This window comes from Haemaphysalis longicornis, unplaced genomic scaffold (genome assembly GCF_048455015.1).
Source record: "Haemaphysalis longicornis isolate Haplotype H1 unplaced genomic scaffold, Haemaphysalis longicornis Haplotype H1 scaffold_1, whole genome shotgun sequence".
In the NCBI taxonomy this organism is placed as follows: Eukaryota; Metazoa; Arthropoda; class Arachnida; order Ixodida; family Ixodidae; genus Haemaphysalis; species Haemaphysalis longicornis.
In genome coordinates this window covers 22,339,863-22,484,041 of record NW_027526203.1, presented here as the reverse complement: position 1 = coordinate 22,484,041, position 144,179 = coordinate 22,339,863, and the positions used below count along the sequence as shown (strand labels likewise).

The 144,179-nt window shown below is 47.9% G+C and overlaps 1 pseudogene; it reads right to left on the bottom strand.

Moving 5' to 3' along the window:
• Window positions 1-52,279: 52,279 nt before the first annotated feature.
• On the bottom strand, window positions 52,280-114,652 carry LOC144158157 (serine/threonine-protein kinase DCLK1-like; annotated as a pseudogene).
• Window positions 114,653-144,179: the final 29,527 nt, after the last annotated feature.

Here is a 144,179-nt window from a genome sequence, read left to right as displayed (position 1 = left end):
AGCCATGCTCATTGTCGTGTTGTGATTTTACTTTTGTTTTTGCTGATTTTACTTAGTGTTTAAGGTTCCACCCCTATCATCGACTATTGTTTTGGCGCTCTTTGCCCCAGTTGGCCTTGCGCCATAAACATCCAACGATCATCATCATCCTTGCCGAGAAGAAGACGGGGGGTTGACGTAAGTGACTCTCGAGAGGACAAAAACTTCAAATAATCGAAAGGTACCGCATTCTCTGAGGCCTCGCTTCTTGGTGGCAACTCGCCTGATCATGTGCATGATTTTATTAATTCTGTTTTTGAGGCGCTGCAAGGAGACGTCACTCTTAGTGTTAGCCTCGAGATGTAGGCCCATGATCTTGATGCTGGGGCTTGGAGTGATAGACTGGGCATCAAGGAGTATTTGAATGTATTCCTTGGTTTGGCGTGAGGGCGGACGACAAGGAGCTGTCATTGTTTACGTGAACACTGGAGGCCACAGGCTTTAGCACATTGGCGTACTAGAAGTGAGATGCCATGCATTGGTGTGAGCTTCCTTTAATTTTTGTAACTCTTAGCACATGAGCAGGGTGCGCAAAGGGCCGCTAGACGGGTGTGAGTGGTCGCGTGACGCTTTCACGTGGCATTCAGCGAGAATGCGGGGGGTAAACCCGTAGATGTGCTTGGTGAGTACACCACATGTCTTCCCGGTCTTCGCGTGGGCTCGTAGCTAAATCGGTGAGACAACGGGCTCTCGCTTTGTTAGTCTATTAGTTCCAGGTTCGAGTCCCGGCGGTGCCAGTAAGTTCTTTTATTTGTTCGCTGGAGTTTTCTGGTGACACCAACGGTCGCGAAAGAACCCTTGGGGGGTAGAGGTAACAAGCTTTGCTTTAAAAAGGGCTGACTGGTTTTGCCGTGGGAGTGATGGCCGCTTGAGTAAACAGCCACCGAGGGAGAGAAGAATGCGTGGACAAGGAACCAGGCGCAGTAAAAGAAGCCGCGCGGGGGCGTTATCGCCGTGGCCGGTCGATGCTCGCGCGATTACCTGCAAATCGCACGCGACTGTACATCAGCTAACAATTTAAAATGCGATAGAACTATTATTGGACTATTTAATTTCGTAGCACGGATTTCTCGCGAATTGGGCTACGGAGCCTATTTGCGGCCGCTGACCTTCGCGAGTTAGACCGAATGACAAAACCGCAGCAACGAGAGTAGCCGTTTCACTACCGCCGCTGGAGCCATTTCGCGCAATGTTGAGACAGTGAGATCATGTTCAAACAGAGCCCGGCGGCACCACACGCAGTGTTTGTTCCAATTAATTGTGAGAACTACTGGGTTATCCTCAAACATCATGAATTGACTGTGGTCGGGATGTCCCCGGCCAGGCTAGCTCGAGAAAAGGAGAAAAAAGGCTGTAGTGAAATGCTTTACCAAAACAAAAAAAATTCACAGCATATCCACGGGGTGAATGATGATGAGTGGGCGAAGCTCCTGAGGGGAAATCATCGGTAAAACCGTGACTCTTCAGTGAAAGTTCGCCCACTACATCTGTGTCCGAACGTAACGTCTAGAAAGTCTCGCTTAAACCGCGCGTCGGCACCTTGGGGCTGAGCTCGCCTGATGCGTTTTGCAGACGCCTCACGAGCTCTCACTGCATCGGGGTCTGCCTGCCGATACGCGCGCTTTCTCGGCGCTTCCCGTTCTCTGACGTTTTGGAGATCCTCTTCGCGCCGCAGCCGTGCCGCTTCGCGTACGGCAGGGTCCTCGCGCCGTTGCCCTGAAGCTTGGGCCTCTCGTTCTCGAACGCTGGGATCTCGCGCAGCCAGACGACACGCTTCGGCCTCCCGCTCTCGTACGGCAGGATCTTGGCGGCGGCGTCGCGCAGCTTCACGGAGCGCTTCTGCCTCGCGGGCTCGCACATCTGCAGCCTTATCCATCGGGCGACTCCGAGCGCGCGCCAACAGCGAACGGATTTTATTACAACGCTCCCCTCCATCTAGTAAACAATCCAAGAACTAAACTAGAGGTAGCCACGCCATCTAGTAAACAATCCAAGCGCATCTTTTCATCATATACAAGCACCGCCATCTAGTAAACAATCCCAGAACTAAACTAGAGGTAGCCACGCCATCTAGTAAACAATCCAAGAACTAAACTAGAGGTGGCTACATCCATACGTCGAGGATGGACAGACCCACGCCTTAAGGAGCTTCGCCCCTAAAAAAATGTGTTCCTAAATGCTTTGAGGGGTGAAAAATGGAGGAGGGCGGAGAGGGGGGGGGGGGTAAAGCAAGGCATATGCATGGTCACCGGGCTAAATATGCCCCGAAAAACTTTAGTTTTTACTGTCAAACAGCCGCAAATAAAATGGTTGTATTCGCCATAACACAAATATTCTCCTTTCTTGGCGGAAATAAAATGATTGGGCGTAACACAAATATTATCCCTTGCTGCTTTCCCCGCGTGCATCTCGATATTCACTCCGAGTATGCGGGCGATCAAAATAAAGCCCTGTGCAATGAAGAACGCAAGCGCAGATACGGTTTAACAGCATAATTTAATTAGAAGTAAGTGTCGCGTGCCCCTCAAGCTAGCGAATTTTTCAAATTGTAGATATCACAAAAATTCCTGGCGCGCAAAATAAAGCGTTCGATAGTACCCACTTTCTCAATGCTGACTGAAAGGGCCAAAAAACATCCCATGCATGTGTACACACGTAATATTTTTATTAGGCAATAACATTTAACCGATATTCCCAACTGAAGAGGCTGCGAAGACGTGCGATGGGGCCAAATTATTGAATGATGCGAATTGGTCAGATCCCGTTCAAGCTTCAAAGCATATATTTGACTCGCAAAAAGAGAGAAGTCAGGAAGGTTCCAAAGTGCCACGAAAGAATTTGCTGAGCACCCATACACGTTTACATATGCATTGGTAGCGTACGGTAAGGGTGCACAAAAACGATTCTTTGTAAGGAAACAATGCGAAATTCCGCGTAAGGTGGCCCAGTTAGCAGAAGATGCCGTGCCGACAGTGTTTCCGATGCCCTCGAGTATGTGTGGAAGCCTTTTGCCCGGAAGCGGATGTGGAGGATAGAACGCAGCGGCACGATTCCGTGGTTTGGCTCGATCGTTCATAATACACGAAAACGTACTCCCATCAATTCATGCATCGGTAAAAAAAACCTCTTCGTATTTGTAGGGACCAATTAATATGGCTAATCTGTGTAGTAGACAGAAATGAGGATAGGACAAAAACACACAGTTAAAATCGGCTCAAACCGCCCAGACCTACGAAGCCGCACGGCGGAGAGCTGTCCACCGCACTGCTCCTCACGCCGGCACTGGCCGGCCGCGGTCCGATTTCCTGCAGCGCCGCCGCTGCATGCATCACGGAGGAGCCCCTTTCGTGGCCGCCGGACGGCAGACTAGCAAACCTTTCTAGGGACCATAGTAGGGGTACAGTGGCTAGAATCTAGCCACTGTAGTAGGGGCCTTACACACAGTTAGAGTTCCTCTATATAGCTCCCGCAGGGATCTAAGAGTTGCGCGGCCTTTTTCCACGTGCCACCGTGATGACGTCACTCCGGTTATCCACTGCGCTGCAAACCAGCGACTGCGCTGGTTTGCAAGCGTAGCGAAGCAGCCACATACCAAGCGCCTTAAAAACCTGTTCGTTCTATTCGCCCAAATTTGGCCGCCGCAGCTGTAAACAGGTAAGCAACATTGTCCATGAGCTCAAGAAAAATCACGTGACTTCCTCTACACTTTTTGCAATGCATTGGGGTGCTAGGGGCCTCTCCTGAGTATTCTTTCCTCCATGCGCAACTCTTAGCTCCCTGCGGCAGCTATATAGAGGAACTATACACACATACGCTGCCCTCTGTCGTGAGCCTCCGGAAATGCCCCATCCTTGCCGTGGCCCCCGCGATTTGCTGCCGGCGGCGCGCCGTTGGTCCGGCCGTCCCATTCGGCGCGGAAGCAAGGAGAGCAGTGTAATTTTGCTAACGCCGACACACGCCGCGAGGCGGCGCCGTTAGCCTATGGTTGAAGCGAGGCTCGTCTGGCCTACGCTGCCTGCGCTTTGAGTTGTAAATCAGCCTTCGTTGTCGTGTCTTTGGTATAGAAAACTCTCAATATGTGGTCTATGTATTTTGACTCGATCCTACAAGTACAAAGTTGTTTAACGTACGTTGTTTAACACCCACGATTGCCTTTGCACGCAGCTTCAGTGGTCGTTTGCTTGAAAGGCGAATGCCATAGCCCAGGGTTCTGTGATCTTGGGCAGAGTGAATGTCAGCGTGCTGAATTCTTTTTTCGCTGTTACAGCATGTTCGTGCAATATCGCTGCGCGAAAATATGCTTTTTTTGCCTTTTAAGTTGTTTCGAATGGTCTGGGAATCCGTTGTGTGTGTGTGTGCGCGTGTGCGTGTGCGTGTGTGTGTGTGTGTGCGTGTGTGTGTGCGTGTGCGTGTGCGTGTGCGTGTGTGTGTGCGTGTGCGTGTGCGTGTGCGTGCGTGCGTGCGAGCGTGCGTGCGGTTTGTGCGTGTGCGTGTTTGTGTTTGCGAGTGCACGTGCGCGAAAACAGGGGTAAGCCATCGTGTATTGTTTATATGCAGGCGACTACGATAGTCAAACAATCTTTTAGGCTTCCACGGCTACGAATCAATCATTTTTTTGCGTTTTTTTTTTGCCGCCGGCAGCCGATCGCGGAGGCCACGTCCTTGCTCTGTGTCTGAGTCTCGCCATTCCTCACAGAGGTGGCGATACTACCGTTACATGAGCACTCGCAGCGAGCCCAGCTGGTTCTTTCCTCGGCAGTTTCTCGAAATTGTATCCCTTGTCGCGTAACGGCTGATCCGACCTGTTCGAGAATAGGTACCTGTACTCCGGAAGAAGTTGTGGGGATACTGCTGCCTGCGGAACAAGTTCACCAAACGGACCTGCGATGCTGACCTTAGCCATCGGCAGGCGCACATTTCGTGCTGCCACCGCCGGCTTCACCAAAACGCACTGCCCCGTCAGCTGATCCGGTACAACGTACGAAGGGTGGATAATGTCTACCGTCGCCGCGGAGTCGCGAGGAACTCGGCACGGTTTACCGTTGACCACGAGCTCACGCACGTACGGCTCTAGAAACTGCCTGCTCTCTTCACTCTGATATAGTACGTGAAAGACGAGTTTTCCTTTCTTGCAACTCGCAGCGAAATGTCCCGTCTCGCCGCAGTTGTAACACGCAGCCTGTCTGCGCGCTTAAAAAGCTTTATTTCTGCGCTGCTCCTCAGCGTCTACTGTCTTTTGGTTATGGCGGCCAGTTTCCCTGTCCACGACAACGACTTCCCTTGCTCCACCGTCTTCCTGGGGAGCTCTGCCTTTCGGCCCTGACTTATCGGGCCTCGGCCTGAACTCTTTCTGGCCGTTTATCGGCCCCTGCGCACCTAGACGTGCGACGAACTCGTCGGCTAGCTGAGCTGCCTGATCCACAGTAGGCCTATTTACCCCTGGCCTATCTTGCACCCAGAGTCTCAGGTTTTCTGGTAGACGGCGGTAAAACTGCTCAAGACCGAAGCACTCAACTACCTTGTCGTGTTCTCCGAAAGCGTTTGCCTCTTTGAGCCACTCCTCCATGTTAGCCCTCAGCTTGTAGGCGAACTCCGAGTACGACTCGCCTTTAGCTTTCTCGGCTTCACGGAACTTCTGGCGAAACGCCTCTGCTGACAGCCTGTACTTACGCAGGAGGCTCGACTTGTCTTTCTCGTAGTCCTCCGCCTCCTCCTTTGGCAAGCGGGCAATCACGTCGGATGCCTCACCTAGCAAAAGCGTAAGCAGCTTTTGCGGCCATGAGTCTCGGCTAAACTGGGCCCTCTCGCACGTACGCCTGAAGTTTACCAAAAAAGACCGATGTCTTCTCCTACCTTGTAGGGTCGCATTAGGTCACTCATTCGTAGCGTGGGCCCTCTCGCTCGTGCGCTTGAAGTTGACCAAAAAAAGACCGATGTCTTCTCCTACTTTGTAGGGTCGCATTATGTCACTCATTCCAGATAAGGTATATCTTATCTGGATTTCACCAGCGGAAATCACCAGGTTTGGATGGTGTATCCATTGAATTACTTTGTAAGCATTTTGACGAACTTAAATTTGTAATTCTTGCCATCAACAATATTATTGCAACCCAAATCGTGCCACACGGTTTAAAAAGTGCTCTTGTTAGACCTCTTTACAAGAAAGGCGTAAAAAATAGTGTCAATAGCTACCGAGCTATATCAATTTTGCCAACAATTGCCCTCGTACTAGAAAAACATTTGGTTTTTACAATGACTTCCTTTATCAAAACACACGGCACAATTTCGTCCAACCAGTATGGTTTCACGCTGGTAGGAGTACACAAAAAGCTTTGGATGACCTTTCGGATGTACCTAATAATGCCATTGATCACAATGAATTTGCCTGTTCAGTGTTTCTTGATGTATCAAAAGCATTTGATTCTGTAAACCACGATGTAATGCTTGACAAACTGCACCAATATGGTTTTCGTGGGCCTTTCCTGTTGGTATTAGAAAATTACATTCGTAACCGCCGACAGAATGTCGTATTGGGTAAAATTACAAGCGCCCCACAAGTACTGCACGCTCGCGTTCCGCAAGGGTCTACCTTGGCACCATTGCTTTTTAACTTATATGTTAATGATATTTCAAACTGTGTACGTCATTCCCGGTTATTTCAGTACGCGGATGACACTCTGCTTGTTTCTAGGCATAGTGCCTTCGATCTTGCCGTTGGGAATCTGCAACATGATTGTGAACAGATAATGTAGTGGTTTAAAAGCAACGAAATTCGAATCAACACTAAAACAACTCAATTTGTTTGCTTTCATAATAGTTGTAAGCCAATACCGAGTGTTAAATCAATTTTTTTTGCGTGTCCCTGGTTGTTCGAACTGAAAATGCACTCCTATTTTCCCTGTGGACTCTGTAAATACTTGGGTATTTTTTTTCTAATATGTCTTGGAATACGCATCTGGCCTTTATATTTTCTCAGCTGAGGAAAACTGCCTGTTTGACGTACGTGTCAAATCACTTTGTCCCTTAACAGTACGTAAGCAAATTGCTTTTGCCTTAGCCTATTCCACATTAAGGTACGGAATTTGTTGTTTTTAGTTTTGCTCTGATTTCTGGAAAAATAATGTGGATGCTATTTTACGTTCGATACTCAAACACGTTTTCTATGGTACACCAGATCTTGATAACAAAGATGTCTTTCGTGTTTTGCGCATGCCCGACTTTACCTTGTTGTTTAAACAAACAATTGTACTTCAGTATATTTGGTCTCTGCAATTTTGCCAGTCGTACACTCCTGTGCGGGATTTACGCCCTCGTGATCGTTTTCTTTTACTTCGAGCTAGAACTAGATTCGGTGAACATGTTCGCGAATACTATGTTCCGATGGTCCTGCATTCTTTGCCAGACGACTTCTTTTCGATGAATAGTCGAATGAAAATAAAAACAGTCTCATAGAACCTCACTATCGCATTTAACAGTGATGCTTTCTTTTTTTTTTATCTTGTCCGTCTTTTTCTTTGTCCAAATTATCATTTTCATGTCCAGCTTTCCGGCTCATGGCCAGTAGTACAGGCTTTGGCCACCACGTGCCGCATTCAGTTCAGTTTTTAAAATTCCCAGCTTCAACGTCAACGTTTGTTTATCAAGCATAAATTTAGAAAGAAAAGAGCCGACTTCTTCGTGGCAACGCGATAGTCGAGCCCCGCTCCGCCGACTGCGAATGATAAGGCAGCTGTAGTGCAGCACTGGCAAACAGTGGCCGTTACGCTGCGTTTTTGAAGCGTGGGTAGAGATGAATTGTTGGCCGGACGAAGAAGGTTGCTTTGGCGGTGGAACTTGTTTAATTCTTTTTTTCACGAGTTAAAGCAAGAGGCTACACTAGAGCCAATGTCGCATAGAAAATGCAGACAAACGTTAAACACCTTGATTCTGGGTTGAGCCCAGTTGAATTCTATTGAACCTTCTTGCTCTCGAAGGGCTAAGCATGATGTTTCGCACTTAGATAGCAAGGTGGTTTTCGCTGTCCAACTTGCTACAGGTCGCGGGCACAGTACCGGGGCGCCGGTTAGACCCCGGCAAGCACTTTCTAAGACCCACTGCGCGCTATCTCAGTTGTCTTGTATTTATGCTATATATTGCTGTACTTTTTGTAAATTGCACATAATTTGGACATCAGAGTTTGCCGCGTCCCTAACGGCGACACTAGACACGGCAACGCGTTCCTGAAGGAGGAAAAGTCCTGGGATTTAGTGTGATGTACACACAATTCCGAATATATGACTCATATGGGTATTGTCCCAATCGTCAAAAGGCCATTTTTCAAAGGTCAATTCCTCATAGGTAAACTGGTAAGGAATGCCACCTTCTCATAGGAAATTTTGCACGAGGAATACTTGTGCTTCGGGAATTGTCAGTACCCGCAAAACTTTCATAAAGAGCTTGTTTTCGACAGTTCAAACATTGTTTGCGCCTGCTATCGCTTTTATAAAAAAAGGTATAGGCGAGTGTGCATAGCTTTTGACGCAGAGAAGTTAGGTTGAGTATATATACCGTCACACTTTTATTAGTTATATTGAAATGATAATTGCAGTCAACATAACTGTCGCCAAGATAATTGTAGTCAAGAAAATAACGGTACAGATGACGCAGTAAACAAGTTGAGCATGACATTAACAAAGCTGTTTATTGCTCTCGGTTAACACGTCAGCTCAGAAGCGGATGTTCCGGGCAATATTGCGAAGCATGTTGACTGGGGCTTTGCTGAGGCCAACAAGGGCGGACGAACTTAACGTGATTTGACCACACCCTATTCTTTCTGGCACTTTCCAGATAGGGCTTCGTTTACAATGTCGCGGAGAGACGAAATCCACGCACTAAAAATTAAGAAAACTCACACTAACGCGTAAGATTTGAAGGTAGCAAAGCTGTGCGCCACCTTCACGACCATCACGATGGTTTAAGTCCACGATTCCAGCGGATTTGCTTCTTCTTCGCTTCCGCAACGACCTTTACTCCATTCTTGTTGCTAAAAGTGTAGCTTCCGTCAGTTATTTTTTTAAGTGTTTCCACCATTACTGTGAGCGCTGGAGTTTTTTGCGAATCTTGGCCAATGCTTGGCTTGATAAACGGCGCCGGGGAGGCTGGGCGGTCAACGTGAGGCACGCGCTCACGAGCGCTCAGCGTTTTATTATTTTTTAACGATCGGGTGGTCCCCGCGAGGTAGGCGCTCACGTGCACCCGGTATTTTTTATTTGTCGGGGATTTTCGGACGCCGTAGCCCATGGATTGCCCGACAGCTTCTCTTTTAAAACGGCACTCTTCCAGGTGGACATACTTTATGTGCACAAAGTTGCAGTGCGGATTCCTCTGGTTTCAGCCCCGCTTCCAGACACATGTGCAGGACGGAACTGATCTCTTCCCCTCCCCCTCCCTCGTGGAGAGTACTTATTTTTTTATCAATACTGTAACCCTTGTCAGGCCCTTTCAGTAAGTTAGCAGTCGCGGCGCGCAACATGCATGAATACAAAAGTGGGTGCACTGCGCGTCGGTACCTACTTGGCGGTAAAATGAACGAAACATCACAAATCGGCAACGTCGCTGTCAAAGCATGCAAAAAATATATATGCGCTTTCTCAGCTGTAAGGTTCATTACCACACAGCTGTGGGAAATACAAGTTATAATAACATTGTACAGACGTTTCTAACACAAATAACACAGTGAGACACTATTAAACGCTACACATCATCGCTAAAACAACGCGATAAATTGTAAAATCAAGAGCATGCACGCAAGAACAGGTGACGACCAGCTTGCCTTGTAATCTCGGCTGTATCAGGCACAAGAACAGGATTAAAGAATGTACAGGAGCCGTCGTCAGTAACTGGAACAAGTATTTGTGAATATCACAAACCACCGTTTTCTATTGGCTGTATAACAGCCATTGCTGGTTTATAGGAAGCTTTTTTCATTGCGAGGACTTATGTAAGCGCACACCAATGCAGCCAGTCAGTCTCAGGAAGAAGAAATGTTTGTAAATTCACAAGACCATGTTGCGATTGCATTTCACGGTGCCTGTACACATTTTTCGAAAGCCTTTACTCTTCCAGGGATAAAGTGAACCACAATTTCGCATTCTTAACAAAGCGATCAAACGATCCGCGTTGGTAACATCGGGTGGTACTAATACGTTCCACCTTTCAATGCATCAGGTGAGAAATATTTGAATGTATTTTTACGTGTGTTAAAGGGCCTTATATGTTTTTCATGATTGGTCCTTGTCCAGTGCCGATGTGGAGGTTGGATGTAACCACTTTTCTATATGTTTATAGCTCCCTGATACAATAAAAATCACGCCAATCCACCCCGTGAATGTGGTTGGAAAGCAAAGCTGTAAACGGCACCCATAACGATTACTCATGCGACGTCACTTAAAATCACTCACATCGCTCTAAAAATACTAAAACCAGAGAGAAGTGAAATGCACTTAACCACACCATTTCTTACTTCAAAGAGATATTCTTGGTAAGGTTAAATCAAACGGTAAACATTTTCCTTTTTCGACGTGTGTCTTTCTTATATATATATATATATATATATATATATATATATATATATATATATATATATACATATTTAGGAAATGAGGGGCTCGTGCATGATGCATGAACGGTGTTTGGTTGAGTTGTATTGGTGTAGCACACGAGGGGAAACTTTTTTATATAAAATCAAAGTAAGCTCCCACCCGGTGTTAGACGATCTGACTTCTCCGTCTCTGCGCCGCGGACGGAGGTGATGAGACTTGCGGCTGAGAAGAAGGAGGAAGAAATACTTCTGTTCAGATTTCTGAACGGCCCAGAGTGCAGCCCTGGGGAGTGACTCCTTCTTCTGTGGGGTCCATATGCAGTCCGCGCGGCCTGTGTTCTGTCCATCCGCTGAAGCTGGGTAGGTAGAGAGGGCCTGGGCAGCAGCATCTCCCATTGCTCTTGTTGGGTAGTTGACGGAAAGAGAGGAGGGTGCTCAGGGCTAAAGTCGCAATCCCCGATTACGGAGCGGAGTATTCGTACTTCTGAGAAAAATTTACATTCAGCGTCGTAGCGATTCGGATGCATTACGTGAAGACGCGTAGGCTGTGGGAAGGAGCCCGGATTGTATGAGCCGTAGGGTAGTTTGTTGTTCTCTGGAAAGGTCAGGGTAAGGCGAAGGTACGGTCTGTCTCAGAAGGCGATAATACTGGATTATCTCCCTGGACGTGACAAGCGGGTGACTGTCCTCGTGCAGCTCCATAGCACGGGAGGTAAAAGCGCAGGCTTGTTGGGTGGGCGTATTGTTGCCCTCCATTGAAGCGTGAGGCGGTGTCCAGATGAGCTGCATGGAATCGTTTGGGGAGTGGTTTTTTAGTACGCACAGTGCAGGTCAGGACACCCAACCCGACAGGTAATTCCAGTAGGCTTGCTTGGAATCTGTGACTACCCTCCGAACCCCTGGTTGAGTGAGAGCCAAGGTGATGGCTGCCTGTTCTGCTGCCGTCATTTGTTGTGTCCTAAGCGAGGTACACGCAAGGAGGTTGGTTCTGGAGGTAGCCACGATGATGGCGTGTTGCTGCCCCCGATGTTTGGAGAAGTCTGTGTAGATAACAGCATAAGCCCCACAGAGGGTGGTGTTTAGCGTTTGATCCCGTGCTTTTCGTTGACCCTCGTCATGTGAGGGGTTCATATTTCTAAGCAAAGGGAGCATCTTTAGTTTTAGTGGCCAAGAGTCTGGGAGTACGTCAAGCGGAGTGACATTCTGGGCTGCCCAGCCAATCTGGTGAAGCATGCGGTTACCCACTGCAGTTCTGAGTCGGACCTTCTGATTAGAAAGATGGCCTTCTATCAGCTATTCCACCGTGTTGTGGAGCCCGAGCTAAGCAGCCTCAGTGTGGACGCACTCATGAGAAGACCAATGGCCTGCTCAACCGCCTTTCTAATCATTATATAAAGCATATCTATGTCTTCCTCGTCGAGAAGAAGATAGAGGTTTGTCGTCAGTAACTCTCAAGAGGACAAAAGCTTCAATTAATCGAAAGGTACCAGATTCTTTTACGTGCGAATGCACTTCTTAAGCGACCCTGAATCACGCGTCCACCGCCGTCCGTCCATCTGCACCACATACCCACTTAGGGCGATTGGCCAAGAAGAGTTCCTTCGCTACCCATTCGGCATATCTTCGTGATACTAACCACTTCCTACGGGAAATTAACAACATAAAAATCCCTGATGGCGCCTTCCTTGTAACTATAGATGTAACTTCTCTGTACACAAATATACCTCACCGAGATGGGATTGAAGCCCTGGTTGAATCCTATAGCATACATCGGGATCACGAGGCGCCAAGCCCACAAGTCACTGAAACTTTGACCAGGCTAGTGTGGAATTAAATAGCTTTTAATTCCACAATCAGTATTATCTTAAGCGACCCTGAATCACGCGTCCACCGCCGTCCGTCCGTCCGCACCACATACCCACTTAGGGCGATTGGCCAAGAAGAGTTTTTAAGTACGAAAGCGACCCCACCACATACCCACTTAGAGCGATTGGCCAAGAAGAGTTCCTTCGCATCACCCGTGCATTCGCACTTCCCCATGCTCCCCTTCGGGGAAATGCGGGTGAATTTTTAGGCCTCGCTTCTTGGCGGCAACTCGCCTGATCATGTGTATGATTAGTTTATTGCTGTTTTTGAGGCGCTGCAAGGAGACGTCACTCTTGGTGTTGGACTGGAAATGTAGGCCCAGGATCTTGATGCTGGGGTTTGGAGTGATTGCCTCGTCATCAAGGGGTATTTGAATGTTTCCTTGATTTGGCCTGAGGGCGGACGACAAGGAGCTGTGATTTTTTACGTGAACACTGGAGTCCACAGGCTTTAGCATATTGGCGTACTAAAATTGAGATTCCATGGATTGGTGTGAGCTTCCTTTAATTTTTGTAACTCTTAGCACATGAGCAAGGTGCGCACAGGGCCGCTAGACGGGCGTGTATGGTCGTGTGACGCTTTCACGTGGCATTCAGCGAGAAGGCAGGGGGTAAACCCGTAGATGTGCTTGGTGAGTACACCATTTGTCTTTCCGTGTTCGCGTGGGCTCGTAGCTGAATCGGTAAGACAACGGGCTCTCGCTTTGTTAGTCTGTTAGTTCCAAGTTCGATTCTCGGCGGTGCCAGTAAATTCTTTTATTTCTTCGCTGCAGTTTTCTGGTGACACCAACGGTCGCGAAAGAGCCCTTGGGGGGTAGAGGTAGAAAGCTTTGCTTTAAAACGTACATGAACTTGATAGCAGAAACACAACGACGTGACGACAAGGCTTAAAATTTGTGCTCGAATGCGTACTGAAGGTACACTATCGTGTCTAGAATATTTAAAATAAAAATTCTGCTGAGAGCGAGGACACGGGTTCGATTTGCGGCCCTGGCGGCCGCTTTTCTGACGGAGGCGAAAAGCAAAAACGCCCGTGGGCACGAGATTTCGGCGCGTGTGGTCAGAATTATTCCGGAGCCCTCCACTACGGCGCGCGTGATCGCCTCCGTTGCATCGGCGCGTTAAACCCTACAATCAATCAATTAATCAGAGTAAATAAAACAGAGTGCCTTATTTTGAATTTTTATATAATTTGTGCACAAGATATTGCTGATGTGGGTTCCAAACTATACCGCCATACTCGAGAATGGGTTTTAGAAGCGTTTTATATGCTTCTAATTGGACGTGAGGCTGTGGTGGGGACAATTTACTACGGAGGAAGCACAATTGTGCGAATACTTTGAGGCATGTCTTTTCAATATGGGCATCCCATTTCAACATATGCTGAAAGTTAAGCCTAATATTTCATAGAATTTGTTCGCGACACTTCGGAGACATTGATTGTGTAGGTGAATTCTGGCGGTGACCTTTCTGTGTTATGCTCACAGAGTTTGTTTTACTAGTGTTAAATTTTAAGTTCCAAGTCACACGAACGAGATCTACTATAGAGAAAGAATTTAGTGTTTATTATTCCCAGGTATTACGCACGATTGAATAAACAACGCAATCCTCACCAAACAGTCGAGCGGTAACTATAGTGTCCCTTGATAAGGCTGTAGAGTGTCGGAACTCTTTCTCCTATTGTTCCATGCTTCCACCGTGATAATTGCTCAGTTTGTATCACGTGACATTTGTTTACACGGCGACGGTTCATGGGTACCGCCATTTTGTTGTTTATGCGTTTTCTGTCGGTCAACTAGCTGTGGTAGTCTCAGCTTGTCCTGCCTTCTCCGGGGCTGCGCGCCACTGGCCTTGTTCCAAACGCAAATAAAAAATAACTCACTTAGCAGCATTTCAGCTGTATAAGTGACTCCGAAGATGCAGTGTTGCTGTGTCTTTAGCAGTGTTGTTTACAAATAACCTGGTCAATTTTAGCGGTGAGGCCCAAGAAGCGGGACTTTGGCAACACTGATAACCACCGAAATGGTTGCGTGCCTCAATGACGGTACTCTATTTTATTTAACGGCACTACGTAACTCCATCTCCAACGCTGTAAGCAACGTCAATAAATATACAAGAAAAAGTAAGGTGCCCCTGAAAAAACGTCCAGACATTCAGGTTCGGATTTGTTGATGGCTATGTACTGACTGTGGTTTGATAAATAAGCTCTTTTCCATAATATTATTTGAAATTTTTTTGCTCATTTACTTCAGTTTTCAAAAACTGTCTAGGCCGGACATGGTCGAAGGGTGTAGTGAAGTCAAAAATATTGTATTAACTTGGAGATTTGAATCTATTGGTGATGTTATTGAGTTATTTCAAGAAGCTGAGCCCCCGTGGACAAACCCTTGCGAAAGCCGTGTTGCTTTGAGTAAAGCAGATTTTGTTTCTTTTGAGTAATTTATTATTGCTTTGTTGAGAATGTGTTCCAACAATTTGCAGCAGGATCTTGCTAGTGAGATTGGCCTGCCTGCAGTTTGTTGCCGCCTTTATGGATGGGAGTGATGTTTGCACAAACTCAATCTTCGGGCAAAGTGGTCGTCCTGAGGGACGTTGTAAAGATGGCATACAAGAATGAAACTAGATGTTCAGAGTATTGTATAAAGAAAACATTTGATAAATTATCAGGACCGGCACTTTTTTGACGTCAATCTGCAAAAGCAAGTCTTAAATGCCGGACTCTGATATTTCTATCCCCGGCATTGCTGATGTAGACGTTGTCATTGGTGCTACTACGACGACAGTAACTCGTGTAAAAACACTTGAAAATACTTATTGCAGAAGTTTGAAATTGATTTTGCATAGCTTACAACAGAACCTGCTACTTCTAATGTGGTGATGTGGGCAACTGGCTTTGACAAATATCGCCAAAACTACTCTGGCTGATTTATCATAAAACTTTTCAGTGTTGAAAATAAATTATCTGTGTTTTTTTATTCTGATCTGTAATGTTCGTGCGAGATTACTTTTGTCTGTTGAATCATTTCCCTTTCTTCGTATTCTTTCTTTCTTTTAATACCAATGATAGCACATGTAATCCTAGGTGTTTCCGCTATGTAGGATTCTATTTAGTAGGAATGGAGTTGGCATCGCAAAACTATATTGCTTGTTTAAATTTTACCCAATAACTAATTATTGCTTGTATCAGAATAACATGCAAATTCCTCAGACACTATTTCTCGATGATCGATAATGCTTTCATCGTTTGCCCTGTTATACGGCTTGATTAGAACCCTTAAGAGATTATTGTTGCGGCTGGAATTCTGATTTTATTTACCAAATGTAACCAAAATCATATGGTGATCAGAATAGCTTTTTTGTATACTTACTTCAGGGGTTAATCGTCGGGACGGGATACAAAGGCCAGATAGAGTACTGAATGAGCGCTGTTATGCACGTGGGTGCTTTTACAAACCGATATAACAAGTATCTATACATTATATGTAAAAGCCGCTCACAGCCTTGTACGTCGTGACTACCAGTTATAAGCTGATCCCAGTCAATGTCACCGAGATTGAAATCACAGTTATCAAAAGTTGAGTGCGCTCAATTACATTCTTGAAACGGAAATCGTGCATTTGAATGAGGTAATCTTTAATCATCGTTTGGTTTTCTATAGATTCCGTCTATAAGAACTGCAGTATTATTAACCTTAATAGTGCTCCAGGTACTTTTGTGGTAAGGGATGCCTTTATGGGCGAAAAATGAGACTATTTTTATGGCAATAGGTGCGCCCCATATCCGTACGTAGCACTATTCGGATGTCACTATCCGTACGTAGCAGGGTATATGGCAATGGAATTAGTTTGGAATTATGTATGCCAGTGTTTAGCCACGTTTCTGTTTTAACTACTATATCAGGGGAATAGAGTAACAACATTCTTCTAATTTATCTGTTCAAAATATTTCTCGCATCGAAACATAGTAATGCAAGCGGTGTAGTATTCCTGGTGCGTCACGCGTCGGAATTCCCGGCATGAGCAGGTAAATCGTCGTAGGATCGGTTTATTACCACTCGTTTATTCTGTGCGTGGTCCCAAACGTACGAGCTTTTTTATTTCAGGTTTTCATACACCAGAATGCTTTTGTTGCTGTTGTCAGGGTTAACTTTTGTCAATTGCCACAGGTTACGACGCATTTCGCGGAGAGTCAGTGAAAAATTATGCGAAACAGATATAGTTGAACACTTCAGCTTGAAAAAGTTCCGTACCACTGCCATTTATTTCTGTGGAGCAATAAAATCGAATCACAACAGGTCGCTCTCGCGTGGCTTTTTTCTTGCCAACGCAGTATTTGTGCTCGAACGACGTCACTTTTACCCTCAGCCCGCCCGAAAAGATGTTGGTCACGACAGTTCCCAACAGAGCTCCATGAGCGTGACTCTCCTTTTTGTTTACGCCATACACAACTAGGCTGATTGATTGATTGTATAGTTTAACGCGCCCACGCTACACAGGCGATGAGACGTGAAGTAATGGAGGGCTCGGGATTTTTTTGTACCACCTCGGAATGTTTAACCTGCACTGAAATCTCCAGCTCACGGGCGTTTTAAATGCAGAGAATTTGAGTAACTCACGATGTCACCCGCGTTGACGTCCGTAGTCCGCACCGCACCCCTCCCTACTATATATAAAAAAAATACCATCCGGCGCCCGGTTTCGATCCCTCGACCCTGCGGGCGGAACGCAATGTACATGGTGCTCTACCCACTGCGCCACAAAGCCGACACAGAATTGGAAACTACGAGCGCGCCTTATATCGTTGACTCATTCAAATTACTACTGACGAACGCTCTCTCGTCAGCAGTTGCCAGAAGTGCAACATTAACGTAACGCAAACTACTTAACGTCGTGCGCCCCCGGAAATGCTCTGAATTGGATCGTGCCCCTCGCGAGGGGGATGTTTCACTGCGTCTTCTCTTGGTCGTGGGACCCGTGGCGCCATCTGGCGGAGGTGCGGCACAACTCGTAGCACTTTCTTTGAAAAAGCGCCTCGAAAGCCCGGAAAATATGAAATAGGGATGACGCGCTTTCGAGGAAATCCGCCGACGCGGCTGCTTTGTGTACAGACTCGGCGGCGAGCGTCCCGGGATTCTGGTGTTTTAGAGCGCCCCTTGTACTCTCATGTCTACTTCTTTCTGGCTAGTAGTAATTCTCGCCTATCAAAAAAGTGCCCGCCGCTCTGAGGAATCGAACCCGCCTTGTTGTGCTAGCTACGCAGCACAAATACACAACTAGATTGTTCCCACGCGTACGATTGTCTAAATCATCGATATCTTACATTCATCTCCTTGACCTCACAATGAACGGCAGTTACTGCTTCAGCACAGTCATCAACAACCTTCTCGTGGTACGGTTTAGGTGTGGCAAGAGCGGCCACATGGACGCAGTTGTGGTCTCTGTACTCTGTAGACCAGTCTGCAGAGTTTGTTGTGAAGATTTCATCGGTGACAAATCAGAGTATCTCTTACAGCTAAGTGTAGGACCAGCGTTTTCCTCCGTGTCACCACTAAGTTGCAACAGCAACCCAACAATGTGCAATGAGTCAGACCAACAATCAATGATACGCTGATTCAGCAACGTTTAAAGGGTTCAAACACCTGTGCAGGTCGAACTATCGCTTGCTCACACAGACCTCACCACGTTTTCCACAAGCGCAGCTGCAACCCGAAACCAGCTAGGTGCCCAACCTCAAAGCCCCTGTATTATCAGCGCTACAAACAAATGCAGATTGCGCTTTCACAATCCACAATCCACCATACAAAATTCCAAAATACAAACGGTAAACGTCCGAAGCCAAACTCCCCTTCTACTATACTACGCCTAAGTCCAGAGCCAGTGCATGCTCTATGACGGTAAATTGAATCCGTTGCGAGCCGAGTGCGATGGTAGCGCAATCGGATAGATGCCGCTTTTATAATACGAGACACCCTGGTTCGATTCCGACTAGGGGCGGCCTTTTTTTTAGATGCAAAGCATCTCTTAGTCGACCCTCTGTCGTCCGTCGGCGTCCGGCGTCCGCACCTCTCCTCCTCTCCACACCACCTCTGATAACATACTCTCTCCCCTCCTTCTCTCCACACCACCTGTGCGCTACGCGCGCTGCTCCTCCTCTCCCCTCTCCACAACAGCTGTCCAATCACGCGCATGTGCGCTGCTCCTCCTCTCCACTCCCTCTGCTCTGCAAATAAGCCCGGTCCGCGCTCCGCTCAGTTGCTTCTTCGGTACTGCGCCGTCCGATGACTGGAAATGGACGCCAACGATTCCGCCAGGGAACTGGCTGGCACACCTTCAACTAGCGCCAGCCAGCACACTGTCAGAACAGCGAGCACCTCTGGAGACAAGGCTGCACAGAGGAGAGCTCGCGACGCCGAACGTAAACGGCAGCGTCGAGCAGCGGATTCCTCGCATCGAGAACGAGAAGCCGCTTTGAAACGCCAGCGGCGAGTAGCTGATCCAGATGGCGTTCGGCAACGTGACAACGCTTCGAAACGCCAGCGTCGAACAGCTGATTCCTCGCTTCGAGAACGAGAAGCCGCAAAACGTTCCCCACTACTCGATAAATAAAGAATGCATAGAATACGCTACTACACGTGTCTTTACTCTAACAACCAATTAATACGCTACTATTCCACGGCTTTGCATCCCCTCAGGGTTCCCACGTGGGAAGATAGTGTAATTTTTTCTTTCCGATTGGCTGCACATTTTCCTATTCCCTGCCGCTAGTAACCCTGTCACAGACCCGCCGCGGTGGCTCAGTGGCTAAGGCGTTGCGCTGCTGAGCACGAGGTCGCGGGTTCGATTCCCGGCCGCGGCGGCCGCTTTTCTGATGGAGGCGAAAAGCAAAAACGCCCGTGTGTACGAGATTTCGGCGCACGTTAAAGATCCCCAGGTGGTCAAAATTAACCCGGAGCCCTCCACTACGGCGCGCCTCATCGCCTGCGTTGCGTCGGCGCGTTAAACCCCCCCAATCAATCAAGTAACCCTGTCACCCTCGTGCCTTTGGGATGGCCAAGTGGTAAGGTAGCAGTTTGAGGGAGTGGAGGTCCGGGGTTCGATTCTCCAGATCCACCCCACCCGCACTTCTTTCTTGAAGCGCGCACTCTCAACACCTGCTTATGGGCTCCTTGCCTCATCGCCACATCCGCACGGACAGAAGAACGCTTCTACAGCTCGGCTGTTAGAAAGTAGAAGCGAGCAGTCGGCATACTTGCTTTGTACACCTAACGATAAATACCCAAATCTAGCTGTGGTGAAACGGGCCAAGGATTTTTCAGAAACCTTTGACGAGTATTGTACCGTAATTCTGTCGTCTTGCTTGCCTGTGACCGTATTATTGAATGAATGTGCACCACTCACGCGATAATCAAGCCTTACTCAAGCCGCTAATGCTGCGGAAGAACGTCTATGCTAAGATGTGAAGGAAGAGTTGCAGAGGACACGCTTCTTGAGATCTATGACGCGATATCGTTGTATTGGCGCCCAGGAAGCGTTTTGGAGCGGAGTTATTACTCACGAGCAATGAGTCATCAGAGAAAGACTAGCAGCAAGTATTTTAGGGGCGAAGCCTCTTAGTGGCACGGCCTGTTGGCGTCTCCTGTCGTCGTTTTATAAAATCGTCGTCTCATGTAGTGACGGTGCTAAAACATAGGGAAACTCGTTTACGCCTCGCGTTAGAACATAACGCGTACTAAAAAAAGAGCGGGACACTCGTTTACGCCTCGCGCGAGAGAGCTTCTTGCTTCGAAGACAAGAGACCTTTACTGCAAAGCCGTAAACCTCTCCTCCCCCCCCCCCCCTCCCCCAACGGTTTCATCTCCGCTGGCAAAAACGCCAAGGCGCCAAGAATACTCTTAAACACTACAGGCATCACCTTTCACCAGGTTTTACGGCCAGGGATTTTTAATCACCGCTTCCGAGGAGAGATAGAGGCCTCTGTGGTTCTGGGGATTAAGGTGGAATCCTGAAAGATTGTAGCTGCGGGTGGTGGTCAATATAGAGAAAAAAGCAGGGCAATGGTTAGTTTAGCGAGAAAGCAACATTTTTAAAGTGTTGTGCTATATTTTCTAGGCTGGACTGAATGGTGCAGTTTTGTGTAGGAAGAGAGTGAAGATGTTGGCTGTGGAAGGAGTTGTTAGAGTCTAGGAAAATGGGGTAGACAGATGGTAGAAAGCTCAAAGGTGTCCCCTTAGGTCTACGGTACAATATGCGAAAGCTACTTTTTGTGCCCTCTCAGTAAGCTCGCGGGCACCTTGAGGTAACGAGATAGTACAAGCTGCCTTGCACGTGTTGATAGAAAAGAAATATACCGTATTGACCCGATGCTAAGTACCCCCACTTCTAAGGACCCTCCCCTACTTTCGGGGAAAAATCTGGAAAAAAACGTTTCATACGAATCTAAGCATCCCGTTTTCTAAGCAGCCATCGCAAGGGGGTGGATTTCAGACGAGTGGAAGCGGGCTCTAGTTGACGTTGTGGCCAATTCATTTATGTAGCTTTCAATTATAAACCGTGCACTTCTACGGGACAGAAGACGATCTGCTGAGAGATACTGAAAGCGGCGGCCCAGGCGGTACAACTTACTCGAATGGTAGTGAAGGTGCCTGGGTATCATACGAAAGCGGTGGGTTCACTGTACCTATTTTTTGGTTAATATTTGTGAAATAAAACATTGTTCCTTGCGCCCGTCTCGTCGGCAAACGGCCGCGAAAAAAGTGGCCCGGGGGGGGGGGGAGAGGAAATGTAGGTTTTTCGAATATAATCACCCCCCTCACTTTGGTTATCGCGATCTTGAAAAGAAAGGGGGTGGTTAGAATCGAGTAAATTCTGTATAATGTTTGAGTGGTTCTCCCCTTAGTATAAGCTTGGAAATGGCTGGGTTACGCGTAAGTGGATGGATGTGTTCCCGAATTTAGCAGAGTTTAAAGCTTGTGTTTCATGTTCCCGCCAAACATCTTCGTCCACGTAGATTTGTAGATACTTGTGTTGGTTTGTCATCTACAGTTTGTGATTCGTCAGAATATAGACGCCTTGTGGCACGGTGATGTATCGTGAGTACGATTAGGAGACCTTCCTGATGTTTTTTGGAAGCCGCTCCTCGATTAATCGCCGATAACTCCTCGCGACCACGATTATTGCGGTAATCGTGGTCGCGAGGAGCAAGGTTCGTGAGTTCACGTGTCTCTTTGTCGGTGCCTCGTTCTCTTGCCACCCCTTCTGCCCAGGTGTCCAGATAACATTAACTTCTTTATTGTGGATGGGGTATCTTACGAAAGCGTTTAGGTATTCTGGCTGAATCCTGATACGTAATTATGGCTGCAGACTAGAGCCTAATACAGACTCTAATGCCATTTGAGAGTCTATAACGATCTTAGGGCATATATTCGGTGCTTGAGCTATTCGGAATGCGGAGAGTATTGTGCCAACTTCCGCTTCTTCGTTCCATCATGTAGGGGAGTCACGCAGTCACAAAGATTGCCGCAACAGTTAACTACGACAATTGCTTCTTCGTACTTTTGCACATCCCGGAATCAGTGTAGTGGTACCATAATTTTGAAATCCTGTTCTCATAATTCAGGGTCGACTGTGACCCCATGCTTTGACCTACCGGAGAGCGGAAGCCATCACGGATATTTGCAGCCATCTTGGAACGGCTGCGCCTATGGTGGTATGCCGAACAATACGCACGGTCCATTTCGCGAGCGGAACAAGCCAAGTAGGCGGCAATGAAAACGCTCTTTTCGTCGCTAGATAAAGATGAACACAAAATGAAATAGTTCACAATGATCACAACAAAATATTTTCACGAAACATTGTTACTTATTACTAAATCCTTTAAATCCAACCAACGCCAATCAGTCAGTTACCCAGCTTTCTAATCAATCCTCAAATCAATCTCATTGTTCAACCCAGTACTATATATAGGGGTGTTTCAGCTAATTCAGCCGGCTTTAAAAATGTGCCGATGCACTCTAAAACGATGCGACCAAATGCATGTTGCTGTATTTTATATGTAGTGTGTCACACTATTTTTGGCATTTTGCCTAATCAGATAATCCATCACGCTTAATTAGCCAACTTCTGAAGCAACAAAGCTAGGCAAACATTTTCAATTTAGAGTTGCAGGGCGGTTTTCAGTATGTCCGAATAAAACTTTCCGTCTTTCTGTCTATTCACTATTAGTGTTTTTCTGCTTACTGGAGAAATAAAAACACCAGGTGACATGCCCGCTTGCGCGTCCTGACTGCAGTGCTCCCAAACGTTTCGCGCGCAAACAGCCATAGGAGTGCTGCCGCTTGAAAGACGACAGTTAAGCGATGTAGGCATTGGCACGGAGCAAGAATCTTATTCTTGCTTCGTGGTGTTGGCGGCGCCGTTTACGCCAGCGATGTGCTCCCCTCGCCACAGTTCGTTATAGCGATAATCACAGGCAACCGTTATCGTTTGCATCGGTGACCTGTCGCTTTTTAAGCAGCAATGTGCTTATGGTTGTTTGTGCACCGAACGTTTGGAAGCACTGCATTCGCGACGCGCGCGCGGGAATGCGGCGTCATGCTTTTTTTTCACCGCGTACGTCATGCATGAGTAAGCTGAAAAATACTACGGAAGCTATTTGTTCGGAAGCTTTGCAAACCGTTTTGCATCTTTCTATTTGGATTTTTTTTCCTACACTTGCTGCTTTAAAAGTTCGCTAAATAATCTTCACAAATTATCTAATTCGGCATAATACAAAAAATTGTGGCTCCAATCCACGCTGTGAACGTAGTTGAACAGCAAAGCTCAAAACGACACCCCCAATTTTTACCAATGTGACGTCACTTCAATTCTCACACGGAGCTCTACAAAGAGTGAAACCAGAGACAAGTGAAATTTACTTAACCAAACTTTCAATTACTTTACAACGAAATTTACGACTGCTTTACGTTATTCTTCTTCTGGCTGTTCCACTGATGTCTTTACTTTGGTCTACCCAACGCAGCTTGGATTGAAATTAAGGAGCTGCACGCACTCACTCACACACACGCACGCACGTGCACGCGTGTGTGTATGTGCGTCTGTGTGCGTGTGTTTGTGTGTGCGTGTGTGCGTGTGTGTGTTTACGCACGCGCGCACACGCACACGCACGGATGCACGCGCACGCACGCATGCTTTCATGCACACACCCAGACACACGCACGTACGCATGCACGTCCACACACGCACTCACACACACGCACGCATGCACGCCCACACACGCACGCATGCACGCACACCCACACGCACGCACGCACGCTCACGCACGCACACAAGCGCGCGCGCACGCACCCACCGACGATTTGTAAGAGCACCCAAAACCCGAACCGCTGCTTTATCTTTAGCTCCACATTATCAGTTTCTTCTTCAACGCGCCACTGACACGCGCAGGCTTTAAAAATGCGACTTATTTGGAAGAGGACTGATACAACGACGAGGCAAAGCACCCATGGAGTGCGGTCTTCTCCGGAGACGGCAGGAGCTTTTCCGCAATGCTTACAGCTTGTCCGCAATACTCCCACTTTAAACCCTTCAGGAACCTAGGGGAACCAATATACTGAAGCTATATTTTATATACTGGTAGTTCTCACTACCAGGATGACCTGATAAAAAAAAAACATTGCATAATATTTCGAAAATTATGAGTACTCGCGCTGAAAAGATCGTCCGCCGCCCATAGAGTTACGCTCGTTCCAGAGCGCCTAGTGGCCGATGGCTGAACTAGGCGTGAGCCGGAAAGCTGGGGATGTTTACAAATTTTGCCTTTTTGTTGGTTTGCGACGTGTTGCGTGCTGCCGGGAACTGCCCTTCAAGCCCTTAGGGCTTTGGCAGACCCGCATTTGTATTCTGTTTTTATTTAATCAATAAACACTATTATTATTCGTAGCGTAGGCCGCTCAGTCGCCGCAGACGGCACACTTGGCGCGCTGATGCCACTCTCACGCCTATGTAGAGACGCCTCGACGTCTGGACGCTTCATTTCTAGCTCATGCTGTCGTTCCCGTTCTCGGTTTCTTTCCTCGATTTCCTGTTCTTGTTTTAAATGCAGAGCATTTCAGTAACTCACGATGTCACCCACGTTGACGTCCGTAGTCGTAGTCCGCACCGTCGTTGTCCGCACCCCTCCCCCTACACTATATAAAAAAATACTATCCGGCGCCTGGTTTCGATCCCTCGACCCTGCGGGCGGAACGCAATGTACATGGTGCTCTACCCACTGCACCACAAAGCCGACACAAAATGGGAGGCTACGAACGCGCCTTATATCCTTGACTCATTCAAACTACGTCAAGAAGCTGCTGATACAACGCATTCACTACCACCAACTCCCCAAACACTAAACGTTAACGCAATACACCCACCCCCTATGCGACGCATTTACTGAAGTCCCCCTCGCGGGGAGATGGGCCCAATTTTTTCCGATAGCCCGACTTTGGGGGGAGGGGACGGGGAGGGGTTGCGTTACTGCAAATGTCAGTTCGCTGTGGCCCCCGCTAGCAGGACCGGTACTCGGAGAAGGTATATTTTCTCCTCGCGTTACTGTTTCTGGCTCTCGAGCTCCTGTTCTCGCTTTTTTTCCTCGCGTTCCTCACGCTGGCGCTCAGCCTCTGCAGCCTGACGTTTAGCGGTCTCCCTGCCATTGATCATCTCAATGCAATCACACAGCTCGTCATCGTCAGCCCCAACAGCGAGGATAGTCTGCACCAGCTCTGGCGTTCTCAGCGCGTCCGTAACATCCAAGCGCAACTCTTTTGCAAGCTCCAACAACTATGGTTTTTTCAACGCCTTCAAAGTAATCGCCGGTCTAGAGTACTGCTTTCCCACCGCACCAAAAAAGGTTTTGCGCGAATAACCCACGCGACAAAAACACACCCCCTGCCAGCTATCCCAGAAGCCTGGTAAAACTCAGTGAAGAAAAGTCCCGCACTCACCATTGACCACCGTGAATTCTTCGAAGTCCAAAGCCGCCTCGACATCCGTGGTGTTGGTGTTACGAAGTTGCCATCCGACCGCTCCAAACCAGTTCTTGCGACCGGGTGGGCCGACCCGAGCCGAACTCCGTCTCCTCCGGCATACGTGTGGTAGCGTGGTGTGACGAGCGGCCAGCCGCTGTTGCAGCCGTGAAGAAGTCGAGAAGCCATAGGCTAACGTAACTGTTTACTTCATAGCGAGAGGTGAGTCGAAGCCAAAGAACAATGCCCCGACGGTTGAGGTAACAGTACAGATCTCGAGCAGAGTGACAGAACAGATTCATTGCTCAAACAGGAATGAGTTATAGCGCTTTCGGGGCTCTATTTACACCCAAAAGCGGTAACGGTCAAAACAGCGTTCCCTCTACATTTCCGCACGCGACGAACGTCACAGACACACACAACGCTCTTTCCTGATTTCGTGAGCAGTCGGTAGCATCGGCGCACGTTGAGTCCGAGAGAGAGGGGAGAGAGGAGCACTCCGCTGCGATCGCGCGGCCTCTGTGTCCTTAGGCGCGTCTCGACGTGAAAGTATGATTCACCGTCAAGATGGGGAATGTTTTCAAAGGCGCACGCAGTGGCTTCGCCGCACAGCCGAGGAGTAATGCGGAAAAGTACGGTGGTGGGCCGATTTGTGAGAAGGCAATAAGAGACGTTGAAGGTAAATAACCGGAACAAAAGTGAATTAAGAAGACACGGAAAGGGTTAAGGTGTTATATCGACGCCCCACTCGGAGGAAGGACTTGACACAGAGGCTTGTAACTTCGGGAGTACATTCACATTATTTTACTGCAGCCGTAAGGACTCTAGTAAAAACATAGAGAACATGAAATAGTTGAGAATAATCGAAACATAAAATATTAAAAAACGGCTCTGGTTTAACACATCGAAACCTAGTTATCGCGAGCGAATGCAAAGATTATGCGAATAGTGTTTCGTGAAAGTTTCCCTTTGTTTGAGATTTTCAAGCCGGTAGTCGAGGTACGTATACTCAGTGTCTGGAGTTATGCTTCCGCCCAGTGTTGCGGAGTTACCATTCCGGAATTGGAATGACTCCGGATTCATTCCACCTTTTCGAGATGCCAGGATGGAATGGGAATGGAATGTGTACAACGCTTGGAGGAATGGAATGGGAATGGAATTAGGCTCCTTTTGCACGGAATGAAATGGGAATGGAATGGAGATTTTCAGATGACGGTGTTACCATTGCTGGAGCGCTACTTAAGTAGTCTGTGGCGACGACTGCGTTGGTATATCTCAAAGCGAGCAGCGGCGACGTAAACGAGAACGCATACCCGGCATCTAAAGAAACCGAATCCGCGCAGCCTGCCTCAGCGCGTTTGAAAATGAACTTGCGAGTCGCGCAAATATAGTGCCTAGATGTATATTTTAGGCACTATAGTGCAAGCGCGCATGGCCGGTGGCTCCGCTAGGTCGGCTCTTCGTGCTTCGGAAGGCTTTTTGAGGCATAGTTTTTTCTTTACAACACTCCGTGGTGCCAATGGCAGACCGGCGCCTCAATGGCAGGCGCACTGTGGCCAGACCAGTAGGCGGGGAATAGCATCCAGAAGCAGAAGCCGCGGTGTTTCGCACCGCAAGCTGATGCTGCGAAATCCTGGAGCTAACAATACTGATCGTTCGCGTATGAAACATGAAACAGCGAGTCTCCTTGGCGTTCTCCTTCCACCCTCCGTACCGAGCGCGCAGTGAGTAGCATTGCAGCTTGCAAGCCGACCTGGTAGGTATGTCGCGGGAATACGGGCCAAATTGTCGACCGTCTGTCCGCGTTTTGCAATGGGGCCCCGGGGTTCCAGCAAATGAAAATAAAGGCAGAAAAAAAAATTGTGGGTGATGAATTTCCGTGCCCAGCACCAGCCAATGTGAGCTTAAGAACCGGGCTTCGGATATGTTACTGAGCTTTCTACCTTCAAGCTCTGGTAGTGGGCAGCTGGGATATACCATTACACTAGATATTTTTAGAAAATGCATTTATTGATTGATTCATTCATTAATTCATTGTCAGGTTTAACACGCCGACGCAATGCAGGCGATGAGGCACGCCGTAGCGGAGGTCTCCGGATTAATTTTGACCACCTGGGGATCTTCAACGTGTTCCGAAATCTCGTACATACGCGTGCGTTTTTGCTTTTCGCCTGCACCAGAAAAGCGGCCACCGCGGCCAGGAATCGAACCCGCGTCCTCGTGCTATAAAGAAATGCAGAACACACAGCTGCCAAAGGGCGTTTGTTTCCAATAGTTGCGGCTCCAATAGCGCCCCTATTTGCGAGTGCTTTGCCAGCTCTCAGCAGTGCGACACCGTGGTTTGCTTCAAAAGCTATGTGCGGCCCACTCCTCCAGTCGTACCAAACTTATTCATGGTTTGGTTGTTGTCCTTCTGTGCCCGTGCCCTTTACGCCTGGGGTATACAAACATACATGATTACTGAAGCATTAGTCGTCGGCTTGAAAGTTGGAGCATCGCCACTATTTAGGTAGGAAGGTCTCATTTCAAAATTTTGATCAGGTCCTCGTGCATATTGGTTCCGCTTTCATGGACACAAACTGCCTGACTAGACTTCTTTATTTTGACAGGGCTCCCGTCACGGTGGGTTTCGCTCCCTATAAATGAGGGGGTCATAAATAATGTCCAGGTTTCAGCGCATTAGTCTGAGGTAGTTCAAGGACAATAAACAAGCGCAGTGGAGGTGAACGTGGAAGCCGTCGCGACTTTCGTACGATGATTGCAAGAACTGTTAACGGTGTTCTTTGCCTTTGCCCTCCCGTCTCTCGCGTTGCTACAGTAGCATTAGTGCTCAAGGCTGTAAATGGTGAGGAAGCTCCGAGCGACATGAGTTATCCACAGCAGCATTGCGCTGTTGAGCACGAGGTTGCGGGTTCGATTCCCAGCCGCAGCTGCCGCTTTTCTGGTGGAGTCGAAAAGCAAGGACACCCATGTGTACGAGATTTCGGGGCACGTTAAAGATCCCCAGATGGTCAAAATTAGTACGGAGCCCTCCACTACGGCGCACCTCATCGCCTGCGTTGCGTCGGCGCGTTAAACCCTACAATCAATCCCCCGCACGGGGCACCTTGAGCAATCCTGGTGGCGGTACTGGCGATACCGCGGACCCCGAGCCCCCAAACATAAGCTGGATCCAACCGTGGCGATGTGTTTATAGGTGGAGGGTTAGAAACCACGAACGGTGGCCGTCGGAGCCCAGGTCAAGCTCCGGCGGATGGGCTCCCTGTCTGTTCACCAGGCAGGGAGCTCCGGGACCTCTTTGACTACCAGGGTAAGGTCGAAGAAGAAAGTGCCCCCGTCTCCCTGCTTTCCAATGTATCATATGGCATTTCCCAAACCCCCCCCCCAAACGTGATCGGCCCCCGAAAAGGGGCCGCACCGAAGCTTCATTCACACCCTTACCAACAATCGCATCCCAAAAGCCAGATAACTATCCGCGCTTCTTGATTGTTGAATCTCTTGACAAGTCAAATCCTATCTACTCCCAGTCAGTGTTTCTTATCACCCAATTCCTTGAAGGCATCCTTGGCAAGTCTTTCCAAGCCAAGAAACTGAGAACCGGCGAAGTTCTGGTCGAGGTGAACACTCGCCAGCAAGCCACAAGCCTCCTTACCCAGAATCGCATGGCAGATCTGGACATCAGAGTCACACCCCACCGTAGCCTCAATGGCTCTCAGGGTGTGATTTCTGAGCCAGACCTGATAAATGAGACGGAAGCCGATCTGCTCGAAGGTCTGAAAGACGAGGGCGTGACGGCAGTGAGGCGCATCACCATGCGGCGAGATGATAAGCAAATCATGACAAAGCATATAATCTTGACATTTGACCGTTCCACACTCCCTGAATCCATCAAAGCGGGTTTCATTCATTGTTCTGTCCGGCCTTACATCCCGAGCCCGCGGCGCTGTTTCAAGTGCCAACGGTTCGGGCATGGCACCACCTCCTGTCGTGGAAAAACAACGTGTGCAAAATGTTCATCGCAAGATCATGATACAGATAACTGCCAGGCTCAACAATTAATGTGCAGCAACTGTCATGGACCTCATGCTGCGTACTCCCGCACGTGTGAAAGGTTCCAGATGGAAAAGAAAATAATCAACCTCAAAATCACTGAAAACATCACCTTCCCAGAGGCGTGGAGGAGGTTCGCCTCTTTTCCTCTGGGGAGCTACGCCGACGCAGCTCGCCGGGGGGCGGAGCGGCGTCTGGTTTCCACAGGGACCCAGTTCAGCGAGTCTGACCTGGTCCCTCCGTCGCCCCCCTCTGGGTTGCCTCTGGCAGCCCAACCCGCCACCACGCCGCTTGCTGAGGCAGCAGCGGTTGTGGTGGCAACCTCTTCCGTCGGGACTGGTGCCGCTCCCGCCTCTGTCTCCCCATTCTCCAGTGCGTTGGAGGGTACCGAGGTGATGGACACCACGGGCCCCGCACCGGTTCCCACCACCACCGCACCGCCCGTGCCACCTGTGGCGCCCCGGACGCCCTCGGCGGTGGCGGCTCAAACGAAGGGCTCCCGAGGGGGGGCCAAGTCCGGGGGGCCCGGTCCGTCGGGCACCCCTCGGACATCCGCCGACGACATGGATGTCGGGCCGTTCCTGCCTGCAACGCAGCGCAAGGAACGCGTCCTGACGCCAAAGCCTCCCGACAAGCGAAAAAAGGCGAGAGTCACAGCCCCGAAAGACGACACATAAACAAACACACACACACTCCAGTAGCTCTCACACTAAATAATAGGAAGAGAAAACACAATTCAATGGAACTGTAGAGGCCTTCTTGAAAATCTTGACGATGTATACGAAATACTGCATGCTAATCAGCCAAGTGTAATGTGTGTTCAGGAAACACATTTGAATTCCAAGCACACAAATTTCTTGAATAGTTACATGGTCTTCAGAAAGGACAGGGATGGCTGCACACACTCTTCTGGCGGTGTGGCCATATTTGCCCGGAAATCCTTAGCCTGCCACCCTGTCACTCTGAACACTGTCCTTGAGGCTGTAGCAATGCGAACAATATTATTTAATAGGTTGATAACGATATGCTCCATCTACATTCCTCCTGATCATGCACTTTCGAGCTCTGATTTCGAGGCGCTGGTCGACCAGCTGCCCGAACCATACATACTAACAGGCGAACCTATTGCTCACAACTCTCTTTGGGGCTCTTCTCGCACGGATGCCCGAGGTCGCCTGATAGAAAAGTTTCTTACATCCTCCGCATCATGCCTTTTCAACAAAAAACCGCCTACATACCATAACTTAGGACACAATACATACTTGCATCTTGACTTGGCGATTGGTTCCGCAGTTCTCTTTCCATGTCTTGGGTGGGGTGTGGGCACAGACCCATATGGTAGTGACCATTTCCCCACTTCCCTAACGTACATAGGTAAAGGCCCATGCAGTCCATCTTCCCATAACAGGTTTAATGAATCAAAAGCAAACTGGAGCACATTCACAGAAACATCTAAACTACACCACACAACCATAAAACACCTACACGTGGAGGAAGCAGCCCAACTCGTCAGGGCACACATACTCGACGCCGCCGAAAAGTCTATGCCGCAGGCCTCCAGTGCATCCCGCAACCCAAGGAGGCCCTGGTGGAACGAGGACTGTAGGCGGGCGCGAGAGGCCCAGAACAAGGCGTGGGGTGTCCTTCGCCGGTACCCCACGTCAGATAACCTCAATTCTTTTAAACGGGCAAAGGCTTTTGGGAAGCGAGTGCGTCGTGAGTCGAAAAGGGAGAGTTGGCGCACCTTCCTCACTTCCATCAACTCATACACTGACAAACACAAAGTCTGGACACGAATACGAAAACTAAAATGACAACAGACACACAGCCTGCCACTGGTTAGTACAACAGGGGACACACTGGAAGACCAAGCTAACACACTTGCACAACACTTCGAACACGTGTCCAGTTCAGCACACTACACAAACACTTTCATAAAACACAAGACATCTGTAGAAAAGAAGTCCCTGTGTGATAACAAGTCGCACACTTCTTACAATTCTCTTTTTTCAATTCATGAGCTGAAGGTTGCTCTGAACGCATGTAAGCCTTCAGCTCCAGGTGCAGACAAAATCACATACACCATGATACAATACCTACACCCAGACACTTTTGAAACACTCCTACATCTATACAACAACATATGGCTTTCGGGGCACATTCCTCGCTCTTGGAGAGAGGCCATAGTAGTGGCTTTCCTGAAGGAAGGAAAAGACCCTTCCTCTCCCGCTAGCTATCGGCCCATCGCCCTCACAAGCTGCCTGTGCAAGCTCCTCGAGAAGATGATAAACAGGAGACTCATGTACTTTCTTGAGTACAATGGTCTTCTCGAGAGCTGCCAGGCAGGCTTCAGGGCGGGGCGGTCCACGAACGACCAACTCGTCGCGCTCGAGTCCTATATAAAGGATGCTTTCCTCCACAAACAATATTGCATGACGGTATTCTTTTATCTGGAAAAAGCGTACGATACCGCGTGGCGGTATGGCATCCTAAGCGACCTCAAGTCCTTCGGCATGTCAGGTAGAATGATAAACACACTTGCCAGCTACTTGTCTCAAAGAACCTTTCGTGTGCGAGTTGGAACTGCACTCTCTAGGGTTCATGTGCAGGAAAATGGAGTGCCACAAGGTGGAGTTTTAAGTTGCACCCTTTTTATTGTGAAAATGAATTCCCTTAGGAATGCGCTGCCACCGTCAATTTTCTGTTCAGTCTAGGTAGACGACATTCAACTCTCCTTTAAATTCTGTAACTTGTCTGTCTGTGAGCGCCAGGTCCAGCTTGGTGTTAACAAGCTAGCTGGCTGGGCAGATGGCAATGATTTTAAATTTAATCCCAGGAAGTGCACTTGTATTTTGTTTTCCAAGAGGCGTGGTATCCGGCCGGATCCAGACATTCAACTCCACGGTGTCTCTATTCCTGTAAAAAAGGAACACAAGTTCTTGGGTATTATCTTTGACGAAAAGTTGACATTCATCCCACACATAAAACAACTAAAACATAAATGCTTAAAAACAATGAATGTGCGGAAGGCTAGTGCGGAAGGAGCCACACGCCAGGCTCCGCCTGGCGTGTGGCGCCTTCCGCACTATCCCGGTCGAAAGCCTCTATGTGGAGTGCAACAAATGGAACCTACAACGTCAGCGAGCTTACACAGATCTCCTGTATGCTTTTAAAATTTTATCCATGCCTCACCATCCTTTTAAATTAGTTTTTTATGATACGTCCATGACTACACTCCTTTTAAATCGACCATCGATCTCTGCGCCCTTCTCTTACAGAGTTAGAGAGGAGGCGTCAGAGCTTGCTGTCTCCTTTTTAGATACAATCCAAAGTTCTCTAACGGATTTTATAGCACCATGGCTTCTCTGCCCTGTATCATGCGACACATCATTCACACATGTAGATGAAAACCGAGCTCCCGCATGCGCAATTCTGCAGCATTTCTTGTATTTGCAGCAGAAGTATGAGTGCTCTGAATTTTATACGGATGCCTCTAAGACTTGTACCTCTGTGTCCTGCTCGGCGCATGGGCCCGGCCTTAGTGTCACTTGAACAATGAATAGTCATACTAGTATCTTTACGGCAGAGGCTTACGGTGTACTTCTTGTTGTCAATCATATACTTCAAAACCACATCCCACAATCCATTATCTATACAGATTCCCTCAGTGTTGTGCGGGCACTGTCGTCAACAGTGCCTTCAAAAAACCACGTTGCCAATCTGATTGTCAAGGGTATTATGTCTGTGTATGTACGCAAATTTGAACTGGTTCTTTGCTGGGTCCCTGGCCACTGTGGTATTGCCGGGAACGAAGCAGCGGACCGAATGGCTGCTGTTGCTACACTCTCGAATACAGCAGACATAACCACATTACCCTACACCGACGTGAAACCACACATCAGACAACAACTTCGCAAAACATGGCAAACACACTGGAGTGAACAAACAGACAACAAGTTACACGTAATAAAACCTCAATTGGGACCATACACCACCGACACACGCAATAGATACTCTGAAGTCGCCTTGGCCAGATTACGGATAGGGCACACCCATGCAACGCACTCGTATCTGCTGACGGGATCTTCTAGACCCAGTGCAGCAGGTGCGGAAAATCCATATCCGTAGTGCACATACTACTCACATGCAAGACACTTCACACAACACGACACAAACAGTTCAGAGAACTCTACAGACAACATATCCCACTACATCCATCGCAGTTTCTAGGTGACGAAGCCATTGTTTCTGTTAAACGTGTGTTTGAGTATTTGTCAGACGTTAAGTTTTTAAACATCATTTCCTATCACGCATAATCAAATCTGGCCCTATACACCAGCCATCACCATTATCTGTAACTGATTTTACTATGTTCGGTTGACATTTTTTTGTAACCACTTCACTTCAATAAATAAACTTTCCTCTGGCGCTCTTTGCCCTTAGTCGGCCTTGCGCCATTAAAACCCAACCATCATCATCATCATCCACAATCAATCAGTCATTCACAGCATACTAATTACGCTGCCATGACGGCACGCAATGCACATAGCAAGATAGCACGCCAGAGACTGTGCAAAAAAACGGAAAAAGCGGACATCAACGTAATAGCTGCTTCACCTCGCGTCCCGCAAGAACAAACCGTTAAAACATGCTAACATGCGAATACTATAATAAGTAGTGGGATCCCTGTTCTTATTATGCAGAAAGGAGCAGTGTGACACTGCCCCTTTTTAAAGCTACAGCTTTTTTATTGGGGCAGATCCCACTCGGTCAGAAAACTTCATTCATTACCCTTTAGCCTGGTTGCGCGACCGAAAAGCTCTGGCAAGGTCTCTGCACACACGGCGCGTGCGTGAAACCGGGGGCAACAGATTTAGTCTCTCTCTCGCTCTCGCTCAGAAACTGTGCTTGCATTGTGTCAAAATACTAACTTGAAAATCGCATAAACGAACGGTTCTAAACGAGACAACACATGCGTCGATTATGAAAGAGTACAATAGTACCCTTATCTCATAAACCATGTAACGGTGTGCATTTAGATCGTTCGTAGCTGCGTTTACTTAGTGCGCGAAAAATCGTTGCATGGGTTCGTTTTTCGCTTGCGGTTTGGGTGTGTGATGATTTGACGATCGGTTAGACGCACTTTCAGAGAAAGTTGGCCGCACTTTTAGCTTTCGTGCTTCTCTCTGCTTTTGTTAGGCAGGGGCGCTAATTTTTTGAATTGGGTAGTTGTTCTGCACGAGATATGTAACCAACCTGATACCACCTCTAAACTTCGGTGACAAGCGGCACATTTTGCATACTTTCGCAGTATTCTACCCGTATTATAACATCACATTCATGTTGCGTTTCTCTGCACCTCGATGGAGCACCTGAGGTAGTTTTAAAGCAAAGCTTTATACCTCTACCCCCAAAGGGTTCTTTCGCGACCGTTAGTGTCCCCAGAAAACTCCCGCGAACAAATAAAAGAATTTACTGCCACCGCCGGAAATCGAACCTGAAACTAATAGACTAACAAAGCGAGAGCCTGTTGTCTTACCGATTTAGCTACGAGCCCACGCGAAGACGGGGAAGACAGGTGGTGTAGTCACCAAGCACATCTACGGGTTTACCCCCTGCGTTCTCGCTGAATGCCACGTGAAAGCGACACGCGACCACTCATGCCCATTTAGCGGCCCTGTGCGTACCTTGCTCATGTGCTAAGAGTTACAAAGGTTAAAGGAAGCTCCCACCAATGCATGACATCTCACTTTTAGTACGCCAACGTGCTAAAGCCTGTGGCCTCCAGTGTTCACGTAACAAATCACAGCTCCTTGTCGTCCGCCCTCACGCCAAATTAAGGAATACATTCAAATACTCCTTGATGGCCAGACCATCACTCCAAGCCTCAGCATCAAGATACTGGGCTTACATCTCTAGGCAAACACCAAGAGTGACGTCTCCTTGCAGCGCCTCAAAAACAGCATTAATAAAATCATACACATGATCAGGCGAGTTGCCACCAAGAAGCCAGGCCTAAAGGAATCCGGTACCTTTCGATTAATTGAAGCTTTTGTCCTCTCGAGAGTCTCTCACGTCAACTCCCTGTCTTCCTTGCATGGAGATGCTTTATATAATGATTAGAAAGGTGGTTGAGCAGGCCATTGGTCTTCCCCTGAGTGCGTCCACAGTAAGGCTGCCTAGCACGCGGCTTTATACATGCTGGAAGAGCTGATAGAAGGCCATATTTCTAACAAGAAGGTCCGACTCAGAACTTCGGTGGGTAACCGCATGCTTCACTAGATTGGCTGGGCAGCCCAGAATGTCACTCTTTTTGATGTACTCCCAGACTCTTGGCCACTAAAACTAAAGATGCTCCCTTTGCTTAGAAATATGAACCTCTCACACGACGAGGGTCACCGAAAAGCACGGGCTCAAGCGCTAAACACCACCCTCGGTGGGGATCATGCAGTTATCTACACAGACGCCTCCAAAATCGAGGGCAGCAATACGCCATCATCGTGGCTACCTCCAGAACCAACCTCCTTGCTTGTACCTCGCTTAGGACCACAGAAATGATGGCAGCAGAAGAGGCAGCCATCACCTTGGCTCTCACTCAACCAAGGGTTCGGAGGGTAGTCACCGATTACCAGCAAGCCCACTGGAATTACCAGTCGGGTTGGGTGTCCTGACCTGCACTGCGCGTGCTAAAAAACCACTCCCCAAACGGTTGCATTCAGCTCATCTGGACACCCCCTCACGTTTCAATGGTTGGCAACGAATACGCCCACCCAACAAGCCTGCGCTTTACCTCCCGTGTTGTGGAGCTGCACGAGGACAGTCACCCGCTTGTCACGTTCAGGGAGATAACCCAGCATTGTCGCCTTCTGAGACAGACCGTACCTTCGCCTTACTCTGACCTTTCCAGAGGACAAACTACCCTACAGCTCATACAATCCGGGCTCCTTCCTACAACCTACTCGTCTTCACTTAATGCATCCGAATCGCTACGACGTTGAATGTAAATGTTGCTCAGAAGTAGGAACACTCCGCCACGTAATTGGGGTGTGCGAGTTTAGCCCTGAGCACCCTCCTCTCTTTCCGTCAACTACCCAACAAGAGCAATGGGACATGCTGCTGTCCAGGCCCTCTCTACCTACCCAGCTTCAGCGGGTGTACAGAATAGAGACCGCGAGGACTGTATATGGGCCCCACAGAAGAAGGAATCACTCCCCAGGGCTGCACTCAGGGCCGTTCAGAAATCTAAACAGAAGTATTTTTCCCCCTACTCCTTGTCGCCTCCGTCCCCGGCGCAGAGACGGAGAAGTCAGATCGTCTAACACCTGGTTGGAGCTTTTATTATGAAAGAGCTTTTTTATGAAAAACAGTTTCCACTCTTGTGCTGCACCAATACAACTCAACCAAATACCGTTCATGCATCATTTATTGATTTAACCTTACCAAGAATATCTCTTTGAAGTAAGAAATGGTGTGGTTAAGTGCATTTCACTTCTCTCTGGTTTTACTATTTGTAGAGCGATGCGAGTGAATTTAAGTGACGTGGCATGGGTAATCGTTCCGGGTGCCGTTTACAGCTTTGCTTTCCACCACATTCACGGGGTAGATTGGCGCGATTTTTTTTTTACGTTGAGGAATTAAAGGAATGGAATTGAACTTCCTATCAATTCCAGGAATGGGAATGGGCGAACTTCTGTCATTCCGAGGAATTAAAAAGTATGGAATCAAGACAAGTTCTAATTCCTCGGTATGGAATTGGAATGGAATGGGGACGCCCATTCCGTAACAAAGTTCCGCCTGCGCTGGAGGGCATGCACGGACGGCCCAGTCGGCGTGCCACCGATGGCGAGACTGAGAGACCAAGCCCCGACGAAGCAGCCGCTAAACCCACGCCGGTCATGGGGTTGAATTGCGCTGAATCGCACGCTCACGCGACCCAGCCAGTGCTGGGCGATCAATCGCAGGCGATGCAGCCATTTCACCCTCACCTAGTTACGTGGTACCGCCGCTTCGAGGCTCCAAGCCAGCGAAGGGATAAAAAGGAAAGGCGGTGCCTGCTTGCCGGCAGCTGAAAGTCACGTGCGACGCAATGGTAAAAGGGCCACCTATCTTTTTGCTTTGCTGCAAATAGTTTGAAAAGACGAGTTTCCGTTACCCCTGCCCTGTAGCTACCCCTCCTTTCTGCTTTTCGCAACCCTGACGGTCTTCACCTCCCCGTTTACAACTCACATGATGGTTATATTTGTGCGGTTTTTTGTTTTCTTTATTTTTCTCAGACAGCTCCAAGAGGCAGCCGCATCGCCTGACGGGGCCCCGGCCCCCTTACATATGTGCGAAGCCCTTCGGGGGCCCTGCTAGTCGTCGTAGCTCATCCGCGGTCACGGTAACTCGTCACCGCAGTCACGCGGTGTCACGCACCCAAACAGAGTCACGCGGCGTGAAACAACCAAACAGAGGCTTTGCAGAGACACCCGCTTGTTCCTTGATTCCGAATTCCGGCCAAAAGTTAAAAGGGTACACGAAATGAGTATACATAAGCAGATCACTCAAAACTCCCGGAACCGCTTGCAGCGGCCTTACATGTGCCCAACATTTAGCGGAATGAAAACTGCTGGTACATGTGAGGCAAAATTTATGCTGGCCGCGTTCATTAAGTTCATTAACAAATTGCTTTCAAGCCACGATGTTAACCTGTATGAATCACGAAGCAAAATATTGCACGACACAACTGTATCGACACGTCCCTACCCGGACAGTTTCACGGAAGAACAAGCGAATGTTTGTAATTTGTGATTTTGCATTCTTTGTTACTACCTTGATGAAATTGGAAAGGATAGCAGTGTTATCCTTCACGGCTAACATGGGTCTGCCTGTTTCATGGCGGCATTGTGACGCGCCCGAGGAGTGTCGTTATGTGAATTGTTATAAAACTGACTCATAGTCGACCGTAAAGGCCAAATAAGAGAAAACTTCCAATTAGTATGCAGTCGTTTCAGCTCACCAACGACTAACGTACAATTTCCTTCCTGATAGTTTAGTGCATCCCCATGTCTCACCAACGTCCAAAATCGCTTCCAAATAAATCTCATAAATATATATATAAATACAAATAAATAAATATATAAAAATAAATGAATAAATAAATTCTCAAATAAATCTTTCTCGCAGCAGACGAAAACTCCGATCAGTCACACGACATTGTTGCTCACCCGAACGAAGGCCGCCTGGAAGCAGCCAGTCCGCCGCTGCTCAACCCAGCCCCCCGTTCCGTCCTCGTGGGACGTTTCGGTCACTCCCCAAGCCTGGTGTGCCAGCTCCTCCGAATCGAGGGTCACGCGGTCCCAAAGAGCTTCAGAATGGGCAGCACCTGGGCCCTTAAATAAAGAACGAGAATGTTGTCACATAAGATGCACTTGACACCGATGAAGCAGACAGGCTGCATCGCCCTAAGGTAAGGTCTCAGTACGTGTCTCCTTAGTGTCGATGCTGCTGCAGGAATTTCGATGCGACTTAAATGATTAGTAACCTGCTGTTCCTCTGCTGCGCCATATCTCCAGAGGTTCCAATATAATCCAGTTGTGTCAAAGCGATTCAAGTACTCAACCACCGGCATGCTGTGGGTCCTGTGGGGGCACTAGTATCTACGAAAATCAACGCAGTACTCTGACCGCTTTTCGTTTCCGTCCGATTTTGCGTGCGCATGTACGGCGAAATTTCTTTCCGGAGACTGGCACGATACCATTTCTGAGCTAAAATGGTTTATATACCCTTGATAAGCGCTTAAACGTGGGCTATTGGCCACGCATGAGAAATGTTCCCCCCTCCGCGAACAGAGGTATTCCCCCAAGCCCAGCACCGGCCCGACCACACACTGCAGCCTCTTGTTCTTGTACGGGTGCGTCTACTGCGGAAGCCGTATAGGCGGCTGCAGATACCGAATAAAATGCAGCAGCTAAAATCTTCAAAAACGCCTCGTAACCTAATGAGAAAAAGTCAGGCGATAAACTCAGTAAGCGGTCTTGTGTCGAAACCACATAGAATTGCGCTAGATTTCGCAGGATTTAAAAATATCCTCGAACACACAAGGTATTGCAAGAATCGTTACCCCGGACACCTCGTCCGGCATGCGCGCTTTCCCGTTCTGAAGCTTCCATCATCGACGGTGGCAAGCCATGGGCAACGCCTTAGCGTACTCGCCCCATCCACTGCTGTATTTTATCAAATGCACCTCACAGATATGTGGGGAATGCCACCTCGTTGCAATCGAAACAGTAGTCGCGTTACCAAATGAAACCCGAAGCCTAGTGTTAATCGACCACATTTAGGGGAAATCCCCAATGCGGAGTATGTTTCTGCGAAGGAAGGTTTGACATCCACCTCAATATAGCCATACGGCTACAAAGGAAAGCTATACAGCTCAGAAACTTCGCAGTTGAAGAAAAATTCGTCCTAGACCAGGACGAATTTTTTTAAGTGCGAATGCACTTCTTAAGCGAGCCTGAATCGTCCGCCGCCGTCGTCCGCATAGCAACAGCTGCGTGTGCGGGCGCTCCTCGTCTTCCTCCTCGTCTTCCCTAGCAACGGGGGGAGATGGGCGCGCGCTACTCTCCTCCTCCTCTCTCCGCTCAGTGACTGCGGGTGTTGGGCGCCTCGTCTCCAGTTCGGGCGGGAGAGCTCTCGCTCGCGTAGCGGACGCTCCGCATTCCGACGCGTGAGGGCGCTCGTGTAGCCCTCGCCGTAACGGCGGGCGCTACTCTCCTCCTTCTCTCTCCGCTCAGTGACTGCGGGTGTTGGGCGCCTTCTCTCCACTCCAAGATCACGATATCCACCGTAATCGCGCAATCAACAACCGTGCATTCGCACTTACACACTCTCCCCCTCGGGGAAGTGCGAGGGAATTTTTGTTTGCTTTAAACAGCTCTGCTGCTAGAAATCAATCTCTGGAGTCTTATTTCTGCTGGCTACGTTATCTCTGTATGGCTACTGAGCTCGACAGCTGAGGGTACAATCAACCAATAAATCAATACGCCTTTCACTGCACTGTACATAAATACATCTGCAGGGTGCTCTACAGGTCGGAATCCAGAACTCAAGGGTGGGTTGTGCAAGGGGGCCTTGCGATATATGAAGTTCTAACATCCTGTTTGTGCATTTCGAAGCAAAAATACAGTCTCCTGGAATGGGCTATTCATGCATTGTGTTTGTACGCAGCTGCCACACTGTGCTTTCAGAGATGGTGCTCTAGTCCGGTTTAATGGCTTTGACATCACTGACCGTCATGCAGTGTGTCAGACACGGGACTGTAAGCACTGAATCTTTAAGCAAGTTACACATGCATTGCCAAGGCCTGATCAGTAGAGCACTTGTTCGGGGAAGGAGTGGTCCTCTGAGTTATAAGAAATGACCGACCGAAATGTGACCAACCCTGAGGGCATTCCCTCTCTCGTTCTCTTTGTCTGTCTGTCTGTCTGTCTGTCTGTCTGTCTGTCTGTCTGTCTGTCTGTCTGTCTGTCTGTCTGTCTGTCTGTGTGCGTGGGCGACCTGTTCGATAGGAACAATGTTCGTGACAGTTTTATTCTAAATAGTCAAAACACGTCCTCTTTTGGGAGACGGTTTCAGAGGAGTGTAGCTTCTGTCTGATCGATCGGAGCTTTCACATGTCCATCCTCGCGCATACCTGATGCGGCGTGGATGACTCAGAGGCTGGGGGCGCCGAGGGACGAGGCTGGCTCCACGGAAAAGTGAAGGCGCTGCGTCCCCCGTGTGCCGCTGCAGGATGGAGCCAGGCGGGTTAGAGGCCGGAACGGCGTTGAATACTTCCGCCGGCCACGGCCAGCACTCGGTTGGCGCAGAACGCGAAGCTGACGACGCCACGGCTCCAGACCCACTTCGAAGGCGACGTGAGGGCAGACACAAGCATGTACAGTAATCGCTCGTTATAAGGAAGTCAGCGGGACGGCCAAAAATTTTGTTATAAGCGGTATTTCGATATAAGCGTTCATTCAAGAAAAACTAAAGTAGTTGGTCTTTAATTGCGCCAAAACTTCGAGGAATAAAAACATATTCTATTCAGAGAAGCAAAACTTTATTTCGAGTGCAAAAAAGGCAGTGAGCTTTGACTGTTCAAAGGTGCGAGCAACTCCTGCTCGAACTTGACGATGCCTTGCACGAGGGTGTGGTCGCCGTGATTGGGCGCCGTGAAGAGCTGTGACTGGCGGCCGAATGCCTCGCAGACTGGAGAGCGAATGAGGAGGGAAGGTAGTGGCAACATTTATAGGGACGCGCCTGGGTCGCGGAACGCTACGAGATTTTCGTTCTGGGAGAGGCCGCAAATGCCATGGCTAAGTTTGAGGTTGTGCTCGTGAGCTCAAAAAACGGCTACCGGTTCATTCTGGGTCAGAGTGAAATCATGAAAACAGACCGGTCTTTCGCAAGGGACTTTGCGTGATCAATGTACAATTTTTTTTTCCGAGGTGAGCAGCCGTGACTATGCCAAAACAAAAGTTTTTCAGCGCTCCGTTGTCGATGACGCTGCAAATTCTACGGTTCGTCCACGCCATTGACCAATGTCTAGGAAAAAAATTCAATGACCCTGTCACGCATTTGGATCGTTTGACTAAAGTCGAATGGCGCGCATTGAGCATGACCGGTTCGAGAAAATCGCCGGGAAAACACCGGCTTGCATTGACACGACATGTTGACAGCCTGACTCGCCGCTGGGTCGCCGCCACTCGGAGATGCCGCCGCTCGCCTCTTCGCTCTAAGCGGGTCACGCGCTTCGTGTGCTTCGAGTAATGCGGCCCAAAATGCATCTGTTCGGGTTGGGACCAGAAGAAATTTCGAATGAAGTGGTATTTCGAGTAAAGCGATTTCGTTATAACGCGGCATTGCTGTATATACTGCACACGCCAACGAACACTCATCACTCAAGAATGAAAGGCTGGTTCGCGCGAAACGTAACAGACAAAGCAGACGCCACATATTATGCTCGACTGATCGGTTCGGTAAAAAAAATGGGGTAGTTGATTCAGCGCAGTGAAAAACAGAAACAGGCATTCAGACAGGAGACATGCGCCATGAATGCAGAATCATCAGGTGGTTAAAGAGCGTAGTAAAGAACGCGTTCACTGTCAGGCAAGATAAGATAGCCTTGCGCGGAGCGGCGAATACGGATTCGAATAGCAGGCCGGGGCAACGAATGATAGAAGTCATGGATGTAGTGGGATGACGCGTTTTGCGTTGGTCGGAGCTAACATTATTGCAGCCGCCCGAGACGTCGGCCGCCGGCCTGTCATTGGGTACTCAAATCACAAAAATGAATCAAACAAGCGCCACAGGGTGACAGAGTTAGAAGTGTCTTAAGGTTTATCTTTACTGCTCTCATGGCCAATAAAAGTCAACATCGTTGGTGGCGTTGACAGTGAGTGAAAAATCGCCGTTCGCAAAGATTTCATAGCGCCACCTTTCGGCACCAACTGCCACCCTTGGATTTTAAGACGCTGCCGCAACAAATGGCATGCGAGCAGGCTGGGGAAATTGTCACCGCTAGGGTGGTTCTGACGCAATGCGAACACAGCCGATAACGCTATCCCGTTTCCCCTTTGACTCGCTTAAAGGAGCCATGAAGAAAAAATACAGCTTCGTGTAATTTGAAAGAACTAGGATTCAGTATCTCACTCAGCTTCATTACAGCCCCAAAAGATATTTTTTCAACGAAAACAATTCAAGAAGTATTTAAAAACTTTCAAATTTTGCGCCACAGTGACGTGTTATGAGCAAGAATGACGTCATACGGGCCAACAATAAAAGATAATTTTCAGTGCGTTAACTGCACGTTAGCATTCAAGTGATGCGGTCAAATGGAACTAGAGGTCCCATTACAGACGTCCAGTCATGTGTATTCGCGACAGGTCAGTTAGGCGGCCGCCAATCGCACAAACAAGGTTCCGTGACGTCATAGAAAAGTTGCGGGAAATTTCTAGGGGGTCGCGACTGCTTCACCCGTTTTCTTTAATATCTCCGTTATTTGTTCGAAGATTGCGATGATATTGGTATCATTGTTATAGGGACTAAGCAGTCTTTCTAATAAACCCAACTTGTATTTTGTCTCCATGGATCCTTTAAGCGTACCCCATTGTATGCATCAATTGTAAGCTCTAAATTTTGAATAATTCGGTGACCAAGCGAGCTTTGTGAGCGGAATCTTCAACCCTGTGTCGGTTTATTTCGGAGAAGGTACACTTCGAAATGTACGGTGAGTGGACGGTTAGACCGACTGAGCACCTCTAACGTGTGCGAAATCTCAGCACAAGCCTTTTCGTTACTTCGCCTCCACCAGAGAAGCGGCTACCGCGACGGGGATCAAACCCATGACATCGGGCTTTGCAGTGCAACGTTTTGGCCTTGCGCCGCCGCGGAAAGTAAGCGACCTTAAGTTATTTGAGGGGCGTTGAGCAGCAATGTTCGCTCAGCTCATGGATACCTGGCCTCAGATTAGCCGTGTTTATTCTTCTTCTAGAAAAGAATTGTGGTTTTCCAAAAATTTTCAGGTGGTGTTTCACGTATTGCTATCAAACTTTAAAGGTATTAGCGTTGCTCGATAGCAAATAAAACTGCATTCGCATGAAGATGCCCTCCGATCGATGTATGGACAAGACACCGCAGTAACAGAGGTGGAGGAGGTGCAGTTCAAGGATGAAGCGCGATTGAGGGAGACTACGGAATTGTTCAGATGACCTACGAGTGCTTGAAGCACGTCTGACTGCTGAAAAAATGCATGGCTTTGTTTTTTTTTTTTTTTTTTTTTTTTGCCTCCACAGGTTCTCAGGCTGAAAATGAAACCCTTCACCGCGTTTTTAGCACCGCAATCTGGAGCCATTGAGCCACGCTGCAGGTACACTGGTTAAGCTAGGCACAGGTTTACGACTTATTTTCGGAAACAGACTGAACAATACTATGGCTGCCAGCGTCAGAAAACGAGTCCAAAAACTCACCGATACTCATACGGTTGACCTCTAAAATCTTTCCCGGCTATATTCTGCTAACTATGCACAAATGTTCCCTTCGCTGGAAACGATTGCGGGCTGCCCTATGCGTGTTGCACTAATGCGGTAAATGGGAGCAGTATAAAGTTGGTAGGCAGCCGGCACCGAAACGCCCAGTTTAATGCTTTGTCTTTGGCACTAAAGAAAACCAGCAGTCCAGAACGGAGAGAACATACGGGAGTAGTTGCCGTTTTTTAAATGAACCAGTTTTAGGTTGATTGATTGAATCACTGATTGAATAATTGAGTGATTGATTGATTGATTGATTGAATAATTGAGTGATTGATTGATTGATTGATTGATTGATTGATTGATTGGTTGATTGATTGATTGATTTATCGATTGATTGATTGATTGATTGATTGATTGATTGATTGATTGATTGATTGATTGATTGATTGATTGATTGATTGATTGATTGATTGATTGATTGATTGATTGATTGTAGTGTTTTAACGCGCCGATGCAACGCAGACGATGAGGCACGCGTAGTGGAGGGCTCCGGATTAATTTTGACAACCTGGGTGCTGGGCATGCTAATCAACGGCAAAGGCAACAAGGAGAACTTCATGAGAAAGCTGGCAACCAAGACCGCAAGCACGATGCGACTGCTACAGCGAGTGTCAACCAAGAAGGCGGGCACGCGTGAAGAGGGGTTGTCGAGACTGGTACAGTCCTTCGCAATCAGCCACGTTGCCTACACGGCCACATACCACAAGTGGACGCAGACTGAAAAGGCCAAAATCGACATTGTGATACTTGAGCGAGTCAATGAGTACAAGAAGACTGCTGTAACTAGGCAGCCACAACACGGTAGACGAGCTCATCGAGGCGCATCTGGAGGCGCAGCGAGATCGGCTATCGTCAACCAAGACAGGCAGAACCATTCTCGATACACTGGGCCAAGGACACCGAACCACGGGAAGACAACTGCAAGAACTCGATGCAGAAATGCGGGCAAACATACGCATGAATGAGCCCCATACCGAAGAACGTACACCCAGAATACAACCGAGAAAGGAGGAGGGCAAGAGCCAAGTACATCGTCGAGGAACACGGCGACGACCCAAGAACGAAGTACGTCGACGCGCCGTCTACGGTCAAGGCAGATACGTCGCGGTCACGATTAACGCAAAAACAGGAAAAATAGCCACGGCAGCGAGCGCAAGGGGCGAGAACGCCAAGGAGGCTGATAAGGTCGCCTTAGCCCTGGCAATGACTGAAAGCGACTGCGACACAATATTGAGCGACTCCCAAGAAGCCGCCCGAAACCTGGCGAACAGACGCGTAAGAAGCAAGGCAATCAAGATCATCAAGAATACGGGTACCCGAGGAGACCGCAGGATGGAAGTCGGGTGGAGGATTCCGGCGCACACGGGCGAAGGCTCGTCACACTCCCCGAGCCACAACGAGACGGCCCACAGGGAGGCGCCCACACTACCACACCCCGCCCCCAGAGTCGAAAACCGCCCCGAGTGGGAATGGTGGACAGACACCAAAGGCAGGGCCCGAGGCTAGGGCCAAGCACTAAAGAACGCGCGACTGTCCAGAAGAGAATACCTCCCGCCCCCTCTGGCGCTGAGCCGCAAAGAGGCGACTATTCTCAGAACGCTACAGACGACGTCGGTCACGTCAGCGGCGACACTACAACGCATGTACCCAGATTAGAACAGAAGCAGGCTATGCTAGACATGCAAAGGGAGCTGGCTCAGCGGTGGCACATCATGTGGGACTTCGCACCGACCCAGAAGGCGCGAGCTTCGAAGAGTACCTGGCACAACTACAGGAAGCCATCGAATCGAGAGACAAGACGAAGCAAAGAGTGGGGGCCTTCCAGCAGGTCTTTACTGCACTCGAAAAGCACGGACTCCGTGAAGGGCCCTGCGTCTAGTAGCGTAGCGAAGAAGATGCGCCTACGGTCCGCGTCGGCAGGGGGTCCTAACAAACCGCCGCCCACTGCCAGATCGATGTGAATAAACTCCTTTCCGGTTCATTTCAGTACAAAGATTTTTAACGTGCGCCGAAATCTCGTACACACTGGCGTTTTTGATTTTCGGCCCCATCAGAAAAGTGACTGCCGCGGCCGGGAATCGAACTCACAGCCTCGTGCTCAGCAGCGCAACGCCTTAGCCACTGAGCCACCGCGGCGGGCGAACCATTTTTAGGTAAGAATGAATGAAGCCTTTCAAAGGGGTCCTGAAATACCTTCCGCCGATGCATGGATGTACATGTAACCAAATAAAGCAATGTATTACAATCTCCTCCCGCAAGAATTTTGTTAAAGCGATGAGTATTAGCTGCGAAATCGTAAATCAAAAACCGCGCATTATCGTCGCGCCGCTTTCCCTCCTCTTTTCAACTAATTTTTCGCTGTTGACGACGCGCGAGCCTTCCCTCCCATGATGCTGCGCTCCTCAGCGGTGACGTACTTCCGCTATTGCGCTCCTCAGACTGCCGTCTGCTACGGGCAAGCTTTGTTGACACCATTATTCCCGCACTCCGCTCAAGGCAGGAAAAGCGAACGAAAAATCTGGCCGCATGTGTGCGGCGGCCTGGCCTTGCGATTTCGCGGTGTACGTTGCTGCAGATGCTATCGGCGGCACGTGACTTTTTATCGGCGGCGAACTCGCAGCCGCACGGGGAGGATCGTGCGCTCGTTCCCTTTGATGCACCGCGCACTCTTTATCCAAAAAGCGCCGTATGAGATGTGGCCCCGCTTGAGCCGGGTGTTATTTTGCGGTGGTGGTAATTCCTGCCGGCGAAATGTGAAAAAGACATTTTAAACCGATACAGAACCTGTGCACAAAACGCTTCAATCATGTGACCAGTTCAGCTTGAGGCGACGCGTGGTGGAGAGCGGCAACATTGGCAAAACATGCTCCGCCGCGGTTCTGAGCTTTCTCGCTCTGGAGCGAGCGCCATTTCTTTGACAATCTCAAACATCGGTTGCCTTGAAAACAAGGCACAAACCGCTCTAGATGTCAGTTACGGATGCGTGATCCCGGTTCAGCTCGGGGCCCCACCTCGCGACATGTGGGCACTGAAGGCGTACCACTCACTCCCACTTGGAAGTGCTAGATTCGTTTGGCATTACAGGAGGCGATGGTGTGTGTGTTGTGGACGCCTTTGTTTCGCAATGAAATGCGACGTTGTGCTTCTGCGGGTGGATAGTGCTTCCCATGGTCTGGATTATCCTTCTCGAGTGACGTACGACTCAACCTCGCATGGGATATGTGCAGTGTGCGTGGCTAAAAGCCATCTTGACTTGTGCGCCAGAAATAAGTGGCCTGCTGTTCGTCCCCGCAAACCGCGCGCGAGGTGAGTGCCGAATTTACGACAGGCAGGAGGAGGCAACCCATCGTCTGTCAATCGCGGTTCAGACTTGCAACGCATGTTGTGACGTTGTGCTCGTTCGAAACGCATCTCTGGATTGTTTTGAAGTTGAATAAAGTGTATGCGTCAAACCCGGAAATTCGGCTCAGGGCGTTCTCTGCGATTGCACAAAATAAGCGCCACGGGGCTTCAACGCTTTCTTTATGGAACGTACTCAGGTAAGAGACTATCCATGCCGTGTTATGGACGTGTTGAATTCAATGCAAAGGGTTAAGTGCTTGTTTACACTTGTTTCGTTTGTCGTAAAATGTCCAAGCACTCCGGCACTCCACTGGCAGTCCAGCCGGCGAGCCGACGCTGAGCAGACGACTCATCTCTTTGCCGGAAGTGCTTGAAAAAGCCGCCCAATAGCAGGATGTCTAGCTCATGACGTACATCTGGGAATCGATGACGTAGACATGTGAAGATGGCAACGTCCAAAAACATGAAGGGAATGGTGAGAAAAAAGCGACAAACTTTGCAACAAAAGTGTGAGCTTTCCCCTGCACGTAAAAAGAGTAATACTTGGCACTGGCGACGTTGCCGACCAAATCTAACGATTGCGCTAGTTCATTTATTGTGCTCAAAACGCTTTTCAGGACCCCTTTTAATGAAAGAAAATGAATAGAAACGCGAGTTGAGATTTAGGACCAATCCCTTTCCTTCAGACTACACGTGAGATGTCCCGTCCCTTCCTTTCCGTAATAAAGAGGACTTCTAAAGACGATAGTAGTTCTTGGGCTACTTGAACCCGGAAATTTTCGCCTGTCTGTATGTTTATTTGTCTGTCTGTCTGTCTGTCTGTCTGTGACTCGATTCAGCCGCCCGGCCAAAGCCATGCGAAGTCTGCGCAATAGTCTTATATGCTCGCAGCGAAATTTAAACGTCCAAGTCCAGTTTATCTGTTCATACTTGCCAACATTGTTCAACAAGGACATGTAAGACAGAAAATTAATACACAGGGAATATATACAGTGTTCCTTTATAAACAAATTCCTAAATGATTAATTTTTGCGAAATGAAATACTATATCTTCTGCAAAAAAAAACACTGTCGCTTGCTGTCCCCCGCGCCACCATAGCTTGTGGCGGAATTTTAAGAATTGAGGAGGGAGCAGTTATGAAACGTTCCACTTGATAGGTTGCACTTTATGCTTAGAACTGAAGGTAGCAGAGGCGCAGACCTGGTTTATCTGAAGTGGCGAAGAGGAGGGGAGAGGAGGAGCAACACGCACAGCTGTTGCGAAGAGGAGAGAGTGACGTTATCACAGCTGGCGTGGAGGGGGGAAAGGTGCGGACGGACGCCGGAAGAACAACGGACATAGCCCCGAGCAAAAGATGCTTTGCATCTAAAAACTGCGGAGATTTAGCCAGGCCATGATTGTGACTCGACGTGCGGGAAAAATTCGCTGACTCCGCGGCGGTGAATGCGAGAAAACGTTCTGCGGGACTTATTTTCGGACAATTCAGTTGAAATCAGCGTGCCCGAGTATAGTTGGTGTTATATTCGTGTATTCCACTGTAATACGAAGCGAGAGGCTGCAAGCGAGCGGCGGCCCTCGTTTGCCCCGCTTCTCGGGCGCGGAGCAAATGAGGAAGAGGGCGATCTCTTGGAAACAATAAATGCTCCCCCGATTTTTAGCGTGGGAAGCCAATCGTCTCTACGCCAGCATTGCGTCAGCTCCTTCTTCGCGGCGCTCAGCGCTTCCGCCCTGTTTGGGCGACTTCGTAACGTCCTAACTTCCGGGGTTTCCGCTGAGATGATCATAACACTTTTGGCAACGAGGGTAAATTCAGTTTTCGTGCAAGTCATTGCACATACTTCGTTCATGTTCACCCATGCCCACCTACGGTGCCTTGGAACCTTTTCACGGGGAAGGAGTAGCGTGGACGGGGTACCCGGAGTGCGCTAAAATTTTCTTAGACGCCAACAACGTTCCGGACGCGAAGAAAAGATCGGTGTTCCTGACCTGCTTCGGACCCGCAACCTACTCGCTGCTGCGGAGCCTGCTTACTCCGAAGACTCCCTACGAAGTGCCGATTAACGAGATATTCACCGTGCTGTCGCGCCACTACGTGTCCAAGCCCTCCGTCGTGGTGTCACGCTTCAAATTCAACAGTCGCACCCACCAACCTGGAGAAGCTGTCAGCGACTACATCGCAGCCTTGAAAAAGCTTTCTTCAGAATGTGAGTACGGTACTTTCCTACCGGACATGCTTCGGGACCGACTCGTTTGTGGCATAGCTGACGTAACAATGCAACACCGCTTGCTCGAAAAAGTACATTTAACGTCTGACTCTGCGGTGAAAGTCCTCGTTGCAATGGAGACCACGAAGAATGACTCAAGCATGTTGATGAGGAAACTGAGCATGGAGGAGACCCAAGAAATTTATGTCGTGAAGAGGGCGCCGGGGATAGGCCATATAACTTGCTACCTCTGCGGAGATGCGCACTACGCAACTGCTTGCAAGCATGCTAAGGCACGATGTGGCGCATGCGGTAAGGTAGGTCATCTAGCCAAAGTATGCCGTTCAAAGAAAGCGTTTGACGCTGACAGCGAAAATCACTTCAACAAAGGATTCAAGAAAAGAGGACATCCAGTGAATGCTGTAGGGAGCGCGGAAATTCCTTCGCCTTGTCGGACACCGACATACGAGACGTGGTCAGTGGCAAGTTCCGGAACCGCTCCGCCATTTTTCGCAATTGCTAAAGTAGCCGGAAAATCGCTAAGAATGGAGCTCGACACGGGGGCCAGCTTCTGCATCATGGGAGAGAAACCGTTTCATGGGCGATTTCCTGGGCTAACAATAGAGCCCTTGGACGTTGTTCTGAGAAGCTACTGCGGAAAAGTAACACCTGTCAAGGGTAAAGTTACCGTTCCGGTACAGTTCGGCAACCGGCAAGCGACCTTGCCGTTGTTTCTCGCCCCTGACCAGTGCCCTACACTCCTAGGAAGGAACTATATTAGTGCTCTCGATCTAGACATCACCGAAGTTTAGTCCATTAAGTCACTTTCGACCGTGGACGAGCTGCTTTCGCGCTACAAGAGCGTGTTCTCCGAAGGTCCTGGAACCCCAAGGGAGTGAAAGCCGAGCTATTCGTAAACGAAGGTGCAGTTCCAAAGTTTTTCAAGCCCCGCACGATTCCGTTCGCACTTCAGGACGGGGTTGCAGAAAAACTGGAAAAAATGCAACGCGAAGAAGTACTCGTACCTGTCAGATCGTCTGAATGGGCAGCCCCGATAGTTCCAGTTGCGAAGGAACACGGCAGCATTCGCGTGTGCGGAGATTTAAAGCTGACGATTAATCCTGTCACGGTGCTAGAAAAGTACCCAGTGCCGAGAGTCGAGGACCTGTGGGCCAAGCTTTCCGGAGGTCAGAAGTTTACGAGGCTTGATTTGAAGGATGCGTACCATCAAGTGGAGCTGGACGAAGAATCGCAGATGCTTTGCACGATCAACACTGCGCAAGGTCTTTTTAAATACACCAGGCTTCCCTTCGGCGTTTCCTCAGCTCCAGCCATTTTTCAGAGAGAAATGGAGAACTTGCTGCAGGCCTCGCCTCACGTCGCCGTGTATTTCGACATCATTGTGACCGGAAAGAATGACGCCGAACACTTCACAAATGGGAACTGTGTCCTGCAACACCTCGAAGATGCAGGCCTGAAGCTTAAGCTCGAAAAATGCACTTTCCTCGTCAACGAGGTGAAGTACCTCGGACACGTCATCAACGCCGAGGGCCTGCGCCCAACACCGAAGAAGGTTGACGCTGTCTTGAAGGTGCCAAGTCCCGGGGACGTCCGACAGCTGCAAAGCTACTTGGGGCTCATCAACTTTTACAGGCGTTTTCTACCAGACCTGTCATCAGTGCTCCGAACGTTGTACTTGCTGCTCGTGAAAGACGCGCGGTGGAAGTGGACAGCGAAGAGGAAGAAGCTTTCAATAAAACCAACGAGCTGCTGACTTGCGCACCCGTCCTACAGCACTTTGATCCGACAAAGCTCATCGTCGTCAGCTGCGATGCTTCGCCGTACGGCGTGGGAGCTGTTCTCACACAGCGAGACGAAACTGGAGAGCACCCAGTGGCTTTTGCATCGCGTAGCCTTCTGCCATCAGAGCAGAAGTATACAGCCAACTTGACAAAGAAGCCTTGGCCATAATATTTGGAATCACCAAGTTCCATCAATACCTGTGGGGCCATGATTTCGAGGTGATGACGCATCACAAACCCTTGCTGGGACTGCTGGGACAGGAAAAACCGATTCCAGAGCGGTCATCACCCCGAATGATTAGATAGGCAATCACGCTTTCGGCGTACAGGTACCAGCTCATCTACCGACCGGGAGCGTGCATCAGCAACGCCGACGCCTTGAGCCAGCTGCCGCTACCTGCACAAAAAACGTACATCCCACAGCCCTCAGATATCTTCATGCTTGAAGGATCCTATCCATGACTCCTGTCTCCTTCGACTATTTCGAAGGCAACCCTTCGTGACCCCATACTGTCTCGTCTGCTTCAAGCGTTAATGTCAGGTGACGAGATTCCGCAAGGAAAAGAATGATCGCTGTTTCAAAAGTGCCAGACAGCGTTCAGCGTTCACGAGAACTGCGTTTTGCGGGGTGCCCGTGTTGTTATTCCCGAGTCCCTGCAGACAGACGTTCTAAGCTTGCTCCACGAAACACACCCTGGAGTGGAGGAAATGAAAACAGGCACGCGAAGCCACGTGTGGTGGAACGGATTTGACCAAGACATTACCGACAAAGTGGAGCACTGCCAGGCATGCCAAGAAAACAAGCGCATGGGAAGGAGAGTTCAATCGACTCCCTGGCCGTTCCCGAAAAAAACCGTGGTTGCGACTACATGTGGACTTCGGCGGGCCATTCAAAGGTCATTACTTCTTTGTTTTGGTCGACGCCTTTTCAAAATGGGTGGAAGTGGTCCCAGTGACTTCACCATCTGTGGAGAGTACCATCAAGTGCCTGCGGAAAATTTTCTGATTGAATGATTGTGGGGTTTAACGCGCCGACGCAACGCAGGTGATGAGGCGCGCCGTAGTGGAGGGCTCCGGATTAATTTTGACCACCTGGGGATCTTTATCGTGCGCCGAAATCTCGTACACACGGGCGTTTTTGCTTTTCGCCTCCATCAGAAAAGCGGCCGCCGTGGCCGGGAATCGAACCCGCGACCTCGTGCTCAGCAGCGAAACGCCTTAGCCACTGAGCCACCGCGGCGGGTGGAAAATTTTCTCCACGCACGGATTGCCGGATACAGTTGCATCGGACAACGACCCTGCGATTACCAGCGATAAGTACGCTGACTTCCTCGCTCGCAACGGGATTCGCAGAATTCTCGTTGCCCCCTACCATCCTGCTTCGAACAGCGCCGTTCAAACCATCAAGTCGAAGCTGAAGAAAGATCAGCCGGGGGATTTTCAGACGAGCATCGACCGCAACCTCCTCTCCTACCGGACTACGAAGCACTCGTTGACAGGGTCGGCACCCTCTGAGCTCCTCATGGGGCGAAAACTTCAAACAGCTCTCGACCAGCTGCTTCCGAACCTGCGACCAGGCGTGGAGTTTAAATTACTCAAGCAGAAGCTTCGCTGTGACGAGAATTCCCGCAAGGCCTTTATGCCTTCGCCCGGAGAGCCTGTATTCGCACGAAACTTTCGCCCAGGCCCTGCTTGGGTTCCTGAAACCGCTCGCAATTCCACAAGCTCGTCTTCAACTGAGGTAGATCTGCAAGGCGGCACAGTCTGGAACAGACATGGGGACCACATTTGACCAGGAATTGCTCCCTGCATGATCTCCGAAGACGAAGAGCCGCCGCAAACCACGCTTGAAGCTGCCGAAAGCGGTCAGACCAACGCCGGAGGCAACACAACACCGGATCTACTGTTTATGCCGACGCCTCAGCCGCCGAGCATCGTTCGCCAGCCGAGCCCCGTTTCACAAGCCACGGGGCCAGACACGAAACTTGAACCGCAAGAGGGGTCGGACTGCCATATTCGGCGCTCGCGCCGACGACAGAAAGCCGCCAGCTATTACGCACAGTGAAGACAGGCCCCCATGTGGTGAACTCATCAACTGGGGTAGGAGTGTTATATTCGTGTATTCCACAATTCCACTGTTCTACGAAGCGAGAGGCTGCAAGCGAGCGGCCGCCTGTGCCCGCCATTGCCCCACTTCTCGGGCGCGACGCAAACGAGGGAGAGGGCGATATCTTGTAAACAATAAACACTCCCCCGATTTCTAGCGCGGGAAGCCAGTCGTCTCTACGCCAGCATTGCGTCGGATTCTTTTTCGCGGCGCTCACCGCTGCCGCCCTGTCTCGGCGCCTTCGTAACGTCCTATTTTCCGGGGTTTCCCCTGAGACGATCATAACAGTTATGATCGTGGCGAAAGAATGCGAGACAAGCTGTGATCGTTTCAATATCCGCATCTATAGTATACTTCTGAGCTGGCTTGTGAGATGGAATTGGATTAGATACTCTTATGTCACAGCCAAAAAAAAAACACCATGAAATATGTTTTAGGCAAGTAGCATTGCGAACCGTTTCGCCGTCTTGTTATCAACCCTTTGTTCGCTTGCCACAGACGCAATGTGCCCGCTTTGAAACTACAAACTGTGTGCTTTCATTCCCATTTAAACTGTGGTTGTAAATTGCCCACAACGTGTTATCAGAGTCCTTCAATGCCTTTCTGGTCATGAAACTTCGCCGTCACGCTATGGGAGATCTTCGTGCGCTGCTCAGGGAGGCCGCGCCGTGGCGGTGGTGTTGATCGGAGGGCAGCCGGGGGCGCGGTCAGAGCGCGTTTGGCAGGGAACGGACCACGGAGTAAGATAAAACAGACGCTTGCCGCCTTATCAGCAGTGCGCTTTCGGTTTACGTGCCGTGGGCCGCTGAAATCGACTTGTCATTTTGTGAATGGCGAAAAAATTTGGTGCGAACGGGCAGGCTGCCACTGCGTTCCTGCCTGCCGGTCTGGCTACAGAGCAGCGGCGGCCGCCCGATGCCATCCGATCTGCAGTGGCGCCCCTCGCGGTAGCCTTTGTCCCCGTACGAAACTTGGCCGTGAGTTTTATGACCAGAGAAGCATTGAAGGATTTTGGTACTACGAATACTCACAGCTCCAGTTTTAATTCCAGCAGGAGCTGGATAAGCAAGGTTATGAAGCACAAGGAATATTGATGGTACAGCTGCGTGCGTCAAATAAAGTGTCTTCTACCATGGTACGTGGTGTCATGTCTTCTACAGCGGTGCAATACAATCCGCGTTATATTTCTTTTTTGTATATTCTTACATAAATGTACGTGCGCGTTACAATCGGCAGCGGGTTAGAATCGTACAATTACGGTAGTACAAAAATGCGGCCCCATCGTTGCATCCATTCGCAAGAGCCCTGTCGACCACCGACAAAGATGCAATTTTGGATGGCCGGTCGTCATTTGGGAGATCAAAACTCGACGAGGTGCAACTCGCAGCTGCAAATAATGAGGAAGCTTCCTGTCGCCACTTTTTCTATACTCGGTTACAACTCAAGAACGGCACCACCTCATGTAGTTTATCCCTCCGCCAAACCGCCGGACCCGTGATGTCAGTGCGCGCGCGTTTTGAAAGGGGTTTGCTATGAATGCGTGATATCGTCTGCCTTGTCTCACGCAGTTTCTTTATCGCCACTGGAGTCGTTTATAAGCATATTAAGTCCAAAAAACCACGGGAACGGCTCACACCATGTTCAAAACATTCCCAGTAACGCCCTACTTGCGGCGCGCGGAGAAACATCCGGCTACGGTGATAAGGCACAGCGGCAACTTTCGGTGCCGTTCTTAAGTTGTCACCGAGTATAGTCATCCAGGCCTGACAGACACTCTGCGGGCGTGCAAGAACGCTAAATATTCATATAACATAAATTAGCCGCATACCACATGTGGGGCTCAAATATTTGCATACGATCGCCACTGACTCTGTTCGTTATCTTCTCGGGAACCTGCTCGTCGGCAATCTGCAGCCCATGGGGAAGTATTATGCGGTACCCAGCACGCCGTCCGACCCCCCCCCCCCCTTGTCACCTCCTATTTGAAGGCCGACGCACCAGTATTGACCTCAAAGAGGGTTAGACGGGAGACAAGAACAGAGGATTGATCGCTTACAGTTAGCATTGTCCCGCATCTTCACACTTAGGCAGATTACTGTCAACTATTGTCAAATATTGTTAGCAATTCGCTGATTTTTTTTCTCTTTGCCTGCAAATGCCGCTGTCCCTGCCCACCCATTTTCCGTCCGGCCCTCCGCCTTTGCGGCTTCATACAACTCCGCCCTCCACCTTAAAAGGGTACTGAACCTCGTTTCTGTTAAGTGCGAATTGAGAATAGATGAAGCAAGAGCGTAATTAACAATTAAGAGCCAACAAGGAAACAAAAAGGCCTTTAAGCTTGCCCGAGAGATTTGTTCTACGGTCAATGCTTTCCGAATTACAAAACAGCATTCACGCTGCTGACGTTCCCGGCATTTTATGACTGCACCACGATAAAAAAATTAGTGCTCTTACACTCTGTGAAGAAGGATGAGTTGCGGAGCTAGACGCAGTACACGAAATGCACGAGACAAGACACGTTGGTTTGTAAGTTGCGATCAAGAAATTAGCATTTAGCACATCGAACTTTGAAGGACTCGAAATTTATTCTAATGGTATAACACGGAGCTGTCTGTTTCTCTCCCGCGTCGTAGGCCTCTTAGTGTCTGCGTAACACCAACCTAATCAGATGGACCATGCCGGAAAGTTCGCATTGCAATGGGGCGGTGGACGGACATGTGATCAGTGAGGGAATGAAACCGATATCTGTGCGTGCACCTCCCCCCCCTTCCCTCTAGTCCCAGCTCGTGCCTGAAAACCGGCAACCAGTTATGTGCGTGTGCTTGGAAGTGAAAGGTACCGCCAAAATTGTCGCTCTGAAAGCCCTTTAAGCTGAAAAAGAAATAGTGGCTCACGTCGACGCTGCTGTTCATCCGGGAGAGATTCCTATCTACTCGGCGAGCTAGAACGTGCGGTAGAAACGGCGGCGGAAGCGCTTTTCTGCTGTTTTCGCACCCATTCGCGCTTTTGACCCTGCAGACGCTCCTTCGATTCCCTCTATTCTTCCTACGACTGAACGACACGCGTCGGTCCATAGGGAGTTAAAACCTGGAAGTTCTCGAGCTCTATTCTAGCTAGTTCCGACCCGCGTCGTAAGCATCCCACTGTCGGTGTAACACATCAACCCACGGAGCAAGATAGAGTTCCTGTATATAGCTCTAGAGCAAGATAAAAAGGAGTGCCGACTTCGCTCTCTCCGGCGGGCCCTTAATGTCCCTCACTCGCGGAGCACAATGTAGATCGCGCAGCGAATGGGCGGCCGGCTAAGCGGCCGGCGTTCCCCGTGCGCCGGCGGGCGTGTTGGCGGAACGCATTCCGTCGGCTCTGCCGTCTGCTTCGGCGACGGTAGTTTTGGGCATAGAGTTTCTTAGTAAGTATACTAGAGAGGAAACTGCGCCTTGTAAGCCATGTCGTCGGGGGGGCTCATGGGAAGACCCCCCTTTTCGGCTTGGGCTTGGCATGACAATTGGATTTTTAAGCGGTTTTTGGAATTTTCTTAAGCAGTTTTGGGATTTGGGAAATACAAGGAATTAAACAGCGTTTATTTGACAACCATGATGCCAATACTCGCCGTGTAATAAACCTCATAGTAAGTCACGTGACCAATTCATGATTTATAGGAGTCATGCGCTATCAAAAGGAGACATGTTCACTGTGACAAGAAGTTTTTGCGCATCACGTAAACAAGCAATTCAACCGTGTTCTTTTCATATCTATGATGCCAGTACTCGTGATGTAATTAACCTCATGGTGAGTGACGTGACTAAATCATGACGCATGGAAATCATGCGACATCTTTGGGAATAATGTTTGCAAAGACAAATGTTTTGCACATACCGCAAACAAGCAAATGAATGGCGATCATTTGATACCTATGATGCTTTTACTCGTGAAAAATAAACGCCAGGGTAAGTCACGTGACTGATTAATCATCCGTAGGAGTCACGCGACATCATTAAAAATTCAATTACAATATTTCAACACACCATCAGCCTCTTTCTCGCATATGTAACTTTCTTTTTACATTAGGGTGGGCGATAACAAGCTGTAAGGCATCACTTTGACTTTTAACCCAATCTATAACTCACGAGACTATCTGATCCCTATAAATAGGAAGTAATATTTAGTTGGTCCCAGGCAATTCTGTCATCGAGACATTTAATTTGATACCTCACAAGACCTAGCGCCATCATTTTGACCTTTCACCGAATTTATGACTCGCGTGCCTATCTCACGACCATAACCAGGAAGCAATTTTTAATGTGTTCTAACTCTTTCCCCTCATCGCGACCTTCAATTTGACACCTAAAAAGCCCTATTGGCATCATTTTGACTTTTAACCCAATTTCTGACTCACGTGACCATCTCATGGCTATAACCAGAAAGCAATTTTTAAGTTGTCCCGCGTGATTCCCCTCATCGAGACCTTTAATTTGATACGTCACAAGCCCTAGTGGCATCACATTACTTTTAACATATTCTATGACTCACGTGACTATCTCATGGCTATAATGAGAAAGCAAGTTTTAATTTGTCCCGCGCGCGTGATTCCTCTCCTCCAGACCTTTATTTTGATACCTCAAAAGCCCTAGTGGCATCATTTGACTTTTAACCTAATCTATGACTCACGCGACTATCTCACGACTATAACCAGGAAGCAATTTTTATTTTGTCCGAGGGGACTCCCCTTATCGATACCTTTATTGTGATACCCCACAAGCCCTACTGGCCACATATTGACTTTTGACTTTAACGTAATTTATGACTCACATGACCATCTCACGACTATAACCAGGAAGCAATTTTTAAATTGTCCCACGTGATTCTCCTCATCGAGACCTTTAATTTCATACCATACAAGCCCTAGCGACAACTAGTTGACTTTTACCCCAATCTGACTCACGTGACTATCTCATGACTATAACTAGGAAGCAATTTTTAATTTGTGCCACCTGATTCCCCTCATTGAGACCTTTAATTTGATTCCTCACAAGCCCTAATGGCGTCAATTTGATTTTTAACCCATTTTGTGAATCACGTGACCATTATCATGACTATAACTAGGAAGGGATTTTTAAATTGTCTTACGTGATTCTACTCATCGAGACCTTTAATTTGGTACCTCACAATCGCTAGTGACGTCACATTGACTTTTAACCCAATTTGTGAGTCATGTAACTATCTCATGAATATAACCAGGAGGCAATTTTTAATTTGTACTACGTGATTCCGCTCCATCGAGCTCTTTAATTTGATACCTCATAAGCCATAGTGACATATCTTTGACTCTTAACCCAATAGATAACTCACGTGACTATTATCATGACTTTAACTACGAAGGAATTTTTAATTTTCTCACGGGATTCCTCTCATCGAGGACTCTGATTTGATACCTCACAAGCCCTAGTGCCTTAATTTTTCTTTTAACCCAATCTAGGGCTCACGTGACTTTGTGTTATGACTACAACCGGGAAGCTATTTTTTATTTGTCCCACGTTATACCACTTATAGAGACGTTTAATTTGATACCTCCCAAGCCCTTGTGGAATTAATCTGACATTTAACCCAATCTATGACTCACGGGACTATCTCATGACTATAAGCAGGAAGCAATTTTTTATTTCTCCCACGTGTTTCCCCTTATCGAGATAATTTGGTACCGTACAAGCCCGGGTTACATCAATTTGACTTTTATCCAAATCAATGACTAACGAATAATCAATTAGGTACCTATATTAGGTAATTAATTAAAGCGAACGCGTGTCGCCCGGACCTAATTTCTGACAAAAAAAGTGAGTTTCGTATGATTAACATCGTCACGGTAACGAGAGGTTGCCCCTTTAAACAACAGGGAAACACGTGTTCTCCACACTTACACTCCAGGGCATGTCCCGACCATTTTGGCGATTTTCTTCCGCGGGTGGCGCTGTTGAACGGCTCCAGCAGTGCCACCTGTCTGTCCTATGTTCGTGCCCGTATTGGGTTTCGAGAGTTAGGCATTGGGGCAGTTTCCCCAAAAATTTCGAGTAAGCGAGCAAGTTAAATGCTTTAATTCATACCCATGACACCATCCTCGTATTCGCTATAGTAATTAGGCGGGAGTTCTGGATAGTCACGTGACTTTTATTGCGCAGTTCTTGGGTCGTCTGGTTAAACTGGTCAGGTAACCCATTTCATCTAACTTGGATGAAAATACACTGAGGCCGGATGGTATTGGTTGCCAACTAAATTACAAAGCGCTGTCATGAGAATGGTGCACTGCGTGGGTCCTGGATTATATTGGTTGGCGCATAGATTATATTGGTTGGCGCCTGGATTATATTCACTGGCGCTGGGATTATATTCACTGGCGTTTGGATTATATTGAGCGGGAAATCCTGCAGTTTAAATTGGTTTTAATGGGAGTCGCTAAGCTCACAGTGCGAATTGTTTCGGTGTCTGCGCTTGTGACGCAGTGGTGTAGGTCCAAGCTAGCACACCAGGATGGGTAGGTTCTGCTGTCTCCACTTCTTGAACTACGTAGAACTACATACCACACTAAAGTATACTCCACTGCGTTCTTGAGAACTGCATTCAGGTAGCAGAAGGTAGCTTGTTTCTTACTGTAGAACGCACGGAACACACTGTGCTGTAAAAATGATGAAGGGAAGTAAGTGTGTTTGAAGCAAATATAATTTCCAAATTACCTTAAGTATATGTATTGCCTGAAGAGCTATTCTACGAGCGTTGCTCTTAATTCAGAAATACTATTGTCATTTCATAAATTCAGACTAGTGTTTACAAGTGCCGAAACCACAACTGCGGCAGGGCACGAGTGCGGGCGCGGGAATAAATCTTGCCATATCACGGCGCCACGTAGTGCCAGTATATCCGACACTTTTCCGACCCATCACTTATCACTTCTCAGCTTCCCCCTACCTCCCCGACATTCAAACACTTGCAACCACCCGGCTGGTTGTCCAGCTGTTATTACGACGTGCAATACAAGTGCCGGACTTCAGTCCATGTCATACCTAGTAGTATAGTGACACCTATAGATTGCAGCAAATGTTATGGGTTTAAAGTTTTTTTCAGTCGCAAGGGTTTGCAGTCGTTGTCGCTACACAAGGAAATAATTACCATACCTTCACTTGCCATACTTTACCATGTCTAGTGATGAATGTGAAGAGTGCCCTTGTTGTGAGTCCCAATGTGAAGATGGTGAAGGTTAGCTATGTGCGGGATGCAAAAATAACCATCACTTCGGGAAATGCTCCAACATTGCAGAGAGTACGTACAAATCTAAGGCGAGGCATGGCTAAAGTCATGTGTCGGGCGCTTCGACGCACGAACTGGTGCGGGCCCGGGGGCAAGCAGCGCGGAAATGGAAAGCACGTGTTGCTCGGCGCTTTCGAACACCGCGCACTCCGACAAAGGCCGCGCCTGCTCGCACCGGATGTCCTAACCGCCACCATATGGGATGGCCACCGACGAAGACGACAGGCTTTTGCTTCTTCCCCAGACCTCAGCGGCAGGAGGAAGGGAATATGAGACAAGAGAGACGCGGTCCGGGCGTAGGAGAGCTCGGCCCGTCGTCTTCGGGGTCCGCGCGATTCCTGTTTTTTAGCCGCCCGCCGGGCTGTAAATAAGGGTACAGTTTTTGCATCGGAAGCTGAGTTTGCCGGTTGAAGATACCCGGGGTGAGATCCTCAGCGCTACTGCGGCTTGGAGGAGAAGCCCGGAGAAAAGAACATCGACGAAGATAACTAGCGTGTTCAGACGAGCGAGACCAGTGATGGCATGGAACAACGAACGTTTAATGAAGAAGTAGAAGTATCACGCGCTCGCGCGAAGGAGCAGTCTTCTTGCTCTTCGTCTTCAAGCGCCGTGATGATGATATTTAACAAGCTCCCGCCCGGCCAATTTGAATCGCGCTGCGTTTTGGCGGGTCATTTGAAGCAGCCCTCCAACGGATAGATTTGATTCGCCGATCTTCTGAGAAGTTCTTTTCCCACCCGAAGGAGGCAAGCACTTGTTACTCCGTCACGTCCAGGGTAGGTTTTCTCAATTCAGCCCATTTTCCAAAACGTCCTTGGGCCCCGGTCTTCAATTAGCATCACATCTCCTGCGGGCAGTGGTTTAGCGGGGCTCCAGTAATAGCTGTGGTGATGGACGGAGACGGAGCCTGTTTTTCCGGAACTGTTTCGACACCTGACTGCGGGCCAGATGCTGACGATGGCGACAAAGACAGGCTACCCTCGTCATCCTCAGATTTTTCCTTGAACTTCCTTTTCGAACTTTTCCTCTTGCGTTTTTTCGATTTGCCCGTTCTGGACTTGTGTTTCTTCGATTTTCCTTTTTTAGATTTCTTTCCAGACTTGTTTTTCTTGGATTTCTTGTATTTCTTTCTTTTTTTCTTTGATTTGTTGCTTTTCTTCTTGGATGTCTTTCCTCCTTTCGCAGACTTTTTCTTTTTCGACTTTTTTCGTTTCTTCTTCTTTGCATCATCCAATGCACAGTACGCAGTAAAGGTTTTTGGTACTAGGTCGCCGGCATTAAGTAAGGCGGTTTTTCCGTCACCGAACTTTCGGGCCCCTGCAGCTTGCGCAACTCCGAAAAGCGGGAAACTAGAGTGTGAACCGACGACATCAGGCCTGTTGACAGTCGCTCCTATTTCTTTTATGTACTCTAGATGCCATCTTTTCCACCAAGGTCTTACGGGTCGGCCTCGACTTCTCCATTCCTCTTCAACATCTACTCTGTGTGTTTTAGCTTGGCCGTCGCGTAGCTGTTGCCGTCCGCCTATGTTGCTGTCTGTCTTTAACCTTTTTGTCAGTTGTAATAGTCTTTTCTTGGCGTTTTTCTTGTTGGTTCCCAGCTTAACGCTCTCCTTCCACGGCAAGCTGACTTGATGGCGACCATTTCCGTGCTCTATCTTCCGCTGTAATTCTTCTACTAGTTCGCTTTCTGTAATATTGCAACTGCGTTTTGTTGTGCCAATTGATTCCAGACTCCAGAATTTCTGTAGGTCTTGTTGAAGTTCTGTTTCCGCAGCTTCAACTTTCAGAACCATGACTGATTGGGTTTCCATTACTCTCATTTTACTTTTCTCCGAAGGACCTTGCACTACCCAACCTAAGGTTGTTTCGACTGCCATCAGCTTACTTTCAAGTCGATGTGTTCTACCAGTAAGAAACTCCCAATAATAATCGGAGCCAACTAGTAGTCCTATCGCATCTGTGGCTGTCGTCTTGGTCCTGTCGTCCGCTACTCGTAGCTGCAGTTGTTCCATTTTTTCGTTGATGTTCTGATTGGGAGAAGGAAGCTTAATGTGCGAAATCACGTCAACCTGCTTCGATTACTGTTTCTGTTTGCTTGTCTTGTGGTGCTATAGTCACTTGAACTACGTCCATGTACTTGATTTTCTCGTCTCCTCCGAATGAACCGATTGTTAGCCATTCCTGTCTTATTTCTTTTGCGCCAATTTCTTTTGCCAATTCAGTATCAATGAATGACCGCTGACTTCCGCTGTCCAAGAGCATACGGCAATGTCGGCCAGACGTGTGATCCCCTATCCATGCCACAGCCGTCTGCAAAAGCACAGGACCATGCTGTATATTTTCAGTAGCGTGCAGAGTAGACATCGTCGCCTTCGCTTGCTGTGCTTCAACCTGCACCGTTTTTTCTTGTCGCACTGTTCTACACACAGACGTAGCATGTCGTTTCTTGCATGGCTTGCAGTTCACGCGTGCTCTACAGATCCGTGTGGTGTGATTTGGTCGGGTGCACCTGAAGCATGCTCTATTCTCTGTGAGAATGGCTTTCTTTTCAGTCATTGGAATTCTCCTACGACAGTCCTCAGTCCAATGGTTTTTCTGCTTGCAGAAAAGACAGATTCTATCCGCTGAACTGTAGAAGCTTGAAGTGTGCGCAGCTGCCTGATGCTATCTTTGGCTTTCGCAGCTGTCTTCTCCTGTTCACGCTGTGTTTGCTCCCTGAAACATAACTGCTCCCGCAGAAATGTCATCAGCCTGTCCAACTTTTCAGCGTACTCTTTTCCCGTTGAGCGGTTTTGCGCGATAACTTCCGTGGCTGAGCTGCTCCTTATGGCTTCTTTGGACTTGAACTGGACTGAGAACTCCGATGGAATCGCTTTTTTCAACACTGGCAACAACATCGGTGCGTAACTCTCGGGTTCCACCTTAAGTGATTTCAGTGCCAATGTATTGATCTGTACTCTCTGCACAAGTCTGCGGAGATCGCCTGTTTCATGTGCCGAACTCAGTTTCTCTAAGTTCAACAGCTCACTCATGTGAAGCTCCACCGATTGTTCTCGATTTCCGAACGTTTCTTGCAGTATTTTTATCGCTTCATCGTAATTGTCCTCTGCGGAATACTGGAGCCCTTCTATGGCAGCCGCTGCTTTTCCGGTGACAGACGCTAACAAATAATTGAATTTTTGTCCCTTGGTCATATTAGGTCTGACGTGAACCGCTGACTCATACTGAGCCCAGAAGCGGTGCCACTCCAAAGCTCTTCCGCCAAACTTTATCATTTCCAGCTTGGGCAGTTTAACTAGCTCCGTTGCGTCTTGAGTGGTACTTGGTGCTACCGCCTGCCTTGCACTGCTATATAATTCCATTTGTACAGGCTCTCTAATTCTGAACTCGATGGTAGACAAAATTGCTGTTATTTTCATGTCATACTCTATTACTCTTTCAAACTCGGCATCGGCGGTTTCTTCAGTCAGATATTTCTCCATTTGCTCATTCGCACTCTTGAGGCTTTCGCTTATCCCTTTGATCTGCGCCTGAGTCGCGAGTAGCTGTTCTCTGCTGGCTGCTTCATTAACTTGCTGCTCGGCTGCGTTGATAAGCTGCGTGATCTGGCAGCGAAGCGCCTTCCTTTTCTTCGTTAGCACTTCTTTGCTCATTTCCCTGCGGTTTATGATGACGCCTTACTTGTAAGCCGTTCCGATGCCTCTGCTGGCCACTCCGGTCTCGTCGCGCGATCCAGGTCGGTCCGCTGCTCCGCCGCCGTTTCCTTCTCTGCTGCTCAGTCGCAGGTAGACGTCTGTTGTGGGCGTGGAGGTAGAATCCTGGTCACGGCACCATTTGTTCAGACGAGCGAGACCAGTGATGGCATGGAACAACGAACGTTTAATGAAGAAGTAGAAGTATCACGCGCTCGCGCGAAGGAGCAGTCTTCTTGCTCTTCGTCTTCAAGCGCCGTGATGATGATATTTAACTGTAAATAAGGGTACAGTTTTTGCATCGGAAGCTGAGTTTGCCGGTTGAAGATACCCGGGGTGAGATCCTCAGCGCTACTGCGGCTTGGAGGAGAAGCCCGGAGAAAAGAACATCGACGAAGATAACTAGCGCATTCGACAGGATCTTACTCAGCCAGCCGGCGGGCGAACCCCTCGACGGACGGAGCAGGCGGAGAAATGGTGGTCTGCTGAACGAGATCGGCAGGAGCAGCGAGCTCACTACCCAGGTGGAGAAGGGGCTCGATCGGCGCTCAACGGACTTCTCAACGGAGACCGAGGCAATCTCTGCGGCCTGAGAAGAAGGAGAAGCAGCTTGACCAGCGGTCAGTGGAGGCATCAGCAGCCCATTGAGCGTGGAGCGGCAGGCGAGAAGTCAGCTGGCCGTTTGGCAGACACCTCGGCTGAAAGAGCCGCTCCTAAATGGATACCCCATCTGCACTAGTGCGGCATCTCTACAGGCGCAGAGCTATGCAGGTCAGTGCCTCTCGTGATCCTCGGTGCGTGGCTCACCATGACATGTAGGGGGTACTTCATGAGCAGCCCTGAGATAATGCGGGCTGGTTAGCTAGGCATGGTGAGATGGAGCTGAGTGTGAGGGCTGATGAAGCGGCAAGCGTCAGGATTAGGTCAGCCATGTCGTTCGCTGAGCAGAAGGAGCTATTGCACGCGAAATTGAGAATCGCTGAGGCATAGTTAGCGGCGGAACGTTCCAAGAGGGAATGCCTAAAGAGAGCTAACAATGTTTCTGCCTCACCGAGTGCTCAACGAGTAATGTTCGGCACTGAGGGAGAGAGTGGACTTGGGTACGCCAGTACGCCGAAAGATGGGCTGGGTGGATTCCATTCATTGGGAGTGCGTAAGCCTCCTGTTTCGCGGGATTCGGCACGATCAGAATCTCGCGGGACAGGCGAAGAGAGGATAGTGGCGCGCATTCCTTCGTGGGCGTTCAGTTTTCCTGCAACCGTGGAGCAGGATAGTGAAGCATTCCGCGTAGAAAACTTCTCCCGAAATGAAGATGGAGGTGAAGGAAGATGTTACGCGCGAGGCTGACAGGGAGTCAAAGGTGAATGAGAGTGGGCGCATGCCCGGGACAAAGCTGATAGCAAAAGAAACAGCCTCAGCTTCGTCGCATGTTCACCTTTATGTGACCGATGAGCCCCTCTCTTATCATTGCGCCACACAACGGTGTGTGGTAGAGAACGGTGGTTCGCACGCACGCGGTGATTCAGTGGCGGCCGAAAGCGAGGGTTCGCACAAAAAGGAGCGGAAGAGCTATGCAGTTCTCAGATCGGCCGTTCTGGAGGGGCTGGGGCTGGCTTCAGTTGAGCGTGAGCCCGTCGTCGCACCGTGTGGAGACGGAGAACATTCTGGGAGCGTGGGCGAGCAGCCCGTTGCTTTGCAGAATGCAGCAGAACGGGAATCGCGCGAGGATGCAGTTTGTGTAACGCACATTGCATCTTGTGTTTCTCGAGATACCCAGATGTCATGTCGCGAAAATGTGATTGCCATGGGAAACTCGAGCGAATTGACAGAGGAAAGTGTAAATAAGGGTACGGCTGCTTATATAATGCAGCCGCAGGCAGTTGCAGGTAGGACTGCAGGCATAGCTGAAGAGGCAGCCAATGTCAGCGTTAATGTGACCATGAAGCAGTCCTCTGCTGCTCACGCTGACCAACGGTTCGTAGCGGAGAACGGCGTTCCGAGCGCAGAAGCGGCCGAACACGAGGGTTCGCATAGAAAGATGCGAAAGCGTGAGTCAGCTTCACCTCACTGCAGAGTGGCTTCAACGCATGGTGACGAGCCAGCAGTGGTCCCTTCCCGAGCGAGAAAGCGAGGAGGAGAGGGGCCCCTGATACTCTTGCGTGAGGGTGTGCGGCGCATGGCAAGGGCGTTTTCGGACGACAACGGTCGGTGCGCACCGCCTTCTAAAGACCGCTCGCTCTGAATGAGCTATGTGAGGATTATGGCTACTTTGTCATGGTGACCTGCAGCCAGGGTCAAGGGGCACTGGCCGTGCTGATTGTTGTGCCGTCAACTGAAGGAACGATGGTGCACGTGCCAAAAGTGTGTGTGGTGTGTGTTTCGTGTGTTAAACATTCCTGAAGGTATATTTCACAGTGGTGGTGGAGGTGTCGGGCGCTTCGACGTACGAACGGGCGCAGGCCCAGGGGCGAGCAGTGCGGTAATGGAAAGCACGTGTTGCGCGCCGCTTTCGAACACCGCGCAATCCGCCAAAGGCCGCGCCTGCTCGCACCGGATGTCCTAACCACAACGACATGGGATAGCCACTGACGAAGACGACTGGCTTTTCCTTCTTCCCCGGCCCTGAGCGGCAGGAGGAAGGAAAGATGAGACAAGAGAGACGCGGTCCGGGCGCAGGAAAGCTCGGCCCGTCGTCTTCGGGCTCCGCGCGAGTCCTGCCTCTTAGCCGCCCGCCGGGCTGTAAATAAATGTGCAGTTTTTGTATCGGAAGCTGAGTTTGTCGGTTGAAGATACCCGGGGTGAGATCCTCAGCGCTACTGCGGCTTGGAGAAGAAGCCCCGGGGAAAAGAACATCGACGAAGATAACTTTATGGCAGTGCCAAACATGCAAGGGAAAGAAGTCGATAGGCACTCATTGTGAAAAACCGAAGAACCAAGATGTAAATGTAGCGAGCCTAATGCTAGCTGTCAACAAAAAGCGTGAAGGTCTCATGACTCTTAAAACCACTCTAGAAAACATTGAGAAGTCCGGGGACATGATGTCCAGTGAGTATGACGAAATTCTTGCTCGCATTCGTAGACCGGGCAAAGAGGTCCAAAAGTTCAAGCACTGGGTTGAGGCCATTGAAGAACGGGAGAAAACGTACAGTGAGGTCCACTGTTTAAGGGAAACGGCGAGCGCGTGGGTGCTGCGCTCCGCGAAGCGCCGGTGCCCAAAAGTGGCGAGAATTGGAGACAGCCGGCACATGCCCAATGACCGCATTCGGCGGGAGAAGCCGTTCTGTCGTTTGCTACGGCTCTCCGCTTCACCGCTCACATCCTTCGAGTGCGAAATCCCCCAGCTGTTGCAAGCTGAGCAGCGGAGCGCCGTAGCAGACGACAGAGCGGCTTCTCCCGCCTAATGCGTTCAGTGCGCATGTGCCGGCTTTCTCCGATTCTCGCCGCTTCTCGGCGCCGGCGCTTCGCGGAGCGCAGAATCCACGCGCTTGCCATTTCCCTTTAAAGTGGACCCAACTGTACAGAACGGACGAAATCACTCAGGAACTTCACGAGCTCGAGCTGCAAAGTAGAAAACTTAACCTTGAGTTTTATGCCCTTCCTGTAACCGAAAAAGGACCTGTTGAGTAAGATCCATGTCGTAGCGGAGAAATTACACCTGCCCCATCTTGCCCATAGTGTTGTTGTAGTTGTAGCAGTGCACCGGTTACCGTCTGCTAAAGATAAAGTGCCTGGTATATTCGTACGATACGTGAAGCAAACCGCAAGGAACTCCTTCTTGGAAAAAAAAAGAGTGAACTGGGGGAATATGATGACTCATGCCACATTAAGGAAAACTTAAAAAAAAAACAGGCTTCTATTAGCAACAACAAAAGCTGGGGCTAAAAAAGTATTTCACCATCTTCCCGTAGGGGGACCCTGAGTAGTATGCCAAGCAGCCATGGGGTCGACTCAAGTTCTCATTAGTTTTCAGTTTGATCCCGGTGTTGCGGGAGGAGAATGAGGGAAGCGGAGCTCGCGCGTGCGTCATATATACCGCGGAGCTAAAGTGGCGCCCTCAGTGGAGTATGCAGCGGATACCGTCACGTCCCTAACCCTAAGCTGCTTCACATTATCGCGCGCGGAGCCCGCTGGTTGTGCCATTCGTTGCGCAATCCCGGAGAGGAGAGGAGCTTTGGAGAGGAGAGGAGGAATGCCGGAGAGGAGAGGAGTGTCGGAGAGGAGAGGAAAAATGCCTCGCATACTACTCAGGGTTCCCCTATGGGAAGATGACGACGGTGGCTGAACGCGAAGCTATCTGGTGCTGGATTCTTTGGTTGGCCAATCCCTAGGGGCATCATGCCACAATCATCATCAGCGGTGCCTGGCCAGGCATGCGCAGTGGGGGTGTGGTACTCAGGGTTCCCTACTGGAAGATGACGACGGTTGTTGAACGCGAAGCTATCTCGTGATGGATTCTTTGGTTGGCCAATCCCTAAGGGCGTCCTGCCACAATCATCATCAGCGGTGCCTGGCCAGGCATGCGCAGTGGGGGTGCGGCCGGCGGACAACAATGACAAGGGAAGGAAGGACACAGCCCCAAGCATGAGATGCTTCGCATTTAAAATCATGGGTACCAATACGCCTGGCACACGAACGCAAAAGTGTATCTGAGGCAGAAAGATGGAGAGAAGGCGATCAGGGTGCGGAACGAAAGCGAATTAGATAACACTGGGTAAAGGCGACTTCGCTTTTACACCTTCCACGATAGTGCCTCTTTATCAAGACGATGGGAGACTTCACAATGCCTTCCGAGTTTATCAAGGTCTGCGATAGCGACTGCGCACAATCGTTAAACCTGCTTCACGTAAACACGCAAACCCCCGTAAATAAGATACCGCAACTTGAAGTACTTTTTGACCAGTTCAACAATGTGTTCGATGAAATGATGTTTACAGAAACTTGGTACGTCGGAAATGCTAATGTTCTGCGTCTTTCGAATTACAATAATTTTCTTCTGAATCGAACTACCCGTCGCGGAGGGGGTGTGTGCCTCTTGGTTAAAAGAAGGTGTCATGAGTGACGTTATATCAGACTTGTTTTGCGTTAACGTTGACTTCGAAATTTTGTTTTTGTACACAAAAGAAAGTATATTAGCGGTTGTATACCATCTACCAAATGGGAATGTTAGATATTTCTTTGCTTTTCTTGAGACTCTTCTAACCTTTGCAGGGGAAAATAAATACAATAATATTTTAGGCGGACACATTAACATAAACATGTTAGCGGACACCAGTATGAAGATCGAATTCGAACAGTTAATTCTCTCATATGGTTGCACCAATGCCATAACATGTCCAACCAGGATCGCCCTTTCATTCACTACTCTATTAGACTTGTTTATCAAAAACATGCACACCTCTCCTCTAAAGGCAGATGTTGTATGTACGGATATTAGTGATCACAGTGCGAGTTACTTATGCATACAGAAACAAAAATTAAATTACAAGAAAGCACCGCCAGTATTTTTTCAGGAGATGACGCGAAATAATCTTAACGACTTTAGACAAGCATTAGAACGTTTTGATGGAAGCACGATATTGCAACAAACTGAAGCAGAGAGCGCTTACAATTTATTTTTGGACAGTTTTTTTACTCGTTTCCCTATATTCGACTTCGCTCATGTAAGAAAATCCACAAGCCTTGGATTAGTCCTGAATTACTCAGTAGGGCAAAGTAAGGGACAACTTGCGTAGGAAATTTCTTAAAAACCGGAATGCCGAGTCATTAAAAGTTTTAAATTTTTCCCGAAAAATTAACACAAGAGATTAAACCGTCAAAAAATAACTATTTTTATTAACTGTTTTCCGAATATGCAACAAGAACAGATATAACGTGGAAAATGCTAAATAGAACTCTCAATCCTACTTCCCACACAAATGCGATTGATAAAATTACTTTGAACAATGAAGAACTGACAGGAAAACACTTCGTTAATGCATTTAACAATAATTTTGTCAATATAACCGCAGATGAATTCGACTGTAGAGCGCTCAGCTTTGTCGAAAATATAAGCAGAGACTCCATCTTTCTAAATCCTGTATCTGACGCAGAAGTGGCCGCTATCTTTCAAAGGTTGAGTAACAGTGCCAGCCGCGATTCGGATGCGGTAACAAATACGTTATAGAAATAATAACCCCATTTCTAACCCATATATTTAACTTATGGTATCAGAGGGAGTGTTTCCAAAACGAACGCAAATTGCTTATTTAGCAGTCGTACATAAAAAAGGGAGTAAAAATAATATGGAAAATTTCAAATTACAGACCCGTATCAATATTACCCGTCTTTTCAAAGAGACTTGAGAAAGTAATTCTTTCTGCAATGGAAAAATTTTGCGATAAATATAGCATACTGAACTCCGCACAGTTTGGCTTTCGGAAAAACTGCTCTACAGAGTTAGCCCTCCTAGAACAGAGGGAATTCATTCTAAAATCTTTTGAAGACGAACAGGTGTCTATAGGAATACCTATGGATTATACAAAGGCATTTGAATGCCTAAATCACGCGTTACTATTGAAGAAATTAGAATTGTACGGTTTCCGCGATACTGGTTTAACGTTGCTGTAATCTTACCTAGGAAGCCGACGTCAATACGAATGCCTTAATGGCTATTCATCAGAAGTTAAGCATTTATCATCTGGCGCCCCGCAAGGTAGTATTCTTGTCCCGTTACTCTTCAACTTATACATTAATGACATTGTTAACCCTGACAAAACTACGAAATTTATTATATTCTCCATATATATATATAAATATATATATATATATATATATATATATATATATATATATATATATATATATATATATATATATATATATATATATATATATATATTGTCGCGGAACACCTATGTGGACAATGCCCCCTACGCCATGACCCGTCACCGAAGACGACGAAGAGGATGCGGCTGGCCCGAGCGATCATGGCCGCTTGTAAATAGATCGCATCGCTCTGCGGCAACATCTTGTAAATACATCACTTCATCGTCGCCCATGGTTCGCCTCATCATTGTCCTGCCACCACGTACCATTTTGGTGGAAAGTGCGGGTTCCAGTCCCATCCCGGCCCCGAGCTTCACCCCGTCTCGCCTCGTGAAGCGGTCTCATCCTGTCTCTTGGAAAGCTCCGGCCCGCCCCAGCCCCGGTGAGCCGCGGACGCGACATTCCCCAGCCCCGTGTACCCTGCCCATGCCCCGCCGAGACCAGACGAACTGACCAGCCATGACCAGAAGTATAACCGACGACGTCCCCCCGCCCAGATCTCCGGCACTTCTCCGCAAGCTTTGGACGCTGCCTCGTGGGGTCGGCGGTGTTCACAGCTGTTCCGGGGCCGGTGCTCATCGCGACCATCAACATCAGCAGTGGCGGCAAGGACTTCATTGTACATGTTCTCATTGTTCAAACTCGCCACATGTTCAAACTCGTCACAGGTAAACTGGTCAGGAAGGCCAACTCGTCACAGGGCATTTCGTACAAGGAATTCTCGTATCACCGGAATATTCGTCACACGGAAAACTCGCATTACAAGCTTGTTTTCTAAAGCGATGTTTCAGCCTGCTATATATACGTCACCCATTTCAAAATGATGTAGGCGAGCGAGTGTTCTTTCAAAGTTTTTAACGCAGCAAGTTAGGTAAATATGCCGCCATACCGAGGTATATTAAAAAGATAATAGCCTGCAAATTTGTATTACATGGCACGCAAAAAAGTAAACAAATTGTTATAAATGACGCGGTGAACAGGTTGTACATGAAATAAAACAATGTTTATTGCACTCTCTTTGTACTGTTGCACTATTTGTACGATTGCACTGTTGTGTCGTTGTGTTGGCGTCTTCAACGCTGGGTTGCGACGTTGTTCACTTCATCAGTACCGGAAGCGGATGTTGCGGTCAATATTCCGAAGCGTATTGACTGTGGCTCAGCCATTGTGATCAGCCAAGATTCTTGCGATGCGATCGTTGACATCTTGGTATTTGCGGGCGAGCCGTGGGCGGTGCCGCCCGATGATGACTACTACCACCACCGTGAAAATCGACAACGGAACAGGTTAACAAAAGCCCCCACACGATTTTTTGGCTTGGGCTGGCCCGAATATGTATTCATTGCAGTGTAATAAAGATTATTAATTTTTAAAAAACAATTGCTCGCCGCGGTGGCGCAGCTCGATTTGACGCTGTGCTGTTGAGCCCAAGGAAGCGCATTCGGTTCCCGGCCGCGCCGGACGCTTTTCTGATGGAGGCGACAAGAGAAAACGTCCGTGTGTTCGAGATTTCGATGCCCGCATATTAAACATCCCCAGGTGGTCAAAATGATTTCGGAGCCCTCCACTACGGCGCGCCTGGTCACTTGTGTACCGTCGGCGCGTTAAAACCCCCCAATCAATCAAATCAACAACTAAACAATTTCAAACCTAATGCAATGCCTGGTGGTGTGTCCTTCAGTGTTTACATAGAAAGAAATCTTCCAGCTTAGCTATGGTTCAAGCCTTGCGCGAGTTGGTGCAAACTTCGCCATTTTTTTTTATTCGCAGACTGAAAGTGGGGGTACGGGTTGTATGCAAGGGCAGGTTATACGTGCAAAAATACGGACGTACACTATCTCAACACCGCTGACGATCAGCATTTGAAGAAATGCAAATGGCGCTCACCTCTCCCCCTCCCCCCTCTTCAGCAAAAGAAAAAACAGCTCTTTATGCACACCTGCTGCTCACACAGGCCTCCGCACGCCCTCCTAAACAGCCGTAACGAATTTCCCATTGTACAAACCAGCCTCAGACCGGCTTTAAATGCCAATTTCCGGTCAGGGCTTTTAAGCTTTTGTTCACACGGCCGCGGTGTAACGAAATCTATGTGACCAGAAGGCACCTCGCACGAGAGTTCCTATCTCGAGATGGCAGTGTACGAAAAGTCCGGTGTGACGAGTTGGGCCTACGACGAGTTTTCCTGTGACGAGTGGGCTTGTAAGGAGTGGGCTCGTTCCCGTTCTGAACGACTTTTGTGTTTGCCCGATGTATTGTAGGTGGCACACCGTACACTCGAGCAAATATACCACATTAAAACTATCACAGTTCAGGTTTCCTCTTATTTTTAGACGAAAGTTAGAGGCTGAACTGACCGCGGTATCCGTTGTCGACATGTGCGTGCATATTTGACATCGAGGCTTTCCGCAAGGACTGCATCCGCCGGTCGTTTGAGTCTTTATTTTGGATTAGGTAAGGACATCCGTAATGTTTTTGTTTCTCCTGTACACAACCCGTGTACACAACCGTTCACTTTGGGTAAGAATGTTATAGTGCTTTTTTAGTATAGACGAGACTTTGGGTACAGATGCGGAATGTGTTTATTCATTTTATTTATTTACACCTACTCCAGCCCCCAATTTGGGGCTATGGCAGAAGTGAGCATTCACAGAACAAAAATAACAAATAAACAGATCAAGAGAGCAATAAAACAAAAGAACAGTTTACGCAAATCAGCAAGGGCAAGTAAACATTTTTCCAGCGGAAGGGAGCGAGTATCACCGGACAATCCATTCCAGAGTTCGGCAGTGAAAGGAAAAAAACTAAATTTGAATGTGTTGGTTCAACAATGGTAAGGCTTGATATTAATGCGGTGATTACTTCTAGTTATGGACGACGAGGCAAATGATATGTAGGTATTGTGAGACATGCGATATACCGAGTTAATAAAACAGTAAAGCAATTTCATACACTCCTTTAGTCGGCGCATGCGTAATGTGGTGAGTTCAAGAGAAGACAGGGCAAGGGAAGGTGAAAAGTAGCGATCTTAGCGATTACAAATAAATCTGATAGCTTTTTTTTAATGGCCTCAATTCTATCGATTTCACCCTGCTTGTGTGGGTTCCATAAGGGGCATGCGTTTTGAAGTACTAAACGAATCAGTGTTTTATACATTAGTAATTTAGTGCTTTTGGGGGATTAGGACAGTGTTCGTCTTAAATAACCTAACTTTTTTAAAGATTTTGTGCAGATAAAGTTAATATGCTGAGACCAAGATAGATTGCTGGAAAGAACAACACCAAGATATTTGTATTCTGTTACTTTTTTTAAGGTGGATCCGTTAAACGAGTACGTGAATCAGGAAGGAGACTTACTATTTGTGAAAGGCATAAGCACCGATGTGTTACAATTGATACTCATTTGCCAGGTTGCACACCATTCACAAAATTTAGTAAATGAGTAATTTAGACGATTATGGGCTTCAGGAGAGTCGATGGGTTCATACAAAACACAATCATCCGCGTACGGACGAATTTTAGAGATAACGTTATTAGGCAAATCGTTTATGTACAGTAGAAACAGTAACGGGCCAAGTACAGCACCTTGTGGAACGCCTGAACTAACACTACAATGTCGGAGTCAGTCGAGTTATAACAAACGTATTGCGAGCGCTCAGAAAGAAAATGCGAAATCCAAGTAACTAGTTGCGGGTTGGTTAATATATCGTTTAATTTACATATTAATTTAGAGTGAAGTAGAGGGTCGAACGCTTTCTAAAAGTCAATGAATAGTGCATCAACCTGATTACCAATGTCCATGTTACTGGCAATGTCGTGCACGAATTCGGTTAACTGCGTAACAGTACTTTAACTACGCCTGAATCCATTTTGGAAGCTAGACAACAGACTGTTAGATTCGAGAAATGCAATGATATGTTTGTATATATATGTTCTAATAGCTTGGAGGAATGAGGGGCAAGAGAGATGGGCCTGTAATTGCTGAAAACTTGCTTGTCACCAGATTTATGTAAAGCTATTATTTTGCCGTTTTTCCAAGATCTGGGAACGGTACCAGATTTTATGGATTTATTGAAAATTATTGTACGATATTGAGAGGTTCAAAGAGAGTAGCGAACGAGAAACATGTTAGGGATACCATCGGGTCCATTACACTTTTTAGTGTCCAAATTAAGTATGAGATTTAACACGCCCTCTTCAGGGACCACTACATCGCAGATTGGAGACGTTGGATTCGAGGTGGAAAAAGAAGGAACAACCAGATTGTCGACTGTAAAGACAGACTGAAAGAACGAGTTAAAAGTGTTCGAAATTTCCGCCTGATCATCAATGATTCTGTCGTTTATTTTGAAAGATTTGCAGGAAGCATCGCGAAGCAGGACCGAGCGCCAGAACTTGCGGGGATTATCGGATAGCAAACTTTGAAGTTGAACACGAAAAAAGAAATCTTTAGTTATATTTTGCTGCTCTCGAAGTTCCCGCTTGGCCTCGGTAAACCTGATAATTCTTTCTGGATTTTTAGATGATTTGCAGCCCCGATGTCTCGGGACTTCACGAGATAACTGAAAGATCGCGATTCATCCATGGAACATCAGTGTTTTTTTTTAGTCTTTGTAGGGATAAACTCTGAAATGCATGATTTTACTAGCTTTTCAAAAGTGGTAGTTAGTGCATCAATGTCTTATGAAGCGCTGAGTAGCACAAAATCATCGTACGCATCGTCCAAAGCGTCTAAAAGAGAAAGGTAATCCGCACGTTCAAAGTCAGGAAACGAGAACAGCCTGATGGTCAGACAGGCCATCAATTATTCCGTAGTTAAAGCCTTTATCCGAAAGGGCGGAGCATAAAAATACGAGATCGAGAACAGCATTCAACCTGGTGGCACCATGAACAATTTGAGTGAAGCCGAAAGATATTGTAACGCCTCACATACTTGGACATGTGCATGACGGATGGGCAATCCCTGGGCTAGAAGAGGAAGAGGAACGATCCTCAGGCGTGTGCGTTTGGAGCCCCGTTCGTTCCTGTGAAGCTTCTCCGTCCTGTCCAGGAAATAAACCTCCCTTTTACCGTAACAGACTTGGTGGAAGGTGCGGGGTAAACCCAGCGGACAACGGCGTCACTGGATCTTCGCCGAAGCCGTCGCGTAGCTGGCCTCTCGCCCGTCCGAGAAGTCATGGCGCCCCCGGCTCAAGGCAGCTCTTCGGCGACACCGCCCGGCGGCTGGCAGCTGCAACGAGAACCACGGAAGTTTGAAGGCAAAGCGGAAGAAGACGTCGATGAGTGGCTCACCCATTACGAACGAGTGAGCAAGTACAACCGTTGGAATGCGGCAGACAAGCTTGCAAACGTCGTATTTTCCTTGGAGAAGACCGCCCTGGTGTGGTTTGACAACAATGAAGCGAAATGTACGACGTGGGATCGGCTAGTAGAGTTAATGAAGGAAAGGTTCGGTGACGCTGAATCCAAGAAGAAGCGAGCGGAGCAGACTCTTCTGCAGCGAGCTCAAGTCCCAGGGGAAAGCTGCACCACCTACATTGAAGACATTCTGCAGCTGTGTAGAGTAGTGAACGCCGAAATGCCTGAGGACGACAAGGTGGGCCATCTACTGAAGGGGATTGCTGAGGACGTCTACACATTCCTCATTAGCAAGGAGCATTTGGACACCGTGTCGGATGTAATTCGGCATTGCCGCAAGTTCGAAGCGCTAAAAAAACGCCGTATAACTCCAAAGTTTGGCCGCTTATCCAACGTGACTACTGTCGCAAGCGTTGACAGCACGTCTCCCGCTGATCTCGCGGCTACCATACGGCAAATAGTCCGTGAAGAGTTGCGACTACATGAAGACGTCCCAAGCAAGGCAGCAAGCTTCTCTGAACGCTATCTGACGAAAGAGGCTGCGTGCCGGTGCCCTTGTGTCCACAGTGAATGCATGAATCCGTCCATCAACGCTGCAAGCATTGAGCCCTACCGAGCCGCGGGAAATCTTAATGGTCCCTATCACAGGGACGCAGATTTTTGGCGGCCAGGTCGCTTTCCTCGTAATCTATATGCCGACTCTTACGAACCGAATCTACAACTGGATCACTCTCACTCGAACACAGGAAACTGCGAGGTTGGCCAGCGTGCCTACCAACCAGATATGCGATATGCGTCTTTTGAACGGTCGGATACGGGGCGTCGGCCGCCTGTTTGCTATCGCTGTGGCATGACGGGGCACATCCAGCGATTCTGCCGTCGTCGACGCCAGCTGCCAACATACAGGGCCCCAGACGCATACCCTCAACGTTCTTCCTACAGGCTTGACTCATCGTGGCATCCGGGAGTACTTCCGACCCCCTCCGGACAAAATGCGCAGCGAAGTGGCTCTCCTTCATCGGATCGCAGCCTGACACCACCCACAATGCGCCCGAGGAGGTCGCCATCGCCTCGCCGCCGCCCGATGTCACCACCCCCGGGAAACTAACCAGTGCGGCCGATGGGGGTGAGGTCGCTGGACCGTCTGTAATCGATAAACCTCTGCCTGTTTCTATGGACAAAAACAAAGTTCAAGTTTCGGTCGATGGAGTTTCAACAATGGCTTTAGTGGACACTGGAGCCACCGTTTCTGTAATGAGATATGCGTTCAAGGAAAGACTTGGCCGCAAAGTAATGTTCAGCTGGGATCAGCCTCTTTCTTTCCGGGGAGTTGGTGGCGAATGGCTCCGACCTATGGGTGTTTGTAGTGTGAACGTCTCGGTGGCCGGGAAAACGTTTACAGTGGAGTTCGCGGTGCTTCCCAGTTCCACACACGACGTCATTCTCGGGATGGACTTTTTACGGGACTGTGGGGCAACCGTTGACTGTGGTGCCGGTGAACTTTCAGTGAGCAGTCTTCTCTTTCCCTTGTCTGGCGACGATTCTCCAGCTGAAGAAATTCTGATTGTTTGTGACGACGTGGTTCTGCCAGCATACACAGCATCACCCATGACGGTGACCGCTTCTGAAATCCCTGTCAGCTCCCTGGACGCATTTGTGGAGCCACTGGCCGGGAACTGTGCGAAAAAAGACATTTTGTTGCCGCGGTGCCTTATTCGCATCAACAATGGTCACACTTTATTGTGGGCGTTGAACTGCTCCGCTCATAACGTAGTTCTACCTAGAGGCATGAAACTTGCCCGTTTTGAGGCTTACGAGAGCGCGTCTGTTGCTGTGGTGTGTGAAAGTGAGCCTCAGGTTGCCACTAGCGGCGTGCCTGATTCTAAATTTCTGGGCATGATTGATAAATCCCTCTCCTCAAGTGAGCGTGCTACGCTGGTGACCGTTCTATCCCGACATGCTTCTTTGTTTGACTTCGCCCAAGACGGCCCCAACATCCGGATCCCGTCTTCACGTGCGCGTCACACAATTGAAACTGGCTCGGCACGTCCAATTCGACAAAAGCCCTACCGAGTCGCCCCATATGAACGCAAGGTTATAGCGGATCAGGTCAAAGAAATGCTGCAAAAGGGTGTTGTACAAGAGTCATCTAGTCCGTGGGCTGCACCTGTCATCCTTGTCAAGAAGAAAGATGGGTCATGGCGATTTTGCGTGGACTATCGGCGCCTCAATTCCATTACGAAGAAAGACGTATACCCGCTTCCTCGAATAGACGATGTAATTGATTGTCTGCACTCAGCGTCCTACTTCTCGTCCGTGGACCTACGATCCGGATATTGGCAAATCCCGATGGAACCTGCACACAAGGAAAAAACGGCCTTCGTCACTCCTGACGGTCTTTTTGAATTCAACGTGATGCCGTTCGGATTATGCAACGCTCCGGCAACATTCGAAAGGTTCATGGACACGATTCTGCGTGGATTGAAGTGGGAAATTTGTTTGTGTTACCTTGATGATGTAGTAATTTTCGGGCGAACGTTCGATGAGCACAACTGCCGCGTGGATACCGTCCTGAACTGCCTGCAGAGTGCCGGCCTCGTGCTGAATTCGAAGAAGTGCCGTTTTGGCGAGCGTCAAGCGCTGGTTCTTGGCCACATGGTTGACAAGGATGGCGTCCGGCCTGATCCTCGGAAGATTGAAGCTGTCGGCAACTTCAAGCAACCACGCTCAGTGCGCGAGCTCCGCAGCTTCCTGGGGTTGTGCTCATACTTTCGTCGCTTCATTCCTCGATTCGCGGACTTGGCATCGCCACTTACGTACCTTTTACATGACAACGTCCCATTTCATTGGACACCGGAATGTGAGGCTTCGTTTTCTCAGCTCAAATTTCTTCTGACATCAGGCCCTATTCTGCGTCACTTCGACCCTTCCGCGCCCTCTGAGATACACGCTGACGCGAGTGGAATCGGTGTTGGCGCGGTGCTCGTTCAAAAACATAATCATGTTGAGCATGTTGTCGCCTATGCTAGCCGATGCCTTAGCAAAGCCGAGCGAAATTATACGGTAACGGAGCAAGAGTGTTTGGCAGTTATTTTTGCCGTCCAGAAGTTTCACTCATACATATACGGACGCCCATTTACTGTGGTCACTGACCACCACGCTTTGTGTTGGCTCACTGGACTTCGCGATCCAGTTGGTCGTCTAGCCCGATGGGCCTTGCGTCTACAGGAATATGACTTTGTTGTGCGCTACAAGAGCGGCCGCCAACACGCGGACGCCGACTGCTTATCTCGGCTTCCGGCCTCTGAACCCGAAGCAGACGCTGACAACTTTGACGATTATCTGGCAGTGGTTAGCTCCAACTTTCCTGATGCTGAAACTTTCATCGTGGAGCAGCAAAACGACTCCAGCCTACAACCGCTGTTTGCAGTTGCTCATGGTCCCAATTCGTCTCGCCGCTTCGTTATGCGGGACCGGCTGCTTTGGAAGACGAACTACCTCCCGTGGGGTGCCCGTTTTCTTCTTGTTGTGCCAACACGCCTGCGCTCGCAAGTTCTGCGCACAATGCACGACGACGCTACTTCCGGTCATTTGGGAACGGTGCGAACCTTGCATCGCACAAAAGAACGCTTCTTCTGGCCGAATATGCATCGCACTGTAGCGCAGTACGTAGCCAGTTGTCAAGAGTGCCAGAAATATAAGCGCCCTACCCATGTTCCACCGGGACTTCTTCATCCAGTTGCACCTCCAAGTTCTCCGTTCGAACAAGTTGGCATCGACCTGCTAGGTCCGTTTCCGCGCTCTTCCACTGGTAATCGATGGGTCATCGTTTGCGTCGACCATCTTTCGCGATACGCGGAAACCGCGGCTGTTCCGACCGCCACCGCTGCTCAAGTGGCACTATTCATGTTGCACTTTCTCATTCTTCGGCACGGTGCTCCTCGGGTGATAATCAGTGACCGCGGTCGCCAATTCGTTGCAGACGTCATTGAAGAGCTTCTACGTCTTTGTACTTCTCGTTTCCGCCACTCCACACCATACCACCCTCAGACAAACGGCATGACCGAACGCACAAACAGAACTCTTACTAACATGCTCGCCATGTACGTCGACTCGGACCAAAAGAATTGGGACGAGCTGTTGCCTTTTGTCACATATGCATACAACACTGCGACGCATGAAACCACAGGTTATAGTCCGTTCTTCTTGCTGTACGCTCGTGTTCCTCGTAATACTCTGGACTCCATCTTGCCGTTTTCGCTGCATTGTGAGCCCTCGGTTGCGAAGACGCTGTGCCTTGCCGAAGAGGCTCGCCGCCTTGCAAGACTCCGAACTGTGGCGTCGCAGACGCGTTCTAAGAAGCGCTACGACAGTCGGCACCAATTCGTCTCTTATGCAAAAGGTGACTTGGTCTTGCTATGGACCCCAATACGAAAGCGCGGCCTGTGCACTAAGTTTCTGTCACGCTACACAGGCCCATTCGTTATTGTTGATCGCTTGAGCGACGTCACGTACGTTCTGTCACGGCTCACTACGACTGGACGCCGGAGCAACAAGACGCAACTGGCTCACATCGCCCGCTTGAAGGCATTCATTCCACACTGTGAACAGTGACTCACCCTGCGGGTTTCGTCTGTGAAGGGGGGAATTGTAACGCCTCACATACTTGGACATGTGCATGACGGATGGTCAATCCCTGGGCTAGAAGAGGAAGAGGAACGATCCTCAGGCGTGTGCGTTTGGAGCCCCGTTCGTTCCTGTGAAGCTTCTCCGTCCTGTCCAGGAAATAAACCTCCCTTTTACCGTAACAATATTGTAAAGTCGATAAGTTCTCTGGAAATATTAATTTCGCGACCATCACACGTAAGGGAAGGCCAGTGGATTCCTGGGGCGTTAAAATCACCCATGCAAATGAAGTTCGATGCACTAAAATTGCGCTCGTACATGAAGTTATTAAGAATCTGTAATGTTTCAATACTCGAGGCAGGAGGCCGATAGAAAACGCTACTGACTATTGCACATTTTTTGAGGCAAACCTTGCACCTAACAGACTCGGTGTCGGCTGGGCCTGGAATCACAGCAAATTTCAAGTCCGAACGGATGAGAAGATCAACCCCACCCCTTTCCCCACGAGTCGATCGCTGCGAACTGCTGTGTAGGTACCCTGGGGGAGTGAACTCAGAATCGAGGATACCATCATGAAGCCACGTTTCGGTTATGCCGATGACGTGAGGCGAATGCGCTGAGACAAGGGAGAGAAGGCTAGGCAATTTCTTTATTACGCTCCTAGCATTTAAATTTAGAAGGACAAAATTTACATTGCTGCCAGGACGACGTCAACCGGAGACAACAGGCACTGCTGCCGGGGAAGATTCACCGGGAGAGGAACGCAGTTCTGAACCGGATGCAGCGGGGGAGGGCTTCGCATCGGAACTATTTGGCAAACTAAGAGCTTTGACACTTTGACAAGGGAATTCAGTGTTTCATCCCAGTAGTACCGAGCTTTGTTTATTAGAATGTAATCAAACCTCAAACTAGTAGAACACCCTATATCACGAAAAGCAGCTGCGGCGTCCCACATTTTTCTCCGCAGAGCACGAACTCGCGGAGAGAAATCTTCGTTAATATAAATTTTAGTTCCTTTAAGCTTTGCAACGTTATTAAATATCGTCATTTTATCCCGGTAATTAAGGAGCTTAAGTATAACAGGACGGAAACGATCTAGTTGATGTCTGCCGAGTCTGTGACAACGTTCAATCTGAGGACATTCAATCTGCAGCATTTCAGTAAAAAACGACTCAATCTTAGTTGCGCAACAATCACCGTCTTCGAATGCTTAAGCGAGTTCGGCAATGCATGCGTTAGCCGACCCGACAGAAGCAGAATTGGAGTTGGAACCTGTGGAAGCTTTTTCCAAAGCACATACCCGAGACTCAAGTTCATCAAATCGGTTGTCGAAACGCGGAGCTTAATCTCAGCGATATCACTTGCGATTTGCTGCTGAGTAGCCAGCAGTTGCGGAAGCAAAACAGCGACATCAGGTTTGTCTGATATAGTACAATCAGCTATTCGGGAACGTGCACCGAGCTCAGGGGTCGAAATAGAATTGCCAATTGAACGAGTAGTGGGATGAGTGCTAGGTTGCCGGTTTTTAGTTCCAGGAGCAGGTTTGGGGGGGGGGGGGGGGATTAAGTTAGACGTCACCACACAGTAAAAGACTGTTACAGAAAAACGCTGCATCAGAACATGACAAAACAAACACTTGTGGGCAGAGCAGCAGCCATAAAAAACGGTCACCGCTAAGGACTACGTACGCGTCAGGAAAGTAACATACCTACGTCAAAAAAAGGCATCGTTTGCCCAGTGAAGCTGAAGCTGATGGCCGGTTCCTTTATAGCTTCGCTGCGGGACGTCACATACCGTGCGTCGGTGATGATTGGATGATCGATGACTGCGTTGAAGGAGGGCGTGGAGTGGAAACTTCGGTAGGGCGCACGGGTGGACACGTCGCAACTATTGCGAACGGGGGCGATAGGAAAGTCCAGGTGCGTGCCGCCACCGAAGACCACATGATCCTCCAGGCAGAATAAGCCTTTTCCAAGGATGCCACTGCGCATGCGCAGTGGTCAGCCGCGCAGTGCGTGACGGGAAGGACACCGCCGCCATCACTTTTGGGGGCTCCGTCAGCTCTGAGCTTGTGTGCCGTGGACGCGCCGTACTGACGCTGTTTGTGCCGTCCGGAGCTCCGCGTGATGCCTCATCGCTGTGCTGCGGTAGGGTGCAATAATGCAAGCAACACAAGTGCTGGAATTAGATTTTTTCGGTTCCCCGCCGCTTCGCTGCACGCATCAAGAAGGGAGAAATGGGTTCAGGCGATGCGTCGAGTTAACGTCGACGGTTCGCCATGGCAGCCAACGGCGAACTCCCCCGTCTGCAGCCAGCATTTGGTAACACGTAAGCCGCATATCAGGTGCTGACCTTAATGAAAAAGTTGCGACGCCTAGTCTTTTGATAACAAACCGAACACGTTTTTCTTTGCAATGTGAACTAGCGCTCGTAATTGTCATGCCGCTGTAATATGAGCACCAGGAAGTTCTTCAAAGATGGTATGAAACGATTAGCCGAAGAACTACAGTAAGGTTTCTTTTTTTTTTCAGGAGAACCAGTGCGTTTTGTCACGTACCCCGACTACGTGCCATCCCTTTTCGCCCATAAGAAGGCGAGCCGCCCGGGATCGGTTGGCCCCTTCGAGAGAGCGCAGAAGAGAAAAAGTAAACCAATTTTTTTTCGTACTTTCGGTGATTTTCTTGCAGCTGTGCTTTGAACCTCGAAAGCGCCTTGTGATTTTTTGAGCACGTCACTCGAAAAACAGTGCACGATCTTGCATCCCTCATGATCATGCAAGTAGACGAAGCTCGTGCGCGCGTCGTAACATTTAAAAAAATGTTACGACGCAGTTCCTTGCTGTTCGTGTTACTATTAATGCTCATATGTATGATGCTTGGTCTCTTTGAGATGTCCTGTTGCAGGGGCAACCCAAACGTCTCTACAGCGACTACTGCGTTGCTTTTTTTGATACACGGGTGATTGTGCTTCCCCACTTTCGCATTGAGACTGCTTAGTGTCTGCGACATTGAACCAAACACGTTAAACGGTCTGGTCTGCTCATAACGAGTGCCTGGCAGTCTTGTTTGGGCCAGATCCAGCTGCGCACTCACATGGTCATTGGTAAGAAAGAACTGCACAAATCAGCAGTCCCAGTGCTTGCTAGTCTTCATTTTATTATTGGGAGTTGCAGTCTGAGCTTGCTGTAGTGCTTCCAATGATTTTGGCACAGCTGATTTAAGAGCTAATTTTTGTTTGTAGGCTCACCAGCTGGGGCCCACTCCAGGCGACCAGCGACTTCTGAAGATACACCAGACGAGGTTGCCGAGGGAGATGTGCTTGGTGGGAGCAGAGCCAGTACGAGCGAACCTTCGACGTTTGAGCCAGTAGCCGAGCCCGGACCCTCAAGTGCCTTTAGGAGTGAAGGTGGCCAGGAAGCTCCAATGCTCGAGAAGGCATGCCAGGCTGATTTCCTTCAAAAGCGCATTGAGCAGCTTGAGTCGCTGTTAGCACAAGGAAGGCAGGAGAATTCAGGTTTGAAGTCTGCATTAAGTGCTGCAGAAAAACATTCCAGGGTGTGGCAAGTATGCTACAACGAGCTTAAAGCAAAAACCTTGTGCGTGAGCAATATGCAGTCGTCCAAGGACATGATTTACTACACCAGCCTGCCATCTGTTTGTGTTTTTAAGCACATTCTTGAATTGGTTGTTCAAAACAACCCGCAACTGACGAAGTGTGCAGATTTAGAGTCTCGCACTGTGGAGGAGCAGCTTTATGGTGCTCGTCCGCCTTCGAACAGGGATAGCAACAAAAGAAATATCCAGAACATTTGGGATTTCTATGGCCACGTTCAGTTGCGTTTTCTCTTCATGGATACTAGCATTGGAGAGGGTGCTGATAAATATAACAAGCTTCCCTGAAGAGGTGCAGGAGAATATGTCATCACATTTTAGGCGGTACCCGAACACGCGGCTAATTTTAGACACAACTGAGGTGCGAATACAGAAACCTTCAAGCCATGCTGCGCAGAGGCATACATTCTCGCCCCACAAGCATGGCAATACAGTCAAATGGCTGGTGGGGGCGACACCAGACTGCTATGTGAGCTTCATTTCAGCCATGTACGGAGGGGCAACCAGCGACAGAGCAATTGTCCAGCAGTCAACAGTTTTAGATCTGCTTGAGCCTGGCGATGCGGTTATGGTCGACAAAGGCTTCAAGATCGACGACTTGCTGCCTCTAGGTGTCTCCGTACACATGCCGCCATTTCGTATTCCTGGCGAGGCCCAGATGAGCAGAAAAGACGTCGAACAGACGAAGCGCGTAGCAAGTGCACGAGTTCACATCGAGAGAGTGATAAGAAAGATTAAAGAGTTTCATATTCTGGACAAACGCAACCCAATCAATATGCTTGATTTGGCAGATGCCATCTTCACAACTTGTGCATTCCTCTCAAACTTCAGAGGACCGCTTATTGCACCAGAGAACGATGAGAATTCATAAATAAAAGGTTGCACATGAAAGCCACTAGCAGTGTACTTTGCAAAACGTGTATGTATTGATGTCTGTTTATCAAGTACACGGTACTGCATCAGCACAGCAACTGCATGCCGTAACTCGTCATTGACTGCACACCATAACTGATCTAGTATCAAAAAAGTAAAAATTGTACGGAATTGTATTGTTCTAGGCCACAAATAGATGAGGAAGCTCTATGACTCCAAGCTGAGGTGTCCTGTAGCGCATATTACCTGCATTGCGAAATGACTGTCATGGATACAAGCACATTGTTCAATGAACATGACCAGCCTGCTCCCCAACAAATACACATGCTGAATGAAACATGTAGATACCAACAATCCTTTGTGACTAAATGCATTTATTCACGTTCGTTCACTCCATAAATAAGACAGTGTTGGCTCGATCTGAATCAGTTCCAGCTGCCCAAGGCAAAAAGCAGCACACTAAATATAAAAAAAAACAGGAGCTTGTTCGGCAATACTTTGACACACATTGTTGATTGATTGATTGTAGGGTTTTAACGTGCTGACGCAACGCAGGCGATGAGGCGCGCCGTAGTGGAGGGCTCCGGATTGATTTTGACCACCTGGGGATCTTTGACGTCTGCCGAAATCTCATACACACGTGCGTTCTTGCTTCAAAGAGGGTGCTTGAACTTCCTGAACTTTTTTTTCAACGGTTCATCATCATCAATGATGTAAAAGCCTTTTTTGAACTTCTGGTATGAAACATATCCAGACCCGGTTGTGTATAGGAATCCCAGCCGTCTGATGCGCCTCGTCAGGATCTCGGGCAGGACTGCTGCTTTGTAAAAGTACAAAAGTCCTCCAACAGTAGCGTCCCACACAGCCTTTTCAAAGTATATGCGTTGCACTGACACACAATGCTGTAGCTCCGGATGATTTGTCCAGATGACGAAATCACACCATGACTTCTTTGTCACTCCAAGTTGTCCTTGTACTTGAAGGAAGTAAGGGTGGTCCTTTCTCAGTTGAACTTCACCGTCAACAATCGTTGAGCAAAAACTCTTATCTTCGCATGCCTCAAAAACTGTTTTCCCAGCTTTTGAAGCAGGACACTTCACTTCTAAAATGCCCTCATCATCCCCATCCCGCACCAAACGGTCAGGCGAGGCGGCAATAAAACTGAATGTTGCATCTACATTCAAGCCCGTTTCGTGAACTGCTACGTTCTTGTTGTAAAACTTCATTAGCTTTTCATATGCTTCCACAGCACATGCTTTATTTTTGAGCCCATAAACTCTGGGGTCATGAGGATGCAGTGTGCTGTGCTTTTGTGGGTACAAAATATCTTTGACGAGGCTCTCTGGTTTGACGCACTTCAGGACCCTGCTAAAGTTGGAAGCTGTGAGCCTGCCGACTCTCTCTTTGACCCATTCTGGGTTCTTGCTCTGACCCACTGTCATTTTACAAAGGTTTGTCTTTTTTGTGGCGGTTAGTGGGACTTTAAGTTCAAAATAATTGTCCACAATGTCCAAACCTTCTTTCGAGTGCAGATCTTGCACATCAGAAATACCGCTATCATTGCGAAGAGGTGCTGGCTTCCCCGTGCAGTACCTGTTCCAAAGCAGAGGTGGTGCATCCTTGGCAATGTTTGTTGGGAACCGCTGTACGCCATCTGGGTGCAGTGGTGGCAGGCCAGGTTGCAGCTGTCTCTTTGATTTTGCAGTTACTGCCTTGTTCACTTTGTGTTTCTTGAAAGTGATGTCTGCCAGTGGTGTGGGGGAAGGGGGGGGGGCAAACGGTTTTGACCTGCAAAGAGACGTTGTTGCAAAGGAATGAAAAGTTGTCCCCCACCAAAGCTGTTTAGATGTTTTTGTGTGATGCAAATCGCTGCTGTGCTTCTATGCTGTTTTAATCTCCTCGCCATTGAAAATAAAAAGTGTTTTCCCTGGCCCTTTTTTCGTCAGGACTGTATCTTAAACCATGATCTACATGCCATTGCATACTAATAAATGCAAGCAAAGCTGCTTCCAAAAGCACAGCTTTCATGAAGTGTATGTAACAACTTGATTACCGGAATGAAATCTAGTGAGGCAAGCACAAGGGTCTTCACGTGTTGTCTCCTTTCTCTCTCTACATCTTTTTGCACCATTTACACCCACAGCAAAAAAAACAACCGGCCCATTTTAAACATTAATTAACTCCATGCAACTACAACATCGCACTTTACGTGACAACACAGAGAAAGCTGGGAAAGTGGATGAAGGACTTCACGGTACAGATAGTTGCCCCTACCTTGCGAAGGTGCCAGCCATTTGCAGGGCAAGCTTGTGCTTGACGGCGTTTGCACGTGCAGAACGGCAAACAGCAGGGCTGCTACGTGCTGGCATCGCTCACTCAGGCTGTAAGAAAAAAAATAGAAAAAAGGTGTAAGCAGAAGAGCCCTTACTTTCACTCGGTGAATGAGCTGCAAGGATTAAGACGGCGTGTATCTTCCCTTGCATAACAACGTCGCAGACTCAAATGGGGCACTCGCCTGTTTCCCTTAGAGAGCACATGAACGCTTCTGAAGCGTGGCCGTTCAGGTTATCATTTTACTTTACTCGAACTGCCGCCCGTGCACAGCGACAACAGTACACGCACTACACCTGGATATGGTTGCTAATATTTCTACCGGCTGTTCAAAAACTATGAAACACGAATTTTCAGTCTTTCAGACGCCGATTATACACATCAGCTTTGCGGCACGACGTTTCGGGGGACTGTTATTACAGGTAGGGACCTTAACGTGCCCCAAAATCTGCATACAAGCATTTTCGTTTTCCGCCTTCGCCAGGAAAACGGCCGCTGCGGCCAGGATACGCGCGCTTGCGCTCAGCTGCTGTTGAGACATGTTAAAAAAAAAACAAGTAGGAAACAGTTCTCGTCTATATTCTAAATGCGAAGTTTATTTACTTCGCGTTGAGAAGGTTCAACGCTGATACCTGAATGTCGACTTTCGCGTACGTATTACCATCAAGCTTAACGTTTACGCAACGCTTTAACACGTACGTACACGTACGCACCGTATATATTTGAAAAAGCGGTACATACACGGCAACACAGTTGCAGTGAGCTTGCACGACGCCGACGCTCCCCGGGCTGTCTTCTCTAAGCGCTGCCAACTGCCTGTAATGCCCGGGTTTCATTGAACAAAGGCAAATACTCCGTAGCACGAATAGATCACAGCCAGATGAGTGGTGGTGCGTGGAAACTTCAATACGGCGGATGTACTCCTCTTCCTTGAACACCCATCCCTTGTTCTGTTGTCGCGCCGATGAGGAAAATTGAGCTTCCATTACGTCTTTGTCAAGTTGCGGCACATCGCTCAAATCACACGTCCAGGGACTACCAGAGTCATAAAAAGTCCTGAATTCGTCCAACGAAAACATCCTCAACTCATTTACCGTCAGATATACCTTTCAGGGAAGCAAAAAGACACCTGAACGTCCTCGTGAAACTGGCTGGCATGCACAAACAGCAGGCGTCGGATATGGCGCTTCCTAGTGCTACAGCCCCACAGAACAAGGTGACAGCCCCCAGTTGCGTTTCCGAGCGCCTCCGCTAGGGGCGCTTCTCCGCTCCGGAAAAGGCCCATTGCACGGCAGAAGGCGATGCAGCGCTCGAACCAGGAACGGCACTTGCGCAGAGCGGGGATCCAATCAAGCTGACAAGGAGCTGCGTCAAAAAAAGGCATCGTTTTAGCATAGTGCCCTCGTTGCTGCCACTATGCCCACTCAAGTTCGTTTGCGGGGTGTCGTGGGAGGTTTTGGTGCCTCTCAGAAGGTCTGAGCGATTCAGGTTTCGTGCTCTGTCTATAGCGTTGTCAATTATTTCAACGGGATAATTATCATTGAAGTCATCTTCCTTTGAGCAAATTCGACGAAAACGATGAGCTTGGCTATAGGGAATTCAGGTTTTGCAATGTTTGACTTGACTGCTTAAAAAATGTAGGTACTGTTGCTTGTCGGTCGGTTTTCAGTACAGTTTAGTGAACAGTTTGCCCTCTAAGACGGTGACGTTTACGTCAAGAAAATTAACAGTAGACGGGGAGTATTGGTTAAAAAAAGAAATGGAGGGATGCGCAGAGTTGAACGCGTCTATGAAGGTTAGGAGGTTCGTCTGCCCATGGGTCCAAATCAGGAATACATCATCAATAACACGCTTATAATAGAGTGGCTTTAAGCTCTGGCTATTCAGAAATTCTCCCTCTAGGACGCGCATAAATATATTGGCATAGTTTGGCACTACGCGTGTTCCCATAGATGTGCCACTTATTTGGATGGAGTCTTTTCCATCGAACTCAAACTTTTTAAGCTCTAGAATTAGCCGAAGAAGAGTGCTTAGTGTAGAGCCATCAACAAGTTTGTCAAAGGTTGCTTCCCTGTAAGCGTGAGTTACTGCAGAGAATTGCTGGGTATATCCAAATCTAAAACGTCCGAAAGGAAGTGGTTAGTATGTTTAATGTAGGAAGGAAAACTAGGCGGTATGATGCTGATTATCGAGTCCACGTACCGCAAAAGGTGTTCCGTGACGGTGCCTATCCCCGCGACGATTGGGCGGCCGGGATTGTCTTTTTTGTGGATTGTTGGCAGCAAGTAAAACCTGCCGGCTGCAGGATGAAGCAGAACAAGTGAATGCTCCAGTTCCATCCTGCAGTTCCATCCTGCGGAACGAGTTCTTGCAGCAGACGGCCTTTACCCTAGCTTCGAAGGCGTCGCTCTCATGGCCAGCCACCTCCATGGCATGTGCCTAAGTAGAAGGGGCCCGTCTACAACCTGGTCTTCGACCTGGCCCGGCAACTCCACGCCGGTGGAGCCGTCCGTTCAGGCCTCGAGGGATGTTGATCAACATCCCCACCGCGCAGCTACGCCGCCTCGGCCGCTGCCCCTGCGGTGCCTTCCACTGCAGCGTGTTCGGGCCGGCGGTACAACCTCCGCTCGAACACTTCAAAGTTCAGACCCGTGGCCGCCAGGATTGACTGTGCCCTACTGATGCCGGTAACGCAACCAACCATAATGTCTCTATGAAAATTTTAGATGCCAGAAAACTAACCGACAAACGTGTCCGATATGAGATTTTTTTTATTGTGGGGTTTAACGCGCCGACGAAACGCAGGCGATGAGGCGCGCCGTAGTGGAGGGCTCCGGATTAATTTTGACCACCTGGGGGTCTTTATCGTGCGGCGAAATCTCGTACACACGGGCGTTTTTGCTTTTCGCCTCCATCAGAAAAGCGGCCGCCATGGCCGGGAATCGAACCCGCGACCTCGTGCTCAGCAGCGCAACGCCTTAGCTACTGAGCCACTGCGGCGGGTGTCTGATAGGAGATGCATGCCTTCACTCTTAAACAGCACCTGAATTCCTCCATTGTGCCACAGGTCTTGCAATAGAATTAAAACCAACAACATCTCAGTTGTCGCCTGCGATTAAAGAAAAGTGGGACAGTGTGCTCAAATCCGCTGCATTGGACTTGATACGCATAATTATCGATCACTACCAGAGAAATTTTGAACTTTTGGTAATTAACGAAAAAATTCTCTTTCTGCATCTCAGCAAGCATGAGATCGAGTCATTGGCCTCGCACGAAATAAAGGTTCGAGATAAGCTGTCTCATGTCAAGGCCAAAAAATTCTCGCGTGATAATGTTATCCCTAAACCAGACGGGTCCCCTGCTGGCACCTTACCAGTCACACAGCAAGAAGATGTCGAGAGTAGCAACGTAGTCAACTTGTCAGATGCGGTTTTGTCCAACGCCGATTTGAGCATACCTTGTAAAGGTTTGAGTTTTTGCCCAACAACAGGAGGTTTTTTCGAATTCCTGCTTTTTAGAGATCTGGAAAATTTTGCTCGTACCATGAGGTTAAAGGAATACTTTCATGACCGCGAAACATGTAGTGACACTGCTAAATTGCTTCCAAGCCCTCAACACTGGACACCCCCCCCCCCAGCGGGGCGGGACGAGTGCTTAGATATGTATATCAAAGCTGTGCAACAAGACATCATTGAAGCTTACAAAAAGCAGTCTACCTTCCGCCATAACCTCTACATCGGTGAACAAAAATCATTAGAAACCCTCTCTCACCACACTGATATTGTAATTAAATCAGCTGACAAAGGTGGTGCAGTAGTAATACTTAACCAGCTTGACAACATTCAAGAAGCACAGAGGCAGCTATCAGACTCGTCATTCTACACACCACTCGAAAATGATCCTACAGCCGACTTTAAAGAAACCGTTACAGAACATCTCACTCAATTGGTGAAGAATGGAGTAATGGAAGAATGAACATCCCATTCACATGTTCCGCTTAATCCCGTAGCCGGCAGGTTTTACTTGCTGCCAAAAATCCACAAAATTACGCCCACCTCCCCTCGCTGGAACCCTGGTGTGATGCGACGCTGAGGGGGGTTCAAGCGCACGCGGAGAGCAACCGTCGACCGAAAGGCCACCGGAGAGGGGCACACCGGTTATATGCGCAGCACGCCCGATGGAGAGGAGACCGCGGAGAGAGAGAGTATTGCACATGCGCAGCACCACGCGCAGCGCTGCCCACCGGCGGAGTGAGAGCGCTCTGGGCCGCACACCCGCAGATGTTGAGAGAGATGTTCGCTCTCACCTGGCCACGCACCGGCGCCAGTGCGTCTGCCGCGGCTATGACTCAACACAATCCAACACAATCCACTTTAATCCAATCCAATCAAAGCCAAGTCAAGCTAAGCCAATCCAATCCAATCCAATGCCCCTCGCGAGAGAGTGTTCGCTATCGGAGAGGAGAGGGGGTGAGCGGAGGAGAGTGCAGACGACGATGCCGAGGACGACGACGGACGCACGCACGCAGGAAGGACAGGGCCGCGGACAAGAGATGCTCTCAGCGTCGCATCTAAAAAAAGACAATCCCGGCCGCCCAATCGTCGCGGGGATAGGCACCGTCACGGAACACCTTTCGCGGTACGTGGACTTGATAATTAGTATGATACCGCCTAGTTTTCCTTCCGACATTAAACATAATAACCACTTCCTTTCGGACGTTTTAGATTTGGATATTCCCAGCAATTTTCTCCTGGTTACAATAGATGTTGCGTCACTCTACACAAATATTCCGCATGACGATGGAATCCGAGCAGTAACTGACGCTTACAGGAACCAACCTTCGACAAACTTGTTGATGGCTATACACTAAGCACTCTTCTTCGGCTAACTCTAGACCTTAACAATTTTGAGTACGATGGAAAACACTCCATCCAAATAAGTGGCACATCTATGGGAACAGGCGTAGGGCCAAACTATGCCAATATATTTATGGGCGTCCTAGAGGGAGAATTTCTGAATAGCCAGAGCTTAAAGCCACTCTATTATAAGCGTGTTATTGATGATGTATTCCTGATTTGGACCCATGGGCAGACGAAACTCCTAACCTTCATAGACGCGTTCAACTCTGCGCGTCCCTCCATTTCTTTTTCTTACCAATACTCCCCGTCTACTGCTAATTTTCTTGACGTAAACGTCACCGTCTCAGAGGGCAAACTGACCACTAAACTGTACCGAAAACCGACCGACAAGCAAGAGTACCTACATTTTAAAAGCAGTCACGTCAAACATTGCAAAACCGGAATTCCCTATAGCCAAGCTCATCGTTTTTGTCGAATTTGCTCAAAGGAAGATGATTTCAATGATAATTGTTATGAGCTACGCATTGCACTTTTGAAACAAAAATATCCTGTTGAAATAATTGACAACGCTACAGACAGAGCACGAAACCTGAATCACTCAGACCTTCTTAGAGGCACCAAAACCTCCCACGACACCCCGCAAACGAACTTGGTCTTAACAGATTCCGCATCTGTTCCCAAAGTCTCGTCTATACTAAAAAAGCACTATAACATTCTTACCCAAAGTGAGCGCCTAAAACATATTTTTGCGGAGCCCCCACGGGTTGTGTACAGGAGAAACAAAAACATTAGGGATGTCCTGACCTCATCCAAAATAAAGACTCAAACGACCGGTGGATGCAGTCCTTGCGGGAAGCCTCAATGTCAAATATGCACGCACATGTCCACAACGGGATCCGGACAGTTTATCGAACGCCTTTTTATCGAATGCCATTTTATCGAAGCTGTTTTATCGAACGCCGTTTTATCGACGCCGTTTTATGGAAAGCGTTTTTCCCAGTCTTTTTGTTTTATTTTTTTGTTTTGTTTATTTCATTACTTTATCACCTTCAACCAGGTTCGCTGCATTTGTCCTTCCGCCACGTGGGACGCAAACTTTGTCTTCACAACTTTGGGTTTTCTGCATTCCTACTTTTTCATGCACACGGAGTTGCTGGGGGTCACCGAACCTCCGCGACGTTCTGCCCGCGCCTTTCTGCACGTGTTTTCCGCCCACACCCTTTCCTCTTTTAGCTTTTTATGCCACCTGATTTTTTTTTCGGGGATGTCTCTATTCATAGTGTCCTCTCCGTCGTACGCCTGCGTCAGAATGGCGCTTCCAGAAACATGTTTATAGGCTAATTAAAAGGTTGAAGATAGTATCTCCCTGTTCTTGGGATCTTGTTTCCCACAACTTGGTTTTGGTTCCACTTATCCTACCATTTCGAGAAGTCCTTCCCAATTGGTTCCAGATGTACAGCGCCAAAGCGCCGCATCAATAGAGTTCCCCCCACCCAACTATCCCCACCTTGCTCCGATTCCCCGAACATTCACTTAGCACTAGTCTATTCATAGTTTTTTAAACCATATTTTTACAAGATGGAAACAATGCGGCCAGATGGTCACGGTCGGAATCGCGAACAAACCACGTGGCCATACTTATTGGGGAAGGACAAGGAAGGCTCCGGACCACGCGACCATGCAGGGTTGGGCAGGGTATATATGTTGGGATTTTTTGACCACAATCTAGTTGACATCTAGTTGACACCAACGCTGCGAGTTCAAATGGAGCTTACAAAAACTGTACGTGGAAAGGCAAAGCTCTGTGCTGATGGGTACAGCTATATTGTGGACAAAAAGGTGAACGCCAGGTATTACTGGAAATGTGAGCGTTACAAAGAGTGTGGCGGTCAGATGGTGATCCTATACGACGGCGAAAGAGGTGAGCACACCGAGAAAGGACGAAAGAAACACAACCATCTTCCGGATGCTATGAGGGCCGATGTGTTACGGGCCAAAGAAACCATCAAAAGCAAGGCCGTGGCTTCTGCAGCTCCTCCAGTGCAAATTATCCAGGTAACAGTCTTTATACTGTGCTCTGTTAGATGTAACTAATGTTGTTTGTGTTTTTCAGAATGTTTCCACCTCAATGTCAGCGGAAAGACGCGAATCTTTGGGATGCCCAGACACACTGCGTAAAGTGATAGGCCGTGCTCGCGCCGCACACTTTCCTCCCGAGCCTGCTGATTTGAGCACTCTAACGGTTCCGGATACATTTAAAATGATCGGCCACAAGACCTTTTTGCAGTATGATGGGGTCTCCACTGACGGAACGAGGCTCCTTTTCGTGACTTCTGAGGGGCTGAAGCACCTTGCAGACGTATGTACCAGTTATCTTGCACTTGCACTTGCTTTTATGGTTTTCAACTTTTTTTGCTTGTTTCAGTCCCCTACCATGCTCTGTGACGGAACATTTAAAACAGTGCCGAGACTGTTTTACCAGCTTTACTCCTTTCATGGTGTAAAGTAAATTGGTGACCGGGTGGTTTCGTTTCCATTCGCATACGCTCTGATGTCGAAGACTGAGGAAGCCTACACTCATTTATTCGCAGTGAGTACCACCCACTCTTTCATTATTTTCAATACTCTCGGATGCTTAGGTCTCATGTTGTTAATTACTTTTCCGCATTTTAATGCGCTGAGGTACTCGTCGAATCTGCGAGCCGCCACGGATTTGTTCTCTCACCAGGCTTCGTAATCACGGATTTTGAAGCGGCGGCAATCAGCGCTTCAAGGCGAATTTTCAAGGACAGCGCACACCATGGACGTTTTTTCCATTTGTCGCAGAATGTTTTCAGGAGTGTGCAGAAAGTCGGCCGCCAAAGCTTATACGCAAGCGATGGCGACTTTTCTAGCAACGTGCGTCAATTGTGCGCTTTGGCGTTCTTGCCGCCCCACAGGATCCGTAGTGTAAGTAACGTCACCAGTTATAATGTGGGTCGAAAAAGCTTACTCCTTTCTTTTTCACTTTTTTAGGAGTATGATGAAATAAAAACGAACTTCCCACCAACAGCGTCAGGCCTCTTGGAATGGTTCGAGAAAAACCACGTGGTAGGAAAACCGCGCCAACTTCCTTGCGGCATCGTCATCCGGGCGCCAACACGGTTTCCCCCTGACCTCTGGTCTGTTGACCACCTCATCGCAGAAGGACAACCTCATGGGAACAATGCTACCGAGGGGTGGCACAGCCGTCTCTTGAAGGTTGTCGGTGCTGCCCACCCCGGCTTCTGGCGCTTCTTGTGCACGCTGCAGCGCGAAGAGGCGGCAACGAGCGACCAACTGGAGGCATGCTTACGCGACCAGGAAGCAGGGATGCAGAAGAAGGCACTTCGACTGAGGGAAGAAAAGCTGATGCGTCTCTGCGGAAATCGACGACACATGGCGACCAGCGACTTCCTCCGAGCTGTTGCCCACAACTTAAAAAACTGATCATGGGGTCTTACGTCAAGCAGAATATTGTTTCTGTACTTTTATCGCTGCTTTCACGTATCCACAATAAAACTTGTCACAGAGATACTATTTAGTATCCCCTGTTTTCCTTTGCTGGGTTAGGAAGGATTCTCTACGAACGCACAGTTAGTGCGTAGCTTACCAAGCGTGCTCATTGTAACGGCAAGGCTATCAGATAATATTATAACGTCGAATAAGCACAGACCAGAGGATGGTCAAAATATACAAAATTATTGTTTCGTTTGCACCGGGCCCTCTAGAGATTGATATTAGCCTAATAAACTCATACACACCTGATACATAAGCACGGGGTTAAGGGTGGTTTTTATGCACTAGTTTGGTAATATTACAAAAATCGAGCTTACGCCCTTCAACTCTATCAACGATCGTGCGAAGAAAAAACGGTGGTACAAAGCAACAAAACCACACAAAACATTCCAGATTGTATTTGAGTCTTATTTTGTGTAATGCACAGCAAATACATGATCGTAGAAAAACACCTCCGAAGTTAGTTAATCCCAATTCGACCAAATAAACACTGAAAAGGACTTCGAACTTAACGAAATCCCACTTTCGATAAAACGGCCGTAGGTGGTTCGATAAAACGGCATTCGATAAAACGGCGTTCGATAAAACGGCGTTCGATAAACTGTCTGGGAACCGTCCACAACCGATACCGCGGTCAGTTCAGCCTCTGACTTTCGTCTAAAAATCGGAGAAAACCTGAACTGTGATAGTTCCATTGTGCTATATTTGCTCGAGTGTACGGTGTGCCACCTACAATACATCGGGCAAACACAAAAGTTGTTCAGAACTAGGTTTAATATTCACAAGTCACATTCCAAAACTCTGCCATCTCTCCTGTTGTCGAAACACGTTAACCTACCTGGGTCCTCTTTTGACCACCTCAGAGCCACGATATTAGAATCTGGGTTTCGCTCTCACCATGATCGACTAATCCGCGAATCGTACCTCATTTACAAAATCAAATCTGCATCCTCAGGCATTAATGAGAGTTTGGGGAAATTATCATCTTTGGTGGGTACCTAAGCCATTTGCACCTTCTCCCTTTCTTTCTGTTTTCTCTTTCTTTTTTTTTTGGTTCATTCGCCCTACCGAACACTGTCAGCCACCACACGTCCCCCCCCTCTCCCCACCCTTGCCTCTCTCCCTTTTTTTGTAGAACAGTAGCTGCATTCCCAGTACGCCCCCGCTCCCGCGGTTGGCAGCCCCTTTTGGGGGATTAAATTTTTTATCGCGAACACGCCGTCCGCGCGGTTCTATGAGCGCGGTTCCCCCGCCCCTCCGCTTCTTGGACAGTTTAGTTCACCCAAAAATTTCTCATTCATTACGCACTTCTTTGCATGCCTCCATCATGCTGTGATATGCTTTGATCCTATACACGGAAACTTGTTGACCCTTGCTTGCGACCGATTTAATAGGTGCTTCCACGCAGGACACACCTAGCTACTTCCTACCTAGCTAAATAATTGGTTGCGTTGCTGGCACGTGCGCTCTTCTGTGACTTCTGTGAAGTTGTAAACTGCCCTGACATTCCTCAAGCCACCAGTAATTGGTATTTTCAGGAATGGACGTGTCACCGGCGGCTTCCGTTCTGTATTTGTTGTTCTTGTACTTTGCATTTCGTGTATCTAGACGTTCCCTGCACCATTCATTTATTCGTGTAATTCGTATGAAAAGTGTTTTTGAACAAAACCCTACCCTGTGTTTTTATTTTTTTTGATGGATGAAGTTGTACATTGCTGATCTTTTTAGAAAAGAGTTTGTCGTCATGTATAGTGCCACGTGTGTAATGCCCTCCCTTCCCTGTTCCCTCGCCCCAACCCGCCAATGTTGTTAAAGGGACACTGAAGTGAATTTGTCAAGCTCCCGTTTTTGCTTGCACTGCGTAGACTGGCTCAAATTAGCACACTTTTCATCGTTTATCCGGTTGACAAATCGGTAATTATTTCACAAAGCGCGAAAGAAGAAAAACTACCATGCGCGGTTTGCGGCGGCCGCACCAACTAAGGCTGTGACGTTGAGAGGAGGGGCGCCGTGATTGGACGATGCCCAGGGTTAGCAATCACACAAGTTTCGGTTTCGGTTTTGGTTCTGTAAACCATAACCAATGGCTTTGTTGGATGGGCATTCTCAATATCTCAGTAATCATCGTACCGCGCTTCTGCCATGTTGTCGGCTGTAAAATGCACAAGATAAGCCTCCCAGGACGGATTGTAGTCGTAGCATTCACTAGCCGAGACCTACGCAGTGCATGAACGCCCTCCGCGTACCCGCAGACGCCCAAATGTTATGCGCTTTTCCCCCATATTTGGAGCTTGCCTCCCTCGTGCCTGTATCGTAAAAAGCGTGTTCTCACCAGGCCAAGGGTCTGTTCATTCTGGCCTGTGCCCACTGCCTGCAAGCAGTCGGTGCTTTGGCAACAGCACGCCGATGAGAACTCGCTAGCGCGCCAGTGCCAGCCTGCGCGCGTTTTGTGAACTAGTTCGTGTAGCCATGAACGTTGCGGCCCCCCAAAAGGTGAACTCAATATAGAAAACATCGGCGGAAAACAAAAAAGTTAACTTACAAAAAAAAAAAGCACGTACCCGCGGGGATTCGAACTCGTGACTCGCAAAACACTTGCGGTGCATTCCTAGCGCCCCAGGCTGCTAGGCCACGGAGCGGGACGCGCATGCCTTGCTAATATAGGGTATATATTGTACAACCGGTTTACACTTTTATTTAGTTTTGGCATTTCAAGCCGCTTAGGTGACTATTTGTTGTACTGCGATCGTGCAGTAAGCGTCGCCCGAGTTTCCACAGTAGCTCACGTCTAGCAATTGCATTTCGTAGACGGAAAAGCGTTCGCAGATGCGTAGTCGTGCTGCTGACCGCTGTGCTTGTTCGCCCAGCGCAAAAAAGTGCTTCCCGCGCCCTAGTTTTACGCTGTACGGTAAAAATATCAGTTGATTTTATTTGCTTAGTACCTATATTGACTTCGCTGACTCTTCTCCCGCCTTCAAGAGGCCTTACATTTTCCTACTGGCGTACCAGTCAGCGAAGCGTCGCATGTGCAGCGCTTGTGTGAAGCGACCTTGACTTGGAGCTAGATACAGTGTACAAACAAACCAAGTAACGAAAGGCACATTCTTCCATTCACAAACGTGTCCTGGCTTCGTTTCAACTAAGCGAACGAATTGCGACCAAGCAATTTTTTTTTAACCTCCTTGATTGCGACGACCCGCCGGCGGCCGGCGGACGAAACGCTGGGCCGACTGACTCTGTCGTCCGGGGAGCCGTGCAGTAGCGCAGCCGTGGCGCAGCCAATTGCCAGCTCATCCCCTCCTGACGTCACACGAAAACGCCACAGAAAATGGGCGAGCGTAAAGAGAGGAGGACAGCGTTTTCGAATTAGTTTTTCTACTAAATAAAATCGCGTAAACGCGCCTAGAGTGGTCGAAACATGTCCTGGGGACTCCGGACTACAATTTGCGCTAGTAATCCCGCAATGTTTACATATCACTTCAGTGTCCCTTTAACAAGGGTGCACTGCAGCACACCTTCTGCACGTGCGTGCTCCTACGTTGTATGTTACTCAAGATGAAGACTATTCCTCCAGTCGAAACGTCAGTAAACCACTGTTTTTGTTTTAATCGTGCGTCTACCATTTTCTCAACTATGTCTTCTGGCTCCTCGAGAAGTTTCTTTTACTGCTTATACATATATATATATATATATATATATATATATATATATATATATATATATATATACAGTAAGAAATTCCGGCAGTCTACAACGCCAAAGAAGGCATAGGGGATTGGTTAGACAATTTTTTACCGTTAGTGACGTTACTTTTTTATTTTTTTATTAATTACTTGAGAAAGAAAGAAAGAAAAACACGCGCCCAGAGTGGGGACCGAACCCACGCCTTGCGATAAGATCTCGAATGCCTTACCAATTCGGCTATCTGGGCGACTGTGTTCCTCTTCACTTTCTAGGGTATTTATATTTACCACAACTGCATCTGACGCTTGAGGGTGGTAGCCAGCGCCACTCAGACTACACGGGGAGAAGGGGACCTTCTTTTTCAACCCCCGGGGCGTGACGCGAACGTCTACAGCCTGTCATAAGCGGGTAACTGGTGGGAAACCCTCTTATGCTACCTTGGCATCAAGGCTGCCAGAACCGAGGCCCTCGCTAAGCTTTCTCACGATAATAGGACTCTGAACAGAGGAGCTTGTTAGGAAATACAGTAAGAAATGCCGGCAGTCTGCAACGCCAAAGAAGGCATAGGGGATTGGTTAGACAATTTTTTACCGTTAGTGACGTTACTTGTTTTATTTTTTTTATTATATACTTGAGAAAGAAAGAAAAACACGCGCCCAGAGTGGGGACCGAACCCCAATCGAAAGGCGTGGGTTCGGTCCCCACTCTGGGCGCGTGTTTTTCTTTCTTTCTTTCTCAAGTAATTAATAAAAAAATAAAAAAAGTAACGTCACTAACGGTAAAAAATTGTCTAACCAATCCCCTATGCCTTCTTTGGCGCTGTAGACCGCCGGCATTTCTTACTGTATTTCCTAACGAGCCCCTCATTTCAGAGTCCTATATATATATACAGTCGAGTCCACTTATAACGATACCGTTTATAACAATATATCGGTTATAACGATGAACAGCTATGGCACCGTCCGCTTTTATATGCTTCCCATGGGAAAATAAGCCGCTTATTACAAGCTCCACTGCCGCGATATCGGATATAACGATTGAATCCGGTTACAGCGAGCACCGAAAATGCGAGCTGCCGCCGGCGCTCCACACCAAGCACGCCGACACCATGCGCCGCGATGCGCCTCGCATCCCGTCCTCCCCTCAGGAATGGAGTCAACTGCGCCGCTTACGAAGAAGCGAGAGGAGAAGGGGAACAAACAGTTCCCCTTCCAGACCAAGGAGGTTGTATACAACCTCCTTGTTCCAAACACCCCTCCCGATGCCGCAGCCTTGGCTCCGTCCCCGTACCTGCTGCTTTCAATTTGACTGGGTGCCTCTTCAACTACCTCCTTTTTTGTGCGGATCAGACGTAAGGGCCGATGTTTTGGAAATGTCTGAGTGCCTCGCTGAAGAGGCGATCGTTGCGCGGATACGGCCTGCGGACAGCGGGGGCAGTGACAACTCTGACGACGCGGTGGCACAACATACTCGGGTAGCACCTTCGCAGGAGGCCCAACGCATGATAGTAGCTCTTAGGGACTTCGTTTCCACCACAGACCCTTCGCTCAGCTAGGAAAAGCACCTATAGATGTTCTTGAAAAATATGTGCGGCAGCTTCATGTGCAGCAAACAAAGCTGACCGATTATGGATTCGTTTCCACAAATAGGTAGTAGTAAAACCTTGCTTCCCTGCAAATACAAGGCTTTTAGCTCTGCTCTGTCTTTTTATTTAGCAACCCGCATATAACAATTATCGGTTATAACGATGGAATTTCCTTGGCACTTGGATATTGTTATAAGTAGACTAGACTGTATATATATATATATATATATATATATATATAGTATAAGTAAAGAGTCGGATACACAGCAAGAACAATAACAAACAATGTTTACTTACGTAGCGGCAATGGGACTTGCCTTCATCAGAGTAACGTTACATGATTATGGGGTTACATGATTATATAAAGTTACATGATTATATATACATATATATATATATATATCTATATATATATATATGTTCATACAATTTTAGCTACATGGAAAATTTATAGAATATATCCTATCTTTAAGTCAGGCAACCGCACAGATCCAACGAACTACCGGCCGGTTTCAATCCTGTGTGCCGCGTCAGGACTTTTTGATACCGAACTTTTTGAGTTACACACAGTTTTGTCTGCGTGCTTAAAAAATGCGTTGTTACCCGATCAGCATGGCTTCATAACTGGGCGGTCTACGACAACTAACCTTACCTGCTTTATGACGCATGCATCCAAAACAGTCACAGACCAAGGCCAGATTGACGCAGTCTACTGTGATGTAAGGGTTTTGATCTTGTTAATCATCCACTGTTGCTCAAAAAACTGTTGCTCTGTGGCGTAAATGTTCCGCTAGTTGTCTGACTAGGCAGCTATCTTCTTAACAGACGCTGTTATGCCAGTGTAAATGGTCAAACATCTGTCGACTACATTCCTACCAGCGGCGTACCTCAGGGATCCGTGTTGGGCACTCTTCTGTTCTCCCTCTTCATTAACGACGTATCTACCTATCTTAAGAGCTCGTTTTTTTATTTTGTATGCTGCCGATCTCAAGGTTTACAAAGTAATTAATTGCCCAGAGGACTGCCTCGCCCTGCAACATGACATCTCATCTTTCGCGCACTGGTGTGCTGAGCATGCCTTAATTCTCAACTCTGATAAAACAAAAGTTACCACCTACAGCTGGAAAACACATCCCTTCCAATTCTCTTACAAGATTAATAATACTCGTCTGTCAAAAGTTCCGAGGTTACAGACCTTGGAGTGCTGTTCGACAGTTCCCTCAGTTTCACTCCCCATATACGACATATGGCCGATCGGGCGCTCCGCTCTCTGGGTGCGGTGTGCAGGTTTACAAGAGATTTCACTTCTCCTGTTTCTTTTTTAAAGCTTTACTCATCAGTTTGCCTCCCCCAATTAGAATACTCATCTGTCGTTTGAAATGGAACCTGCCAGTCCAACTACCAGTATCTTGAACGAGTGCAGAAAAAATTCCTGTCAATATATAAACACCGGTCAGGACGCAGTTCTGTTTCATCCTCTAGTCAACATCAGCTACCTAAGCTTATTCCCTTGAGTTCTAGACGTGATTGAGCTGATCTTCTTTTTCGGCACAAGCTACTACAAGGAGTCATTTCCTGCCCAGAACTTCTGTCCCAGCTTATGCTCCGAGTTCCCCAGAAGTGCACGCGGTCGCGCTGTCCATTCCATACTGGGGCAACTAGTAGTCGTCACTCGCCTATCCGCCGACTGCAAGGCCTGTACAACTTTCTTGGTGGCAAATTGGGTGTTTTTAATGGCTCCCTGGCCCAGTTTCGTGCAGGTCTGAGTAGTGCTGTTTGTAGCTAATGGTATGTCTTACTCCGTTCACATAATCTTGCAATGACACCTTCCTTTGTTTGCTCGTTACTGCATTTTATTCAACTTTCCGTTTTTATAGCTTTTATCCTTACCACACTATCTTCTAATTGGCTGTGTGTTCCCTTAAATAGCACATTATTTGTGGCTAACTCTTCCGTCCATAGAGTGTGATATCATTGCTATTACCCTTATTTCTGCTTCTATTAGTGTAGCGTACTTCTAGTGATACGTGTTGTATGTATCATGTCATTTTGTTTATTTTTATGTTTGTTAGTGTACCAGCACTAAGATATCACCATCGTTCCTGGGCACTGAAAATAAATTGATTGATTGATTGATTGATTGATTGACACCACATTACTGTTTTCTGATACATCTCCTGTTAGTCTCGCTACAAGAGCAAACAACACCCTTGCTGAACTATGCAAATGGGTCGAGTACAATGCCCTTAAAGTAAACACAAATAAGGCTAAAGCTATTCTTTTTCGCCCGAAAAAAAATGTATCTACTTTCGATAGTATGAAGTACAACAATGGAGCTATAGAGATAGTTACTGCTCATAAAACACTAGGGGTTATCCTCACGGAAAAAAGACTTGGGTCGAGCATATCAACCATATAAAATCAAAATTATCGCAAATATGTGGATTAACTTTCATTTACAAGGCCATACTCGCCATACTGTCAACTGAAGTTCAAAAAATTCTGTATCAATCGCTGTTTTACTCGCATATTAAATATTGTCATCTTGTGTGGGGCAATACTACAATCGCAAATCTACAAACAATTCTAGCCTCGCAAAAAAAGATTGTGAGAAATATCTGCGATGTCTCTTTTGATCATCCCTCCGCCGAGCTCTTTATTAAGCATAATATAATGAAAATATGTCACTTGTGTTCTTATCGCTTAGCCTGGATTTATAAAGAAGAACTTAACAACAAAGAAACTTTCTCACACAGTGGTCCTCTCTCACCGTAAAAATTAACCCATATCTCACTCGAACAAATCAAATCTAAAAAATTGATGTCTGCAGAACAAGCTATGGAACGCGTATGTTGAAACACAAACTTTCTGAATTGCTAAATTTCTGCCATACATACACCATTGTCATCAAAAGGACAACGGACAAGGAAATGCGTGCCATCTTTAACCTACAAACCAAGTGATTGCTACCGATTTTAATTCATGTATTTTACTGTGCTCACATTTTGCAACAATATATATTCTTCTTTCTGTACACAACTGTTCTTTTATTTCGTATTATGTAAAAAACGCGTGCAACCGGTGTTTCTGCGCGCTTTATGTTATTGCAAAGACTGCTGATTAAGTGTTTCACTTTTTTTTTCCTTTTAGTTTTCTCCTTTCTCTTGCCGGTAAGTTTATTCTACGCTGTACACTGCTGAAAAATTGAACATGTTATATTGTATTTCATGTAGGAGGGACGGGAGCAAGTCAAGATGATTCACGGCCGGCCTGGAGCGGAGGCGTGCGCACGCGTTGGTATCAACACAGCGCGCGCCGCCGCTCTGGGCCGTGGATGAGCTTTTTTTCCTTGCCTCCCCAATCTACAAGTATGGAAAATAAAGGAAATATTGATTAGGCCCCCGGCTATGGTGAATAACAAGCCCAGCTGCTTTGAACCTTTCACGATGTCTTCCTCTCCGACAGAGAGCATCGAAAGCATGAAAGATATTTATTTAAAAATTTTGAAAACATGAAGGATATTTTAAAAAATTTTGTAAGTTTATATTCGATGGGAAACCGACATTCCTTGTTTTGGGCTCGTCTACACAATATACGACACATTTATATCAGGAGATTCGGGGGGGGGGAGAGGAGGAAGGCAGAGGAAAGGGATTTTTGCACCGAAAATATCGCACGCTTCGAAAGGAATAAAAGGCTGCACCGAATTTGTTGATGTCAACGCTCATTTTGCAAACACTCCTCGGGAACCTTATTTGCTTTCGGGCAATTTAAATGTTTTCTTCTCCGCAATACGTCTGTTTCGTGTGTGCCCTGGCTCCCGACGGTATGTCTCTTGTTTACTCAGTCAGCACTAGCTTGAGTGACTTACAGTGTGCACTTCACGAAACGGGCGGGAAGAAGGAAGGACCAAGACAAACACAACGTAGTGCTTTTCTCTTTTCTTTTGACCTTTCCTTTTTTGGTAAGGGAGTCGTTCCCACGTGTGTTAAAGGGACACTGAAGTGAATTTTTCAAGCTCCCGTTTTTACTTGCACTGCGTAGACTGGCTCAAATTAGCACACTTTTCACCCTTTATCCGGGTGACAAATCGGTAATTATTTTACACAGCGCGAAAAAAGAAAAACTACTATGCGCGTTTTGCGGTGGCCGCACCAACTAAAGCTGTGACGTTGGGAGGAGGGAGCATCGTGATTGGACGATGCCCAAGGTTAGCAATCAAACAAGTTTCAGTTTGGTTTCGGCTCTGTAAAACATAACCGATGGCGTAGTTGGATGGGCATTCTCAATATCTCAGTATTCATCGTACCGCGCTTCTGCCATGTTGTCGGCTGTAAAATGCGTAAGATAAGCCTTCCAGGACGGCTTGGAATCGTAGCATTCGCTAGCCGAGGCCTACGCAGTGTATGAACGCCCTCCACGTCCCCGCAGACGCTAAAATGCCATGCGCTTTTCCCCCATATTTAGAGCTTGCCTCACTCATGCCTGTATCGTAAAAGTCCTGTTCGCACCAGGCCAAGAGTCTGTTGATTCTGGCCTGTGCCCACTGCCCGCAAGCACTCGGTGATTATGGCAACAGCACGCCAACGAGAACTCGCTAGCGCGCCAGTGCCAGTTCATTGCAAGTGCCAGCGCAACGTTCATTGCGAGTGCCAGCGCAATGAACGTTGCGGCCCAAAAAGAGGTGAACTCAGTATAGAAAACATCGGCGGAAAACGAAAAAGTTAACCTATACAAAAAACCATGTACCCGCAGGGATTCGAACTCGCGACTTGCAAAACACTTGCATTGACATACCTAGCGCTCCAGACCACTGCGCAACGGAGCGAGCTCTGCTGATCTTGCTAATGTAAGGTATATATTGTATAACCAGTTTACACTTTTATTTAGTTTTGGCATTTCAAGCAGCTTAGGTGACTATTTGTTGTTTTGCGCTCGTGCAGTAAGCATCCCCCAACTTTCCACAATATATCACGTCTAGTAATTGCATTTCTTAGACGGAAAAGCGTTCGCAGATGCGCAGTCGTGCTGCTGACCGCTGTGCTTGTTCGCGCAGCGCAAAAAAGTGCTTCCCGCACCCTAGTTTTACGCTGTACGGTAAAAATATCAGTTGATTTTATTTGCTTAGTACCTATATTGATTTCGCTGACTCTTCTCCCGCCCTCAAGAGGCCTTATATTTTCCTACTGGCGTATCAGCCAGCGAAGCGTCGCATGTGCGCTTGTGCAGCGCTTGTGTGAAGCGACCTTGACTTGGAGCTAGATACAGCGTACAAACTAACCAAGTAAAGAAAGGCACATTCTTCTATTCACAAACGTATCCTGGCTTCGTTTCAATTGAGCGAACGGATTGCGACGACCCGTCGGCGGCCGCCGGACGAAACGCTGGGCCTACTGACTGTCTGAAGGCCGGGGAGCCGTGCAGTAGCGCAGCCAATTGCGATCTCGGCTCCTCCCGACGTAACGCGAAAACGCCACAGAAAATGGGCGAGCGTAAAGAGAGGAGGACAGCATTTTCGAATTAATTTTTCTACTAAATAAAGTCGCGTAAACGCGCCCAGAGTGGTCGAAACATGGCCTGAGGAATCCGGACTGCAATTTGCGCTAGTAATCCCGCAATGTTTACATATCACTTCAGTGTCCCTTTAACTTTCGTGAAGCTCAAAATAGGTCTCGTATGTATATTCGTACTTTATAAGTTTCCGGGAAACTATTTTACTGGTAACAGAGGCATAAGATGGTGGTGGTGGTGGTGGTGGTGGTGGTGGTGGTGGTGGTGGTGATGATGATGATGATGATGATGATAGCATTATTCAGTCAATCACGTTTATTTATGTGCCCAGGAACAGTGATTCTCTTAGTGCTGGCGCAGAGATAATAAAATAAAAATATACAAAAAAGCAAGTCACTGTGTATAACTTGGCTTCTTGTATCTTGTTTTTATTGGAGTGGTGGAAATGAAGTGAGTAAAACAAAGGTGGAGCTACGAATAAAAACGAGCAAAGACAGACACCTACTGAAATCAAATATAGTCAAGGTTGTTCGTTTTCGGGTAAAACCTGATTACCGTATTACCGTAATAATCGCACTCGCGTAATTATCGCACCCATGAAGGTTGTCGTCAAAGCTCGATTTTCTTTATTTTCCGCGAAATGAACGCTCCCTCAACTAGCCGCAGCAATATGTCGTATGTGAGCCAAGTCTAGCTGATGATGGTCTGGCGCACCTCTGTTTCCTGCCTTTTGAAAGTTCAGATGCCCACGTTATTGCGGCATACTTGCAGATATTAGCGATATCAGCAAGCATGCGTTCAATATTGATGAGGAAGAAACACTTACTAAATGCAATTAATGTACTCACGGGACGAAGAAAAAACACGCGCTCAGGTTGCTGCGTCGGCAGCCATGTCTATTTTGATGTCCCGCACTGTGACAGTGGCAACCACTTATTTGTCGAACTGTTGTCGCCTCGCAGCAAAATCGTTCTAGCGTATTAGGTAATTCATGAAACCACTGCATTTTTCATAAATTTGCAGAGCGGCTGGCGGCGGTGTCTATAGGTTTTAGAATGTTTTTTTATAATTTTTATGATATTCATGAGACCTATTGTAGATATTTTGAACCACCACTTATTTGCGTTTTCTCTGCTCAAAACGTTTTCACGAAAACTTCACCTCGCGTAATGAACGCACCCCTAAATTTGCATACATTTTTTTTTAAAAAGAACTCCGGTTGTTACGCAGCCATGAAGTTATTGACTGTAAGCGACAAACGATGCTTCTGTGATCGCTCACCTTAACAATCAATCAGTCGATCAATCAATTAGTCTGTCAATCAATCAATCAATCAATCAATCAATCAATCAATCAATCAATCAATCAATCAATCAATCAATCAATCAATCAATCAATAAATCAATCGATGGATCAATCTTTATGGTCTGTGTCAAGTAACAATCATAGGGTCTTCGTGCTGGTACACCATATACAAAACATTCTTCAAAACAAATTAAAATCAAGGCCATACAACACCTAAACTTCCACGTATAAGACAAAGACAATAAAACAAAAATAGTTACAAAAATATCTGAAACAATAATATTAATAAAATAATAATAATAATAATATTAATAATAACAATAACAATAATAATAATAATAATAATAATAATAATAATAATAATAATAATAATCGTCATCATTATCCACAACAGCCGGTATTTCTCGACTGCACGACGAGGGCCTCTCCCATACACCTCTAGCCACTTCTGACCGGCGATGCCGGAACCTATTCTTCTTCCTGAAATTCCTTATTTCATCCCTCAAATGGTGGGCTTCTAATAGTTCAGCTAAGGTATTGTGGACTCCAAACCGCAAGAGTTTCTGCGTTGAGGTGGTAACAGGTAGTCCTAATGCTACTTTGTACGCCTTGCGTATCATCGCTTCCACCTTTTCCTTTTCGGTCTTGGAGAGTATGGCGTTGGGGAGGGAGTAAGTGACCCTAGATACTACGAAGGCTTGAACCAGCCTGAGTACATTCTCCTCTCGCATACCCCTCTTCTTGGTACTAATCCTCCGGATCATGTGGGAGACTTGCTCTGTGGTGTTCTTAAATCTGTTGAGCAGTTGGATGTTCGAGTGATCCGCTTGGAAAGGCATGCCCAAAATTCTGACTTGTGGAGCCAGAACAACTACATTGCCATCCATATGTAGAGAGATGGTTGGCGACCCAGAAGAGGGGTTCTTTTTTGCTGAAACGATCAACAGCTCCTATTTCTGCGGCGAGCATTCTAGGCCACACTGCCATGCTTCGCGTTCAACCCCAGTCGTCATCTTTCCGTAGGGGAACCCTGAGTAGTATTCGAGGAATTCCTCCTCTCCTCTCCGAAGCTCCTCTCCTCTCCGGGATTGCGCAATGAATGGCAACACCTGCGGCTCCGCGCGCGATAATGCGAAGCAGCTTAAGGTTAGAGACGCGACGGTAGCAGCTGCATACTCCGCTGTCGGCGCCCCTGTAGCTCCTAGGAATAAATGACGGGCGCACGCGCTCCGCTCCCCTCATTCTCCTCCTGCAACGCCGCGATCGACCTGAAAACTAATGGGAACTTGAGTCGACCCCATGGCTGCTTCGCATACTACTCAGGGTTCCCCTAGGGAAACATGGTAAAATACTTTTTTTCTTATAATTTAGGCTGTGAAGCCTTCCAAATGAATTTGTGCCATGAGCCAGGACACTCACTTGCTGTACCTAGCCACTGCTCCTCTCATCCTTCTTTTCGCGGCGGTTTAATTGGCTTGGCTTTCCTTTCAGGGCGTTTCGTAAGGCGCGAAGTTTCTCTCCATAGATCATTTTTGGTTAGAACGAATTTCTTGTATGCCAGAGGCAACCTAGGGCTCATGGCGAAAAACGTGTTTTTGTTGGGAACAGAGACAATCCCAATGCAAGCAACCTGCATTCTTCGGGTTAGTGCTAGATGATGCGCGAACAGTATACTGTTTATGTCGAGTCGTCTGCTGGCGCGTCCAAAGTGTCATTACTGCGTTGGGATACCCATAAATCCCGCGCGTGCAGCAGAACATTATGTAAATTATACTTGCGTGGCACGGATTCTGGTTTGCTAGGCCACTTGAAGCGCAACTTGTGCTTTTCTCCTATGCGTTTTTTTTTCCGCGACAACGTTTCTGTGTAACACCGAAAAACCTAGATCTCGTGTTGGGCTTTTGAGCAGAAGTAAATTTAGCATTCGCCTCTTCTCTTCCTCTAGTGGCTCCTATAAAAGTAAACTATCACTTCCAGTAGCTCAATGTTGAATAAGTTAAGCTAAAAGTATATTTTGTGTCCCGTTATTCCCCATTTTCATGTAAGCTTTCTTCGCATAATCTTACAAAAAGCACCTTCTCACATTTTTCGTTATTGAAACGCATGTCCATGAACTATGTGATCTACAGACGCCCTTCACGTCTTGCCTTATCGCGAGCCTCTTGTTCAGCCAGAGCTCCATGTGTTCCTGCTGGCAATTGGTTTGGAGCAACTTTCGTTTTTGGTACCTTATTCTGTAACAACGTCGCCCTAATTCAACTTCACTATTTTGCTTCACCATTCCTTAACAACGCTTTAAGACTACTACTACGCGAAGCAGTGTCTGTGCTTCTAGTGTCGGACATATATCGCACAAACCCGTATGGGTCGAAATGGGTAATCAAAGAATTGGGTGTCTTGCTCTTGGCTAAACAATAAAAGTCTGAACTTTCCAATCTTCCTCGTTAGTCAGCATCATCATCGCCCAATAAAGTTATTTTTTCTCAAAGAAAAAGGTGTGAAGCGGATCCACAATAAAATGTAGCAAACATTGAGTGTGATAGTCTTTGGTAACCGGCAGTTAAACACTACGTTGCCAATTTCGGAACTGGTGATTTAGGAATTAAAAGCGAGAAACTCATTGTAAAGACTGTCTCTGTGCCTGCTAATATGAAAGCACCCCGACTACATGATCCCGCAAGACTGATGAATGTTAGCCAAAGCTATTGCTACATACGTGGCGGTGTCACGCCACAGAGTTTGTAACGTTCTTTACAACGAATTTGAAGTGAGAAAGCCGTTAGCACAGTGGCTCTACAACTTCTGAAAATTGAATAATGTTATTCTCACGGGCCTCAGAATCCAGTGTACTAATTCTGAAACTGCGTGGACTTTTTGGGAAAATAGGCTGAGTAGTGTGCGAGTTACAGTTGCCTAGATCAATTTTTCTTGGTAAGACACAATACCTATCAGACCCCCCCCCCGCTCTTTCTATAGTCATTGTCTCGTTCGGGTAATATGCTCGCAGGCTAGATGTACTTACGGGACCTTCGCTGGGAAGAGCCTCGTAAATCAACACCCTCTTTACACATTTATTGACAATACCACGGAATGTCTGTGCGTTAATTTTCATAATCATGTTTAAAACTGGTTTCGCATAGGCAGACATGGCTAACAACAGAAATGTGTCGATAGTCTACTCTCGAATCCCTTCGTATAGCGCGACTTGGGCACTCAGAGCAGAAACACTTTTTCCCAAGCTCACCCTGTATTGCAAAGGCCACATGGAACACGACCATGCACGCAGTTTTGTTAACTGGTGATTACACTATAAGTTAGCAATGGGTCACTTTCATGGCAAAACTATTCGGTTGTTTCTCCGTGATGGGATACACTGCGACGGAAAGCTATGTTCACTGTTGAAATGTTCGATTTTAATGTGAAATGCTCTGAGCATTGAGCATCGTAGTCAAGTTCTTCATTGCGGCGGCGCTGTCTGTAGCTTCGCCCGCTTATTTGCTCACCGCTCGGGTAAGCATGTGCTCGCCCGGATCCCAAATGGAAAGCGGATGACCTGGTGGTGTGCGTGCGCGGTTAGCAACCGCTCACTGGCAAAGCACTCCGGCTCATTGAAAACGTTCTAGATCCTACAGTGGTTGCCAGTTGCTAGACACGATGGGGTTGCCGAAGGGAGTGTGAGCCACGTCAAGACAGGGACAGGGGGACAGAAGACTCTGGGCTTGACCGCCGGCGTCTCTGGAAGTGCAAGCCCACTTGCCATGGGTCGCGTTCCCAGTCTGCCGCATGCCACCACTTCTGATGCCACGGGTGCGTAAGAACTTGCATAGCAGTCAACCGCAGCGCGACATCCACCTCAAGTAATCCTTGTATCAGTTCCCGAGCCGTGGCCGATACACCATTCCAACACGGGGACGAGAAATCGAACTGGCCGTGAATTATTTGATAAAACACCTCTTCTTGGTCGTTGGCTTCGCTATCAAATGGGCGGAAGCCACACAGCAGAATGTAGGTGACCACTCCCATGGCCCAGACATCCACCTGCTGGCCATAGCCAGTCTCGGCCAGAATCTCGGGGGCGAGGAATTCCGGTGTGCCACACACAGCTAACAGCAGTGAGCCATCAGCCGGTAGCTCGGTGGCGAGACCAAAGTCGGCCAGCTTCAGCATGCCCCCGAAACTCAGCAGCAGGTTCTCGGGCTTGATGTCTCGATGGACCACGCGCAAGTCATGCAGGTACGCCAGGCCACGCGCCAGGTCCCCCACAAGCCGGCTGGCCACAGCCTCCGAGAACTTCCTCACCTTCGCTATGACGCCATGTAGATCGCCGCCTTTGACGAGCTCCATGACCAGGTAGAGCTCAGATCCAACGTCAAAGTCCTCCACCAGACGCACTATGTTGGGATGCTTCACCTTCCTCAGGATGGCCACCTCGTTGGCAAGCAGTTGCGCACTGCCCTTGCACTTGCCTTTATCGACTACCTTTAAGGCATACTCCTCACATGATTTTCTGGAGATGCAGTGGAACACGCTGGAGAAGTTTCCCTCGCCCAGCATCTCTCGCAAGTGATAGAGGCGGGCCACCATCTCCGGAAGTGCTACTGGATGGAGCTTGGTGGTTGGTTTGGTGGACTTGGAAGGGGATCTGTGAACGTTTAGCTGCGATGTCTGGTCGGAAAGGGGGGACTTTGGTGGGGCACTGAAGAATCGCGTTTTCCTGCGGAGCTGACTGTGGCCATTTATTCCATTCCATTCTACCTTCCCTGTACAGTTGTCATCCATAAAGCATTCTTCGGCGCCATACGCTACATAGAGCCTGTCCGACCCGAAGAAGTCTTCCAGGGAGGTCACAGGTGTTCCACAAAACGTGTCGATTTTTCGTAGAGCACCAGAGGCCATTCTTAATTTTCGTCTGATATCATCCATGACCTGTCTAAACGATCCGGCTGTAATTTCATCCACGAGATGTTGCACCGCCACCTCTGGGCTCACTCCATGGCGGATCACTGTGATGAGCTTCGACCGCACGCGATGGGAGGAGGGCGGGTGGCTGGTGGCGGCCGTTGACGCTGTCCCCTGAATGCAACGAGGTCTGCTCCCCATGTTCCAGAGCGGCCTCGGTGGGCCCTGGCGCCCGTAGGGGAGCTGCACGAGATGGTTCTTTGACGAGCACACGTACACGCCGCCTTCGCGCAGTTGCTCCAGCTGGGACACTCGCACTTGTCCGTCCACGGAGAAGATGAAGCGGACCCCCAAGGGAAGGTCGCCCATAATTCGTGTCAGGTCCTCTAGGAGGGCCTCGAAGGTGCGCACCTTGTCGGCGGAGAGCGCATAGCGGAGGCCTCGGTCAAAGCGGTCCCCGTTCTTAAATAAAGTGATTCGCCGGGCCTTCCTGCCTTCTGCCAGCCTCTGCAGGCAGGACTGCATGGCTGAAGCAAAGCGTCCGGTGGCTGCCGCAGAATGCTAACCCAGAGCAAGGCGTGCCGGTACACTTCTTCTTCGTTTAAGAATGGAGGCGTCTCTGCCGATGCCGTAGCCATTCTTCAATTTCGGCACTTCCCAAGGCTTCGTCGCCTCCGTGCGGTGCGAAATATCAAGGAAGTATTCATTGGTCCGAACACATATAACCAAATCAAAGGTTTCATTGTGTTTGTGCAATGTGTAATCATGCACAGGGGCAATTTCCCGTGTATAACGCACCCTGTTGGGCTGTCGACGTAGTGCGATTGAAGTGCTCTTGCTTCTGCCACGACGAAAACGAAGACTGCAGGACTCGTCAAAGTGGTTGGGCGCCACTGTTTCTTTGGTCCTTCCGTCTGTACCATAAAGAGGCGAAATAAACAACACTGAATTGAAATTAAACTGTACTATGCAAATTTCGCGTTGCGAGAGTGGACATTTAAGTTCACAAAAAGAAAACGTTAAGAGGAGAGAGAGAGACAGCGAGAGAGAGAGAGAGAGAGAGAGAGAGAGAGAGAGAGAGAGAGAGAGAGAGAGAGACAGACAGAGACAGAGAGAAATTTGTTGAATGGAAGGTAAATACAGATAGGTCGGCGTGATCGTATACGCTCTGGCCTGCTACTCTGTGTGAGGCAGGGGGAAGGGTAGAATGAGCATAGATGGAGGGTGACCCGTATGATGATAGAGAGGTGAGGGCATAACTATATAGAAAATACCTGTGCATTTTGTACATCGCAGTGTCTAGAGTGCCGACCGACGGCTCTTTAGCGGGGCCTTGCAGTACCGTCCGACGGCGCTGCAAGCGTATGCTCCCCCCGTGCCGTCCGGCCGGACCGGCGCTTGAGCGGCTCATCTACGGAGCTGTCAGCACACGGCCAGCACGGCGCCTTCGAGATTCAGTTGTCTTAAGATATACCTATACGAAAGAAAAGAAGTTTCTTACGACGCATCAGCCAGCTCAAGATCGTACGCTCGCGGGTGGTGATACAAGCCGTAGTGTTAATGTATCCCTGTGAGAAAGCCAGCCGAAACCTAAGCCTACCTAAGTGAATGGTGGCCACGTCGCGCAACATCGCAAAGCGATGAGCCGGCCGTCGCTTTTCCTCGTAGGCGGAGCCGATCGCTCCCGGACCGAAGTCACCGGAAACGAAAAGTTTGTTTACGTCTAGTATGCCAAGGGGCGGTGAGCCGCCGCCCGGCCAGAGTTGGCCCGGCCCGCCGAGGCGGGCCCGCTGGGCTGGGAAGCAGCGTCCCGTGTACTTTGGTTCTTTGGTCAGTGGCTTGAGCGTACACATGTACCAATCGATGACTAGCGTGGGAAGCAGCGAACAGTAACGTGTTTGAATTAAGTAATCTTCGTATATAGCTAGATAGATAGCGGGACGGCGGCGAGTAGTAAACACATATGGAGTTTTGTTGTATGAAACTCTATGGTAAACACCGTGCAGACCGAAGGTGCCAGAACTTCTGCATCTGTGAAAAGAAGCGATCATAAGGAATGGAAGCGAACCTGGCAGTCTGGGGTACTAGTGCTGTGGCGAAAAAGCAAACGTGTGTATTCCTGCAACAATATATTGAAAAGTGTCTGCTTGAGTTCGTTATTTTCAACCCTCCCTCAACACGCAATGCTTTCTGCACTATTTCAGGTTAGTAGCATATGTTTTAGAGTGATTTCTACCTGTTTTTGTCACGTTCGTGTAACACTTTTCTTTGACTGCGAATGGTTGAAGCACCAAAGAAGTCATACAGGTCGGGTCAGCACCGCTAAATGCAGTCGCATCAACTCGTCGCAAGTGCGAACTCCGCCTCATCTCGCAACACCCGTCGCGCGCGACGTGCCCGCGAGTCACTGGGTGAGCGCACGTTGCACGTTGGTTTCGGCTCGCTTGCTCACAGGAATACATTAACACAACGGCTCATATAACCACCCATGAGCGTCCGATGTTGAGCTGGCTAGTGCGTCATGAGAAACTTTTCTTACTTAAAGGAGCCATGAAGAGAAAACACAAGTTTGGTTCATTCAAAAGATTGTCTCGTTAGAATCATACTGACACCACTTTTCGTAAGCTTCGCTCAAATAAGCTACATAATTAGGAAAAACGGGAATGGTCATGCGACCCACCAGCTCATTTCCCGCAACAGAACCTATGTCGTCACATGAGCTAAGCTCTGCGATTGGCGGAGGCTGGCAGAAGCAGACGCAAATTAGGTAGAACTTACAAACTAGACGAACGAGCGATTTGCGCTTAAATTTAGGGCACATTCTTTACAAAGCAATAAGAATGATGGGACAAACAGTGGAAGTTACGAAAGCACATGTAAACATAGAAGTACTGGTGCGTTCTGCTGTTCGTACTGCGCACAGCATGCTTGGTTTCGCTGCACAGCACTACGGGGCTTGGGGTTGTTTCAGAGGACACTGGCCGATTGACGCAAGCAACGGTGTCTTACGTGACCCCATTTGTCGAGCGAGCACTGTTTCAGGGAACGAATATTTTCTCCCAGAACAAAAACAAGCCAGGTTTAAATGCGGGCAAAAACAAACCAAACGCTTGCCACGGTATGGTGGCGCAATCTAGGTTACGGAACGTAAAGAAACGCGGGAACAAACCAACACCGCTGTACAGGGTGGAGACAACCTTTGAATGGTCCCGTGCCGCCGCATTTGGGCCAACGGGCTCAACGCGTTATTCTTTTCGTTTCCCACGAGACCTAGCAACGCGAAACAGACAATATGACTCAAATCTTCAGTAAACCGCGTTGCGGCGATAATTTTAGCGCGGTTTTGACACAATGACTTGCTTCGGCGGCGAGCGAGCAACCGAAAATGGCGGTGCCAGCGTATACGTGTCTCTACCCTGTACGGCGGATGCGTGAATGAAGGTACTCTAGGCTGCAGAGTGGTCGGTTCCAGTGATGTCACTTGGGACCACGAAAACGCACGATTGAGCGGGAAAATCAAAATTTTAACCTAAATTGTTTAATTTCTCAGTGAATAAAGCACCGTTTGTATCCGGACAAGCGCTGGGGGCACTATAAAACACGAAATCTTTCGAATAAAACCAACTTGCATTTTCTCTTCATGGCTCCTTTAAGCTCGAAGGCGCCTTACTGGCCGTGTCCTGAAAGCTCCGTGGATGAGCCGCTCAAGCGCCGGACCGGCCGGACAGCACTGGAGCATACGCTTGCAGCGCCGTCGGACGGTACTGCAAGGCCCAGCTAAAGAGCTGTCGGACGGCACTCTAGACAGTGCGTTTGTACACAGTCATAGTTTGGGTGTCCCAGCTATCATGCACCAAGATTTAAAAGTAGAGTAAAGGCGTAACTAAAAAAAAAAAAAAAAAACCAGGTGCATAATGTTTGCAGTACTGTGAAGAAGCGGACAGTATTTTTTTCTTTAATAAGACCTAATTAACTAATTGTAATTAATTATCTAACTAGAGAAATACTGTCCTAATCACTAAAGTGTCAATGAGGCACTTGTAGGTAACCACGAGGGGCATCTAACTGCGGTATTTTCAGCGATGAACTAATTGCGTACACATTTATTCTGACTGATAAAGGAAACCCGCGAAATATGAAAAATACCACGTGACGGCGCCTCCGCGCGCACCCTAAAGCAACGCCCTCAAACACGCTGCCTCTGAGTTAGCCAGAATGAAATAGACAAAAGAAAGAAAGAAGAAATCGCGACCGAGTTTGTTCCTTATCTGCACACGCGTCCCGCGAATCTTGCTGCTGCTGCTCCTTCCATGCATGCTATTATCAAGGTGATGCGCTGTCTCTTCGGGCGGGTAACACGCAAAGCAGTTGCTTTCAATCAGCTTTGTTTGGGGACGCTGCTTTACAATGCGCGCGTAAGCGTCGTCACGTGGCATTTTTCATATTTTGCGGGTTTCCTTTATCAGTCAGAATAAATGAGTATGCAATTAGTTCGTCGCGGAAAATAGCGCAGTTAAATGCCCCTCGTGGTTACCTACAAGTGCGTCATTGACACTTTAGTGATTAGGACAGTATTTCTCGAGTTAGATAATTAATTACAATTAATAAATTAGGTCTCACTAACGAAAAAAATTACTCTCCGCTTCTTCACAGTACTGGAAACATTATGCACTAGGTTTTCTTCGAGTTACGCAATTTCTCGTTTTTTAAATCTTGGTGCATGATAGCTGGGACCCCCTGTATAGTTACTAGTGTCTAACTGCTGAACGAACGTGGCCTCGCATATTTATCGCCTTCCTTTTCCCTATTCCTCTTTTTTCTTTCTTTCCGTTACTGTGACTCGGCACGTACCGGCGGTCATATCACCAATAAAGAGTGCACTTATTGGGAACGTGCTTTGCTCCGCCCTTATTTTCTACCGCAGCAATTAGCATGCTCAAATTACTCCTGCAGGTTGCTCATTGCCCGTTCCTAAGGCCACAACGCATTAAGACACTTAGAGTCAGCCAGCTGTGGTAGTGTTGGGGAGACATGCTCGTCTCTTATCCCGGATGCCTGCTGTTCGATTCTTAGGCGCAAATTTGCGCAATATTTTTTGAACTCAATTACTTTGTTTTGCTCGTGGCAGCTACTGCGGAATATCTGGGACACCCCGAGAACTCTTTCATCTGTTCTTTTTATTCTTTGTGCTGTCGGCCATTTCGTGTGCCCTTCTTTGGCCATTTTGTAGGCCACACACGGATACAACCGTGGTTCAGCTTCACCATAACGACCCGAGTCTTTATTCCATGCCGCCAACAAAGAAAATTTCGCGAATGACAGCAACGTGCATGCCATTTCACTCCCTTAAAATAAAAAAAACAATTGCCCAGTGCAGAATTGCAGGGAAGCGGAACCCATAGATTTTGATACTAATAAAGGCTATACTCGGGGACAACACAAGAACGGTACCGGAAGTTGCCGCTGTGCCTTATCACCGTAGCTGGATGTTTCTCCGCGCGGCACAAGTAGGGCGTTACTGGGAATATTTTGAACGTGGCGTGATCCGTTTCCATGATTTTTTTGACTTAATATGCTTATAAACGACTCCAGTGACGACAAACAAACTGCGTGAGACAAGGCAGACGATATCACGCATTTATAGCAAACCCCTTTCAAAACGCACGCGCACTGACGTCACGGGTCCGGCGCTTTGGCGGAGTCATACACTACATGAGGTGGTGCCATTCTTGAGTTGCAACCGAGTATAGAGGGAAATCTGGCGCTGCATTCCGGGGGCGCCATTGCAGCTAGCGACGTTCCTCGCTTACTTGGCTTGGTTAGGAACATGGCTTCTTTTTTGTCTCGAAGAAATCAACAAAAATGGGTATCATTGTTTTCATGTTCATCTTCCTTGAAACTTCTAAATAATCCCTGACAAATAAAACTTTCTGGGGGTTCAATTTTATTATAACAAAATAAATTCGAGTAATCTTCTGCAGTAACATTGTTGCTTTTTTGCAGCCAGAGGCAACTTTCCAGCCTGTTCGTGAGCCATGCCAAGGACAAGTTGAACATGCCTGCCCGGTACATGACGGAACGCTCGCTGAAGCGCGGCTCCCCTAGACAGTGGCATCAGATTTCAATCTGGTGTGTATTAGTATGAAACTCTACGGCGGATCCGCAGTATTGCATTAAATTGCATCTCTTGGCCACGACTCCGGGTTTTCAACCTGCCGAGTTAAGTAACGCTTATGCAATAATAAATGTACGCTAGACATCATGCCACTGTTTCTATGTTAGGTATAAGTTCGTTCCTCACATTTACCACTTACACAGCAGAAATTATTAGAATCATATTACCCGCATTAAACATGGCCATCCATGCACATCAAAAAATGATGATGAACTATCTCTACTGTAAAAAATTCGCGGCTAACTTGAGATAACTTTGAGAGATTGCAAATTTATTAAGTAGCATAAGTTTAATAGAGACAAGCATATCAGGTATTTAAATTTTGTTTGACCTAAAGTTTGATGCTTTTGACGCTTTTCCAAGCTATACCATAACATGACTGGCGTCCCTGGAGGTTTTCGATCACTCCTTCTCCAGCTGCACAAATTACCGTCCTGGGAAAACATTCCGCTTTCCTGCTTCTCCGGTGCTTCAGGGCCACATGGACGTTCAGCCCTGTGAGTGCTGAGCCCTTTGAGTTCGGGCACATGCAGCCCTTGCGAAAATTAAAACGGCGCTCTATATTATATAGAGGCCGCAATCCCACAGAGGTCTCTCGTTTGGCCCTCTAGCCCGATAATTGGAGTGTACACTCTTACACTACTTTGCCAAGAACGTTAATTGAACTAAAACCTCTATGAATCAGCGAAAAGTGATATTTCATACTGCCAGGATTAGTTACACGTCAATTTTGGGATAACAATGCGTGGGGGAGTTTTATTGAAACGTCTCGGTACCTCATAAGAAATGAGGCGCGAATAGAGCGAGGACCAAAGTAACGAAGTGTACCTAAAAATGTTGCGGAGGAGGGCGTGTGCGCAACGTTGGCGTGTGCGCAACGTAGATGGCGTCTTCTGAGTGATACAACAGGGGGGTCTTTACGACCCTTCAGAGCTTAAGACACAAAATAACCGCGTTACAGAATAACCCTGACGATCAGTGTAATGTGAAACGTTGACTCTAAGGTTTGTTCGAAGGGCAAACTTCAGCAAAGTCCACCGGGCGTATAGAACGTCCCTCCACAAGCAAAGGTACGGCAGGTGGGTGGCGTACTTGTGGTGCGTTTCGCTTATTACAAGTAGTCTCCTGATTAACAAGGAAGCTGGCTCACGGGGTGACGGAAGACGAGCAAGTTTCGGGGCCGGGCCGGTTGAACCGCGCCTTTTTTCCTTGTACTTTGGGCAGGGTATAGTGTGAGCAGGGGGCTCGATTGGTATGACACATGAGGCTCGGCGACACTGCGCTGGCCGGGGCAACTGCCCTTTGATCGCCCGGCCACACACAGGTCATGTTTGCCGATATTGATGGTGTTTCGGGTCGATGTTCATGCGGATCCAACAATAAACATTACTCGTGTGAGCATTACTCAGCAACACTGAGCCTCCATGATGCTTGCCTGAGCAGGGAGGCGTTTATAGACTGCGCGGATCATCCGGATCGCGACGCGTCGCGCATAAGCAAAAAAAAAGGCACAGGACACACACACACAGAGAAAAGCATCACGTGCGGTAATTAAACCAGGCGCTTTTGTTTGATTGGATACTGGTCTGATGAAAGCTGCGGCTATTTTCGGTGGGGTTCGCGAAATGGCTCCCTTGTGCCCATTTCGCCTGCAGAGTGCGCTGCTACTGACAACTAATGAAGTCTGTGGCGCTCTTTCGTTGCTGGCAGCGTTAATAGGTCTTGCTTCAGGGGCCATCTATATTTTTTACTTCGTGCACGTAAGGTTCCGAAACAATGCGATGGCAACTATATATTTTCGATTCAAGGCCTCTGTGAAGGGCGTCTGTAGATCACATAGTTCATGGACATGCGTTTCAATAACGAAAACTGGGAAAAGGTGCTCGTTGTAAGATTATGCAAACAAAGCGCACTTGTAAATGGGGAATAACGGGACACAAAATCTACTTTTAGCTTATCCTATTCAACCTGGAGCTACTGGAAGAGATAGTTTACTTTTATAGGAGCCACTAAAGAAGGGAAGAGGCGAATGCTAAATTTACTTCTGCTCAAAAGCCCAACACGAGATCTAGGTTTTTCGGTGTTACACAGAACCGTTGTCGCCTGAAAAAAAAAAGGCATAGAAGAAAAACACAAGTTGTGCTTCAAGTGGCCTAGCAAAGCAGAATCCGTGCCGCGCAAGTATAATTTACATAATGTTCTGCTGCACGCGCGATATTTATGGTTATCCGAACCCATAGTGACACTTTGGACGTGCCAGCAGACGACTCGACATAAACAGTATACTGTTCGCGCATCATCTAGCGCTAACACGATGAAGGCAGGTTGCTTGCATTGGGAATGTCTCTGTTCCCAACAAAAATACGTTTTTTGCCATGGGCACGAGATTCCCTCTGGCGTACAAGAAATTCGTTCTAACCAAAAATGATTTATGGAGAGAAACTTCGCGCCTTACGAAACGTGTTGAAAGGAAAGCCAAGTCAGTTAAACCGGCCGCGAAAAGAAGGATGACAGGAGCAGTGCCTAGATACAGCAACTGAGTGTCCTGGCTCATTGCACAAATTCATTTGGAAAGCTTCAAAGTCTAAATTAAAAGAAAAAAATACAGTGGGCTCGGGGTGGCCATGTAATTTAACGAAAAGACAGACGAGTAACCCCCGGGGTAACACAGTAAGGACCGAGGGGCGAGACTAGACTTAGGAGAAGACAACTCGATAGAGGGAAAAAATAAGCAATTTCAGGGCGAAGAACAGGTTCCGACTTCGCAGGTCACAAGCGGCTGGAGGTGTATGGGAGAGGCCCTTGTCGTGCGGTGGACAAATATCGGCTGTTGTGGATGATGATGACGATTATTATTATTATTATTATTAATACCATTATTATTAGTTTTACTATTATTATTATTATTAATATTAATAATACTACTGGACTCCGCTGGAACAGAACTACAAGCCGTCGCTGACTGTTGTGCCACGCAGTTCTGCTCCGTTTATAAAGCCTCTGACTCTAGCACTACTATCGAACATCATTTGGAAATCAACACACCCAATGCTCTGTCGCTAGATGAAAATCTCATCAGCGAATGCATTAAGCGCTTGAAACCATCCTTATCATGTGGTCCAGATGGTATCCCCTCAGCCATACTAAAAACCGTATAGCAGTATATTGGTCCCAGTACTGACTAGCATATTTAATAACTGTCTGCTTACTTCCAGATTTCCTAGCATGTGGAAACTTGCTCGTGTTTTTCCAGTATTTAAGTCTGGCTCTAAAACTGATGTCTCGAATTATCGACCGATTTCTCTTCTCTGTGCCATGTCAAAGATTTTTGAGCGGGCCCTTCACCACATACTGTCTTTTAATGTGAAAAAAGCATTGAATAATAATCAACATGGATTTGTCCCTGGCCGCTCAACCGTCACTAATCTTGCCAGTTTCATGACGCAAATATCTACACCTGTATTCCAGAGAGGACAGGTCGACACCATTTACTTTGACCTCAGCAAAGCGTTGGATGTAGTCAATCACTAGATGGTTATGGTTAAACTTGCTCATTTTGATGTTGACATCGCTGTTGTGAATCTATTGCATAGCTACCTTCGTGGCAGATCATGCTATGTTGCCGTCAATGGCCAAACGTCCTCCTTTTAGAAAGTGACCAGTGGTGTACCTCAGGGTTCGGTATTAGGCCCACTCCTCTTTTCAATGTATGTTAACGACGTTTCTTCTGCCATTCGCAATTCTTCTTTCCTTTTGTATGCAGATGATATAAAGATATTTAGGGAAATTCATTCATTTAACGACTGTCGCTTGTTGCAGTCTGATTTGTGTTCTTTTTCAGAATGGTGTAAAAACCAGAACCTTTCTCTCAATATTTCAAAGACAAAAGTCATGAGTTTCACTCGCAAATCATCTAGCGTATCTTTTTTATACTCTGTCAATTCTGTGTCTTTATGTAGGGTTTGTGAGATCAATGATCTCGGCGTTCTCTTTGATAGCACCTTTCATTTTTCAGCTCATACTAAGCGTGTTGCTATGCGGGGTCTTCGTTCTCTCGGCTGTGTTTGTAGAATATCGAGAGAATTCAATTCTCCTATGCCACTCCGCAAATTGTACACCGCCATATGTCTTCCTGAACTTGAGTATGCATCTGTGATCTCGAATGGCATCTCTAATTCCTTAAGTAATGTAGTTGAGCGTGTCCAGAAAAAATTTCAAAGCGTTTACAACCATCGCTTCCCTAAAAATGACTCTGGCTCGTGTTCTAACACCTTTGAACTATTGTGACTGCCTTCACTTCGCTGCCGGCGAAATCGCGCCGATCTCTTCTTTCTTTTCAAGCTCGTTCATGGTTCCGCGGAAGCAAACAAGAGAGAGCAGGCGTTTCTTGTAACTACCCGCCTCTCTCAGCACTCAACCCTCAACAGGATACAAAGTCTTTATAATTTTTATTTTCTTGACCTCGATGTTTTTGATGGGTCACAGTTATCATTTTCCTCCATGGTTTCTACCGTTATAAGATAACATCACATGTGCAATTTGTTTCTATCCTTCTCTTTTACTTTATCTGGCGCATTGTTGTATGTATGTATGTATGTATGTATGTATGTATGTATGTATGTATGTATGTATGTATGTAAGTATGTATATTATCTGACTTTTCGTCGTTATCATTGGCTATTTCTCATACTGTGTTAATCTACTTTTGTCCTGTCGTCCTAATATTTCTGTGCTCATTGTGTCTCTGATAGTTTTCTTCTGAACAGTCATCTTGTTCTATTGTGTTATTCTTAATTTTTTTGTTTCTTTTTTTGTGCGCCAGCATCAAGACCTCTGGGCTGTTCCTGGGCACGTTAAATAAATGATTGATTTATTATTATTATTATTATTATTATTATTATTATTATTATTATTATTATTATTATTATTATTATTATTATCGGTTGAGGGGCGACCCTCCTTCCCCCTATCGGCTAGCCAAGTTCCCGCCGCTTCCAACCGCGTCTTCCGCGGAAACATTGTTTCCGCGGAAGACGCGGAAACCCCCCACTCCGCTGTCGCAGAGCGCTTCGCCTGCCACATCGCCTCTCTCGGCCGATCCCAGCTAGAAGGTGGTTTCTTCGAAATCCCATTGCCTGGACCATCCGCCCTTGCACCTACCCCTGCAGCACCGCACTCCCAAGAACTCCGTACCGCGTCCCCTGGCTGTTGGTGTATCTGAGGGATCTGGTCTTGTGGCTGTCAGCCGTCGCAAGCCCCCAAAAGCTGTGTTTGTAACAAAACTGGTTCCGTCTACAACTTCAGCTCAAGTTTTCGAGCACCTGTCCGGTGTGGGGGCCGCCCCGATTGTGTGCAAACGTTTAAAGACGAGGCATGACTCTTACGCCTCTTTCTACGTCGCTGTGGACGACGCGTGTTTTGAGCGGCTCAAAGACCCTGCGCTGTGGCCTCGGCACTGTCTTTTCAAGCCCTTCCGTGGTGAATTGCATGAAAAAATTATTCATGCAGAGCAGCAACGACTTGATGATGATGGCAGGTAATAGTAGCTTTGATTGCTTTGATCAGAACGTCCGTGGACTTCGGACAAAGTCAGCTGAATTTTTCTCAAGTGTCGTTTCTTCTTGCTGGCCTATAATTATTCTGACAGAAACTTGGTTGTGCCCGGACATAAGTTCCAATACCTTGTTCCCTCCGCATAACCAAGTTTTCCGGCATGACCGTGACCCGTTGCATGATAAACAACGGGGCGGTGGTGTGCTTATTGCCCTACATGACTCCATCAAGTGTAAACGCCGCCTTGACCTTGAATTAGAGAGTGAGTGTATTTGGTCAGAGGTGTTTTGTGATCGGGGAGAACGGCTCTTAGTGTGTACATACTACATTTCCCCCGAGACGCATGCCAGTGAGTTCAGAAATATCCTTAACACAATCGAAAGTACAGTAATATCTCACAGTGATCACCATTTCCTTGTCACTGGGGACTTTAACGCACCGGGGATTTCTTGGGAGACTCAGCGGCTCAGTCAGGCGTCTCATCCAATATCTCCGAAGTGTGACTTTCTATTTGATTTTATTTCCTTTACTTCCTTGCAGCAGTGCAACCTCATTAGGAATTCATGGGGGAACGTCTTAGATTTGTGTCTGACTAGCTTGGAAGCTGTCGACGTCTCGCGCAGTAATACTAACCTTGTAAAACCGGACAAGTTTCATCCGTCATTACATATTTCATTGCATAACGTATCTCTCCTTCATTACAGTCCCCCTGTTCGCACACCAGGAAGCAGTAGTTACGACTTTGCTCGTGGTGACTACATTGGTTTATTTCACTTTCTTAGTAACACTGATTGGTCACCAATAGCTAACCTCAACGACGTTGATGAACAGACCGATTTTTTTACTGAAGTTGTTCACGATGGCTTGAAGAGCTTTGTTCCCCGAAAATTTGAAAAGAAAGGCAATTTTCCGCGTTGGTTTTCTGCTGAACTTAAACGAGCTTTGGGGAGGAAAAATCGAGCGCACAAGCAAGCTAAGAAAATGGGGCAGGAAAGGTGGCAGAATGAGTTTCGTCAACTCAGATCTCTTTGTAAATGTCTGGTTAGGCGCGATAGGTCGAATTACATTGCCGCGGTTGAGGCTGATGCAACACGCAATGCAAAAGCTTTCTGGGGCCACGTCCGTTCTCAAACAAGTAAAAATTCACCTGGGAACATTAACCTCATCGATGAACGAGGAGATAGCATATCGGACGTTGCCAATGCCTTTGCGCGACAATTCCGTTCCACTTATGGCAAGAACAGTGCAGCTTGCCCCCCTCCGCAATCTCTAGGTTACTGTAAAAACTCAGAAGATTTGGTTTCGGAAAGTGTCGTTTTGCAAGCTCTGAAACAATTGAAATCGTCATTGTCATGCGGCCCTGACGGCATTCCTTCTGCCGTACTGCAAGCGTTTGGTAATATCCTAGTTCCAGTATTGACGTGTATATTTCAAACTTCTCTCAAGTCTTGCAAGTTCCCGATCGTTGGAAGAATGCAAGGGTTGTTCCTGTATTTAAGACAGGTTCAAAATTGGACCCCACGAACTACCGACCGATATCTATTCTATGTGCTGCTTCTAAATTGTTTGAGTCAATACTGCATAAACTACTCACATTCAGTATAAATACCACATTAATGCCTGAACAGCATGGTTTTTTCGCGGGCCGATCGACCACTATCAATCTCGTCAACTTCATGCTGCATGCTTCGGAAGCTGTGCAAGGGAGAGGTCAACTTGATGTAGTCTACTTTGATTTAAGCAAGGCTTTTGATGTCGTCTGCCACGAGCTCTTAGCCAAAAAACTATCTGAGCTTGATATACAACCATCCCTGATATCTCTTATATGCAATTATCTATGTGATAGGTCATGTTTCGTGCATGTAAATGAACAGTCTTCTCTTTCCTATGAGGTCACCAGTAGTATCCCTCAGGGTTCAGTTCTCGGGCCACTTCTCTTCTCAATCTTTATAAATGATGTCGCGACAATATTTAATGATTGTAATTTTCTTTTATATGCCAATGATGTAAAAATATTTAAATCTGTTTCCAACTCTGCCAGCTGTTCCGCTCTCCAGAGACCAATCTCGTCCTTCTCGCATTGGTGCTCATGCAACAAACTCCTCATTAATACATCTAAAACTAAGTTAATGACATACACAAGAAAGACTGACAACATCTTGTTTCCCTATAACATCAACGGTGAATTACTCCCACGTGTGGTAGAGGTTAATGACCTAGGCTTCACTTTCGACAGTAAACTGAGCTTCTCTCCACATATTCAGGTAATTACTCGTAGAGCTCTTCGATCGCTTGGCGTTGTCTGTTGCGTGTCCAAGGAGTTCAAGGAGCCGATTTCTCTTCTCAAGCTCAACACAACTATATGTCGTCCTCAGCTTGAATATGCATCTGTTGTCTGGAACAGCACGAGCAAAACAAACCGTAAGGTTGTAGAAAGGGTCCAAAATAAGTTCATATCTATCTTCAACCATCGCTTTGGCGATAGTAGTAATTATAACCCTGGATCGCCCTCTTCATTGACGCTATCATGCTTAACTTCCAGGCCAAACAAGACTGATATTCTCTTCCTCTTTAAAATTATGCACTGCGTAGTGTCTTGTGGTGAGCTGCTACAACATTTTCGTCTTTATGTGCCGCAAAAGTGGACCAGGAAACATGATACCTTTTGCAACCCCAATTGTCTGCGTGTGTTGTGCCCTGTGTTCCGACTGCAATGCACGTACAATCGGTACTCGGATTACCTTGATATATTTAATGATTGCCCTACTCTGTTTCGCAAACATGTCTGTGAGTTTGTATTGGCGTAACTGCCAACTTTTCTTATTCTGCATTTGTCTTTCATCCTTGAGTTCATGCACTTAAATGACTTTCATTCCGTAACTTCAACATAAGCTATCCTTTCGTTTTTTTTGTGTATTTTGTATTTTATTTTGTATTTGAGAGATGTGTACATTATGTTTCGTGTGTTTCTGTTTCCGTGCGCCCGCACAAAGGCCCCCCCGGCTGTTCCTGGGCACGCAAATAATTGATTGATTGATTGATTGATTGATTGATTATTATTATTATTATTATTATTATTATTATTATTATTATTATGGCTTCTAACACTAGGCTTCCTTTTTTTTTGCTGTTTTGCTTTCTGGGATCTCTGTAACTATTTTTACTTTATTGTTTCTTTCATATATATGGTTATCTGTGTTGTGTTCTCTTGATTTTAGTTTTTTTTTTTTTTTATTACGAGTGTTTGCCGCGCGGCATATGGAAAGCGTTTTAAAGATTGAGGTAGAGAAGAAAGTAGGAAGGAAAGAGAAAGAGAGGCGTTTTAAAAATGGGAGTAGAGCAAAAAGTAGGAAGGAAAGAGAAAGAGAAGAAAATAGGGAGAGAGGGGCTGCCAAGAGCACAGAAGGTCACGAAACCGACAGGTGTTCAAATCTACAGGTATGCATGCAGTCCAGTGGCGTGCAGAAAGTCCATCAGCGACCTGCAGTATTTATCGTCCTGCACCCAGCGGTTGTAGTCATCCGGTTTATCCCACCGGAGACCAACCTTTCTGAGCGCATGGTCTCGAGCTGTCCTCGTTCCCGCGCACGTCCACAAAAGATGCTTGGCGTCAGCTTCAACCGCCGGAGACGGACACTTGGGACACGTTCCTGGGTCGTCTTGTGAGTGCCCCCAAGTCCAAGTGACTGAAGGTGTGAGGGCCACCCCAGCCCGAAGCCTCCTGAGAGAAACTTCCTCCACCCGGGAAAGATTAGGGGGCAGGGAGCAGACACACGGGGGAATTAGGGCACGTGTGTCCCTTCTCAGGAGAGATTTCCGGGCTAAAAAACGGGAGCGTGGATCACAAGGAAGGGGGCTAGGGGAGGACTCAGGGGGGGAAGAAGAGTGGGAAATATGGTCCGCTAATTGATTCAGTATATTGCGACCGTGCCCCTGTACCCAATGTACACGGATCGTTAGCTCTGATGTTCTGTGGAGGCTGTGAATCTGCTGGCAGATCAGAGGTGTCTTCTTTACTTGCTTCAGATGCTTCACAGCACTGAGCGAGTCTGTATATATATGCACCTCCGTGATGTTATGGAGTGCACTTGCAGCATTGACTGCGTCATGAACAGCCTGGAGCTCCAGTAGCAGCGGGTCCGGAGTGTCGGTAGCGTAACAGCGCGAGCCTTTGATTTCCGGGTGCGTGGCACTGACGAAAGCAGTCCGTCCTCCGTCTGGCAGAAGAGCTGCGTCTGTGTACAGTACGCAGTGGCCTTCAGGGACTGTGGTATCGGATGTTGGCGCTGGCTGGTCACGGCGACGAAGCTTCGTCGTCTTATTCGTGTTCATTGTCGTGTACCGCCATGGTGGAAGATCGTCTGAGGTTGAAGTGACGGGGGACGCATGACAAAAATGTGAATGAAGCGCTGCGACCACTGGAATGTACAAACGCTTGAGCTTCCTTCCTTCTTCGCGCTGGTTTATAAGCTCCGTTATAGTATTGAGCTGGGCGTGTTCCTGTAAGACGGGTATCGGGGTAAGACGAGGAAGTGCCGTGATGGTGCGCATAGCTTCTCGGTTTATAGTCTCAAGTTGCGCCCATTGTTGCTTGGTCAGTCTGTGAAATTGTGCCTGGTAGAGTAGGCGCGGCTGGAAAACAGCACGTACGAGTCTTCTAGCCACCTCCGTGCGGGCTCCTCCACTACGCGCTGCAATCCGGCGGATCAAGTGCAAGGTTGTCGAGCACTCCTTCCGTGCCTTCCGGAGCCAGTGAAGACCAGAACCCGACTGGTGGATCAGAAGTCCGAGCACCCGCAGCTCTTCTTTCGCTGGTATAGCAGCTGAACCAATTTTAAGTTGAAAGTTAGTCATAGAGGCTAACTTCCTTCCTGATTTATTAGCCACTTGTATGTAGCACGACTTCTCAGCTGAAATTTCTAAACCGGCTGATTCCGCAAAGGCATGAAAAACATCTAGAGCTTGCTGGAGATGACGGCACTGTAAACCGAGGTCGCGGTTTGTGGACCACAGTGTGACATCATCCGCGTAGATAATAAATCTCACGGAAGGGATGTCTTGCAACTTCCATGCCAAGGGTGCAAATGCGATGTTAAAGAGCAGCGGTGCTAGCACGGAACCTTGCGGTACCCCACGATTCGATGTAAACAGGCCGACCGGCTTCCCATCCACTCGTACAGAAAACGTCCTTGAGCACAGGAAGGAGTGTACCACTTTGGATACATGATGTGGAATCCCTAAGGACTCCATGTTTCTGAGTATTGTCCTGTGGTCCACGTTGTCATAGGCCTTGGAAATGTCGGTAGCCACCACAGTCCGCACAAGATGGCTGTGGGGTGAAACGTGCAAGATATCATCAGCCAGAATAGAGAGTCCATCCTCTGTACCTAGGTGCGGTCTGAAGCCAATCTGAGCAGGATGGTATTTCCTGTTGTGCTCCAGCCACCAGGATAATCGAGTGGCCAGTATCCGCTCAAATATCTTGCATATTGTCGGTGTCAAAGAAATAGGTCTTAGTGCATTAATACCCGTGGGTGGTTTTCCCGGTTTGGGGATAGGCACTACCACGGAGTGTTTCCACTCGGGTGGAATGACACCTTTCGCCCACACATCATTCAACGAACGGAGTATTGCGTCCAAGGCCTCCCCCTCCAAGTTCTTGAATAGCTCATACGGGATTTCATCATACCCTGGAGAAGAGTGTGCTTTTGATTCTTCAATGGCCGCGATGAGCTCGGCCATCGTAAACGGTTCGGTTATACCCGATTCATCCAGTACCACAGCCGACGGAGAGGCGGCCGGAGGTTGTTGGTGGTTGGGAAAGAAAGTCACGGCCGCTCTGTCCGCAAACTCCTCTGGGCTGATGTTGAGAGCCAGGCGAATGCTAGCTGATGGATCAACCAGGCTGCCACTCCGCTCCATAGCTTGGAAGGTCCGCCATAAGGCCTTGTTTCCAGTGCCAGAGCCAGAGCCAAAGCCAGAGCACCAGTCATGCCAACGGCGACGTGACAACTGTTTCTCGTAGCGTCGCGCTTGTGCCGCGATACGGTTTGCCGTGACACGAGCGTTGAATTGCGTCGGGTGGCGATTAGCAAAAATCTCTGCTCGGCGACGCTCTGCCCAAAGTTTAAGGAGGTGCATATCGGGCTTCGGTTGATCCTCATTCACGGTGGTATGTATAGTGCAGTTGGTGAGTACGGACTGCAGCATGGAAATTAGGTTCTCGGAAGTTAGTGAAGAAGCTCGTTCGTCAGAGCGTACTTTGTCCCAGTGAACAATTCTGACCTGGCGACGAAGTTTATGTAACTTCTTCGTGTGTAAGCCAATCAAAATTGGAGAATGGTCGCTCGCCCAAGCGTCTGGCTCCGGATTCCAGGAGGGATTACCGGGTCCAAGCCACCACGTAAGGTCCGGAGCATGAGACCGAGTTGAAGGGATGGTAGGTACGGCTGGAATGTTCAGTAAGGTAAAGTTCATGCTCGTGAAGATGTCATGAACCTGTACTCCCCTCTTGGAGTCTTGCTCGTAGCCCGACAAGGAGTGTGGGGCATTGAAGTCTCCCGCTACGAGTATGGGAGTACCTGGGTACATAGCCCTGAGGTGGTGGAGCCAACCGAGGTTAAGACGTGCTCTGCATGGCCTCCCATAAAGTTTGTTTTTATGAATGCTTGTATGTGGTGTACCAGTACCAAGACCCTGGGCTTGTTCCTGGGCACCAAAATTAAGGTTGATTGATTGATTGATTATTATTATTATTATTATTATTATTATTATTATTATTGGCCGCATGATGGCGCCCAGTAAGGACAAGTGCCTCCTCTGCTGCCTCGCTTTCTTCGGCAGGCAGGCGTTTTTTCGATGTTCTGCGTGTAAACGCCGTGCGCACGGAAAGTGCATTGTTCTTCCGGACGAGGAACTGCAGCGTTTGATCTCCGGTGAGCAGCCGTTCGTCTGCAATCTGTGTGTGGCTGCGGCGTCACCCGATAGGCCTAGCGACCCCGGTGACCAAGCCAGCGAAGACGGTGAGCCAGCGAACATCCCGGCCAAACGAGTGGCGTCCCCTGTCGGAGCAAGCTTCAACCCTTCGGCGGACCTACGCGCAGAGGTAGCTGCGTTGAAGAATCTCCTGTCCGAAGCCTGCGCCAGCCTCTCTTTTTTCGGGGATGTTGTCACCGAGCTGCGCGAGGAGAACCGGCTTCTTCGACGGGACAACGTGGCTGGGCTTGCCCATCAGGCTGCAATCGTCGCTTCCCTGCGTTAGGAGGTTCGCTGCCTGCGAGGGGATCTCGCGCGTCCCCCGCCTTCTCCGCCTGCTTCCCCGAAGCCTGCTAATCCTTTCATGCCGCCGGTGACGTAACCGCAGTCTGGTATCCCTACGAGGTCGTCGTTCGCCGAAGCCGCCGCCGGTGCAGCTGGTGAAGGTGCCCCCTTCCTGTCCTCTAACACCGCTTCGCCGTTCGTTGACCGCCCCAGCAGTCAACCTGCTACGGCCTTGTGCACTTTGGTTTCCCCTTCGGTCCACCCTCTGCCCCCGCCTCCTAGGTCCGAAACTACGTTTAATGGCCCGCCGACGAACTTGCAGAAGAAAAGGAGCCCTCCCCGCGTGGGTGCGTCGGAAGCTTCTCAGTTGGTTGTGGTACACCGACCACCGAGCTCCAGGGTCATCTTTGTTTCAAAACTGTCCGCTAGCACCACATCTGCTCAACGGTTGGCTCACTTGTCAACTGTGCAAGTTACGCCATTGTCGTGCAAACGCCCTAGGACCAAGTACGACTCCTATTCTTCTTTTTGCGTAACTGTTAACGAGGAGTGTTTTAGGCGCCTGAGCGACCCGTCTATGTGGCCAAAAGGCTGCCTTTTCAAGCCGTTTCAAGGCAAGGTCCACCCTGGTATGCTGCACAGCTCTGAAATAACTGAAAATGATCAGTAAGTACGAGAGTTTCGACATATACTATCAAAACACTAGAGGTCTACGAACTAAGTCCTCTGAATTTATTAGAAATATTGTATGCTCTAAATTTTCTGCTGTTGTCATTACTGAAACCTGGCTTTCCGATGATATCTCGTCTTCCGACTATTTCCCTTCTAACTATCAAATCTTTAGAAGCGACAGAAAATTAACCGAACCTAAACAAAAAGGTGGCGGGGTTCTCGTTGCCGTTGATCATTCAGTGCATTGCATGCGGCGTGCTGACCTCGAGACCCTAGACGAATCAGTCTGGCTTGAGGTAGGCCTCACGAAGGGCGAGAAGCTACTCATCGGTGCATTCTATATATCCCCGGATGTATTACCTTCTGTATTTAATCGAACACTCAAATCCATAGAAAATATCTCAAATGCACACTCCAACCATAAGCTCATTATACTTGGAGACTTCAACACCCCAGGTATTCGCTGGAACAGTCTTTCCTTTGAGCACAAAAACCATTATGCAGCGCAGAAATGCAGCATGCTATTAGATTTTCAATCGTTCACCTCCATGCAGCAGTTTTGCCGCATAGAAAACACTTGTGGTAATGTTCTAGATGTGTGCTTCTCAAACTTAAAAAACGTACAAGTGTGTGCCTCCGAAACATCCCTTGTGCACCCCGACAAGTTTCACCCCCCTCTTATTGTCTCTGTCTCGGTCACGACCCAGCATCGCTCTGGCGGTGTTGACAATTGTGCAGTCCCGCGATATGCTTTCAAACGTGGAGATTATGCTGGGCTGTATCACTTTTATTCATCTGCTGAATGGTCTAGTGTTTTGGATGTCAATGATGTTGACGAACAGGTTCGACGTTTCACTGAAATCGTCAGAAGGGGCATGGAAAAGTATATCCCTTGTTATAAGCCTGTTCTTTCCAAATTTCCCCACTGGTTTTCTAAAGAACTTCGAAGTTCGCTTAAACTTAAGAATAGCGCCCACAAAAAGGCCAAGCGTTCTGGGCTTGACAAGTGGAAAGCGGAGTTTAGTCGGTATCGCTCACTTTGTAAAATCCTCTACCGGCGTGACCACCAGCTCTATATAGAATCGTTAGAGGCTGCTGCGTCTCAGAAACCGGCTGAATTCTGGAGGTATGTACGCGGCCGTTCTAAGGCGTCTAAAGAACACGTTAGCCTGCTTAATTCCGATGGTGAAGAGGTTGAGGATGTTGCCACCAGTTTTGCTCAGTACTTTCATTCTGTCTTTCAACTGCCAGATGGCAACGACGAATGCCTATCGTTTAATAACTATAATTTGAACACACTTAGGTTCGATGAAAAAATTGTCAATGATAGCCTTCAACGGATGAAACCATCATTTTCCTGTGGTGCAGATGGAATTCCAGCAGCCCTCATGAAGGCTTACGGCAACATTTTTGTGCCTGTCTTAACTTCCATTTATAATAACTGCTTACTTTTAGGTAAATTATCTTGTGCATGGAAGATCGCTCGAATTTTTCCAATATTTAAGTCTGGTGATAAGTCAGCCGTTTCTAACTATCGCCCGATCTCACTCCTTTGTGTCGCCTCAAAACTCTTTGAGTCAGCTCTGCACAAAGTTCTTGCTGCCTGCGTCAAGAACGTTGTGATACCAAATCAGCACGGCTTTTTCTCTGGTCGATCCACGGTCACAAATCTTGCAAGCTTTATGACACAGGCTTCGGCTGCAGTTTGTGAAAACGGCCAGTTGGACGTTATTTATTTTGACCTCAGTAAGGCGTTTGATGTGGTGAACCATCAGATATTAATTAACAAGCTTGCTAAGTCCGGTGTAGACGCAAGCCTTGTTGCCTTGTTGTCCAACTATCTCCTTGACCGGTCCTTTTATGTAGATGTTAACTACAAAAAGTCTAGTGTTTACCCTGCAACAAGTGGTGTACCCCAGGGTTCCGTGCTGGGTCCATTATTGTTTTCTGTCTTTATCAATGATGTTTCAACAGTGTTAACAAACTCTTCTTGTCTTCTCTATGCTGATGATGTCAAACTATTTAGGCACATTAGCGGTGTTCAGGACTGCTGTGCCTTGCAGAGGGATGTGTCGGAATTATCGGTCCGGTGCAGGAAAAACTGCCTAATTTTATACCCCACTAAAACAAAGGTTGTCACCTACAGCCGGAAAACCCACCGTCTGCTGTTTTCCTACAGTATTGAGGGAGCTCCTCTGCAAAGGGTTGATGAGATTAGGGACCTAGGGGTGCTTTTCGACAGTACCCTCTCTTTTTCTCCTCATATTAGGCTCATCACCCGGCGAGCACTCCGAAGCCTTGGAAATGTATGTCGGATTACAAAGGAATTCTCTTCTCCAGATCCATTTCTAATGCTATACAATGCAATATGTATACCACAGTTAGAATATGCTTCTGTTGCCTGGAACGGCATCTCCAAATCTAGTAGCGAATTAATAGAACGTGTGCAGAAGTTTTTATCCATATTTAAGCACCGTCATCACAATCACAGTTTTCATCCTGATTCTGACTTACCCATAGTCTCTTCCATCCCTTCCTTGAACTGCAGACGTATGCGTGCAGACCTTACATTTCTTCACAAAATTGTTCATGGCGACCTTTCTTGCGCAGACCTGCTTAACTGTTTAGAGTTTAGTGTACCACAAAAGCCCACCAGGTCGCATCGCCCGTTCTTGACCGCTGCGCGCAACTCCGATCATTCTCCTGTGCGCAGAATACAGAATTGTTACAACCGCTTCTTTGAACGCCTTGACATCTTTCAGAAATCCTTTACAATTTACCGTACAACACTGTTGAATACAGTATGTTAAACACCTATGATATGTCTGTCGCTCTTTTTTTTCTGGAATTTGGTTTCTCTGCGGATGTGTCTATCCAACTGATAGTTGCCTATTTTTGAAACTGTTTACTGTCATTTGTTCGGATTATCATTTGTCTCTACACTCCGTTGTTTTTGTTGTATTACTGTCAAACTTTGTTGCTCTGCCTGTCGTGTGGCCTTTACGACAGGGAGAGCAACATAGGCATCTTCTTTTTTTTATTTTTTACCTGTACCCAGGCTCCGCCTGTGCTGTATTTGTCATTTTCACTACTTCAATTTGTGTGTCTTGTCGCTTGTTTGTTTCTTGCTATATGTTTCTTGTATTTTATTTTCATGTAACTACCCGTGCGCCAGCACTCAGGCCTCTGGCTGTTCCTGGGCACGTAAATAAACATGATTGATTGATTGATTGATTATATATTATTATTAATATTATTATTATTATTATTATTATTATTATTATTATTATTATTATTAGGCGCCGCAAGATGGCACCTAGCAAGGATTGCTGTATTCTGTGCTCCTGGGTTTTTTACGGCAAGCAAAAGTTTTTCCGCTGTATTTCCTGCAAAAAACGCGTGCACGCGAAGTGTGTTGTATGGCCGGACGCTGAGCTTCAGCTCCTGAGGTCTGGTGCTCGGCCCTTCAAGTGTAATATTTGTGAAACGGCTGAGGTGGCGGCTAGGCCTAGCGTAGCCAACGACGACATCGGCCCGTCCGCAAGCAGGGCTCCTTCCCCCTCCCTTCGACGGGACTCGCCGGCAGTCGTCACGAAAGCCCCGCCGCCACCGTCCCAACCGGTTGACCTTGGAGGGGAAGCTTCCGGTCTTCGCGCACTCCTCATCGACGAGCTGGACGGCATTTCTTTCCTCAGCGACCAAGTGGCACGGCTGCGGGAGGACAACGACCTCCTACGCCGGGAAAACGCGCAGGCTTTCGACCGGCTCCGTCAGTGGAGGGAGGGTGACCGCGCCCATTATGCGCAGGTAGTTGCTTCCTTGCGAGCCGAGGTGCGCTCCCTGCGTGCCCAACTACTTCACCACCCCGCCGCGTTGCCGGAAGGAGTGCGTCACAGCTCAGGGCAGCCTTCTTTTGCCCAAGCTGTAAACAAGGAAGTGTTGCCTTCGGCTACGTCTGCTCCGCTGCAGTCGGTGTCTTCGGCTTCTCCTGCACTGCCTCCTACTCCGTCCGAACTTTCCCCGGTGCATTCTGCGCCTGTGCTTGACTGTCTCCCCCCTACTGCTGAGAAGAAGCGTCGAAGCCGGGCATTAGTAGGTGCATCGGACACATGTGGACTGGTCGTCGTTCCGCAGCCGAAGCGCCCCAAAGCAATGTTCGTTTCAAAGCTTTCTCCGTCCACGACCTCTGCTAGTCTTAATGCCCATCTGACAACCTTAGGTGTCTCGCCCTTGAAATGCCGACGACTGAAGACTAAATATGACACGTGCGCATCCTTTTATATTTCCGTCAGTGAAGAGTTTTTTTCGAGCGCTTGCATGACCCCGCTGTTTGGCCGAAAGACTGCCTGTTTAAGGAGTTTCGAGGCATGTTTTGCGAAGGCATGCTTCACAGCTCTGAACGCAACACATCAAAAAAGAATAATGACTAGTTTAGATGTTTTTTATCAGAATGTGCGAGGTCTTCGAACTAAGGCGACCGAATTTTTTGGTAATGTTCTGGCATCTTGCTTTCCGTTAATAGCTATATCTGAAACTTGGTTGTGCCCTGATATTCTATCCAGTGATTATTTTCCTCAAAATTACCATGTATATCGTAATGATCGTGCCTTAACGGGATGCAAACAAAAGGGGGGCGGGGTACTTCTCGCAGTTAACAAATCTCTCCCGTGTGTGCTACGTAGCGATATTGAAAACGCAGGTGAGTCTTTATGGGTCGAATTTCATATCTCTAAAACTGAAAAACTTCTAGTTGGTGTTTTTTACGTTCCTCCTGATGTAGTTCCTGACGCGTTCAATAAGTTAGTCTCCTCCATTGAACAGGTGCTCACTACTCATTGCGACCTCAAGGTCCTCCTCCTTGGAGATTTTAACGCTCCTGGCGTTCAGTGGAGCCACCTCACCTGTTCCCACTACAACCACCACTTTCAACAGAAAGGTAATATGTTACTAGATTTTTCGTCTTTCACTTCCATGGCACAGCGTAATCACATCAAAAACTACAGTGGAAACATTCTGGACCTGTGCTTTTCAAACTTCGATGGTGTTAGTGTGTCGCGTTCTGATTGTGCTTTAGTAATATCCGACAAATATCATGCTCCTCTTTCTATTTCCTGTTGCCTTCCTACAATAGTCCACCGTTCTGTGATTTCACGCAATGCGCAACCTCGCTACGCTTTCGCCCGGGGAGATTACGTTGGGCTGTATGGCTACTTTTCTGCTGCCCCTTTGTCAACAGTCATTGACCTCTCTGATGTCAATGAACAAGTTGACCGTTTTTCTGAGATTGTGCTTTTGGGTATGAAGAAATACATCCCATAATATTTACCAAAGAAGTTCAAGTTCCCACACTGGTTTTCTCCTGAATTGCGGGATGCCCTGAAACTCAAAGAACGTGCGCACAGAAAGATGAAGCGCTCTGGTGCGAATCAGTTCGCTCAGGAGTTCCGGCGCCTACGTGCCCTATGCAAAATATTGCACAAGCGTGATCATGCTTTGTACCTGGCGTCAGTTGAAGCTAAAGCAACTCATCAGCCGGGTGCCTTCTGGAAATACATTCATTCTAGATCTAGTACAACGAAAGAATCTATTCGTCTTCTGGATTCCAACGGCGATGAGGTTGCAGATGCGGCCGACTGCTTTGCTCGTCAGTTTTCTTCTTTGTTTGGGCTTAGCGGTGGTAGTGATGACGGCAGCGTCTCTTGTCACCAGGACGGTAACTCCGCTTGTTTCCAATAGGATGAGAACATCGTGCGGACCAGCATCAAGAGGCTAAAGCCCTCGTTGTCTACTGGGCCAGATGGTATTCCTGCTGCAATTCTAAAAACGTATGCAAATATATTCGTTCCTGTGTTCACCTCAATATTTAATAACTGTCTCCGGTCTGGCACGTACCCTCGCTCATGGAAAATTTCTCGTGTATTCCCTGTTTTCAAGTCAGGCCCAAAAACTGACCCCATGAACTATAGGCCAGTGTCACTCCTTTGCTCTGCCTCTAAAATATTCGAGTTATTTCTTCATGCGGTCTTGTCTTTCTCACTTAAACGCGTCCTCATTCCTAATCAACATGGCTTCATGCGTGGTCGCTCAACTTCCACAAACCTCGCATGCTTCATGGAGCAGGCTGTCCCAGCAGTCGTTGGTAGAAGCCAGCTTGATGCGGTCTACTGTGACATGAGCAAGGCCTTTGATGTAGTCACCCACTCGTTATTGCTTGCCAAGCTCATTCTGTTAGATGTTCACGCTTCTTTAGTGGGTCTTATACGTTGCTCTCTCCAGGAGCGATATTGCTATGTAAGTGTTAACGGTCAAACATCATTTAGATACAAAGCAACAAGTGGTGTACCCCAGGGCTCTGTTCTAGGCCCCCTTCTTTTTTCCATTTTCATTAACGATGTTGCTTCTGCCATTCAAAATTCATCTTTTTTGTTGTATGCTGATGATATAAAAATCTTCAGAGAAGTGCGTAATGTTCAGGACTGTAATTCTCTTCAGGCTGATATCGTGTCATTCCATCGTTGGTGCACCAAAATGACTTAATTTTGAACCCCTCAAAAACTAAAGTTGTTTCCTATAGTAGGAAAACTCAACAGCTGCAATACTCCTATAAAATAGCAAGCACTGCACTGCCGAGGGTGACCGAAATTCGGGACTTGGAAGTACTATTTGATTCTTCTCTGACTTTCTCTTCCCACGTTACACAAATTACCGGACGCTCTCTTCGATGTCTGGGTGCTGTTTGCAGGTATTCTAGAGAGTTTAAAAGTCCTCTTCCTTTCTTAAAGTTGTATTCAGCTCTCTGCTTACCTCTTCTCGAATACGGTTCTGTTGTTTGGAATGGAACTTGCAAGTCCAATAGTGACCGCATCGAAAGGGCTCAAAATAAGTTCCTTTCTATCTTTAGGCACCGTTTCCGTCATGTATAAGAAGACGCAAATGGCAGCATGTCTTGTCTCAAAAGTATTCCTTCCCTTTGGTGTCGACGAATGAGAGCTGACATTATCTTTCTTTATAAACTTCTTCATGGTGATATTTTGTGTGATGACTTGGTTGCACTTATCAATGTCAACTTGCCGAAAAAACTTTTCTGAAGATTTCGAACGTTCAGAACAGATGCTTTAAGTAGACGACGCTCGTGCATATGCAGAATACAATGTGCATATAATGAATATTCCGATCGTCTTGATATATTCCAGAGCTCTTTGTCTTTGTTCTCTAATGAATTGAAAACTGTTGTAGCTTAAGTGCCTTTGTGTCATTTATGTGCCGTATTTCTGTTCCGTATTTATTCTATGCAAATCATCATCTTGCTTGTTTGTTTTTTACTTTTCCTGATTTTGTGTTGCTTGAATTTCTGTCGGTTTAAGTGTCAGTGCTTCTAACGCTGAACTTCGTTTTTCCATTTTGAAACTTCCTAAGATCTTGTTACAAAACCTTTGTTTTATGTGTATAATCTATCTCCGTCATGTTCATTGAGTATTTGCTTGTGTATTTTCAATTTTTCACGTGCCCTCAACGTTTTGCTGGCCGGGTGTCATGGCTTCTAACACTAGGCTTCCTTTTTTCTTTTTTGGCTGTCTTGCTTTCTGGGATCTCTGTAACTATTTTTACTTTATTGTTTCTTTCATATATGTGGTTTTCTGTGGTGTGTTGTCTTGATTTTAGTTTGTTTTTATGAATGCTTGTATATGGTGTACCAGTACCAAGACCATAGGGTTGTTCCTGGGCACCAAAAATAAAGGTTGATTGATTGATTGATTGATTATTATTATTATTATTATTATTATTATTATTATTATTATTATTATTATTCCGAAGCCTTGGAAATGTGTGTCGGATTACAAAGGAATTATCTTCTCCAGATCCATTTCTAATGCCATACAATGCAATATGTATACCACAGTTAGAATATGCTTCTGTTGCCTGGAACGGCATCTCCAAATCTAGTAGGAATTAATACAACGTGTGCAGAAGAAGTTTTTATCCATATTTAAGCACCGTCATCACAATCACAGTTTTCATCCTGATTCTGACTTACCCATAGTCCCTTCCATCCCTTTCTTGAACTGCAGACGTATGCGTGCAGACCTTACATTTCTTCACAAAATTGTTCATGGCGACCTTTCTTGCGCAGACCTGCTTAACTGTTTAGACTTTAGTGTACCACAAAAGCCCACCAGGTCGCATCGCCCGTTCTTGACCGCTGCGCGCAACTCCAATCATTCTCCTGTGCGCAGAATACAGAATTGTTACAACCACTTCTTTGAACGCCTTGACATCTTTCAGAAATCATTTACAATTTACCGTACAGCGCTGTTGAATACAGTATGTTAAACACCTATGATATGTCAGTCGCTCTTTTTTTTCTGGAATTTGGTTTCTCTGCGGTTGTGTCTATCCAACTGATAGTTGCCTATTTTTGAAACTGTTTACTGTCATTTGTTCGTATTATCATTTGTCTCTACACTCCGTTGTTTTTGTTGTATTACTGTCAAACATTGTTGCTCTGCCTGTCGTGTGGCCTTTACGACGGGCAGAGCAACATAGGCATCTTCTCTTTTTATTTTTTACCTGTACCCAGGCTCCGCCTGTGCTTTATTTGTCTTTTTCACTACTTCAATTTGTGTGTCTTGTCGCTTGTTTGTTTCTTGCTATATGTTTCTTGTATTTTGTTTTCATGTAACTACCCGTGCGCCAGCACTCAGGCCTCTGGCTGTTCCTGGGCACGTAAATAAACATGATTGATTGATTGATTGATTGATTGATTATTAGGCTTTCAGACTATTATTATTATGGTCTTTTTCCAAGACGGCGCCAAGAAAGGACTCTGTTCCTGTGGAAAACAAATTTCTGCGTTGCGGCGCGTGCAACAAACGTGCTCACGCGAAGTTTGCAACGCGTGCAAGACTGCTTCGTCACCGGCTAGCCCTAGCTTCGACCACGGCATTTCTTCGCAAGCGGCAGCGTCGCCGGCCCTGTCGTCCAGCCTTCCCGTCGCAGCCGCAACCACGCAGCCCGTTGACCTTGCCGCCGAGCTGATTTCCCTCCGTGCCCTTCTAGTGGACGCCTTGGAGGGAATCTCTTTCCTGTCCGACCAGGTTGCTAAGCTGGGGGGAGGACAACGAGCAGCTCCGCCGGGAGCGCGCAACAAAGGCCGAGGCTGACGCCGATGCCGTGAAATCGCTGCGCCAAGAGGTGCATTTGGCTCGACTGAGGGGTACGCCCCGGCTGGATGATTTCCCGCCATTGCTAACCAGGACGGTCGCGGAAACAAAACCCCCTCCCCGGGGACGCCCGGCTCTTCGCAGAATCGCGTGCTGCCTGCCTCTGCCCTTCCAAGCCCGACGCCGGTGAACTCGGCTTCTCCGCCTCTCCAGAACATATCACAACCGACCCACCACCAGCAACGCCGCGTAAGGCACAACCCGCGTACGCTGGCAGTTGGCGTTTATGGTGGGACTGTACTTGCAGCGGTCGGCCGTCCCAGGCACCTTAAAGCTATATTTCTCACCAAGCTGCGCCCATCTACAACATCGGCGCAAGTAGCCACGCACTTGTGTTCTGTGGGTTCTGTGCCGATCATGTGCAAGCGACTGAAAACGAGGCATGACTCGGACGCTACATTGTACGTCGCCGTGAACGACGTGTGTTTCGAGAAACTGAGAGATCCTGCGCTTTGTCCACGGCATTGCCTCTTTAAACCCTTCCGCGGTGCGTTGTCTGAACAAATGATCTATGTCCAGGAACACCATTTAAATGGCGAGTAACTGCAGTTTTGATGTTTTTCTACCAAAATGTCCGTCGGCTACGTACTAAATCTGTCGAATTTTTTTCTTATGTAGTTTCTTCTTGCTTTACAGTAATAATTCTTACAGAAACCTGCATGCCTGTGCCCGGACATTAGCTCTAATTCCTTCTTTCCCCCAAACTACCAAGTCTTTCGGGATGACCGTGACCCGTCGTGCGGCAAACAACGGGGAGGTAGCGTATTGGTTGCCCGGCACGGTTCGATTAAATGTAAACGGCGCCCGGACCTTGAATTGGAAGCTGAGTCTATCTGGTTAGAGGTGCTTTGCTGTCGGGGTAAACACCTCTTACTATGCACTTAGTACATACCACGCGAGGCAAACGCCACTGACTTCTAACATACCTTAAATTCAGTAGAAAATACTGTAACCTCCCAGAGTTATCACAATTTTCTGATAACTGGTGACTTTAACGCACCCGGCATTGCATGGTAAACTCGGTTGATCGGGCGTCCTATCCGATATCACAGAAGTGTGAAATTTTGCTAGATTTTATTTCTTTCACTTAGTTACGGCAATGCAACCTTATTAAGAATCTGCGTGTAAACATTTTGGACTGGTATTTTACTAACGTAGAGCACGTTGAGGTGTCGCATAGTTATATTGACCTTGTAAAACCTGACAGGTTCGCCCCCCCCCCTTACTCATTTCAATTTCTAACGTATCCTTTGCCCACCACAGTCATCCCGTCAACACACCAGG